The sequence below is a fragment of the Nicotiana tabacum genome, unplaced genomic scaffold, assembly GCF_000715075.1.
Source record: "Nicotiana tabacum cultivar K326 unplaced genomic scaffold, ASM71507v2 Un00001, whole genome shotgun sequence".
NCBI classification, from domain to species: domain Eukaryota; kingdom Viridiplantae; phylum Streptophyta; class Magnoliopsida; order Solanales; family Solanaceae; genus Nicotiana; species Nicotiana tabacum.
In genome coordinates, this window is record NW_027438239.1 from 1,974,235 (window position 1) to 2,118,413 (window position 144,179).

The following is a 144,179-nucleotide window of genomic DNA, read 5'->3' on the forward strand; positions in this document are numbered from 1 at the left end:
ACCCTTAAGACTCTGAGGAACATACTCCCTTAAGAACATATCCAAAAATTGAATCCAAGTGAGTGAAGATGCCTCAACGGGACTATCCAACTCATATGCCCGCCACCACTGGTAGGCTGCTTCTCTAAACTGGCATGCCATGAAAGAAACCCCACTGGAATCCACAATACCCATAGTACGAAGGATACAGTGACATTCCTCCAGAAAACCCTGAGCATCCTCTGAAGCTAAACCGCTGAAAGTGGGAGGGTGGTACTTCTTATACCTCTCGAGCCTGAGCTGCTTCCCCTCTGAAATTGTTGTCCTAATCTCAGGCCGAACTGGGACAACTGGCTGCATTGGTATAACCTCTGGGGCATGGTCAACTTGGGCCCGTGGCTCTGGAGTACGGGCGGCGGGAGTCTGTGCTCCTCCCCCAGCTTGAGATGTGGCAGTAGCAAGTAGAATTAACCCTGCCTGAGCTAGAGTGCCAAACATGCTCAAAACCTGGGCAAGTGTCTCCTGAAGTGCAAGAGTAGTAAAAGGCGTCTCAGGTGCCTGTTCTCCAACTGGAGCTACTAGTGGCTCTGATGCAGTAACTCGTGCAGGTACTCTGACTGCACCACGTTGTCATCCTCGGCCTCTTGCTCGGCCTCTGCCCCGACCCTGGCCTCTTACGGCTCCAACAGGGGCACGTCTGTCTGATCATCGGATCCAGTTGTATGTGTCCTCACCATCTGCGAGAGAATAGAAAGACAATTATTTATAACTTTGAAATCAACAAAGGCGCACGATAAGGAATTAAAGAAGTGAATATTTCCTAACAGTTCTATGGCCTCTCGAAGATAAGTACAGACGTCTCCGTATTGATCCGCAAGACTCTACTAAACCTACTTGTGACTCATAACACCTATGAACCTACTGCTCTGATACCAACTTGTCACAAAGCCAAATTCCCTCCATAGGAGGTCGTGATGGAACCTAGTCTCTAAGACTAGGTAAGCCTATCAATGCGGAATAATCATAAATATCTTAAATAAATAAACTAGAATTCAAATAATTACAACTCCCAAAACCCGGTAGAAATAAGTCACAAGCTTCTAAAAATTTATTCTCAATGTCTCTATGTATCAAGGTCTAAAGAAAAATAAGGAAGCAACATAAAAATGATAGAAGGGGACTCCGGAGTCTGCGGACGCTGGCAGATATATCTCGAGGTCTCCGTGCGCAGGTAACTCACTGATGTCTAGACTGGTAAGATGTACCTGAATCTGTACAAAAAGATGTGCAGAAGCATAGTATGAGTACACCACAGCGGTACCCAGTAAGTGCCAAGCCTAACCTCGGTAGAGTAGTGACGAGGTCAGGTCAGGCCCTACTAGAGAATAGATAATGACATTGAAAAATGTATAAACAATTTAATAAGATAAAATGTTAATGAAAATGAATCAAGTAGTATGTCACATTTAATTACACCAAATAATGGCAAATAAATACCTCGTGGAAACAAAACAAAATTTCTTTTCAACTTTAAGAAAAATCACAATAAAAATCAAAGGCAATTACGGCCATAAATCAATATCAACAAGGGCACTACCGTGGTACTGCCTCGTAGTCCCAAATCATAATTAAATTCACAATATCTCATTTCCTTATCTCACCGCGGGAGCCTTCACAATTTATTTTAAAGAAAACGTTTTTCCCAAAATAGCATCCCGCGTTTTAACCATCCTTATCACGCCGCATGACTTCTAGTAGTTCCCCCTACTAGCCACGCGTATCAAGCCACCCTTATCTCACCGCATGCGTTTCAATACCAAAACCGTATACCACCGCATGCGAATCAATATCACAATATATCACAATTTGCACCTCAAGTGCTCAAATAATTTAACGTGCCAACATAATTCAACAACAATGTTTTCCAAAATAAAGAGCTCACGGCTCATGCCAAAATAAGTTATCAATAATATTTTTCCACAAAAAAGAGATCATGGCTCCATCACAATGAGTACAAAAATCTTACACAAATATTAATGAATAAATAATCCAGTAAAATAATATTTTAAAATCTTTAATACGTTGCTTCAATACTAAATTTAAAATGTCAAATATTTCATATTAATAATATTTAAATTTAAGAAAATCAATTTCAAATAATGCACAGAATAAAATGAACCAAGTTTCAACTAAACAGGTAAAATAATTTACAGGAAAAGGTCAAGCAAATTTAAAGTATACAAATCAAATCAATGATGGAAAATATAACAAGATTTAATAAATTAATTAATATGCAACGGTGATCTTAACAATTTAAAAACATAATCCTTCACATTTAGTCCGTGTACACACTCGTCACCTCGTGTACACGACTTTCATCACATTACCATTAATACCAATCCTAGCGAAAACTTTCCCCATACAAAGTTAGACAAGTCACTTACCTCGACTTGCTCCAATTTAACCAAGTAGTACGCTTTTTCCTCGATTATCCGATTCCGGTCTACTCGTATCTAGTCATAATTAATTCGATACAGTCAACAAAAATTATAGAATTAATTTTGTAAGAAAACACTACATTTTTCAATAAAAATCCAAAATTAACTCAAAAATTGTCTTGGAATCCGGCGAAAGTTACGATATATGAACACCCATTCAACCACGAGTCTAACCATACCAAAATGACTAAATTCCAATAACAGTTCGACCATCAATTCCCCAAATATATCCAAGAGGATTTTCAAATTTTTTCCAACTTAAATCATCAATTAAATGTTAAAAACAGTGATAGATTCGGGTAATCTAACAAAGATTGAGTTAAGAACACTTACCCCAACGTTTTCTCTGAAAATCTCTCAAACATCACCTCAATCCGAGCACCAATTCATTAAAAATGGAAAATGCAGAACTTAAACATTCTGCCCAGGCTTTTACTCATCGCGATCGCGAACATCCACACGCGATCGCGAAACAAAAATTACCACTACCAAAATTAACTCTACGCGGTCGCAGAGCACAGAATTCCCAGCTCTTCGTGATCGTAGTCCTCTTCACATGTTCGCGAGTCACAAGGTCTCAAAGCTACGCGATCGCATCCCGCTTCACGCGATCGCGAAGCACAAAACTTAGCAGCTCTCAATTAACCTTACGCGATCGCAAACAATGCCACGCGATCGTGATACACAGCTTGCCAAACCTATGCGATTACAGTTAACCTCACGCGATCACGAAGAACAAAATTAACACTGCCTTAACTAAGCCTACGCGATCGCGAAGAAGGCTTAAAATACCAGAAATCAGCAGCTACCAGCAATGCCAAAATGAAGGAAAATATTCCGAATACCATCTGAAACACGCCCGAGCCCCTCGGGACCTCAACCAAATATACCAACAAGTCCTAAAATACCATACAGAATTAGTCGAGTCTTCCAATCACATCCAACAACACTAAAAATACGAATCACTCATAGATTCAAGCCTAATGATCTTTGAAACTTTCAATTTCTACAAACAACATCGGAACATATCAAATCAAGTCCGATTGACCTCAAATTTTGTACGCAAGTCATAAATGTCATAAAGGAGCTATGAAAATTTTCAGAAATGGATTTCGACCCCGATATCAAAAAGTCAACTCCCCGGTCAAACTTCCAAACTTAAATTCCTATTTTAGCCATGTCAAGCCTAATTTCACTACGGACTTCCAATTAAATTTTTGATCACGCTCCTAAGTCCAAAATCAGCATATGGAGCTGTTGGAATCATCAAAATTCTATTCCGGGGTCGTTTGCACATAATTCGACATCCAGTCACTATTTGAACTTAAACTTTTTATTTTTAATCAAAATTTCATATCTCGGGCTAGGGACCTTGGCATTTGATTCTGGGCATACGCCCAAGTTCTAAATCACGATACGAACCTACCAGAACTGTCAAAACACTGATCCGAGTGATTTTTGATAGCAGAGGCAATTTAGCAGAGGCGATTTTTGATATATTTTCAAGAAAATACATTGGGGTAAGTGATTCTAACGCGGATTTAGTTTATATACACAAATATATCATTGGTTTCACCATTTAATTAGTGTTTTGATATTGAAATTTGGGATTTTTTTTTGAAATCTCATAGAAACAAATTTTCGAGTTTTTTGTATCGATTCAGAGTCGGATTTGAGTGAAACTGGTATGGTTGGACTCATAATTGAATGAGTTATCGGATTTCGTAACTTTCACTGGATTCCGAGACGTGGGCCCCATGAAAGAATTTTAAATTAATTTTGGGATTTTATTGAAAATGTAGTATTTTCTTATAGGATTGATTCCTATAAATTTTAATGATTGTATCAAATTATTTTGGCTAGATTCGAGCTAGACAGAGTTGGATAATCGAGGAAAGGGTCTACTAGTGGATTAAATTGGAGCAAGACGAGGTAAGTCTCTTGTCTAATCTTGTGAGGGGGAAATTACCTCATATGTGATTAAATTAAATAATTGTTATTAATTGTGGGGGCTACGTACGCACGAGGTGACGAGAGTCTGTACGTAGCTACTATTAATGCTAAGGTCCGGGTAGTTTCGGACTCAAAGCATGAATTACTTGTATAAATTGTATTCTTTGTTTAATTAATATTATTTGATATATATATATATATATATATATATATATATATATATATTGTGAATTGTTAGATAAAATTATTAAAGGATGGAAATCTCTTATACTTGATTTTTCTGTTTAAATTAATTAATTGTTAAGAGAAATTGTTCTTCCTCCTGAATTTATCTTATAATAATTATACTCTCATTCCGGAGGTACATAAGAAAATGTCCTCCTTTCTTGTGGAGCGGGCCGAACGCCTCTGCAGGATAGATGCATCTATGGATCGTGTCGCACGTCCCTCGACAGTGTACATAAAACTCTAGATCGGGCCGTACGACCTCGACAGAAATCGTGCTTGATAATAATAATAATAATAATTACACGATTTTTGGACAATTGAATTGTAGCTTGTAAAGCTATTTGATAAATTGGAAATTTATTGAAATTGAATTACAACTTGTAATGCTATTTGATAAATTGAAATATTTATTGAAATTGAAGGGTTTAATTAATAGATTGGGAATTGTTGCATTTGAAGGATTTTTATTATTTCTGCTAATTGAATAAAATTATTGTTAACTCTCTGAATCATGCTGATTTGAATAATTATAATTTATTCCGTTTATTATTGTTGACCCTTAGTGAGTGTCAAATCGGCCATCTCGTCTCTACCACTTCGAGATTAAGCTTGATACTTACTGGGTACACATTGTTTACGTACTCATGCTACACTTGCTGCACTTTTTGTGCAGGTCCTGAAGCAAGTACTAGTGGGGGGCCTATCATCTTACACCCACGTTATCTAGGGGCATAGTGGTGAGCTGCCTTTCTGAGCCGTTCTGTAGCTACCAGTGTCTCTCCTTGTATTTTTTTTTCGTTCTGTCTATTTTTATTTCAGACAGTATTTCAGGTTTTGTATAATCTACTAGATGTTCATATACTTGTGACACCAGGTCTTGGCACCCTAATTGGTAGAACTAGTGTCTTATTATTTTTCTTGGATTTAAATTTTATCGATATATGTTTAATTTATTAGTTGGCTTGCCTAGCTTTAGTGTTGGGCGCCATCATTACCTATAGGTGAAATTGGGTCGTGACATATATGTTTTTTCCATTTTTTTCGGCTAGTGGGCATTTGCCATATTAATTAGTATCGTTACAGAAATAGTAGTCAGATTTACTGTTTAATTTTTCTAGTTGGTATACATAAATTATATATCGATTATGCATGATTCGACACATATTATACATGGATAATATATATAATATACTTCCGCCGGCTATTTTAGTTTAAGTGATTGTGGGTGAACGACTATTGTGATGACCCAAAATGGCATCTTTAAATTTGATAATTAATTCTGTATTCTAAAACCTCGAAAAGTACTATTTGTCACTCCTAGACTTACGTGCGAAGTCCGTAAAATTTTCCGGAAAGGTTTTATGTGAAAAATGGATTAAAATGTGAACTAGAGCCTTAAAACTCAATAGAGTTGAATTTAGTCAATATTTTGAGAAAATAGACCTGGATCAGTGTTTTGACAGTTCCAGTAGGTCCGTATCGTGACTTGAGACTTGGGCGTATGCCCGAAATTTAATTTGGAGGTCCCTAGATCAAGTTATGACCATTTAACGAAAACTAGTAATTTAAAGGCTAAAGATTTCCAAGTTTGACCACGGGGTTGACTTTTTGATATCGGAGTTGGAATCCAGTTATGAAAATTTTCATAGCTTCGTTATGTCATTTATGACTTGTGTGCAAAATTTGAGGCCAATTGGACTTGATTCGATAGGTTTCGGCATCGAATGTAGAAGTTGGAAATTTCATAAGACTAAAGTTTCAAGTGAGTTTGCACAAGACCTAATTTCAAATGAGCATAACTCTCATGATATGAAGAATTATATAGTGTAACCTATCAAAAGAAAGGTCTATGTGTTTAATTTCCAACGCTTCAAATTGTTTGTCATTTGGACATTCCTACAACAAATTATGACCAAATTACCAAAGGCTGTCAGAATACGATTCTGCGATCAATTATGCGACCACTATGTGACCATTATGCGATCGCAAAATAGTTATGCGACCGCAAACTGTTCGCAAAATGGTCCGGAACAGCCCAGCTCTGGGGACCGATTTGTGCGATCATTGTGCGACCCGCACACCAATTGTGTGGTCCATTGTGCGACTGCATAACTGAGTTCGGAGGGTTAATTTTTCTATTTTCATAACCCGACCCCATTTTGATAAATAGGCTTTGGGGTTTATTTTAGAGAAATTATCTGAGTTTTTTTAGAGAGAAGTGAGAGTGTTCTAGAGAGAGGAAGTAGATGAAGTGTTTTTTTCATCAAATTCTTGTTCAAGCCTTGAAATCCAACAAGAAATCCCTCACGTTCTTCATCAAAGAGGTAAGGTTCTAACCCCTAATCTTTAATTTCGAGTTTGGGTAATGATGGGTGATTAAGAGTATGATTCTTGGGGTAAGTGTTCCTTATCCTACATTGATTATATTTCATGATTCCATACTCATTTACATTATGAATCCATGAATTTAGGGAAGAAAAATCAGATTTTTATAAATCTTCCAAAAACAAAAATTTAAGATTTGAAGGTCCATTTGATATCGGAATTGGATAATTTTTGTATGGTTGAACTCGTAGCGGAATGAGTGTTCGGATTTAGCGAGTTTTTCTGGGTTTTGAGACGTGGGTCTCACTGTCAAATATTTAAATGAATTTTGGACTTTTATCCAGAAAATTAGTAAATTCATATGGAATTAATTCCTATGATTCGTATTGAGTATATCGAATTTTTTGTGAATAGATTTGAAGCTTTTGGAGACAAATTTAAAAGGAAAATTTGTGGTCGAGTAATTGATTGGAATTTGCAAAGTGAGGTAAGTGTCGTGGTTAACCTTGACTTGAGAGAATAAAACCCTCAAACTATTTGTTATGTGAGATGCATGTGAATGACGTATAGGCGAGGTGACGAGTGTCTATACGTCGTCAAGTTAATTGTATGCATAATTACATGAAAAATCATAAATTATTTTAAATCATGAATTAATTATTATTATAATTGTTTCTCTTCTATTCTTTGTCAAATATTAATTCTTGAATTCCTGCATTAATTGTTACATGCTATTTGAATTATGTGTCTTAATTGTTATTTGACATTTAGCATATTAAATATTAAACTGCCTATTTTCTCCCTGATTTCCATAATAATTTGCTATTTTTCATTGTTTGTTTCATGATTAAATCATAATTATTGTATGCTTGTTGTCTTATAATTTTATATCAATTGTTGCATTTATTAGGGAAATTTCTTCTATAAGAATTGGTAAATGAATATATTGGAGGAGCTGGTTGCACGCCGGAACAAAATTGATTGAAATGGATATACTGGAGGATCGGGTTACACGCCGCAACAGACTTATTAAAAGCCCATATTGGAGGATCGGGTTGTACGCCGCAACAAACTTATTAAAAGTCCATATTGGAGAATCGGGTTGCACGCCGCAACAGACTTATTAAAAGTCCATATTGAACGATCGGGTTGCACGCCATAATAGACTTATTAAAATTCTATATTGGAGGATCGGGTTACACATCGCAACAGACTTATTAAAAGTCCATATTGGAGGATCGGGTTGCATGGCGTAACAGACTTATTAAAAGTCCATATTGGAGGAATGGGTTGCAAGACTCAACAAACTTATTAAAAGTCCATATTGGAGGATCGGGTTGCACGCCTCAACAGACTTGTTAAAAAGTCGATATATATATATATATATATATATATATATATATATATATATATTATATTGGGGGATCGGGTTGTACGCCGCAACAGAATTGATTAAAATAAATATATTAGAGGAGCGGGTTGCACGCCGCAATAGAATTGAATGTGAATTTATTGAGAGAACGAGTTGCACACTGCAATGGAAATTGATGGAAATGATAATTGGTTGTGACTGCTGAGTTGGCTTCAAATTATTATAAATGAGTTACCTGATTTATTTCTATTATTTGTTGTTGTTACTAATATTGCGTACATGTTAATGTAAGTGACCCGCCTTAGCCTCGTCACTACTTCGTCGAGGTTAGGCTTAGCACTTACCAGTACATGGGGTCGGTTGTACTGATACTACACTCTGCACTTCTTGTGCGGATTTCGGAGTTGGTCCCAATGGCGTACCATAGACTTGCTCGGATTTCAGCTACTCAAAGGAGACTTGAGTTATAACTGCTCCACGTCCGCAGTTTTGAAGTCCCCATCTACTTTACTTTAGCTGTGTGTTTATTTCTAGACAACTTTATTTTATTTAGACCCTTATTTGTATTATGCTAGAAGCTCGTGCACTTGTGACACCAATTCTGGGATAGTATTTAGGCACCGTTATTTTTATGGATTATTCACTATATTTCAGACCTTACTTCCGCATTTATTTCTTTACTATTAATGAATTTAAAAAATATTAAAAAATGGATAATATTATTCTAACGTTGGCTTTCCTAGCAAGTGAAATGTTAGGCGCCATCATGGTAGGAGGGTGGGAATTTCGGGTCGTGACAACTATTTAGGTTAATTCTTGTCACTACCCAAAATCTCACCTATCGTGATGGCGGCTATATCAATACTTGGCAAGCCGACAACCTTAATAAAATACAATATCTTTTAAGTTTGAAAACATAATACTTGAATTCAGTAGAAAGTCTCACAATTACAGATACAAAAGACTCCCAAAATTCGGTGTCACTGAGTACATGAGCATCTAAATGAATACAAAGTCTGACAGATAAAAACATTGTCTGAAAATATAGAACAGTACAATAACTGAAAGGAAGAGAGACAAGGTCAATGGATGCCAAACATCTACCTTGATAGTGTCCAACTGGTAACACACTGAGGTCTAACAGTCGCCGTGTCCAGAAGCACCTGGATCTGCACACGAGGTGCAGAGTATAGTATGAGTACAACCAACTCAATAAGTAGCAAGACTAACCTTTGGGCTGAAAGTAGTGACGAGCTCAGCAGGTACATTCCAATATAGAAATAACATTACAGAAATGTAGGCATGCTTTCAAGTTTAACAGTTAAACTCCGTATTGTATATGGCCAATCCAGCCCAGGGAAGTTCTATCCCGTGTATATATACATCAACTGACTGTCAATCACTCAGTACCGTATAATGCCAATCCAGCCCTGGGGTAATTTATCCCCAAATGTAAATGATACGGACAAGATCCATGTCCAAGAAAATTCATCATAAATATAAATAAGTAAGGCAAGTCCATGCCCTGGGAAGTCTATCCCGAATATAAATCATCTACGCTCACTATGAGGAGTGCAGACTCCGGAGGGGCTCCTTCAGCCGAAGCGTGATATAAAGCCGATATGGCCTGCTACAGGCGAGCAACCCCGATCCATATAATGATAAAGCCAATAAGGCCTACTGCAGACGGGCAGTCCCGTTCCATATAATAGTAATGTATATAAAGCCAATATGGCCTACTGCAGGCGGGAAACCCCGATCCCATAAATATCCTCACAATGGATGAACATGACTGAGTATGAAATGTACATTTTTAAAAAATTAAATTCAACAGCAATACAACCCCGTGGGTCCCAAAAATATCGGCACGTAGCCTAATCATGATCTTCAATATGAGTCTCAACTCAATTTCCTAACACGTGGAGAATATTCGGATAATAACATGATTCTTTAATTTTACAACTCTACAGAATTTATTTAAGTCACAATTTCTATGGTGCACGCCCACACGCCCATCAGCTAGAATGTGCGTCACTTTCATACAATTCACATAACACGATATTAATGGATTTATACCCTCAGAACCATGTTTAGAAGTGTTACTTGATCTATGCCAAACCTACACCACAATTGAGTAACGAGGTGGTCGATGCAATAATAAAACCAACAAAGGTCGGGATCGAATCCACAGGGAGTTAGAATATGGGATTAGGTGTATATCTAACTTAATTGCAAGTTTTGTCTTTAATTGCACTTCCACAAACTTGATTGGTTTTTCTATTTCTAACTTTATTCCAAAGATTGCAATAATTGAAACTGAGAACAGTGTTGTTTTTCTAATGTTTAAAGAGACTAGGGTAGTGACTTCTACCTAGGTGGATATCTAACGGGTAGAAAAATCTAGGGCAAGCTTGATTAGTTGGTATTGTAATATAGCTATCACACCCGGGTACTCACTCTATACCTCTCGGTAGTTTGAGTGATTTTTCCTAATTTGTCTTTCTCAAGACCAAATGGGTATTCATGCTCAAGTTGGGTGTTACTATCTCTAGGTTCAACCCTTTAATTGGGGCTATCAATTTCTTGAGTTCACCCTAATTCCTTGTTAGCCTAGTTTTCCTAGACTTAGTCCCTCTTTCTCAAATAGAGAATTAGTCATAAAGGCATGAATCAATGTTTGCAACCATTAATTCTCGAGTTCTAGCAAGAACTAGGCTAAATATCACTAACCCATTCACATTCAAGCCCTAAAATCAATTACCCATTAAATAACCACACTAGGGTTGGGTCACAACCCTAGCTATGGGTTTAGCTACTCATGAAAATAACAGAAATTAAAGATGAAATATAGATAAAATCCATGATATTAATTTATGGAATGAAAATCTAATGTTAAGAAGTGAATCTAGTACAAAATATCTGAAACAGAAAAGTCAGTCGTATACAAAACATAACATAACCTAACATACCCTAAAAATGACAAAAAGTTCTATTTATACTAAGCTGAAAATATCGGACAAAAAATGCCCCTGCGGAGGTTGTGCGGCCGCGTAATTCTGAGTGCGGCCGCACTCTTGCTTTCGCGACTGCATAATTCTAATGCGGGCCGCGTTCTTCTCTTTTGGATCTGGGTTGAGCTGAACTTTCACGGATCGCGTAATTCTAAGAGCGGCCGCGTTCCAGATTATGCGGCCGCATAAAAGTGATATGGTCCGCGTTCTTGAGTTTGGCTTGAAATCAACTCTCAGATTCATCATCTTGCGGACCGCATAATATCGATCGCATCCGCACAAGGGACTTCTGCGGCCGCATAATTCTGGTGCGGTCCGCACTTCTCTCTTTTGCTCAAGTTGTCAGCTCTCTGAATCTCAGTCATCGCAGTCCGCATAATTTCAATCGCGGCCGCACAGGGACTTTCGCGGCCTCACATTTCTGGTACGGTCCGCGCTCATCACTTAGCCAAAAATCACACACTCTGGATCTCCCTCTTGCGGACCGCATAATTTTGATCGCAGCCGCGTCATAGCTTTCGCGGCCGCACAATATTTGTGTGGTCCGCGCTTCAGACCTCTTTGCCCAGCCTTGGTATTTGTTCAACTTTTGACTCCTTTGTGAGTTGATTTTCATTCCTTTGGCTCATTTTGAACAATTCCTGCAAGCAAGCATATTTCATTAGTTTCCAGGAATACCTTCAAGCAATTTTGGCCTAAAACACAAGTAAAAGAGAGCAAATAATAGGTTAAAATCCCTACTTATCAACTCCCCTAAACTTAAGCTTTTGCTTATCCTTAAGCAAATAAGGTAATTCCCACCTCCACTAGAAAAAAGGATATTTCAGCTGGCCTAAGGTGAATCAATCATGCATCAATTGGGACTAACAATTAACCTCAACACAAATGAATTATCAACAACACCATGTTTTGACCTTTTGAGTACCATAGTTCTAATATGACACTAGAGCATCAAGAGTTGACTTAATTCACCAAGGAAGCTCGCTCTATCACGTAGGTCATTGTGGAACTCAAACTTCTCCTCCTCTACTTTCCATGAGAAAATCTCACTTTAGAATGTAACACTCAAAACAAGGAGTGTGAAGAAGTGCATTCATCTCTTTCAAAAGAATGTTACAAGTCCTGCTCTAAGTACCATAAGCTTGCCCCTTATGTAAATCACCACTAATGTAAGATCACTCAACTTGAAATCATATAGGGCTTTTGCGGGAATGTAATGAAGGCTTCTGGATCAAGGTAGGACTTATCGGCATATGATGGTTTCATCTTTCCTTAAGCACTCCATTTCCTCTTTTTGGCTCATACTTTCTTGACTCTTTGAGTCATTTTCTTCTTCCTTAGGGGAACTAGAGAGACGTAATGTCACTCTTTCTTGCTCATGACAATCATTTTTCTTCTTTTCTAATCACTCCATGCTTTTCATCCTTGCTTTCTTTGGATTTTATTCCTTTTCCATGTCACTCTTTTTTTTTGTTCTTTGTACCTTTTATCACTTTCACATTCCTCCTCTCTCCCCCAAACTTATGATTTTGCCAATTGTATCAAGAATGCTATGGAAAGATCGGGTGCTAAGAGAGGGTCATTATAAAACACATAAAGGCTTGTAACATGACTATTGAATGAAAAAGGGCTTCGGCTCAAAGGGGTTGACTAGGGATATCACATTGGTAGGCTACGAAAGCTTTCAAGTTTCAAATTGGATCAAGGAAAGCCTACAATCATTTCTCAAGTCAAGCTACACTTACAGTTTCACCTAGACAAACATTCAGGGCAAGTTCTAGACTTATTGGCACGAAACTTGGATTTGCAATTCAATACCTCACCTCTCAAGTTGCTGGATTGTTAAAGAGAATAGAGTCGAGGGCCCACAACAACCCTAGCTAAGATTGAAAATCATAAATGGCTTAAAGAAATCACTCGATGATTGTTTTAGTCAACACAAGAGTCTAAAGGTCACAACTAGAGCTATTCTATGCCAATCAACTTGTTTCTAACCATAAGGTCGAAGGTAAATGTGTTAGTACCAAGTGAAGCCTGCTTGAGACACTTTTATTCATTACTACTATATATACAAAAACATAAATAAAACAGACGCATTCCCTTAAGAAGGTTGTCACGCCATCCATCGTTGGGAAGAGCCACCCGGTTCACACAACATCCACCTTTGGAAAGAACTATGGCATTAAGTAAACCAAAGGCTTATTGTTCATACAAAACGTAAAAAGAAGCTAACAACTTAAAAAGAAGCTACTAAAGTAAATAATAAGCTATGCTACTAAGGAAAAACAACGAATTTAGTTATGAAGTAAACTACGGAAAGTAGACTGAATATGTACAAAATGAAGTAAAGCGAATATATACACAATAGGAATGAATATATACGTCGAATGGTAAGAATATATACATTCCAAAAGTGAAAATAAAGATCAGTAATGATAAAAATAAAGATAAATAAAAATAGTATAATGGTTATTATATACCAAATGCCATCAAATCAAAATGGACCACCCCCCAAATGAAAAATAGCATTGTCCTTAATGCTCATAACAAATAAGAACAACAAAAAGGGGTAGAGAGTAGAGAAAACTCCCTATGTGGTCTCTGTCTGCATCGGGTCCTCAGCACCCTCTGTATCCTCTAACTGGATCTCCACATCCTCTGACTGGGCGACTACGGGGTTGCTGAGCATCTGAATATGCTCCGCAGCAGTGTGTGTAGTGGTAGCCGGCTCCTCAGACTGGCCGGCTACTACATCAGATACCTTGGGCACTGCTGCATGTGCTACTGGGACTGTCTCCTCCATGAGCAGGTCTAGTGGAATATCACCCGCAGAAGCAATCCTCTCGACCTCTTTTCTCAACTTCTTCATCGACTCCTTAGATGCCTGAGTCTTACGCATCTTCTTCACCTGCTTCCCCAAATCCTTGATAATCCTCCCATGTGTATCAAGAGTCTCCCGGATCTTCTTCTGGTCGTCCAGAATCTTCTTTGGTTGTCCAAAATCTTCTTCAAAGAGTCCTTCACTGATTGAGGTACCTGAAGCTCTGATGGGGCTGGAGACTGTGCTGCCACTGCACTGGATATGGCAGTCATCTTTATGGTAGATGTCTGTATCCAGTTGTTGAGACTGGATAGTGTTTGTGAAACCCGTAGTGTAGTTTAAGGGTAGGTAGAAGATGTGGGCACTGACAGTGGCACTGAGAGGGAAGGTCCGGAGGAAGGAGGAGGCATGGCAGTTGCTCCGGAAGAAGTACCGGTTGCTGTAGAGAGCTCGGCAACTGACCCGGTGGCTACTACCCCTGGCTCTTTAGACTGGCCAGTGGAGGTAGTGGCTTACCCTTAAATTTAGGGTTGTCGGCTCCCTGGAGGTGGTACCATGAGAAAGGCATTTTAGCCTTCACCTCCATATCAAAATGTCTCGACTCTACCCCTTGGTCATGGAAATACTCTGTGAGGAAGTTGGGGTAGGGATACGATCTTTCTTCTTTCTGGACTGCATTAGGACATCACGTTTCCTACATTAATAGGATAGCCTACCATGATGGAAGCTACCAATACTGCCCGGGGGAGTGGAAGGACATTCTCATGCTGGCACGGGTCAATATGGCTGCACACGAATGTTGCCCACCCTTTGCTTCAAAATTAAGGGTGGCTCTGACAATTTGAACTCCTGCTGTGAGCCATGCAGGTGTTATCCCCGGAATAGCAATTATCTCGGCTAGCCATGGGCGAACGGCATCATCCAAGGCTAGCTTCTCCAGGTAATGCACTGCCTCGACATCCTCAAACCCTACATATGTGTTCAGTGTGTGGCCATCAAACCTGATTTTCAAGTTCTGGATCTTCGTCACCTTTGTACCATTTTTGATGTGGGCAACATTGGCATAAAATTCCTTGACAAGGTATTTATTTGCATCATAAATCCGACAGGTGAACCATTTCCATCCCTTTCTCTCTGTAAATTGCTTTAGCACAATCAGATTGTGTTGGATTAGGTATTTGGTTATGAATTGTCGCTCAAGAGTGAGCGACCTTTGGGGACACCATTCCCAAAATTTTCCATACGCCTTCTCACTTACAAACCTATCAGCCCACACCCCCGGATTCTTTGATCTAGCCAGGCCTCCCATAATTGTGTCACCCCCTCTTCCATCATCCGGGACCTCATCATCATCATCTAAAATGATTGGGGTAGCTGTCGTGGCAGGAGTTGTAGCAGGTGGGGAAGATGGTTCAGATGCCTGACTACCTCCCTCTGAGCCATGAGAAGAAGTAGAGGAGGAGGTAGGTTCATCGAGTACACGAGGAATTGTTGTGATTGTGCCCCCGGTTGTGGTTGTACAGAATCCCCCTCAGATGTCTCCTGGCATAGGAGGTATTCACTGGTGTCTGATAATTCCGGAGGTGGTCTATTGAGAGTAGTCTTTTTGCCCAAGACATTTTGGACTGATAGTAGCATGTTAAGTTTTCCTCTACCCCGACCTCGAGAGGATTCTTCCCTCCCTTTGGAAGTATCACCTCGACCACATGAACGCACCATTGTCTGCAACAAAAAAGTAGTGAAAGTCAGTTAGAATTGGGGTTCAACATGTGTTATTCAATTATGGTTGGAAAGAAACAGGTCAGCGCAGACCGCACAAAATTGGGTGAGGCAGCGGACTGCCCATCGCGGACCGCACAAAAATGAGTGCGGTCGCGAAAATCCTAGGTTCAGACTACTGGTTCTCTAAAATTACCTCAGCGCGGACCGCATACTTTTGAGTGCGGCCGCAAAAACCTATCGCGGACTGCACAAAATTAAGTGCGGTCGCATAATCAATATGTTGGGTCTCTGAAGTTTAATTATGCGGACCACACAAAATTGAGTGCGGTCACACAAACTTAGCAATGACAAGTGCCTTCAACCTAGGGTATCGCGGACCGCACAATTTTGTATACGGCCGCATACCCTAGCGCGGACCGCACAAAAATGTGCGCGGCCGCAATATTCAAATCAGAGCGGCACTGAAGTATGATTAATACTAGGGTTTTCACTAATTAGGCATGACTTGTGGCAATTTAACAATAAAGGCTACTAATCCTAGACCCCATTATGCATTCAAACACTACCCACATGCTTCTAAATAAGAATTAAGCATCAATTTGACATTTTTGGCATGAATTTAACCCTAGATAAAAAAGAAAAAAACAACAAAGAGAAAAGAAAAGAAAAAGATGACATTAATTCATTGAAATCAACATACCAGTAATGAAATGTAGTAGGAAATCAACAACTGATGAATATGGGATGAGATTGAAAACAAGAAAGAGTGCACTGTGCTTGAGAGGTCAGAGTGTGTAAAATGTGAATAGTCTCAAAAAGTCCTATTTATACTTTGGCCCACCGACTTACCTGAGTGAGGCCGCACAATTTTGGCGCGGTCCGTACTCTTTACCTTTTCTAACTTAGCAGCTGATTCAGTGATGCGGTCTGCATAAAAATAACTGCATCCGCACAATCTGTGCGGTTCGCAAAATTTTGATCGCGGTCGCGAATCTGTAAGGGATTTTGTCAGGCCAAACTTTAGAGAGTTGGCATTTTCCATCTTTCAGCTGTGCAACCGCACATAGAATTGTGCGGCCACGAAGGGCTTGTGCGGCCGCGTAATTCTGGCATAGTTTGCACAATTTCACCACTTGGCCAATTTTTGTCTTGCCAATTTTCTGCACTGCACGCCCAATTCCTGCATACACTTCACAACCAGTTAGTCCAAAACAATGCCTAATCTAACAAAAAAATCAAAAGAAAGAAAAATACATGGGTTGCCTCTCAAGAAGCGCTTGATTTAACGTCGCGGCACGACGCATGTTACCATCATTCATTTGAAATGGATCAATGCCACAACGTGGCCATCATCGACCTTACCAAGGTAATGCTTCACCCGGTGCCCATTGACTCTAAAGATCTCACCATTCTTATTTTTCAAATCAAGAGCTCCAAAAGGAGTAACATGTACCACTTCAAAAGGACCACTCCACTTTGATTTAAGCTTTCCCGGAAACATCCGTAACCCAGAGTTGAATAAAATAACAAGGTCACCTTCTTTGAATTCTTTGTTCCGGATATACTTATCATGTAGGTACTTCATCTTGTCCTTATACAAGGACGAACTGGAGTAAGCATCGAACCAGAACTCATCAAGTTCATTCAATTACTCCACCTGAATATTGGCAGCTACATCCCACTCAAGGTTCAATTTCTTCAATGCCCACATGGCCTTATGCTCTAATTCTACCGGAAGGTGACATGCTTTCCCAAACACCAATCGATACGGAGACATACCAATTGGAGTCTTGTAAGATGTTCTAGAGGCCCAAAGAGCATCGTCAAGTTTCCTTGACCAATCGGTCCAGTTTGCATTGACAGTCTTGGATAGAATACTCTTGCTCTCCCCGTTGGAGACTTCAACCTGTCCACTTGGCTGGGGGTGATAGGGGGTTGACACCTTGTGAGTGACACCATACTTGGAGAGAAGTGTCAAAGCCTTTGTTGCAAAAATGTGAACCCCCATCACTAATGATGGCCCTTGGGGTGCCGAACTTTGTGAATATGTTTTTCTTCAAGAAAGCTAATACACTCCAAGCTTCATTGTTGGGCAAAGCCACGGCTTCAACCCATTTGGACACGTAATCCATAGCTACCAATATATAGGTGTTCCCACACGAGATCACAAATGGACCCATAAAATCAATGCCCTAAATATCAAAAATATCAATCTCCAGGATGGTGGTGAGAGGCATCTCATTTTTCTTGGAGATCCCACCGGTCCTTTGACATTCATCACAACGCTTAACGAGCTCACTAGCATCTTTGTACAAGGAAGGCTAATAGAATCCACAGCTTAGGACCTTTGTAGCAGTTCTCGCCCAACCATGGTGACCACCATAGGGCGAAGAGTGGAAAGCTTCAAGAATACCCAATTGTTCTTCTTCAGGTACACATCTAAGGATAACACCATCAGTACAAATTTTGAAGAGATATGGCTCATCCCAATAGTAGTCCAGGCAGTCCCGTTTGAGGAGAACTCATTTGGAATAATGCCACTCACAAGATAATTGGCCACATCGGCAAACCATGGCATCCCAGTCATAGAAATGGAAAGGAGTTATTCGCCAGAAAATGAATCATTGATCTCAAGGACACCATGTGGCCTCCCCTCCTCCTCCAATCGGGACAATTGGTCCGCCACTTGATTCTCACTACCCTTTCGGTCTTTAATCTCTAGATCAAATTCTTGCAATAGAAGCACCCACCGCATCAACCTTTCCTTAGAGTCTTTCTTGCTCATCAAATAACGAAGCATCGCATGGTCGGTGTGAAGAATCACCTTTGTACCCATTAGGTATGGGCGGTACTTCTCCATAGAAAAGACAATGGCTAGGAGTTCTTTCTCGGTGACCATATAGTTGACTTGGGCCTCGTTCATGGTCTTGCTAGCATTGTAGACCGGATGAAAGATCTTATTAATTCGTTGCCCCAATACCGCACCAACCGCCACATCGCTTGCATCACACATGAGCTCAAATGGTAAGCTCCAATTTGGCGCGGTGATAATAGGAGTGGTAGTCAACTTATACTTGAGTAGTTCAAATGCCTTCATACAATCTTTATTGAAAAGGAACTTGGCATCTTTCTCCAAGAGTTTGCACAAGGGGTTTACCACCTTAGAAAAGTCCTTGATGAAGCGACGGTAAAACCTCGCATGACCTAGAAAGCTTCTCACTCCCTTTACGGAAGTAGGGGAGGGAGTTTGGATATCACTTCAATTTTTGCTTTATCAACGTCAATACCATTCTTGGAAACCATGTGACTGAGGATAATTCCCTCGTTGACCATAAAGTGACACTTCTCCCAATTCAGCACCAAGTTAGTTTCTTCACAACATGCCAATACCTCATCCAAGTTATCTAAGCACTCTTCAAAAGAATCCCCCACGGTAGAGAAATCATCCATGAAAACCTCGAGAAAGTCCTCCACCCTAACTAACACATCATCAATTATCCCTAATGGCCTTTTCATTGTTCGATCCACCATTTGCAACCTCATGGATGTGGGTCTTGGTTGTCCTATCCCCAATGTTTTGAACACAAAATAGGGCATCAAGTTAATGTTTGCCCCCAAATCACATAAAGCTTTGGCAAAATCGGCACTCCCAATAGTGCACGAGATTGTGAAAGCACCGGGATCTTCCAACTTTAGAGCCATGGATTGCACCATAGCACTCACTTGATGTGTCATTTTGATCGTTTCACAGTTCATTGATCTCTTCTTTGTTACCAAATCCTTCATGAACTTGGCATATCCCGACATTTTTTCTAAGGCTTCAACCAACGGCACATTTATGGACAAACTTTTCACCATATCAATAAATTTCTTGAATTGATTCTCATTGTTTTGCTTTGCAAGTCTTTGAGGGTATGGAGGAGGAGGCCTTGGCATTGGTACCTTAGCCTTTGGCACTACCGGTTCTGGCATGTCAGTCACGTGCTCCCTAGACGGGTTCACTTCTTCTTGAGTCTCCTCCACATTTTCATCAATATCAATCCCCGATTCTTCATTAGCTTGAACATCATTGCTTGGCTCACAATCATCTTGCACCAACACATCATCATCCACATGTCTTCTTTGGTTTGAGGTATTAGCAACTCCACCTCTCCCACTTCTTGTTGTCACGGACATTGCATGCCCTGTATTCCCACCTTTTGGGTTCACCGTCATATCACTAGGTAGTGCCCCCTTTGGGCGGGTATTTAAAGCTTGAGAAATTTGGCCAAGTTGCACCTCCAAGTTGCGGATAGAAATGTTGTGGGAGGCTAATTGGGAATCGGAGTCGGCATTTTTCTCCATCATTTTCTTAAACATATTTTCAATCCGTCCAGTTTCAATATTGGAAGAACTAGGACCTTGCTATGGATATGGAGGCGGGTTGTTTGGTTGTTGATACATCGGGGGCCTCTGAAAGCCTGACCCCCGATTTCCTTGATTGTTATTGTTCCAACCCCCTTGATTATTGTTGTTCCCCCAATTGCTTTGATTGTTGCCACCCCAATTACCTTGATTATTTCCTCCCCAATTGCCTTGATTACCTTGATTACCCCAATTGCTTTGATTATTGTTGTTGCCACCACTCCAATTTCCTTGGTGGCCTTGGTTGTTCCAGTTTCCTTGGTTTCCTTTTGATCTCCATTGTTGTTGATTTGGAGCATTGCTTCTTTGACCTTGATAATTGTTGACATATTGAACCTCTTCATCTTTCTCATCATATGAATCATCTTGATTATACCCACTATTACTTTGCTCAAATTGTTCCAGATGGTTTTGTACTTGTTGACCTCGTTGCCATCTCTTGTTTACCATCATGTTCACCCCTTCCATAGCATTCACCTATTTTGACCCTTGAACCTGTTGAAGCTGAGCCTTGGCCAATTGATTCATGGTTGTTGTGAACTCCGCAATAGCTTGCCCATGATCATGTATCTCCTTGTGTAAGTGAATAACACTTGGGTTACCCCGAGGAACATTGGCTCTACTTTGCCACGCCGAAGAGGTGTCCGCCATCTCATCCAAGATTTCATAAGTTTCAGAATAAGGTGTGTTCATGAAGTTACCCCCAGTGAGTTGATTTACCACATACTGATTTGTTGTGTTGATCCCCCTGTAGAAGGTCTGTTGGATCATGGCCTCGGTCATATCATTGTTCGGGCATTCATTGACCATGGTGTGATATCTTTCCCAAATCTCGTGCAATGGCTCATTGGACTCTTGTTTGAAAGCTAAAATTTCATCCCTTAGTGTAGCCATGTGCCCCAGAGAGAAGAATTTGGCAATGAACTTCTCGGCCAACTCATCCCAAGTGTGGATGGAATGATTGGGCAGTCTCTCTATCCAGTCCAAAGCCTTTCCCCATAGAGAAAAGGGAAACAACCTTAACCATAGTGCATCCTCGGTGACATTGGTTTGCTTACTCCCCCAACAAGTATCGACGAAACCCTTGAGATGCTTGTAGGCATTTTGGTGTGGAGCTCCGGTGAAAAATCCCCGCTGCTCAAGCAGTGTAAGCATCAAGTTGGTAATTTGGAAGTTGCCCGCCCTAATTCGGGGCAGGACTATTGCACTTGCATAGCCCTCATTCGACAACACCCGGTGTGCTGCTCTTGGTGGAGGCGGTCGGCCTCGCCTATTTACTTGAGGCTTGGGATGAACCTCACCCACTTGATCATCATATACCTCTTCCCTCAATGGTAAATTTTCGAGGGGCTCATTGTTAAGTGCCATTTTGTACCTAAAATTGATTCACAAACAAAATTAGTGACTCGGAAGGAAAGAAAGACAAAACATACAAATACCTAGATATATAGCTAAATCCGTTTAACTCCCCGGCAACGGCGCCAAAAATTGATCAGTGCCAAACCTACACCACAATTGAGTGGTGAAGCGGTCGATGCAATAATAAACCCAACAGAGGCCGGGATCGAATCCACAGGGAGTTAGAATATGGGATTATGTGTATATCTAAGTTAATTGCAAGTTTTGGGTTTAATTACACTTCCACAAACTTGATTGGTTTTTCTATTTCTAACTTTATTCCAAAGATTGCAATAATTGAAAATAAGGACAATATTTTTGTTGATGTTTTTCAAATGTTTAAAGAGACTAGGGTAGTGACTTCTACCTAGGTGGATATCTAATGGGTAGCAAAATCTAGGGCAAGCTTGATTAGTTGAGATTGTAATATAGCTATCACACTCGGGTACTCACTCTATACCTCTCAGTAGTTTGAGTGATTTTTTCCAATTTGGCTTTCTCAAGACCAAATGGGTATTCATGCAAATCAAGTGATATTAGCTCAAGTTGGGTGCTACTATCTCAAGGTTCAACCTTTTAATTAGGGCTATCAATTTCTTGAGTTCATCCCAATTCCTTGTTAGCCTAGTTTTCCTAGACTTAGTCCCTCTTTCTCAAATAGTGAATAAGTCATAAAGGCATGAATCAATTTTTGCAACCATTAATTCTCGAGTTCTAGCAAGAACTAGGCTAAATATCACTAACTCATTCACATTCAAGCCGTAAAATCAATTACCCATTAAATACCCACACTAGGGTTGGGTCACAACCCTAGCTATGGGTTTAGCTACTCATGGAAATAACAGAAATTAAAGATGAAATGAAGATAAAATCCATGATATTAATTTATGAAATGAAAGTTTAATGTTAAGAAGTGAATCTAGTACAAAATATCCAAAAATAGAAAAGTCAGTTGTATACAAAACATAGCGTAACCTAACATACCCTAAAAATGACAAAAGGTTCTATTTATACTAAGCTGAAAATATCGGACAAAAAATGCCCATGCGGAGGTTGTGCGCCGCGTAATTCTTAGTGCGGCCGCACTCTTACTTTCGCGGCCGCATAATTCTGATGCAGGCCGCGTTCTTCTCTTTTGGATCTGTGTTGAGCTGAACTTTCGCGGACCGCATAATTCTAAGAGCGGTCGCGTTCCAGATTATGAGGCCGCATAAAAGTGATGCGGTCCGCGTTCTTAAGTTTGTCTTGAAAACAACTCTCTGATTCTTCATCTTGCGGTCCGCATAATTTCGATCGCGGCCGCACATTTCTGGTGCGGTCTGCACTTCTCTCTTTTGCTCAAGTTGTCAGCTCTCTAAATCTCAGTCATCACGGTCTGCGTAATTTCAATGGCAGCCGCACATTTCTGGTGCGGTCCGCGCTCATCACTTATCCCAAAATCACACTCTTTGGATCTCCCTCTTGCGGACCGCATAATTTTGATCGTGGTCGCGTCATAGCTTTCGCGGCCGCACAATATATGTGCGGTCCGCACTTCAGACCTCTTTGCCCAACCTTGGTTTTTGTTCAAGTTTTGACTCCTTTGTGAGTTGATTTTGATTCCTTTGGCTCATTTTTTAACCATTCCTGCAAGCAAGCATATTTCATTCGTTTTCAAAAATACCTTCAAGCATTTTTGGCCTAAAACACAAGTAAAAGAGAGCAAATAATAGGTTAAAATCCCTACTTATCATTACTTACCTCAAACCGTGTAATTCCTTACTCTGCTATACCTTTACCTCGCGAATTGGTCTTTGAAAGCCTCGTATCTAGTCTTAATTAATTCGATTCAGTCAATACAAATTATTGGAATTAATTCCATATGAAATACTAATTTTCCAACAAAATTCGAAATTTTACTCAAAAGTCACCTGGGCCCCACGTCTCAGAACCCGAAAAAAGTTACAAAATATGAACTTTCGTTCAACCACGAGTCTAACCATACAAATTTTACCAAATTCTGACATAAACTCGACCTCCAAATCATCAAATCTTATTTCCAAATCCCTAGGTCCAAATTCTCGATTTACACCTCTAAAACATATAATCTAGTCGGATTATTCATTGATAATTCAATATTATGGAGTAGAAATGATCACAAGTGACTTACCTCAAGTTTTTCGTGAATTCTCTCTAAAAATCGCCCCAAAAATTGTGCTTGAAGGTCCAAAAATGGCAAACCTCGGAACCCCTTCTAAATATATACTGTCCAGGGGTTCCGCACCTGCGACTCACTTAGGCGCTTCTGCAGTCCCGCAGATGCGATGTGATGACCCAAAAATATCATCTTTAATTAAAACGTTCATTTTTGTGTTTTATGAAGATGTTGGGAGCTTACCTGCTATGGGTTACGTATCACCTAAATAGTTGATGTTAATGTCGTTCCTTTTCTAGAAATATATTGCTTATGAGGCCACTGTTAGTATTGTTTTCATGTTATGTTACGTTGATTGGATTAGTATGTGTTGTTAGGATTTGTTTCTGGGATTCTCTGGCAGGTGGATAGGCCCAGTTACAAAGGAATCTCTGGAGAAATTTTTGGAAATTTAGGGAGTTTGTAAAATTCGGGAAATTGAAATGTGCGAAAGAATAGATAAGTTATGTTGTGTGTTTGGGGGTGGACTCTACTTCTCATTCGAGGACTATTAACACGATGGATACCTATTGGATATGATAATAAGTGTACGAGGCATACTATAAGTGATATGTGGTCTAAGGAAAGTCCTAAGTCTAAACCAAGTTGGAAAATTTCATAATAGACTAAAGTTCCAAATGAGTATGCACAAGACCAATTTTAAGATGAGAATATATACATATGAATATATAAGGTGTTATGTGATGAACAACCTATCAAATGAAATATCTTAGAGTCTAGTTACTAAAGCTTCAGACCGTCCGTCATTTGGACACTCCTACATGAAGTTATGACCAAATTACCAAACACTGGCAGAATTTGTACTACCGCGCCGCCCCACGCGGCACCGCGCCTATGGGAAATTTCAGAACGCTCCGAATTTTCATTTCCAAACACTTTTTGCAAAGCCTCCTCGTGCCCTGCGGCACCCCATGCGCCGCGGCTGTACAAAAACGTGTTTTTATGACCCGAACCCCATTTCATTTAACTCGATTGGGGTTCATTTTTGGGGCAATTTCTGGTGTTTTAGAGAGAAGGGAGAGCGATTCTAGAGAGAGAAAATGGGAGAACTAAATATTTCACCACTCTTCCTCGAACCAAACCTTGAAAACGTATCAAATGGTTGCTAAGGCTTCAAAGAGGTAAGAATTTCTTTCCCCAATTCTTCAATTTCAAAATCCAACTAGAAATGGGTAATTAATAAGATGATTCTTGGATGTGAGAGTATTAGTTTTACATGCTTGTACCAATAAGGTTTGTGGGAAAGATTGTTGAGTTCAAATGGGTAAAGATTGGGTTGAAAATCGTAGAAATCTTCAAAGACTTTAATTGAGGATTTGAAAGGCAATCCGATGTCGGAATTCGATAATTTTTGTATGGTTGAACTCGTATCGGAAAGGGTGTTCGGATTTCATGAGCTTTTTTGGGATTCGAGACGTGGGTCCCACTGTCAATTTTGAAAATAAATTTTGGATTGTAATCCAAAAAATTAGTAATTTCATATGGAATTAATTCCTACGATTCGTGTTGAGTATATTGAATTGTTTGTGACCAGATTTGAAGCTTTCACATACTAATTCACGAGGCAAAGGTTTATTGAAATCTTTAATTTAGTTGCAAAGTGAGGTTGGTATCGTGGTTAACCTTGACTTGAGGGAATAGAACCCTTGAATTATTTGTTACGTCAATTTCATGTGTAACGATGTATAGGCAAGGTGACAAGTGCCTATACTTTGTCAAATTAATTGTTTGCATAATTATTAAAAAATTATAAATTCTTTTAAGACACGAATTAATTGTTATAATAATTGTATCTCTTATATTCCTTGTCAAATATTAATTCTTGAATTCATGTAATAATTGTTACATGCTTATTTGATTTTAGCATTTAGCATATTAAATATGAAATTGCCTATTTTCTCCCTGATTTTCAACAATTAATTGCTATTTGTCATTACTTGTTTTCTGAATAAATTATAATCATTGTTTGTTTTGTTGCCTAATAATTTATTATTAAATGTGGTATTTATTGGAGTATTTTTATTACAATCAAGAGTTGTTAATTTTATTGTGATGACCCAAAAAGTCATCTTTAAATTTAATAATTATTTCTATGTTCTGAGACCTCAAATAGCACTATTCATTATTCCTCGACTTGCGTGCACAGTGTGTATAATTTTCCAAAAAGTTTTTATATGAAAAATAGATTAAAAATGTGAAATAGAACTTTAAAACTCAATTAAAGTTGACTTTGGTCAACATTTTTTAGCAAACGGACCCGAATCAATGTTTCGATAGTTCCGGTAGGTCCGTATCGTGTTTTGGGACTTGGGCGTATGCCTGGAATTTAATTTGGAGATCCATAGCTCAAGTTATGGCCATTTAACAGAAACTAGAAATTTAAAGGCTAAAGATTTCAAAATTTTTACCACGAAATTGACTTTTTGATATCGAGGTCGGAATCAGATTCCAAAAATTCGAATAGCTCTGTTATATCATTTATGACTTATGTGCCAAATTTGAAGTCATTCCGGATTCATTTAACATGTTTCGGCACAAGTTTTGTAAATGGAAGAGTTTGAAACTCTTAAGTCCGAATCTAGGTGTGAATTGTAATTTCGATGTTATTTGATGTTATTTGAGACCCCAAGTAAGTCCGTATTATGTTACAGGACTGGTTGGTAAAATTGAACGGGATCTCGAGTGGCTCGGAGGGGTAGAGGTCGAGCTAGAGGCCTAGGCAGAGGCAGAGATAGAGATCAGTATAGAGCTCGAGCAGCAACACCTGTTGTAGAACCTCAGATGGATCTTCAGGAGGAGGTTCCAGTTCAGACTGTACCTGTTGGACCAATTCAAGTTCCGGAAGGATTCATAGCTACTCCAGTGCTTCAGGATACTCTAATTCATTTGGTGAGTCTTATGGAGGGCGTGGATCAAAATGGTACATTTCCAGTGGCAACAGCCATCTCACAGGCTGGGGGAGGAGCACAGAATCCCACTACTCCCGCTCCGGAGCAGATGGCTCCCTAGTATCAGGCTCTAGCAGCCCCACCAGTTATTGCGGCACAGGCTAGTGATAGGCCCGCCATGTCTTCTGAGGCCTTATTGAGACTGGATAAGTTTACTAAGCTCTTTCCAGTTCACTTCAGTGGTACACCTTTTGAGGACCCACAAGATTATCTTGACCGCTGCCATGAGGTATTGCAAAACATGGGTATAGTTGAGGCCAACGGGTTCCGCTAAGAGATGGTGGAGATATTATACGTTGACCAGACCAGTTGGATCGCCTGCATTGACTTAGGAGCAGTTCTCACGACTATTTCTAGAGAAGTTCCTCCCTATCACATTGAGAGAGGATTTCCGCAGGCAATTTGAGCGTCTACAGAAGGGAAGTATGACTGTTACTCAGTACGAGACCCGTTTTGTGGATTTAGACCGTCATTCTCTCCTTTTACTTCCTACTGAGGGAGAGAGAGTGAGGAGGTTTACTGAGGGACTTACTCACTCTATCAGGCTTCAGATGGCCAAGGAGACTGGAAGTGAGATTTCCTTTACGGCGTCTGCTAAGTTTGCGAGGAGGATCGAGATGGTTCTTACACAAGAGAGAGGGCAGGGGTCTGATAAGAGGCCTCGTCAGTTCGGTGGGTTTAGTGGTGCCTCGTCTGGAGGGATGGGTAATTTTAGTAGGGTTATCCTCCCATGCCGTTTCATTCAGCACTTCAGGCATCTCACGGTGCTTCAGGGAGTCATGGTCCTATTATGCCTTACTCTGAGTAGCCAGCATTTAGTGTACATTCAGCTCCTATCAGTGCACCACCACTCTAGAGTCACTACAATGGTTATCCGACACGTTAAGGTCAACTTCAGCTTCAGCAGCCATGGCAGTAGGATGGGTGTTATGAGTAATAGATCTCGACAGGATTCTTGTGCCATCATACCGGCATCGGTTGCTTCACCGCATGCTTAGCCAGCTAGAGGTAAGGGTCAGACAGTTAGAGGTGGAGGTCAAGTCGTTAGAAGTGGAGGCCGGCAAATTAGAGGCCATCGTAGAGATGCAGTTTAGAGTGGTGGGGCCTAGCCCCGATTTTATGCTTTTCAAGCTATGCCTGTGGCCGAGTCATCTGATGCCGTGATCACAGGTATTGTTCCAGTTTGCCATAGAGATGATTCAGTTTTATTTGATCCAGGATCTACTTATTCCTATGTGTCCTCCTACTTTGCTTCATATTTGGCTGTGCCTCGTGATTCTTTGAGTGCTCATGTGTGGGTGTCCACACCGGTAGGGGATTCTATCATTGTAAATCAGGCCTATTATTCGTGTGTGGTTACTATTGGGAGTCTTGAGACTAGCATGGATCTTCTACTTCTTGACATGGTAGATTTTGATGTTATCTTGGGTATGGATTGGCTCTCACCATATCATGCAATATTGGATTGTCACGCCAAAATAGTGACCCTTGCCATGCCGGGGTTACCTCGAATAGAGTCTAAAGGGACTCTTGGCCATTCTACCCGTAGAGTTATTTCTTATATGAAGGCTCAGTGTATGGTCGAGTAGGGGTGTCTAGCCTATTTGGCTTATATTTGTGATCCCAGTGTGTATGTTCCTTCTACGGATTCAGTTCCAGTTGTTCGTGAGTTTCCAGATGTATTTCCTGCAGATTTGCTAGGGATACCACCCGACAGAGATATAGACTTCTGTATTGATTTGGTTCCGGGCACTCAGCCCATTTCTATTCCACCATACCGAATGGCCCCACCGGAATTGAAAGAATTGAAGGAGCAATTACAAGACTTACTTGATCAGGGATTCATTAGACCTAGTGTCTCGCCCTGGGGTGCACCAGTACTATTTGTAAAGAAGAAAGATGGCTCTATGCGGATGTGTATAGATTATCGGTAATTGAATAAGGACACTATCAAAAACAAATATATGTTGCCAAGAATTGATGACTTATTCGATCAGCTTCAGGGTGCCAAGGTATTTTCGTAGATAGATTTGAGGTCTGGTTACCATCAGTTGAAGATTAGGGCATCCGATGTCCCTAAGACAGCTTTTCGGACTCGGTATGGGCATTACGAATTCCTAGTGATGTTATTTCGGCTGACAAATGCCCCAGCAACATTTATGGATTTGATGAATCGGGTGTTCAAGCCCTATCTGGATTCATTTGTGGTTGTATTCATTACTGACATCTTGATTTACTCCAGCAGTCGAGGGGAGCATGAGCAACATCTTCGGATTGTGCTTCAGACTTTGAAAAATAATCAGTTATATGCCAAATTTTTAAAATGTGAATTTTGGTTAGACTCAGTTATTTTTTTTTGGGCATGTTGTATCGGCAAAAGGCATAAATGTGGAACCTAAGAAGATTGAGACAGTTCAAAATTGGCCTAGACCTACTTCAACTACAGAGATACGGAGTTTTCTGTGTTTGGCAGGTTATTATCGCCGGTTCGTGGAAGGGTGTTCATCTATAGCAAGCCTATTGACCAAACTGACCCAGAAGGGTGCCCCAATAAGATGGTCAGACGAGTATGAGTTGAGCTTCCAGAAGCTTAAGACCGCTTTGACTATGGCGCCAGTGTTGGTATTACCCATAGGTTCATGATCTTATACGGTATATTGTGATGCATCTCGCATTGGGCTTGGTGCAGTATTGATGCAAGATGGCAGGGTGATTGCATATGTGTCACGGCAGTTGAAAGTACACGAAAAGAATTATCCTGTTCATGACTAAGAATTGGCAGACGTTGTCCATGCACTGAAGATTTGGAGGCATTACCTTTATGGTGTCTCATGTGAGGTATTCACTGATCATCGTAGCCTACAGTATCTGTTCAGGCAAAAACATCTCAATTTGAGGCATAGAAGATAATTGGAGTTGTTGAAAGACTATGATATCACCATTTTGTATCACCCCGGAAAGGCCAATGTGGTGGCCGATGCTTTGAATAGAAAGGCTATGAGTATGGGCAGTCTTGCGTATATTCCGGTTGGTGAGAAACCGTTAGCTGCAGATGTTTAGACTTTGGCTAATCAGTTCATTAGGTTAAGATATTTCAGAGCCCAGTCGGGTTCTAGCTTGCACAATCGCTCGGTCTTCTTTATATGAGCGCATCAGAGAGTGGAAGTATGATGATCCTCATTTACTTGTCCTTAAGGACACGGTATGACATGGTGGTGCCAAACAGGTTGCTGTGGGGGAAAATGGATTTTTGCGGATGCAGGGTCGTATTAATGTGGATGGGCTTCGTGAACTAATTCTAGAAGGAGGCCCACAGTTCCCGGTATTCTATTCATCTAGGTGCTGCGAAAATGTATCAAGATTTGTGGCAACATTATTGGTGGAGGAGAATGAAAAAGGATATAGTTGCGTATGTAGCTCGGTGTTTAAATTGTCAGTAAGTGAAGTACGAGCATCAAAGACCTGGTGGCTTACTTCAGAAATTGGAAATTCATGAGTGGAAGTGGGAACGTATCACTATGGATTTTGTTGTTGGGCTTCCACGGACTCAGAGAAAGTTCGACGCAGTATGGGTCATTATGGACAGGTTGACCAAGTCGGCACATTTCATTCCAGTGGCAAATACCTATTCTTCAGAGTGGTTAGCTTAAATTTACATTCGTGAGATTGTCCGCCTTCACGGTGTGCCCGTGTCTATTATTTCAGATCGAGGTACGAAGTTTACCTTACACTTCTGGAGGGTTGTACAGCATGAGTTAGGCACGCGGGTTGAGTTGAGTACATTATTTCATCCACAGTCAGAACGCAGTATTCAGATATTGGAAGATATGCTTCGCGCTAGTGTTATAGACTTTGGAGGTTCTTGGGATCAGTTCTTGCCACTTGCGGAGTTTGCCAATAATAACAGTTACTAGTCGAGCATTCAGATGGCTCCATATAAAGCATTATACGGGAGGCGATGTCGCTCGCCAGTGGGCTAGTTTGAACCGGGACAGGCTCGGTTGTTGGGTACCAATTTAGTACAGGATTCCTTGGATAAGGTCAAGATTATTTAAGATCGACTTCGCACAGCTCAGTCTAGGAAAAAACATTATGCCGACCGTAAGGTTCGTGACGTTGCATTCATGGCAAGAGAAAGAGTATTGCTCCGAGTTTCACCTATGAAAGGTGTAATGAGATTCAGAAAGAAGGGTAAGTTGAGCCCTAGGTATATCAGACCCTTTGAAATTCTTTAAAGAGTGGGTGAAGTAGCCTACAGGCTTTCACTACCACCTGGTTTATCAGCAGTTCATCCGGTGTTGCATGTGTTTATGCTCCGAAAATATCATGGTGATCCTTCCCATGTATTAGATTTCAGCTTGGTCCAATTAGATAATGATTTGACTTTTGAATAGGAGCCGGTAAGAGTTATCCTTCAGTTCGGGTGTAATGGAGAGGTCAGCCGGTAGAAACATCTACCTGGGAATCCTTGTCGGACATGCGGAGTAAATATCCACACCTTTTCACCAGCTCAGGTACTTTTCTAATTCCGTTCGAGGACGAACATTTGTTTTAGAGGTGGAGAATGTGATGACCCAAAAATGTCATCTTTAATTTAAACATTCATTTCTGTGTTTTATGAAGATGTTGGGAGCTTAGCTGTTATGAGTTACGTATCACCTGAATAGTTGATGTTAATGTCATTCCTTTTCTAGAAATATATTCCTTATGAGGCTACTATTAGTATTATTTTTATGTTATGTTCCGTTGATTTGATTATGTATGTGTTTCTAGGATTGGTTTCTGGGATTCTCTAGCAGGTGGATAGGCCCAGTTATATAGGAAACTCTGGCAAAATTTTAGGAAATTTTGGGAGTTAGTAAAATTAGGGAAATTGAAATGTGCGAAAGAAGAGATAAGTTATGTTATGTGTTTGGGGGCGCACACTTATTCTCATTCGAGGACTATTAACATGATGGATACCTATTGGATATGATAATAAGTGTACGAGGCATATTAAAAGTGATATGGGGTCTAAGGAAAGTCCTACGTCAAAGCCAAGTTGGAAAATTTCATAATAGACTAAAGTTCCAAATGAGTACGCACAAGGCCAAACTTTGGATGAGAATATCTACATATATATAAGGAGTTATGTGATGGAAAACCTATCAAATCAAAGATCTTCGAGTCTAGTTTTTAAATCTTCAAACCGCCCATCGTTTGGACACTCCTACAAGACGTTATGACCACATTAACTCGATTGGGGTTCATTCCAGAACGCTCCGAAATTTCATTTTCAGACACTTTTTGCACAGCTGCCCCGTGCCCCGCGGCGCCCCATTTCATTTAACTCGATTGGGGTTCATTTTTGGGGCAATTTCTGGTGTTTTAGAGAGAAGGGAGAGCGATTCTAGAGAGAGGAAAGGGGAGAACTAAACATTTCACTACTCTTGCTTGAATCAAACCTTGTAATCGCATCAAAGGGTTTCTAAGGCTTTAAAGAGGTAAGAATTGCTTTCCCCAATTCTTCAATTTCGAAATCAAATTAGAAATGGGTAATGAGTAAGATGATTCTTGGATGTGAGAGTATTAGTTATACATGCTTGTACCAATAAGGTTTGTAGGAAGATTGTTGAGTTCAAATGGGTAAAGATTGGATTAAAAATGGTAGAAATCTTCAAACACTTTAATTGAGGATTTGAAAGGCAATCCGATGTCGGAATTCGATAATTTTTGTATGGTTGAACTCGTATCGGAACGGGTGTTCGGATTTTGTGAGTTTTTCGAGATTCGAGATCTGGGTCCCCCTGTCAATTTTTAAAATAAATTTCGGATTTTAATCCGGAAAATTAGAAATTTCATATGGAATTAATTCCTACGATTCGTGTTGAGTATATTGAATTGTTTGTGACCAGATTTGAAGCTTTCAGACACTAATTCGCGAGGCAAAGGTTTATTGGAATCTTGAATTTGGTTGCAAAGCGAGGTAAGTGTCGTGGTTAACCTTGACTTGAGGGAATAGAACCCTTGAATTATTTGTTACGTGAATTTCATATGTAACGATGTATAGGCAAGGTGACGAGTGCCTATACTTTATCAACTTAATTGTTTGCATAATTATTTAAAAAGCACAAATTTTTTAAGACATGAAATAATTGTTATAATAATTATATCTCTCATATTCCTTGTCAAATATTAATTCTTGAATTTATGCAATAATTATTACATGCTTATTTGATTGATGTGTCTTAATTGCTACTTGACATTTAGCATATTAAATATGAAATTGCCTATTTTCTCCATGATTTTCCACAATTAATTTCTACTTGTCATTACTTATTTATTGAATAAATTATAATCATTGTATACTTTGCCTAATAATTTCTTATTAAATGTGGTATTTATTGGAGTATTTTTATTACAATCAAGAGTTGCTAATTTTATATTGTTGGAGCAGGTTGCACACCGCAATGGAAATGAAAATGAATATATTGGGGGATCGGGTTGAACGCCGCAACGGATTATATTTTAAGTTTATATTATTGGAGCGGGTTGCATGCCGCAATAAAAATTTATTGAAGAATTATATTGTTGGAGCGGGTTGCACGCCACAATGGAAATTGATTGAAATAATAATTGGTTATTATTGTCGAGTTGGTTTCAATTGTTGAAATGAGTTATATGTTTTATTTCTATTATTGTTGTTATTACTATTATTGCATAAATGTTAATGTAAGTGACCTGCCTTAGCCTCGTCACTACTTCGTCTAGGTTAGGCTCGGCACTTTCAGAGTACACGGGGTCGGTTGTACTCATACTACACTCCACACTTCTTGTGTAGATTTCAGAGTTGGTCCCAGTGGCGTACTGTAGATTTGCTCAGATTTAGCTACCAGTGGAGACTTAAGGCATAGCTGCACGCCATTTGCAGCTCTGAAGTCCCCTTCTACTTTATTTTAGCTGTGTGCTTTCTTTCATACAACTTTATTTAGTTCAAACCCTTGTTTGTATTATTCTAGAAGCTCGTGCACATGTGACACCAGTTCTGGAATGGTATTCAGACATCACTAGTATTATGGAGTATTCACTTTATTTCAGACTTTATTTTCGCATTTGTCTGTTTGTTATTAATTAATGTAAAATTGTGTTAATATTGCTAATTATATTCTAACATTGGCTTTCCTAGCAAGTAAAATATTATGCGCCATCATGGTCTCGAAGGTGGGAATTTCGGGTCTTGACATGCGAGAAACCAATCGCTTCTATGACTTCCCCCGCTTCTGTGGACAAGAAGTCCGCTTCTGCGGTTTTGCCCAGTCTCCATTGCCTCCGCATCTGCGACCTTGGTGTCGCTTCTGCGGACTCTCTTCTATGAGATTCTGTCCGCTTATGCAGACTTCCCGCTTCTGCGATGCCAGGCTCACTTCTCCGTGCCAAATTCCGCAGGTGCGATTACATCACAAGGAAGAAATTTCCATATTTCTTCCAAGTCCAAAATTTAGTATGTTAACCATCCAAAACACACTCAAGGCCCTCGGGACCTTAACCAAATACACCAACAAGTCCTAAAATATCATACGAACTTAGTCGAATCCTTAAATCACATCAAACAACACTAAAACCACGAATCATACCCCAATTCAAGCTTACTGAAACTAAGAAATTCCATCTTCTACATTCGATGCCGAAACCTACCAAATCATGTCCGATTGACCTCAAATTTTGCACACAAGTCATAAATGACATAACTGACCTATTTTAATTTCTAGAATCGGATTCCGATCCCGATATCAAAAAGTCAACTCCCCAGCCAAACTTCCAAACTTAAATTTCTGTTTTAGGCATTTCAAGTCTAATTTAACTACGGACTTCCATTAAATTTTCCGGACACGTTCCTAAGTCCAAAATAACCATACAGAGCTATTGGAATCATAAAAATTCTATTCCGGGGTCGTTTACACATAAGTCGACATCCAGCCAACCTTTTCAACTTAAGTTTTAAATTTTGGAACTAAGTGTTCCCATTCATTCCAAGACCTCACCGGACCCAAATCAATTATCCCGGCAAGTCATATAACAACTGTAAAGCACAAATTGAGCAGTAAATGGGGGAACAGGGCTGCAATACTTAAAATGACCGGCCGGTTTAGAATCATACGTGGAGCCTCAAATAGGTGTGGATATTTGCTCCACATATCCCGCTCAATCTACCAGGTAGCTTCTCCGACTGGCTGGCCTCTCCAATGTACTTTCACTGAAGCTATGTTCTTTGATCTCAACTTTTGAACCTGCCGGTCTAAAATGTCCACCGGCTCCACATCATAAGTCAAATTACCATCTAATTGCACTGTGCTGAAATCCAAAACATAAGACGGATCCATGACATATTTCCAGAGCATAGATACATGAAACACTAGATGAACACTCGATAGATTAGGCGGCAATGCAAGTTCATAAGCCACCTCTCTAATCTTCTTAAGTGTTTCAAAAGGTCCAATATACCTAGGACTCAACTTGTCCTTCTTTAAAAATCTCATAACATCCTTCTTAGGCAAAACTCGGAGTAGTACCTTCTCTCCTACCATGTAAGCAACATCGCGAACCTTTCGGCCGGCATAACTCTTCTGTCTAGACTGCGCCATGCGAAGTCGTTCCTGAATCAATTTAACCTTTTCCAAAGCATCCTAAACTAAATCAGTACCCAATAGCATAGCCTCACTCGGCTTAAACCAACCCACCAGAGACTGACTTCGTCTCCCATATAAGGCCTCGTATGGAGCCATCTGAATGCTCGATTGGTAGCTGTTATTGTAAGCAAATTATGCAAGTGGCAGAAACTGATCCCAAGAACCTCCAATATCTATAACACAAGCATGTAACATATCTTCCAATATCTGGATAGTGTGCTCGGACTGTCCGTCCATCTGAGGGTGAAATTCTATACTCAGCTAAACCGGTGTACCTAATTCTCATTGTACCGCTCTCCAAAACTGTGATGTAAATAAACTGCATGCCCCGATTTGAAATGATGGACACTGGCACACCGTTTAGGCGAACAATCTCACGGATATAAATTTCAGCCAACCGCTCCGAAAAATAAGTAGTACCAACTGGAATAAAATATATAGACTTGATCAACCGATCTACAATAACCCCAACAATATCAAACTTCCTCAAAGTCCGTGGGAGTCTAAATACGAAGTCCATGGTAATACGCTCCCATTTCCATTCCGAAATTTCAAGTTTCTGAAGAAATCCGCCCGGTCTCTGATGCTCGTACTTCACCTGTTGATAGTTTAGACACCGAGCTACAAACCCAACTATATCTTTCATTTGTCTCCACCAATAGTGTTGCCTCAAGTCCTGGTACATCTTAGCGGCACCCGGATGAATGAAATATCGTGAACTGTGGGCTTCTTCAAGAATCAATTCATGCAGCCCATCTATATTAGGCATACAAATCCCACCCTGTATCCTCAATACCCCATCATCCCCAATGGTAAATCTCTTGCATCACCGTGCTGAACTGTGTCCTTAAGGACAAGCAAATGGGGATCATCATGCTGGCGTTCTCTGATGCGATCATTTAAAGAAGACCGAGAGACCATACAAGCTAGAACCCGACTAGGCTCCAAAATATCTAATCTCACAAACTGATTGGCCAGGGTCTGAATATCAACTGCAAAAGGCCTTTCACCAATAGGAATGAATGCAAGGCTACCCATACTCACCCCCTTTCTACTCAAGGCATCGGCCACCATATTGGTCTTTCCGGGATGATACTGAATAGTGATATCATAGTCCTTTAGCAGCTCCAACCAACTCCGCTGCCTCAAATTTAGATCCTTCTATTTGAATAAGTGTTGAAGACTCTGATGATCTATAAATACCTCACAAGACACACCATAGAGATAGTGCCTCTAAATCTTCAATGCATGAACAATGGCTGCCAAATCTAAATCATGGACATGGTAATTCTTTTCATGTGGCTTCAACTGGCGCGAAGCATAAGCAATCACTCTACCCTCCTGCATTAAGGCACACCCAATACCAATCCGAGAAGCATCACAATACATTGTATAAGAGCCTGAAGCTGAAGACAAAACCAACCATACGCTGAGCCTTCAAGTAAGAAATTACCCTGCTGGGAACATAATCTGGAGAACCTCTCCCCTCAACCTTCGACAATCCCGGTATCGCCATTTTTGCATGACAGTCCAGAATAGCATGACATGGAGACAACCAATCCATACCCAAGATAACATCAAAATCGACCATACTAAGCAATAAAAGATCAACTCTAGTCTTCAGTCCTCCAATAGTTACCACACACGACCGATACACACGGTCCACAATAATAGTATCGCCCACCGGCATAGATACATAAAAAGGGGAAACTAAGGACTCACACGACATATCCAGATAACGAACAAAATATGATGAAACATACGAATATGTGGAACCAGGGTCAAATAATATAGAAGCTTCCTTGTGGCACACTGAGGCAATATCTGTGATCACTGCATCTGAAGCAACGACATCTGGTATGACAGGGAAAGCATAGAATCGGGCCTGACCACCACTTGATCGGCTTCCCCCTCTTGGGCGAACCTCTAGCTGACTGAGCCCCACCCCGAGCTGGCTGGGCGGGTGGTGGAGAAACTGGTGCAGAAGTCGCAGCCTGACTCCTCTACTAAGCTGGACCTCGCGTAAGGCGGGGAAAATATTTCCTCACATGAACCAACTCTCAACGCTCATAGCAATCCCTCTCGAAAAATGGTGGCGAGTTCTGAGGCGGACCTCGAGAACCAGAAGAACCTGGTACAGATGAACCCTGAACTGATTCTGCATGAGATTAACATTGAGATGGAAGTGCACCAAGAGAAGACTGACTCTATCGAGTACTTTATGGACCATGGCTAGCTGATGCGCCACGATGAGCTGAGCGAGCCATCTGAACAGGCCTATAAGGACGACCCCTGCTGTGATAGGGATGTCCACTAGAATGAATACCGCTGGAATTACCCGGACCACGAGACCTCTTGTCCTCTCTCTCCTCACACTCTTGAGTATGGACCATCTCTAACCGACGAGCACTGTCAACCACCTCATCAAATCTAGCACCTACAACAATCCCCAGAGTCATAAGAAAACAAAACTGCTGGTCGAGGCCATTAATGAACTTCCTGATCCTCTCTCTCTCAGTCGGAACCAACCAAACTACATGATGGGCCAACTTTGAAAATCGCATCTCATACTCAGTCTCGGACATGTCCTCCTGCCATAAATACTCGAACTGCCTGCGCAGTTCCTCTCTGCGGGTCTGTGGCACAAACTTATCTAGAAATAATACAGAGAACTCATGCCATGAAAGTGGTACTGCACCAACTAGTCTGCTCCTCTCATAAGTCCCCCACCATCTGAAGGCTACCCCAGAAAACTGAAAAGTAGTGAGCGAGACCCTACTGGTCTCCAAGTTACCCGCTGTCCGAAGCATCCACTGGCACTTATCCAGAAAACCCTGAGCATCCTCAAACTTAGCACTGCTAAATAATGGAGGTCGAAGCCTCCCAAATCTCTCAAGTCTTCTATGCTCATCATAAGCCATAACAGAGACTACCGTGGCCTGAGCAGCTACAACCGGCTGGACTAGTGGTTCTCCCGGTATCTAAAGTCCCTGCACTACCTGCTCTGGAGTACGAGAAACAGGGGTTTGAGTACCTCCCCTGGCCTAAGAAGTGGCTGGTGCGGCCTGAGCCGAAACCACCTGAGCAAGGCCAGTGCAAACTGTCAATATCTGGGCCAAAGCCTCCTGAAGGCCTAGAATAACAATGGGCACAGCTGGTGCCTGAGCTTGTCCTGTCGGCTTAGCTATGTCTGGAATTTGTTCCTGAGCTGGAGCAGGTGGTGGTGCTGCTCCAACTGCTATACGAGCTACACCTCGACCTCTACCTCGGCCCCGACCTCTACTACGACCCCGGCCTCTCACGGCCCTAACTGGTGGCACTGGTTGATGACCATCCGATCCGGTAGTATGTTTCCTTGTCATCTGTGAGAGAATAGAATAACATAAATTTAGTTCACGGAATCAACAAATTCCCATGGCAGAGTACAAGAAAGTGAAATTTTCTTAAGGGTTCAGCAGCCTCAAGAAGATAAGTACAGATGTCTCCGTACCGATCACGACTAAACCTGCTCATGACACCTATGTAACCTATGTTCTGATACTAACTTCTCATAACCCAAAATCTCACCTGTCATGATGGCGCCTATCTCAATACTAGGCAAGCTAACAACCTTAATAAAACACAATATCTTTTAAGTTTGAAAACATAATACTTGAATTCAATAGAAAGCCTCACAATTACAGATACAAAATACTCCCAAAACCCGGTGTCATTGAGTACATGAGCATCTAAATGAATACAATGTCTGACAGATAAAAACATTGTCTGAAAATATAGAACAGTATAATAACTGAAAGGAAGAGAAGCAAGGTCAGTGAACGCCAAGCAACTACCTTGGTAGTCTCCAACTAGTAACATACTAAGGTCTAACAGTCGCCGTGTCTGGAAGCACCTGGATCTGCACACGAGGTGCAGAGTGTAGTATGAGTACAACCAACTCAATAAGTAACAAGACTAACCATTGGGCTGAAAGTAGTGACGAGCTGAGCAGGTACAGTCCAATATAGAAATAACAATTCAAAAATAATAGTATAGAAATGTAGGCATGCTCTCAAGTTCAACAGTTAAACTCCGTACTGTATATGTCCAATCCAGCCCATGGAAGCTCCATCCCGTATATATATACATCAACTGACAATCAGTCACTCAGTACCGTATAAGGCCAATCCAACCCTAGGGTAATTTATCCCCAAATGTAAATGATTCGGACAAGATCCATGTCCCGGGAAATTCATCACAAATATAAATAAGTAAGGCAAGTCCATGCCCTAGGAAGTCCATCCTGAATATAAATCATCTACGCTCACTGTGGGGAGTACAGACTCCAGAGGGGTTCCTTCAGCCCAAGCGTGATATAAAGCCAATTTGGCATATTGCAGGCGGGCAGCCCCGTTCCATAAAATTATAAATCCTATAGGGCCTGCTGCAGTATGGCAACCCCGTTCAATATAATAGTAATGTATATAAAGCCAATATGGCCTACTGCATGTGGGAAATCCCGATCCCATAAATATCCTCGCAATGGATGAACATGACTAAGTATGAAATGTACATTTTTAAAGAATTAAATTCAACAGCAACACGACCATGTGGGTCCCAATAATATTGGCACGTAGCCTAATCATGATCTTCAATACGAGTCTCAGCTCAATTTCCTAACACGTGGAGAATATTCGGCTAATAATATGATTCTTTAATTTTACAACTCCACATAATTTATTTAAGTCACAATTTCTATGGTGCACGCCCATACGCCTGTCACCTAGCATGTGCGTCACCTTCATCCAATTCACATAACATGAAATTCAGCGATTTATACCCTCAGAACCAAGTTTAGATGTGTTACTTACCTCAAACCGTGTGATTCCTTACTCCGCTATGCCTTTGCCTCACGAATTGGTCTTCGAAAGCCTCGTATCTAGTCATAATTAATTCGATTCAGTCAATACAAATTTTTGGAATTAATTCCACATGAAAATATTAATTTTCCAACATAATCCGAAATTTAACTCGAAAATCGCCCGTGGGGCCCATGTCTCGGAACCAGACAAAAGTTATAAAATATGAAGACCCGTTCAACCATGAGTCTAACCATATAAATTTTACCAAATTCTGACATCAACTCGACCTCCAAATCATCAAATCTTATTTCCAAATCCCTAGGTCTAAATTCCCGATTTACACCTCTAAAACACATAATCTAGTCGGACTATTCAATGATAATTCAATATTATGGAGTAGAAATAATCACAAGTAACATACCTAAATTTTTCCGTAATTCTCTCTGAAAATCGCCCCAAAAACCATGCTTGAAAGTCCAAAAATGGCAAAACTCGGAACCACTTCGAAATGTATACTGTCCAGGGGTTCCGCACCTGCGACTCACTTAGCCTCTTCAGCGGTCTCGCAGATGCGAGAAACAGACTGCTTCTGCGACTGCCCCCGCTTCTGCGGACATGAAGTCCGCTTCGGTGGACTCGCTTCTGCAGTTTTGCCCAGCCTCCCTTGCCTCCGCATCTACGACCTTGGTGTCGCTTATGTGGACTCACTTCTGCGAGATTCTATCCGCTTCTGCGATGCCAGGCTCGCTTCTGCGAGCTCGCACCTGCGAACCAAATTTCGCAGGTGTGATTGCATCAGAAGGCAAAAATTTCCAAATTTCTTCCAAGTCCAAAATCACCCCGATATCAAAAAGTCAACTCCCCGGTCAAACTTCCAAACTTAAATTTCTATTTTAGGCATTTCAAGCCTAATTTAATTACGGACTTCCATAAAATTTTCTGGACACGCTCCTAAGTCCAAAATCACCATACAGAGCTATTGGAATCATAAAAATTCTATTCCGGGGTCGTTTACACATAAGTCGACATCCATCCAACCTTTTCAACTTAAGTTTTAAACTTTGGAACTAAGTGTTCCCATTCATTCCAAGACCTCACCGGACCCAAATAAATTATCCGGGCAAGTCATATAACAACTGTAAAATATAAATTGAGCAGTAAATGGGTGAATAGGGCTGTAATACTAAAAATGACCGGCCGGGTCGTTACATTCTTTACCTAACAAAGTATTCTAGCATTAGTTAAAAATAATTTAGATCCAAGCTTATATTCTGTAAGCCCCTAGTAACCTGACTGATAACGAAGCAGTTTATAGGACTTATTATTGTGACATGAATATATCAAGAAACCACAAATAGTATAATTTCAAAGGCTTTTAAGATTTTTTGAAAGTAGTACTTGCCAATAGATAAGAAAGTTATTTTTTTGTGATGACCCGATAAGTCATCTTAGGTTTCAGAACTTAATTTTATGTTTCGAGGCACCAAATACCTCATTTTATTCTTCCTCAATTTGCGTGCACAGTTCGAGTGTTCTTCCGGAAGGCTTATATGTTAACAATTGATAATAATAAGAATTTTGCCTTAAAATATCATTTGAGTTGACCTCAGTTAACGTTTTGAGAAAATAGACCCGGATCCATATTTTGATTGTCCCAGTGGATCCGCATCGTAATTTGGGACCTGGGCGTATGCCCCGAATCAAATTCGGAGGTCCCTAGCTCGAGTTATTGATTTTTGTTAAAAACTGAATGTTTGAAAGTTTTATGATTTTTAAGAATCGACTGATGTTTGGTCTTGTTGATACCGGGTCTGTATTTTGGTTCTGGAGCCCGGTACAGGTCCACTATTATATTTATGACTTGTCTGTCAAATTTTGTGAGAAACAGAGTTGGTTTGGCGTGATTCGGACGTTCAGTTGTGAAAATAGTAGTTTTAAAGCTTTCTTGAAAATTTCATTTGATTTGGTATCCGATTCGTAGTTCTAGGTGTTATTTTAGTGTAATGTTTGCGCGAGCGAGTTTGTATGAGGTTTTTGGACTTGTGTGCATAATTAGTTTGGAGCATCGAAGGATCGGGTGAGTTTTGGATAGGCTACGGGTGTTTTGAAACTTCGAAAATCTGGTTTTTTGTGCTTCAGCTGTTATCTGGTGTCTTCTTCTCCGCGTTCGCGAAGAGTAAACTGGGGTAGGGTGATTTTCTTAATCGTGAACGCGAAGCTTTAGGACCTGGGGGAGGGGTCAGTCATTCTTCTACGTGAACGCGAGCATTGGCTCGCGAATGCGAAGGCCAGTGGGGAGCAGCCTTCGCGAACGGGAAGGAGGAATCGCGAAAGCCACTCGGGTTGCTGCTCATCGCGAATGCGGCAGGCCCTTCGCGAACACAAAGAAGGCCTGACGCCTATGACTTAAAATAGAACAGTAGCGGGATTTTCCTAAAATTTCATAACCCTTCCATTAAAACTCTGCCTAGGAGCGATTTTGAAGAGTAAACTCAACATCAATTCATAGGTTTGTACTCTTTAATTCATTTTCTTCCATTTCTAACATCACCCATTAATTCCTAGCCCTAACCTTTGTTCTTTCATGGTAGAAAACTAAGGATTTAGGAAGAATTGGCGGGGTTTTGCAAATTGGGGATTTAGACTTGAATTTGGGGTTGGATTTCGAAACTAGTTACATAATAGGGCTAAGGGGGTGAATGGGTAAATGGATTTTGGTCCGAACCTCGGGTTTTGACAAACGAGCTCGAGTGTTGACTTTTGTTGACTTTTTCAATAATGGCCTAAATTGAATTCTTTACAATCGTGGGTAATTCCTAAAGATTAATTTGAATCGGTTGGTTGGTAAATTGCTAGATTCTATTGGTTCGGAGGCTTATTTGAAAGGAAAAGCCATGATTGAGCTTTGAGTTTGGTCTTCGGAGCGAGGTAAATGTCGTGGTTAAACTTGACTTGAGGGAATAGGACTTCTTTGTCTATTTGCTACATGTTTAAATGTTGGGGAACAACGTATATGTGAGGTGACGAGTACTAATGCGTTGTAGTCGGGTTAAAGCATGCGAGTGGGGCTTGGTTTCTTGCAATTATAGCTTCCCTTGTTCATGTTATTCGTGTTTAGACTAGTATTGTTAAATTAACCATTCTTACCATGTTTACGGATCTTCTGGTGATAATTGAGTATTGATTCCGAAGTTGAGGTTGATATTGTGGAACCAAATGTTGAAGTAAGGCTTGTACTTGTTATTCTATCTCCCTGTTGTTATTTGTTCATTGCATTATGGTAAGGGAGAGTGTTAATGCACGAAGGGTGATGTCATGCCATATTGTGAGTGTTAATGCACGAATGGTGATGTCGTGCCATGTTATGGGAGTTAATGCACGAAGGGTGATGCCGTGCTGTTTCTATTGATTTTATGGTGAGGTTGAGAGTAAGAGCACGAAAGGTGATGCCGTGTACTTTTCCTTTACTGTGTTTACTTGTTATTATTGGTTCGTAGTATATTGGTTATTAAAGTTACCATTCTGCTGTAGTTCTCTATCTCGTATTCCCTTCAGCATGTTCCCCTTCGCGATATTACCTGTCAAGTTTTTCCTTGATGTTATTTTTACATATACTGTTAAATTGCATAGGTTTGTTATGTAGGTGTCTTGTCATAGCCTCGTCACTACTTTGTCGAGTTTAGGCTTGACACTTACCAGTACATGAGGTCGGTTGTACTGATACTGCACTCTGCACTTCCTGTGCAGATTTTGGTATTGGTCCTAGCTGATCGAGAGGCGTAGCAGCTCGGGTTGGTTCATCGGAGACTCAAGGTAGATCTATTGGCGTTCTCAGACCTTGAAGTCCCCGTCTATCTTTTCTGCTTTTTTTTTACTATTTATTTCATTCAAACTGTTGTATTTCTTTCAGTTAGATGTTCGTGAATTGTGACTCTAGATCCGGGTTGTAGTAATTATTGAGGTTGCTATATTATTCCGCACTCGCTTTAATTCGTTTTACCTTATTTGCTGTTATTTATTGAATTGAATAAGGATTGGTTTAATAATCCTCTAGCGTTGGCTTGCCTAGCAAGTAAATTGTTAGGCTCCATCACGGTTCTGAAAGGTGGGAAATTCCGGGTCATGACAAGTTGGTATCAGAGCACTAGGTTGCCTAGGTCTCACAATTCACGAGCAGGCTTAGTAGAGTCTGGAGGATCGGTACAGAGACGTCTGTGCTTATCTTCCAGAGGCTGTTGAGTTTAGGAACTATTTCACTTCTATTCCTCTCTGTCGTGCGATTTTATTCTATCATTGCTGATTGAGCTCTTTTATTCTTGTCCTTCCACAGATGGCGAGAACACGTGTTATGTCTTCAGTTGGACAGCAGCCAGAGCCCCCAGTGGCAGGTCCTACGAGGGGAAGAGGCCGAGGCCGAGGCCGCACCAGAGGCCGAGGCAGGGGCAGAGATCAGCCCAGAGCTCGAGAAGAAGCACCAGCAGTGGAGCCCCAGGTGGAGTTTGAGGAGAAGGTTCCAGCCCAGATTGTGCCTGCTGGAGCAGCTCAGGTTCCAGAGGGGTTGATCGCCACCCAGTGCTTCAGGATGATTTCATCCATTTGGTGGGCCTTATAGAGAGTGTGGCCCAGGTCGATACCTTTCATATGGCACCAGCCATATCTCAGGCTAGGGGAGGAGCAGAGACTATCGCTCCTCACACTATGGAGCAGATGGCTCCCCAGTATCAGACTCCAGTAGCCCCACCAGTTGGGAAAGTTCAGCCGGTTGTTGCGGCACAGGCCGGCGATGGTTCGGCTATGTCTTCTGAGGCTTTATGTAGATTGGACAGGTTTACCAAGCTTTTTCCCGTTCACTTCAGTGGTGCTTCTTTAGAGGATCCCCAGGAGTATCTTGACATATGTCATGAGGTGCTACTGAATATGGGTATAGTGGAGACCAATGGGGTCAATTTTTCTGCATTTCAAATGACTGGTTCCGCCAAGAAATGGTGGAGAGATTATTTGTTGACCAGACCAGCTGGATTGCCTTCTCTTACTTGGGACCAGTTCTCTCAACTCTTTCTAGAGAAGTTCCTCCCTATCACATTGAGAGAGGAGCATCGCCGTCAGTTCGAGCGTCTCCAGTAGGCAAGTATGACTGTTACCCAGTATGAGACCCGTTTTGTGGATTTGGCCCGTCATGCTCTTCTTCTACTTCCTACCGAGAGAGAGAGAGAGAGGGTGAGGAGGTTTATTGACGGACTTGCTCAGCCCATCAGATTGCAGATGGCTAAGGAGACTGGGAGTGAGATTTCTTTTCAGGTGGTTGCCAATGTCACCAGGCGAGTCAAGATGGTTCTTGCTCAGGGAGGTCAGGGGTCTGACAAGAGACCACGTCATTCCGGAGGGTTCAGCGGTGCCTCATCTGGAGGCAGGGGTACTTTAGGTAGAGGCCATCCTCTCAGGCTGTTTCTTTCAGCACTCTAGGTATCCCATGCTACCTTAGGTAGTCGTGGCTCTCATATGCCTTATTCCGACCAGCTAGCCTACAGTACACCACCAGGTCATATTAGTTCACCTACGCTCCAGAGTTTTTGAGCTAGTAACTCAGGTCGATAGGGTCAGTTTCAGGGTCAACAGTCATAGCAACCAAGGTCTTGTTATACTTGTGGTGATCCAAGGCGCATTGCTAGATTTTTCCCTCGTGCATCGTGTAGCTCACAACATCAGGGTTCTCGTGCCATGGTCCCGGCACTGGGTGCTTCACTGCCAGCTTAGCCAGCTAGAGGTAGGGGTCAGGCAGCTAGAGGTGGAGGTCAGTCCATTAGAGGTGGAGGCCACCAGCTAGGGCCCATCCTAGAGATGTAGTTCAGAGTGATGGGCCCCAGCCCCGATGTTATGCTTATCCAGTCAGGCCTGAGGCTGAGTCATCTGACGCTATTATCACAGGTACTATTTTAGTTTGAAGTAGAGATGCTTCAGTTCTATTTGATCCAGGTTCTACTTATTCCTACGTGTCATCTTATTTTGCTTCATATTTGTTTATTCCTCGTGATTCTTTGAGTGCTCCTGTGTATGTATCCAAACCTGTGGGAGATGCTATTGTTGTAGATCGTGTTTACTGTTCATGTGTGGTCACCATTGGGAGTCTGGAGACTATTGTAGATCTTCTACTTCTCGATATGGTGGATTTTGATGTTATCTTGGGTATGGATTGACTGTCACCTTATCACGCTATATTGGACTATCACGCTAAAACGGTGACCTTAGCCTTGTCAGGGTTGCCTCGATTAGAGTGGAGGGGGACTCCTGGCCATTCTACCAGCAGGGTTATCTCTTATATGAAGGTTTGACGTATAGTCGAGAAGGGCTGTCTAGTTTAATTGGCTTAGGTTCGCGATTATAGTGCGGAGGTCCCTTCCATGGATTCAGTACTAGTTGTTCGTGAGTTTCCAGAGGTGTTTCCTACAGACCTACCAGGGATGCCACCCGACCGGGATATTGATTTTTGTATTGATTTTGCTCCGAGCACTCAGCCCATCTCTATTTCGACGTACCGTATGGCCCCGCCAGAGTTGAAAGAATTGAAGGAACAGTTGCAAGATTTGCTTGATAAGGGCTTCATTAGACCAAGTGTCTCGCCCTGGGGTGCACCTGTGTTGTTTGTGAAGAAGAAAGATGGATCGATGAGGATGTGCATAGATTATCGGCAGTTAAACAAAGTTACCATCAAGAACAAGTAACCATTGCTGATGATTGATGACTTATTTGATCAGTTTCAGGGTGCCAAGGTGTTTTTGAAGATTGATTTAAGATTTGGCTACCATCAGTTGAGTACTAGGGCATCCGATGTCCCTAAGACAACTTTTCATACTCGGTACTGGCATTATGAGTTTCTAGTGATGTCCTTTGGGTTGACAAATTCCCCCGCAACATTCAAGGATTTGATGAAACGAGTGTTCAAGCCTTATTTGGACTCCTTTGTGATTTTGTTAATTGATGATATATTGATCTACTCTCGCAGTCGAGAGAAGCATGAGCAACATCTTAGTATTGTACTTCAGCCTCTGAGAGCCAGCCAATTATATGCTAAATTTTTAAAGTGCGAGTTTTGGCTGGATTCAGTCGCTTTCTTGGGGCACATTGTATCATCAGAGGGCATTCAGGTAGATCCTAAGAAGATTGAGGCAGTTCAGAACTAGCCTAGACCCACTTCAGCTACGGAGATCAGGAGTTTCTTGGGTTTGGCGGGCTATTACCGTCGATTTGTGGAGGGGTTTTCATCTATAGCAGCCACGTTGACCAGGTTGACCCAAGAGGATGTCCCATTCAGATGGTCAGAAGAGAGTGAGGTGAGCTTTCAGAAGCTCAAGACTGTTTTGACTACAGTGCCGATGTTGGTGTTGCCCAGAGGTTCAGGATTTTATATGGTATATTGTGATGCGTCCCATGTTGGGCTAGGTGCGGTATTGATACAAGAGGGCACGGTGATTGCATATGCGTCGCGACAGTTGAAGGTTCATGAGAAGAATTACCATGTCCATGACTTAGAGTTGGTAGCCATTGTTCATTCGCTGAAGATTCGGAGGCACTATATTTACGGTGTGTCGTGTGAGATTTTCACGAATCATCAGAGCCTTCAGTATTTGTTCAAGCAAAAGAATCTCAATTTGAGGCAGATGAGGTGGTTGGAGCTATTGAAAGACTATGATATCACTATTTTGTAATACCACAAGAAGGCCAATGTGGTGGCCGACGCCTTGAGTAGAAAGGCAGCGATTATGGGTAGCCTTGCGTTCATTCCAGTCGGTGGGAGGCCGCTTGCATCAGATGTTCAGACTTTAGCCAACCAGTTTGTGAGGTTGGACATTTCAAAGCCCAGCCGTGTTCTAGCTTGTACAGTCGCTCGGTCTTCTTTATTTGAGCGCATCAGAGATCGGCAGTATGACGACCCTCATTTGTTGGTCCTTAGGGACACAATGCGGCACTGTGGTGCGAAGCAAGTTACTATTGGAGATGACGGTGTTTTGAGGATACAGGGTCGTGTTTGTGTGCCTAATGTGGATGGACTTCGTGAGTTGATTCTTGAGGAGGCCCACAATTCTCGGTATTCTATTCATCCGGACTTGCGGCAGCATTATTGGTGGAGGAGGATGAAGAAGGATATAGTTGCTTATGTAGCTCAATGTCTAAATTGTTAGCAAGTAAAGTATGAGCATTAGAGACCTGGTGGTTTGCTTCAGAAGATAGAGATTCCTAAGTGGAAGTGGGAGCGTATCACTATGGATTTCATTGTTGGACTCCCACGGACTCAGAGGAAGTTCGATGTCGTTTGGGTCATTATGGACAGGATGACTAAGTCAGCGCATTTCATTCCTATGGTAGTTACCTATTCTTCGGAGCGGTTGGTAGAGATTTATATCTACAAGATCGTCCGTCTTCATAGTGTGCCCGTGTCTATCCTTTCTGACTGAGGTACACAGTTCACCTTGCATTTCTGGAGGGCAGTACAATGTGAGTTGGGCACGCGGGTTGAGTTGAGCACAGTGTTTCATCCTTAGACGGACGGACAATCCGAGCACACTATTCAGATATTAGAGAATATGCTCCGCACATGTGTTATAAACTTCGGAGGATTGTGGGATCAGTTCTTGCCCCTTACAGAGTTCTCCTACAACAACAGCTTCAGGTCGAGCATTTAGATGGCTCCCTATGAGGCATTATGCGGTAGGCGGTGCCAGTCGCCAGTTGGGTAGTTTGAGCCGGGGAAGGCTCGGTTGTTCGGTACAGACCTAGTACAGGATGCCTTGGATAAGGTCAAGATTATTCAGGATCGACTTCGCAGTCCAGGTAGAAGAGTTATGCCGACCACAGAGTTCGTGATGTTGCATTCATGGTCAGGGAGAAAGTGTTGCTTCAGGTATCACCCATGAAGGGTGTAATGAGGTTCAGAAAGAAGGGCAAGTTAAGCCCTAGGTATATCAGACCCTTTGAAATTCTTGAAAGGGTGGGTGAAGTAGCCTACAGGCTTGCATTACCCACCGGGGTTATTAGAAGTTCATCCGGTGTTCCACGTGTGCATGCTTCGGAAGTATCAAGACGATCCATCTCACGTATTGGTTTTCAGCTCTGTCCAGTTGGACAGGGATTTGACTTACGAGAAGGAGCTAGTGGCTATTCTAGCCCGACAGGTTCGACAGCTGAGGTCTAAGAGTTATCCTTCAGTTCGAGTGCAGTAGAGAGGTCATCCTGTCGAGGAAGCTACTTAGGAGTCCGAGTCAGACATGTGGAGTAGATATTCACACCTTTTCACCAGCCCATGTACTTTTCTATATCTGTTCGAGGACGAACTGATGTTTTAGAGATGGAGAATGTGATGAGCCGATAGGTCATCTTAGGTTTCTGAACCTAATTCTCTATTTCGAGGCCTCAAATACCTCATTTTAGCCTTCCTCAATTTGCGTGCGCAGTTCGGGTGTTCTTCAGGAAGGCTTATATGTTAAAAACTTATAAAAATAAGAATTTTGCCTTAAAAACTCATTTGAGTTGACTTCGGTCAACATTTTGAGAAAACGGACCCGGATCGGTGTTTTGACGATCATGGTGGGTCCGTATTATAATTTGGGACCTGGGCATATGCCCCGAATCGAATTCGGAGGTCCCTAGCTCGAGTTATTGATTTTTGTTAAAAATTGAATGTTTGAAAGTTTTATGAATTTTAAGAATCTACTGATATTTGGTCTTGTTGATACTGGGTCCGTATTTTAGTTTCGGAGCCCGGTACAGGTCCACTATTATATTTATGACTTGTCTATCAAATTTGGTGAGAAACGGAGTTGGTTTAACGTGATTCGGATGTTCAGTTGTTAAAATAGAAGTTTTAAAGTTTTCTTGAAAATTTTATTTCATTTGGTGTCTGATTCGTAGTTCTAGGCGTTATTTTGGTGTTTTGTTTGCACGAACGAGTTCGTATAAGGTTTTTGGACTTGTGTGCATAATTGGTTTGGAGCACCGAGGGCTCGGGTGAGTTTCAAATAGGCTAAAGGTGTTTTGAAACTTAGAAAATCTGGTTTTTTGTGCTTCAGCTGTTATCTGGTGTCTTCTTCGCGTTCGCGAAGGTACTCTCGCGAACGCGACGAGTAAACTGGGAGAGGGTGACTTTCTTAATCGCAAACGCGGTAGCTGGGTCACGAACGCAAAGCAATGGGGGCCTTACCCTTCACGAATGCGACCAGCTTCTCGCGAATGCAAAGCTTTAGGGACCTCGGGGAGGGGTCAGTCATTCTTCTATGCGAACGCGAGCATTGGCTCACAAACGCAAAGGCTAGGGTGGATCAGCCTTCGCGAATGCGAAGGAGGACTCGCGAACGCGAAAGCCACTCGGGCTGCTGCTCATCGCTAACGCGGCAGGCCTTTCGCAAACGCGAAGAAGGCCTGACGCCTGTGACTTAAAACAGAACAGTAGTGGGATTTTCCCAAATATTCATAACCCTTCCATTAGAACTCGGCCTAGGAGCGATTTTGAAGAGAAAACTCAACATAAATTCATAGGTTTGTACTCTTTAACTCATTTTCTTTCATTTCTAACACCACCCATTAATTCCTAACCCTTTTCTTTGTTCTTTCATGGTAGAAAACTAGGGATTTAGGAAGAATTGGAGGGGTTTTGCAAATTGGGGATTTAGACTTCAATTTGGGGTCAGATTCCGAAACTAGTTACATAATCGGGCTCGGGGGTGAATGGGCAAATGGATTTTGGTCCGAACCACGGGTTTTGACCAAGTGGGCCAGGGTGTTGACTTTTGTTAACTTTTTCCATAATGGCCTAAATTAAATTCTTCACAATCGTAGGTAGTTCATAAGGCTTAATTTGAATCGTTTGGTTGGTAAATTGATAGATTATATTGGTTCGGAGTCTTTTTTCAAAGGAAAAGCCGTGGTTGAGATTTGAGTTTGGTCTTCAGAGCTCGGTAAGTATCGTGGTTAACCTTGACTTGAGGGAATAGGACTTGTTTGTCTATTTTTTACATGTTTAAATGTTGGGGAACAATATATTTGTGAGGGGACGAGTACTTATGCATTGTAGTCGGGTTAAAGCATGCGGGTGTGGCTTGGTTTCTTGCAATTATAGCTTCCTTTGTTCATGTTATCTGTGTTTAGACTAGTATTGTTAAATTGATCATTCATACCATGTTTACGGATTATTTGGTGATAATTGAGTATTGATTCCGAAGTTGAGGTTGATATTATAGAATCAAATGTTGAAGTAAGGCTTGCACTTGTTATTCTATCTCCCTGTTGTTATTTATTCATTGCATTATGGTAAGGGAGAGTGTTAATGCACGAAGGGTGATGACGTGCCATATTGTGAGTGTTAATGAATGAAGGGTGATGTCGTGCCATGTTATGAGAGTTAATGCACGAAGGCTGACTCCGTGCCGTTTCTATTGATTTTATGGTGAGGTTGAGAGTAAAAGCACGAAGGATGATTCCGTGTATTTTTCCTTTACTGTGTTTACTTGTTCTTATTGGTTCATAGTATATTGCTTGCTTAAGTTACCATTCTATTGTATTTCTCTATCTTGTATTCCCCTTAGCATGTTCCCCCTCCCGATATTACCTGTCAAGTTTTTTCTTGTTGTTATTTGTACATATACTGTTAAATTGCATAAGTTTGTTATGTAGGTGTCTTGTCATAGCCTCACATTACTTCGTCGAGATTAGGCTCGACACTTACCAGTACATAGGGTCGGTTGTACCGATACTGCACTCTGCACCTCTTGTATAGATTTTGGTATTGGTCCCAGCTGATCGAGAGGCGTAGCAGCTCGGACTGGTTCATTGGAGACTCAAAGTAGATCTGTTGGCGTTCACAAACCTTGAAGTCCCCGTCTATCTTTTCTGTTTTTTTTATTGTTTCTTTCATTCAAACAGTTGTATTTCTTTCAGACTTTTACTTGTAGTAAATCCTAGAAGTTCGTGAGTTGTGACTCCAGATCCGGGTTGTAGTAAATATTGAGGCTGTTATATTATTCCGCACTCGCTTTAATTCGTTTTACCTTATTTGCTGTTATTTATTGAATTGAATAAGGATTGGCTTAATAATCCTCTAACGTTGGCTTGCCTAGCAAGTGAAATGTTAGGCGCCTTCACGGTCCCGAAAGGTAGGAAATTTCGGATCGTGACATTTTTTAATTGCAGTCACCCACAACAAACACTTGCTTTTGGTATAAACAAAACATATGAAAATATATTGGTTATTTCTATACTATCCGCGGGTTTAAACAACAAAAGTTTGAGTTCTATTTACATTTTGAATCATCTTAATTTTATTTGATAATAGTGGTATTCGAGTTGCCTTGCACGCATATGATCGACAATTCCAATTTTTGGATTGTATGAATATACCGTTTCTTTAAGGGTACATTTAGTAGAATGGGAAAAGGAAGAAAAGAAATTTACCCACCAAGATCTGAACGTCGTCATTGGTTTTATGGGGATTTCTCTATTATAAAGAAAATAAATTTATAGTACTTGCTCCCCAGAAACTATATTTCTAATTATGCTATTTGTAAGAGGAAAAAAATTGATTATATATCCATATATTGGTGCTTGTACCAAATTACATCCATTTATATGGTTAAGTAATAAATTGAGGTGGTATATATATATATATATATATATATATATATATATATATATATATATATATATATATATATATATATATATATATATATATGTAAATAATAACTGCCAATTTGATGTAAATATTGAAACTTGTCATAATCTTACGCGACAACTCGAATATTACCAAAAATAGGAAAATAACCAAAAAAAAGAGAATATAAATAAAAGCAATAGTAAACTGAACTAGGAATATTGAAACACGTCCTAATCTTCTGCGACAAATCGAATATTACCAAAAACTGAAAATAACTAAAAAGAGAATATAAATAAAAACATATCATAATTTTCAGCGACAGCTCGAAAATTACCAAAGAATTCGAAATTAAAAAGATAATATAAATAAAAATACTAAACTAGGATACATATTCATCCATTTTCAAATTAAGAGATATTATTAAGAGAGTATCAAATAGTAATAATCTTATAATAGCAAATCACCACTGGTTGAGGCATGCGCCTGGAAATTGACTTGACCATTACAATATTATAGAGGTAAATTTTGAAAATACTTTGAAAAATGGAGAGTACAGTCACCACTATGATTAATTATCTAAATTTACTTAACTCATAACATGTGAACACTACAAAAATGAACTGGATTCATATCTATGAACTACCAAAATTGAAAAACCAAAGGCTTCAATATGTTGGAAAAACTCTATAAATACTAGGCTTTTGTATTACAAAGTTCATATCACATAGTAACTCTTAGTAATTAATACTAGTTATATCATCATTATCCTTGAGAATGAGTACTAGACGGATTAAGGTTCGCAAAAGTGTTCGTCTCGCAAAGATAGAAAATCAGAATAATCGACAAGTGACTTTCTCAAAATGCCGAAATGGTGTCTTCAAGAAAGCAAACGAGCTTGTTGTTATGACTGGTGCTGAAGTTGGCATCATCGTGTGTCCACAAGGTAATTACAAGCCTAATTACATTTTTTTGGTCATCTATATATACATGATATACCATCAATAAATGTTACTTTTTAAGCATAAATGTACATGCATCATCATAACTAAACATGCAAATCCAAGATCTTGAACATGATAATTAATTTCACATAACATTAAAGCATCATATAAAGAATACTTGGTGTGGGAGGCGTTATAACAGTAGATAAACTGATTTCTCTCCTCTTGCCCTATTTTATATTACCGATTTCTCTCTTTTTGCTCTATAGGTAGCAAGCCTTACTCTTTTGGTCATCCAAATGTAAATGAAACCATCAACAAATATGTTGGCGAAGAAAGGCCTTCATCACCATCAGGCATTGATGACAAGTATGTCTAGATGTTTCGAAAAGCCAATTCTAGAGAACTTAACACACGACTCAGTTCTCTGCAAGACCAACTAGATTTTGCATTAAAATTAAAAAGCAAACTCAAGCAAATGAATAAGAATGTGGAGAGCCAACAAGAGTGGTTCAAGGGTCCTATAGAGAAGATGAACTACACTGAGGCTTCAATGTTGAAGGAGGGATTGGAAGATCTGCTCTTGAAGCTGAAGAACTACGGTACTGAGCGTGGTTATGGTTACGAAAATGGAAAGTGGAAGGCTGAATAAAAGCTACTACTAGTTGTTTTTTAATAATCGTTCGTGTTATTTATTTTTAAAGGTTAACCTTGGCACAACCATTAATATTGTCGCCGTGTGACTAGGATGTCACAGGTACAACCCATAGATAACGTTTTGCAGAAATGCAAAGTAAGGCAATCTACAATAGACCAACATGGTCATGGTTCTCTCTTTTCCGGCCGTATCCTACGCATAGCAGGAGTTTAGTGTAGGGGCTGTTCTGGTTAATCATTTTTTTTGGGTTGGGGTATTATGTGGTATTTTGGTGATATCTACTATGTATGCGTAATAAAAAACATGACTATGATCGGAATATAAGTAGAGTTATGAAAATTATATCTCAGTTTCAAATAATTCAAAAAATTAAAATTAAAATAATATAATGCTTTTGTTCAAAAACCTAAAACTACATAACAAATAACAAATACTTATTATATTACAAATAGCCAGAATATATTCTTAAAAATAATATCTAATCTAGAGAGATACTAAAAAAAATCTAAAATCAAAAAGTAACTTGAAAAGAATAAATTAAAGAATACAAAAAAAAAACTTTAAATAAATTAAGCATAAAGAAGGAAAATGCAAACGTGGAAGGAAAGTAAGAACTAGAGGCCAAACATTTTTGTACTTTGCATTTTGCAGACAAAGGTCTAAAGTGTATTTGTTTCTCAGTAAATGACAAAGAGTAAAGAATGTGAAATTAAAATAAATAATTAAAAAATGTTGACTTTTGAATTTTTTAGTTTGCGAATTTAATATGAATTATTTTTTGAATATTTAAATCTTTAGAAAAAGATTTATTAAGCAATTTTGGCTCAAATTTGAAAAATTTCTCAGAACAATGGGGCTTACTGTCATAACCTGTACTTTGGGGTTGTGGCTTCGGCCAAGAACCGGCGAGAAAAAGGCTCTTCTGATTCTTTGACGTAGACCTGTCTACTCAGGGAACTTAGGATTTTTAATTTTAAGCATATATAAAGGGGGTATAGGTATTGAAAGTTCAACCTGCCTCCCCCATACGTGTTGCCACTAAGCTGTATCTAATAAGAGACCTTGAGGGGGAACCTCAAGGGCCTGCCTGGACGACTCAAAGGAGTGTCCTATATATCCATACAAATTAGGGAACTCTATGGATGGCGCGACGCCTTTGGGCTAGCGTTGGGCACCAAACTGGCGCCGGAGGTTCAACGTGTGGGACGGTCTGTGCACGCGAGAGCGATGCTCAATCTTAGGCGAAGGACAAGACATGTCCTTAGCCAACCCCCAGGGCGCGCATGGATTATGATCCTAAGACGAGATGCACCACGATATGTCGAGGCCAAGAGCCTAGACATCTTACGGGCGACACAATTGGAGCATGCCTTCCAGGCAGGCTTCACCATAGGCACAAGATCGTGCTTGGAAAACCTGGGAAAGGATGAAGGCTGGCCTGCAGCGAGGGGAACTGCAGGCGCCACACGGGCAATTCGGTGTCGCTGGTGAGCGTAAGAAAGTGAGCCTGTGACACATGGTATCAGAGCTGATTAAGGCCATACTATGCCATGGAATAATGTCAAGGAAAAGAGTGGAAATGGCGAGTGCATTTTGGATGTCAGTGCGGAGATCATGTCAAATTAGAGATTGATGTTCATATGCCACTAGAGATCAAGAACCCGATACTGCCGGTCGAAGAAAGAAATGGGTGAGTCCACTTTCTTTCGAAAGTTTAGGTTCCTATTGAATGAGGTGATATGCCGATGAGTCGGATGGTCAAGAGAAGGCCATGTTTGCCAGGTCGAGCAACCATATTGAAAAGAGTGGGAGCCATGGACTATAAACATTGGGCATGATCATAGCGAAGATCTTCCCAAGGATGCGTACGACGCATCAGTTGAGTGTTTTCCTACGAGATAGACTTTTGGACTACCTAAGGGAATTGCTAAGGTGAGGAGACGAATTCGAGGAAATAGCGAAGCTTTAGAATTGGGCGGATTTCCAAGTTGGAAGATGTCATCATTCTGGAAAGGGGTATGTCGAATGATCGGGGACCATTGAGAGTCCAAGTGCGATTCACAACCGGACCGGGAAGCCATGCTAGTAGGACCAAGTGAGTACCTGAACATAGGGCGAGTATTGACGTACTACCGGGGGCATTGGGTACTTGCTGAGGAAGTGACAGTTAGAAAAGCAAAGAGATTTGTTCGAGAATGCGGCGATACTCTGACTTTGAGAGTGTAGTACTCACCAAGAAACATCCCAAGAGATGGCCGAATGCCAAGTGGGACGTGTGCGCTAAGCAGTATCCTCATTGAGTGTGGGAGGATCGCGCCTATGCAAGAGGCATAAGGGCGAAGTTGTGAGTTTGGAAGCAAACACATCTTCAAAGGTACTAAGGGCAAGGAAAAGCTATGGGAGGGAAAGGCTACGGGAGCTATGCTGCAGTGTGCAAAAAGGCTACGGGAACGATATAGCTACGGAAGTTGCACCAGAAAGCATGCTGATGTGTGCAAAAAGGCTACGGGAACGATATAGCTACGGAAGTTGCACCAGAAAGCATGCTGATGTGCTTACCATTGAAGGAAAAGCTTCAGACGGATATGAAGGCTATGAGGGTCATGGTGTGATTGACTAGTGTGGGTCAATCACAAAGTTAGACACCAGAGGGTGCAAGTGCGGAGGCACTTTCCAAGTGAACATCGAAAGGAGGTGAAGTGCAGAGGCACGCTTGGAAGATACTTGGGAGAAAAGTGCATGGGGCACGACTCCTTTTGAGTAGGGATTCGAGGAAGTCCAACCCACAGGACAAAGGGATCCGCGAAGTACATACCTGAGGGGGTAGACTCCGGGATGTCGTAGGCCATGATGTGTCATCGGGGATGATGACAGAATGAATGTGGGAGGATGTCACAACCCGCACTTTGGGGTTGTGGCTTTGGCCAAGAATCGGTGAGAAAAGGCTCTTCTGATTCTCTGACGTAGACCTGTCTACTCGGGGAACTTGGGCTTTTAAATTTAATGCATATATAAGGGGGGGTATAGGTGTTGAAAGCTCAACCTGCCTCCCCCAAACGTGCTGCCACCAAGCCGTATCTAATGAGCGACCTTGAGGGGGAACCTCAAGGGCCTTCCTGGATGACTCAAGGGAGTATCCTAGGTGTCCATACAGGTTAGGAAACTCTATGGACATCGCGACGCCTTCGGGCTAGTATTGGGCAGCAAACGGGCGCTGGAGGCTCAACGTGTGGGACGGTCTGCCCCGCGGGCAGCCGAAATGTTGGACAGAGACCTCCGTGCCGATTGGATACTTGATGTACCTATCTTAGGGGCATCATCTATCGACTTGTAAGCATGGCTTGAGTTCAGCGTGAACCATATGAGCAAGGGTCAGTTGGCCTAAACATGCAGTTGTGGGGCGACACTGCACTAGACGAGATGGAAGTGTATCGCGAGGGCTATGTATGGGCATGGCACGAAAGACGCACATGACAATGGCAAAGGACTAAAGGTTTCCTTACTCAGGCAAGGCACAAGCTGGGTGCGGATGCACGAGGCAAGTGTCAAGCTTGAGGATTGGGCTGTGCATGCGAGAGCGATGCTCAGTCTTAGGCGAAGGACAAGACATATCCTTAGCCAACCCCCAGGGCGCGCATGGATTATGATCCTAAGACGAGATGCACCACGAGATGTCGAGGCCAAGAGCCTAGACATCTTATAGGCAGCACAATTGGAGCATGCCTTCCAGGAAGGTTTCACCATTGGTACAGAATCGTGCTTGGAAAACCTGGGAAATGATAAAGGCTGGCCTGCAGCGAGGGAAACTGCAGGCGCTGCACGGGCAATTCGGTGCCGCTGGCGAGCGTAAGAAAGTTAGCCCGTGACATTGCACCTAGGAAAACACCCAGAAGGTTGGTGCGTATGCCCCACTAGACAGCTACAGAGCTATAATCTTGCTTAGGCAGCTACTGCTATCAATTCTAAAGTGGAACCTCAAACCTGAATTGGAACGAAGTTGTAGCTTTTCTCCCATGAAATTTCTTAAGTATACATAGTGCAAAAGTTGTTGATCTCTCATTGTTCCACACACCGTGTTTCTTTGAAATATTACATTGTAGCATCAAAATTGTTAGGTTATAGTTTTTCGTTGCTGAGAGTGTTGCCCTAAATCGCACCCGCAAGTATACGCGGTCAATCAAGTAATAAAGAGTGAGTAGAGCATCGTTCCCACGAGGACTTGTGATCAATTATCAACTAAATCAAGCAATTTCTAATTTATCGAGTCATGAACAATTTCATGGTGATTTTTGTTGATTAATTCTACTAACTAAAATTACGATTAAGAGAATAACTAAATAACTAGCACACTTAGCACGAAAGGTTTAATTAAATGAGAAATAATATTCCAGGGTTATGGTTATGTAACAATCCTGTCAAATTTTTCAATTAACTTAACTTATTAATTTATCTGGGTTATTAACCTGCAAAGACAATAATACTCGTAGCAATTCGACAACTTCTACTCGCCTATTTAATTTATTCTAAATCTTAAATTTCTATGATATTAGAGATAAAAAGAACGCATTAATAATATCTTGCACAATTGGCTAAGCATGTCAAATAGGTATATTTCAATCACGACCCGAAATTCCCACCTTCGGGACCGTGATGGTGCCTAACATTTCACTTGCTAGGAAAGCCAACATTAGAATAATATTAGCCATTTAAAATAATTTTAAATTAATTAATAACAAAGAAACTAATGCGGAAGTAAAGTTTAAAATGTAGTGATTAATCCATAAAAATAGCGATGTCTAAATACCATCCCAGAATTGGTGTCACAAGTGCACGAGCTTCTAGAATAATACAAATACAGGTCTGAATAAAATAAAGCTGTCTGAAAGCAAACACACAGCTAAAATAAGCTAGACGGGGACTTCAAAACTGCGGACGCTGTGCAGTTATACCTCATGTCTTCTCTGAATAGCTGAAATCCGAGCAAGTCTATGGTACGCCGCTGGGATCAACTCCGAAATATGCACAAAAAGTGCAGAGTGTAGTATCAGTACAACCGACCCCATGTACTGGTAAGTGCCGAGCCTAACCTCGACGAAGTTGTGACGAGGCTAAGCCAGGTCACTTACATTAACCTGTACGCAATAATAGTAATAACCACAATAATAGAAATGAATCAGGTAACTCATTTTACTAGTTGAAGCCAACTCAACAGTCATAACCAATTATTATTTCAATCAATTTCCGTTGCAGCGTGTAACCCGCTCCCACAATATATTCATATTCAATTCTGTTGTGGCGTGGAATCCGCTCCTCCAATATAATTATTTTAATCAAGTCTGTTGCGGCGTGCAACTCGATCCCCCAATATGGACTTTTAATAATTCTGTTGCGGCATGCAACCCGATCCCCCAATATGGACTTTTAATAAGTCAGTTGCGGCGTGCAACCCGATCCCCCAACATATATAGACTTTTAAATAAGTCTGTTGTGGCGTGCAACCCGATCCCCCAATATGGACTTTTAATAAGTCTGTTGCGGCGTGCAACCCGATCCTCCAATATATTCATTTTCCAATTCTTATAAAAGAAATTCCCCAATAAATGCAACAATTAATATGAAATTATAAAACAACAAGCATACAATAATTATGATTTATTTATGAAACAAACAATGACAAGTAACAATTTATTGTGGAAATCAGGGAGAAAATAGGCACTTTAATATTTAATATGCTAAGTGTCAAGAAGCAATTAATATACATAAATCAAATAAGCATGTAACAAGTATTGCAGGAATTTCAGAATTAATATTTGACAAAGAATAGGAGAGAAATATTTATTATAATAATTAATTCATGTCTTAAAATAATTTAAGATGTTTAAATAATTAAGCAACCAATCAAATTGACAAAGTATAGGCACTCGTCGCCTTCCCTATACATCGTTGCACATGAAATTCACATAGCAAATAATTCAGGGGTTCTATTCCCTCAAGTCAAGGTTAACCACGACACTTACCTCGCTTTGCAAATTTCAATCAATTACTCGACCACAATTCTTCCTTTGAATTTGTCTCCAAAAGGGTCAAATCTATACACAAACAATTCGATATATTCAATACGAATCATAGGAATTAATTCCATATGAATTTACTAATTTTCCGGATAAAAATCCGAAATTCATTTTAAAAATCGACAGTGGGACCACGTCTCAAATCTCAGAAAAAATTACAAAATCCGAACACACATTATGAGACGAGTCCAACCATACAAAAATTATCAAATTCCGATGTCAAATGGACCTTCAAATCTTAAATTTTCGTTTTTTGAAGATTTTATAAAAATCTGATTTTTCTGCCATAATTTCACGGATTCATGATATAAATGAGTATGGTATCATAAGATATAATCAATATAGGATAAGGAATACTTACCCCAATATTTTTCCGTGAAAATCGCCTTACCCGAGCTCAAAAATGGAAAATGGTTAAAAATGGGATGAAATCCCATTTACAGAACTTAAGTTCTGTTGCCCAGGTTTTAACCCTTCGCGAACACGGTCAGTGCCTCGCGTTCGCGAAGCACAAATTTGTGATGTCCAAATTTTACCTTTCGCAAACGCGAGGGCTACCTCGCGAATGCGATGCTTGCCTGGCTTGGCCTTCGCGAACGCGAGATGCCCTTTGCGAACGCGAAGGCAAATTTTCCTGACCAGCCTTTCTCTCTTCGCAAATGCGAGACGCCTCTCGCGAATGCGAAGAAGGAAACCCGAAGCAGATTTCTGTAGTTTTCCCAAAAATGATCCGTTAACCACTCGAAATCAACCCGAGCCCTCGGGGATCCAAACCAAACATGCACCCAAGTCCTAAAATATCACACGAACTTGCTCGCGCTATCAAATCGCCAAAATAACACCTAGAACTACGAATCGGACACCAAATCAAAGAAAATTTTCAAGAAAACTTTAAAACTTATTTTTTTCACTACCGGATGTCCAAATCACATCAAATCAACTCTGTTTCTCACCAAATTTGATAGACCAGTCATAAATATTATAGTGGACCTGTATCGGGCTCCGTAATAACAATACGGAACCGGTATCAACAAGACCAAACATCGGTCAATTCTTAAAATCATCATACTTTAAAAATTTTACTTTTTCATCAAAATTTCATCTCAGGTTAGGGAGCTCGGAATTCGATTCTGGGCATATGCCCAAGTCCCAAATCATGATACGGACCTAACGGAAGTGTCAAAACACTAATCCGAATCCGTTTTCTCAAAATGTTGACCAAAGTCAACTCAGTTGAGTTTTAAACCTCTATTTCACATTTTAATCCATTTTTCACATAAAAACTTTCCGAAATATTATATGGACTGCGCACACAAGTCGAGGAATGATAAAAATACTGCTTTTTGAGGTCTTGAAATACAAAGATAATTATTAAATTTAAAGATGACATTTTGGGTCATCACAATTTCTATCGGTATTTGCAAATCAATTCCTAATGACTAGGTTCAAGATCGCACTCTATTCAATCCTATTGCAATCAAGAATTAGATCTTTCAAGTTCAACTAAAGATTCATATATAGTATTTTACTGTTAGCTAGGCAGTAAAATAATTACGCTAAGGATATGAATAAACAACCCAACATGATAAATTAAATAATCAAATCCATATTCGAATATCAACATTTATGTAAAATCATAACCCTAGAATGAAAGAGTTTAGCCATGCATAGTCATGGTAGCAATCTCAATTAATTCTCAAGAATACATAAAAATCAATAATAGAAGGAAAAAAGAAGAACTCAAGATGAATTCCACGATTTCCGAACTCTATTATGGATTCTCTCTACTTCCAAGGGTGTTCTTGCCTCCCCAGGGTCTTCTCTCCCTTAAAAAAGTAGCTAACTATTATATTTATATGGTTTAGGGTTAGTTGGGCCGAAATTGGCTTTTCCTAATTCGGATTGGAAAAGCTGATATTTTTCTGCTCCGGTCCCGATCTGGCGAAGTGACCCTCGCTTCGCTGTCCGAGACTTTTCTGGTTTCTTCTGCTCTGGTCCCAGTTTGGCGAAGTGAACCTCGCTTCGTTGTCCGGGACTTTTCTGTTCAGCTTTTTTTCACCAATTTTTCTCCCATTTAATCATTTTTCGCGCAAGTTTGTTCCTACACATAAGAAACACGTAATGAGCTTATTTTCACTTCAAAAGCAGCATGAATTCCCTCAACTCACACAAGAATTAATACACAAACACACTCAAAATATGCACTTTTCACCATTTATCATAGAGTAAAGATGTTACTCTGATTTCCTGGATATCTGCTTTGTGGACATATTGATAAAGGAAAGCGAGTCTGTTTAATAATGTAGATAATTATTCGACCTTGGAATATTTGGTGAGGTTGAGTACTTATACTGCTGTCTTGCCCAAGTATCAAAGTAAAATTTGGATCTTTTTTATTTTACTTGATTATTGGCTATGCAGCTATCTGCTCTTGTCAATTCTATTTTTTTTCTTTGCTGATGAGTATGCTTTCCGCTGTCATCCGTTAATAAGGCAGTCAGTTTCAGGTGAAACATTTTACATTATTTTTGTGGAAATTTCATAGGGAACATAATCAAAATGAGGTTTTCGTTGCTGAATTAAGTCTAAAGATAAGTTTATTTACTTACAATCTGATGATTTTGCATTTGTGAAATTGTTCCACCTCGTCTAAAAGAGTTGCTCTAGAGCCTATTAATTAAGGACTGGACGCTCTAAAACCAAGATGTTTGCTCCTAAATTGTAGAGATTTTGAGTTATGTACAATCCTAGGAATTTAACCTTGGAATTTAAAAAGATGTTAAATGATCAATATAAGCTTTTATTTTAATAACACGTGCTTTGCATTTGTCAGTAACTTTTCCTAAAATGATCGGTTTGATGAGTTGGATGCTATGCTTTTTGACATAATTTGCTCCCTCATTTTAGACATGTACAATGTGTCACAACAAGTATCAAGTTGCGGCGTGAGTATTAGGCTTAGAAAATTCGTTCACTTGTCGTGAGTATTAGGCTTAGGTTTTACGAGTAAAGCCGGTAGAGTTATTGTCACGACCCCAAAATCCAACTAGTCGTGATGAAACCTAAACCAACCCGCTAGGTAAGTCAATTAACAACTAACCAATTCTAATGAAATTAATAAGGCAATTAATTAAAAGAAAATATCTGAAACTGATACATCTTCCTAAGAACTGGTGGTACGAATCATGAGCTTCTAAGATTAGAATTTACAAAGATCTCAAAACCAATCACATAACATATAATCCGGGGTTTCATACCCTCAGGACCAAATTTAGAACTGTTACTTACCTCAAACAATGTAGTTCTCTATTCTGCGATGCCTTTGCCTCGTGAATTGGCATCCAAACGCCTCGAATCTTGCAACAAATAATTTGATTCACTCAATAAAATTTATTAAAATTAATTCCATTAGAAAATACTAATTTCCCAGCAAAATCCGAAATTTAGCGCAAATATCTCGTGTGGGGTCCACGTCTCGAAACCCGACAAAAGTTTCAAAATCCAAAAGCACATTCAACCACGAGTCTAACCATACCAATCTTACTTAATTCTGACATCAACTCGACCCTCAAATCTTCAAATTAAACCAAGAGGATTTTCTAATCTTTCCAACTTAATTCACCCATTAAATATTAAAAATAATCATGGATTCGGGTAATTTGACCAATAATGAGTTAAGAGAACTTACCCCATTGTTTTCCTTGAAAATCTCCCAGACATCGCCTCTTCCTGAGCTCCAATCCGTCAAAAATGAAAAATGGGACGAAGTCCCATTTTCAGAACTTAAACTTTCTGTCCAGACCTCTCTTCTTCGCGAACGCGATAGGTCCCTCACGTTCGCGAAGCACAAAATTGTGCTGCCCAACATTTCTCCCCCATGTGTCCTATTATTCTATTGTCTATTCATATGTCTCAGAATATATTATATGTATATGGGATATGGGAAAAGGTTATGGAATTATATACGTACCACCACCTGATCAGCTAGTATACGTTGATGATTTCACCCACAATGGCTGAGATAATATGATGGGATGCCCTCAGAGGCTTGATGATGTTATGTACGCATATACCTATGCATGGTATGGAATTTATACGCACATGCTTGACATTATAAATTTTTCATGATTCACAGAGCTATTCAGAATTATAGGTTGAGTTCTTTACTCCATGTTTCTTTCATGTCCTTTATATACTACTGTCATGCCTTACATACTCGGTACTTTATTTGTACTGACGACCCTTTTGCCCAGGGACGCTGTGTTTCATGCCCGCAGGTCCCGAAAGATAGGTTGAGAGTCCTCCTAGTAGGCTATCAGCTCAGCGGAAGGTGTTGGTGCACTCCACTTGCTACGGAGTTACCTATTTGGTCAGTATGATTTGGACATGTATTAATTGGTATGGTGGGACCCCGTTCCGACCTTTATGATGTTTATGTACTCTTAGAGGCTTGTAGACAGATATCATGTATATGGGTACTTGTATTGCCTTGTAGGGCTATGTTTTGAGTATACAAATGATCATGTCGGCCTTATAGGCCCGTATGTCGCATGCATAAGCTTCTATATCATGTTGGGTCATCCCATGTCGAGTATTCTCTTATGTTTAATTCTAGTTATCTCATGATGGCCTTTCCGGTTCATTTACCCATGATAGTTTGGGTCGTGACAAAAGTGGCATCAGAGCAGTTCTATCCTAGGGAGTCTACAAGCCGTGTCTAGTAGAGTCTTGTTTATGGGTGTGTTGTGCACCACACTTATAGGTAGGAGGCTACAGGGCATTTATGACTGTTACTCTTTGTTCTTACTCTAGATCGTGTGGTGGAGCTCAGTTGTAAGATTCAAACTCCTAACTTTTATTTTATTCGTAATACAATGATATCTACATCCAGAAAGACAGTTGGTAAGTGATTGACTGCGACTGTAGAAGAGTTGATGAATAAATGTGAGGTCTTCAGCAGATCATGTGTGTACTAAGATGTGTAAGCTTCTTGATAAGGAGCCCTAAGGCAAGAATATCTATCCACCCATATGGTAAAAAGAAATAAGAGAATCAGAAGGTAGATACAAGTTTCAGCAAGTAAAAGAAGCAAGATGAAGAAGGGCACGAGGCACCTAGTTAATGAAGATTATCAGTATTTGCAATTCAGACAGAGAAATACAAGCATTATGAGTTACTTTCAACAATAATAGAGTTATATACAATTGGCCACACTCATCTTAATTATGCCCTATAGGAGCTAGCAGATATAGTTTAGGAGAATGATAGGATATCGGGATCCAGCTGGGGTTAGAGTAACCCAAAAATGATGGATGGATTGTTTTCATTAGCTAAAATTTCCGAAGATAGTGCAAATGTGGTTATATATCTCATTGTGAGACACCCAGATGATGAACTCTAGAATAGTACAGTCAGATATAAATACTAGAATGTTCAGAAATTTCAGAAGATAGGCAGTGGAATCCTAGAAGGAATAAATATTTACCTTAGTATGACTCCAGCCCCGAGTAAAAAAAAGGAGAATGTTAGGCATTCCGAAGAGCCAATGAGATGAAGTAAGGGGAGCTAAAAGTGAAAGAATGTTTTGTTGAAGTTTTCAGAATAAAGTGATAGACAAAAATATTATCCGGAGAATAAGAAGAGAGTAAATGAAGCATCATGAGTAAGATGTGATATATGGGTGATAATGGTAAATCAAAATATGACACGATGACAGAGTCTATATTCAAGTGAAGGAAAAGACAAGAGGAGACATGCCTTGAAACAATAGAAGACTATAAGCCATAAAATCATATCCTTCTTTCGAGAAATAAGTTGGTGACTCCAACGTGATTACCATAAGGAAACATTAGACCTCAGAGTAATAGAAATTAGTATGAGCTGGTGAACAAGATAAAATGAATATGAATTAGGGACCGAATGATTTGATAATAGCCGGTATCATGAGAATTTTAGAGATCACGTTCCGACGATAATAGAAAGGACAACAGAAGAATAACCTTTAAAGGTCATTCAGGAAGACTCTTTCCTAAAGTGAGCACTGTGAGCAAAGTTAAGCTTAAAGGACTAAGTGTGCCAGTTACACTAGGTGTCACCCGCGTGCGTAAGAACTTTAGTTATCCTTGGTACATAAGGGTTATCGCAAGGCGGGTAAGATGTCAGTAAAGATGTGAAAAGATGCCAAAGATGAAGAGGTAACTATGGAATAGTAAAGAGAGAATACGGTAAAAAGGTGAAAGGAATGAGATTGCATTTATTCAGATCTTACAGATATGATACGACTCCAGAATATTATGCAAGCATGACATCGGGGAGAGGCAGTAAGGGTTCCGCACCAGATGATACTGATAAATAAGTGGGAATGAACACTCGATACATAAGGAGCCAGTACGAGAGGTAAGTTAAGACAAAGGACATAACCCAAGAGGGGTTACGCAGAATTTAGATATGAGAATAGACCAACGAGTAGATAGTAGTTGATTCATGAAGAGTCTAGTTATGGCTACATAAGAAGATACACACAAATTAGCAGATTGTGTAAGATAAACATAGTGAAACCCAACATAAGAAATTCAATCTCGCAAATATGATTACATCGTCATCCTTGAGAAATATTTAGATAGGAGTTGGGGTTGTTAAAGGTACCGTATACGTGTTACAAAAATTATAGACGGTGCCAATGAGAAGACAGTCAAAAATTTCAGTTCAGAAGCAACCCTACAAGAACAAGGGCGCAGAGCTAAATAACTAAGGATAATTATAGGCGAGTAAGAAGATCAAAAATTCTTTCGGGTATACGATGTAATAAGCTCGCAGCTTTATAGTAGTCAAAGGGTCTCCCTTAAGTACTAGAAAGAAAGACTAGCTGAGGAAATAAGGAAGAAGGCTTCAACTTAAGCATAGTGACATAAAGAAGAAATGGTCTTGTAACAACAATATCACTACAACATTGTATGTACTTCATAAGAAAGTGGCACCTATCGTGGCTAATGAACGGGAAGAAAAAAAATCAAAAGGTGATATTTGAGATCATATGAGTTATAGGAAATTCTAGTATTCTTGGGCAACAAGATAAGCCAAGTATTCATGCAACAAGTGGCAGAACGACTAGGAAAAGTAATTGCTTACATTTAAAGGTAACTGAGAAGGCACGAAAGGAAATCTATGGTGCTAGCAAGTTAAGGGAATATTAGGAGTAGTATGAATAGATATGTGTAGATCGTAAGATAAAGTATCATAGAATGACAAGGGTTTAGGTAGATAGGAGTAAGGATAAGTAAAGATGAGTGAGAAGGTGACAAGAATAGGTAAGGCCTGGGATTAACCCCATCAAAATAAGAGAGTTGATGGTTTTCGTAAGTTATAGAAATCTCAGTGTAACTTGAATTGACTCGGAGGAGTCTAAGACTAGGAGCAATTACAAGAGATGAAATGCTACCATGGTAGTAGAATAAGGGTGTAACGATGATAGATAAGATGATGACGTTTAGGCTTTTGAATGAGTAATGATTTTAAGAAAAGGGATTTTATGAATTGCATGGGATTAAAATACCCATATATGATGAATCATGCCGGGATGCTATGAAATACGGTTATTGAAGTATAGTATCACCCCTAGGTGGATCAGGAAAATCACTTCAGATGTTCCCCGATGAGACGTGAGCCCTGGTGATAATGTATTACGTAAGAGGTCTCAAGTTATCAGTGGTAGATATAGATAAACATTAAGGTGAATCAACAATACATGGATAAAAATTCCAAAGTATAAGAGGAGGTTATGATGCCATTCTTTAGATGAACAGTAATGTAATGACCCGGCCAATCATTTTAAAAGTTGTAGCCCCGTTCCTCCATTTACTGCTCATTATGTACTTTATAACTGTTATGTGACTTGTCGGGGTAGTCGATTCGGGTCCGGAGAGATTTCGAAATGAATTGAGACACTTAATCTCAAGGTTGGAAGCTTAAGTTGAAAAGGTTGACCAAATGTTGACTTATGTGAAAACGACTCCGGAATAGAATTTTGATGATTCCAATAGCTCTGTAGTGGAATTAGGCTTGAAATGGCGAAAGTTGAATTTTTAAAAAGTTTGACCGGGGGGGTTGACTTTTTGATATAGGAGTCGGAATCCGATTTCGGAAATTTGAATAGGTCCGTTAAGTCATTTATGACTTGTGTGCAAAATTTGAGGTCAATCGGACGTGATTTGATAGGTTCCGGCGTTGTTTGTAGAATTTGGAAACTTCAAAGTTCATTAGGCTTGAATTGGGGTGTGATTTGTGTTTTTAGCGTAGTTGGATGTGATTTGAATGTTCGACTAAGTTCGTATGATGTTTTTGGACTCGTTGGTGTATTTAGTTTAAGTCCCGAGGGTCTCGGGTGAGTTTCAGATGGTTAACGGATCGATCCTTTAATTTTGAAGACTGCTGAGTTTTTTGCCTTCTGGTGCAATCGCACCTGCGGAACTTGGCAAGCAGGTGCAGGCACGCAGAAGCACAATGGGCATCGCAGGTGTGCAAGGTCCACAAAAGTGGACAGAAAATTCGCACAAGCGAGCTCGCAGGTGCGAGCTGGGATGCGCAGAAGGGGAGGCTGGGCTGGTGACTGTGGAGCGCAGATGCGGAAGGCATCGCGCAGGTATGGACATGCACCTGCGCTTGGGTGATCGTAGATGCGATAATGTGTGTAGATGTGGGGTAAAATCCGCAGAAGCGGTTAAAATTTCCGCAGGTGCGGAACCTCTGGACAGTGTACAAAAACAGAGGGGTCCGTGATTTTCTCATTTTTGGACATTCCAAACACGGGTTGAGGCAATGTTTGAGCGAGAAATCATGGGAAATCTTGAGGTAATTCAGTTGTGATCATTTCTACTCCATAATATTGAATTATCATCGAATAATCCGACTAGATTACATGTTTTTGAGGTGTAAATTGGGGATTTGAACTTAGGGATTTGAAAGTAAGATTTGAAGATTTGGAGGTCGAGTTGAGGTCGGATTTTGGTAAAATTAGTATGGTTAGTCTCGCGGTTGAATGGACTTTTGGATTTTGTAACTTTTATCGGGTTCCGAGACGTGGTCCGCGCGGGCGAGTTTTTGGGTTAAATTTCGATATTTTGTAGAAAATTTGTATTTTCATATGGAATTTATTACTATAATTTGTATTGATTGAATCGAATTAATTATGATTCGATTCGAGCCGATTGGAGTCAGAAAATCGAGGTAAAGGCATACTACTTGACTGATTGAGCGCAGATTGAGGTAAGTGACATGTCTATCTTTGAGTGGGGGAAATTCTCCTTAGGATTGGTATTGATATAAAAATGTTGATGTCTTGAAAGTCGTGTACACGAGGTGACGAGTGTGTACACGGGCTAAATGTGAAAGATTATGTCTTTACATTTTGTAGATCACCATTGCATATTAATTAAATTATTTTATCTCTGTTATATTTATCATCATTAATATATTTTCTTATTTAAAATTTGCCTGACCCGTTCCTGCTAAGTGTTTTATCTGTTTAGTTGAAACTCAATTTCTTTGTTCTGCGCATTAATTGAATGATGGATTTTATTAATTTAAATATTATTAAAATGAAGTATTTTACATTTAAAATTTTAATATTTAGACATGGTGTTAAATTTGTGATATATTATTTTGCTGAATATTTTGTGAGATTTTCGTACTCATTGTGATTGAACCGTCAGCTCCTTATTATGGAAAAATATTGTTGTTGATTTATTTTAGCATGAGCTGTGAGCTCTTTATTGTGGCAAATATTGTTGTTGTTGATTTATTTTGGCAAGTTAAAATATTTGGGCACTTGAGGTGCAAATTGTGATATAATGTTATATTGATACGCATGCGGTGGTATAAGGTCTGGGTGTTGAAACGCATGCGGTGAGATAATGGTGGCTTGATACGTGTGGCTATTAGGGGAACTACTAGAAGTCCTGCGGTTTTATAAGGGTGGCTAAAACGCGGGATGCTATTTCGGGAAAAATATTTTCTTTAAAATTAAATTGTGAAGGCTCCAGCGGTGATATAAGGAAATGAGATATTGTGAATTTATTTATGATTTGGGAATACGAGGCAGTATGCGGGAGTGCCTTTGTTGATATTTCTTTATGGCTGCATTTGCCTTTGATTATTGTCATGATTTTTCTTAAAGTTGTAAATTTCTGTTTTCTTTCCGCGAGGTATTATTTGCCCTTATTCTGTGTAATTTAATGGTGACATACTACTTACTTGATTCATTTCCATTGTCATTTGTTGTTATTATATTGTTAAGCATTTCACCATGTCTTTTATTATTTCCAGTAGGGACTGACCTGACCTCGTCACTACTCTACCGATGTTAGGCTTGGCACTCTCTGGGTACCGTTGTGGTGTACTCATACTACGCTTCTGCACATCTTTTGTGCAGATCCAAGTACTTCCTACCAGCCCAGATATCAGTGAGTTACCTATGTACGGAGACTTCGAGGTATATCTACCAGGGTCTGCAGACTCCGGAGTCCCCTTCTATACTTATTATGTTGCTTCTTTATTTTTTTTTAGACTCTGATATATAGAAACATTGAGGAAAAATTCTTAGAAGCTTGTGACTTATTCCTACTGGGTTTTGGGAGTTGTAATTATGTGAATTGCAGAGTTATTTTTTTCAGATTTCTATTGTTGTTCCGCATTGATAGGCTTACCTAGTCTTAGAGACTACGTGCCATCACGACATCCTACGGAGGGAATTTGGAGTCATGACAAGTTGGTATTAGAGCTCTAGGTTCATAGGTGTTATGATCACAAGTAGGTTTAGTAGAGTCTCGCGGATCGGTACGGAGACGTCTGTACTTATCTTCGGGAGGCTATGCAACTGTTAGGAAAATGTTCACTTCTTTGATTACTTATCGTGCGCATTTTTTGTCTTCGAAGTTCTTAAATATTGTCTTTCTATTCTCTCGCAGATGGTGAGGACACGCACAACTGCATCCGATGATCAAACACACATGCCCCATGTTGGAGCCACAAGAGGCTGGGGTCAGGGCAGAGGCCGTGCCAGAGGCTGAGGAAGACCACGTGGTGCAGCCTGAGCACCTGCACGAGCTGCTGCAACAGAGGCACCAGTAGCTCCAGTTGGAGAGCAGGCACCTGAGACGCCTGTTACTACCCATGCACTTCAGGAGACTGTTGCCCAGTTTTTGAGCATGTTTGGCACTCTAGCTCAGGCAGGGCTGATTCAACTTTCTCCTGCCACATCTCAGGCCGGGGGAGGAGCACAGACTCCCGCCGCCCGTACCCTAGAGCCACGGGCCCTGGTTGACTATTCCCCAAATGTTATACCAGTACAACCAATTTTTCCAGTTCGGCCCGAGGTTAGGGCAGCAGTTTCAGATGGGGGAAGCTCTGGCTCGAGAGGTACAAGAAGTACCACCCTCCCACCTTCAGCAGTTTAGTTTCAGAGGATGCTCAGGGTTTGCTTGAGGAATATCACTGTATCCTCCGTACTATGGGTATTGTAGATTCCAGTGGGGTTTCTTTCATGACATTCCAGCTTAGAGGAGCGGCCTACCAGTGGTGGCGGGCATATGAGTTGGATAGTCTAGCTGAGTTAGCTTCACTCACTTGGACTCAATTTTCAGATATGTTCTTGAGGGAATATGTTCCTTAGAGTCTTAGAGATGCATGGCACGCAGAGTTTGAATAGTTGTGCCAGGGTTCTATGACCATGTCAGAGTATGCGGTCCGATTCAGTGATTTGGCTAGGCATGCACCAGCCTTAATTGCTACTGTTTGAGAGCGGGTTCATCGATTTATTGAGAGTCTCCACCCTAATATCAGATTCAATATGTCCCAAAAGCTAGACATGAACATCACATACCAATAGGTGGTGTCAGTTGCTAGGAGATTGGAAGGTATGCGGATCCAGGAGAGGGAAGAGAGAGAAGCTATGACACCCCGAGATTCTGGCACATATAACAGTTCTCGTGCCCCAGCTATAGCCCGTCATGGTAGAGGCTATGTGATCCGTCTTATTCATTCAACACTTACAACTTCCAGTGGTATTTCGGCTACTCCCAGACCTCAGGTTTCATATTATGCACCGCTAGTGTCTACTGTACATCCTGTACGGGGTACTATCTGCGGTCAGTTTAATCGATCAGGCCCGAGCCAGTAGTAACATCCATGTCCTCCGAGGGCTTGTTTTGACTGTGGTGACACTCGTCATATCATGAGGGATTGCCCCAAACTTATGAGGGGTGCACCTCCACAGATTTCTCAGGCCCCACCTATTCAACAAGGCCCTCAGGCTTCTCAAGACATGATCACTACACCAGTTGCTACTCCACCTACACAGCAAGTTAGAGGTGGAAGTTGGACAGGTAGAGGTCACCCTAGAGGGGAGGCCAGGCCAGATATTATGCCTTTCCTACTAGGACGGAGGCAGTTGCAGCTGATTCTATAATCACAGGTATTATTCCGGTTTGTCATAGAGATGCATCGGTCTTGTTTGATCCAGGCTCCACTTATTCTTGTGTGTCATCTTATTTTGCCCCGTATTTGGGTGTATCATGTGATTCCTTGAGTTCTTCTATTTATTTATCTACACCTGTGGGTAAATCTCTTGTTGTCAACCGCGTGTATTGGTCGTGTTTGATTGTTATCAGTGGTTTTGAGACTAGAGCTGATTTATTATTGCTCAGTATGTTGGATTTTGATATTATTTTGGGCATGGACTAGTTGTCGCCCTATCACGTTATTCTTGATTGTTACGCCAAGACGGTGACGTTGGCAATGCCAGGTCTACCGCTGCTAGAGTGGAGAGGTACCTTGGATCATGTTCCTATCAGGGTTGTTTCATTTCTTAAGGCTCAATGAATAGTTGAGAAGGGGTGCAATGCATATCTGGCCTATGTGAGAGATGTTAGTGTTGATACTCCTACCGTGGAGTCAAAACCTGTAGCAAGGGATTTTCATGATGTATTTCCGACGGATCTGCCGGGTATGCCACCCGATAGGGATATTGACTTTGGCATTGATTTGTTACTGGGCACTCACCCCATTTCTATTCCACCATATCGTATGGCCCCAGTAGAATTGAAGGAATTAAAGGAACAATTATAGGAGCCACTTGATAAGGGTTTGTTCGGCCTAGTGTATTGTCTTGGGGTGCTCCTGTCTTATTTGTGAAGAAGAAGGATGGCTCTATGCGGATGCATATTGATTACCGCCATCTGAACAAGGTTACAGTGAAGAACATGTATCCATTATCACGTATTGATGACATATTTGATCAGGTTCAGGGTCCTAGATTGTTCTCTAAGATTGAATTGCGTTCACGCTATCATCAGTTGAAGATTCGGAAACCAGATATCCCGAAAACTGCTTTCAGGACTCGGTATGGTCATTACGAGTTCCTTGTGATGTCTTTTGGACTGACCAACATCCAACAACATTTATGCACTTAATGAATAGTGTATTTAAGCACTATCTTGATTCTTTCGTCATTGTGTTTATTGACGACATTATGGTGTATTCCCGGAGTCGGGAAGATCATGAGCAGCACCTGAGGACTGGGCTTCAAACTTTGAGAGAAAAGAAGTTATATGTAAAATTTTCAAAGTGTGAATTCTGGCTTGATTCAGTAGGATTTTTGGGTCATATAGTTTCGTGCGAGGGGATCAAGGTAGATCTGAAGAAGATTGAAGCAGTGCAGAGTTGGTCCAGTCTATCCTCAACTACGGAGATCCGGAGTTTCCTTGGTTTGGTAGGGTATTATCGCCGATTTGTAAAGGGTTTCTCTTCTATTGCTGCATCTATGACCAAATTGACCTAAGAAGGGTGCTCCGTTCAGGTGGATCGAGGAATGTGAGGAGAGCTTCCAAAAGCTCAAGACAGCTTTGACTACAGCCCCAGTATTGGTATTACCTACAGGTTCAGGGTCTTATACTGTGTATTGTGATGCATCGCGTATTGGTCTCAGCGTAGTGTTGATGCAAGACGGTAGGGTGATTGCCTATGAGTCTAGACAATTAAAGGTACATGAGAAGAAATATCATGTCCAAGATCTTGAGTTAGCAGCTATTGTTCATGATTTGAAGATTTGGAAGCATTATTTGTACAGTGTCCATTGTGAGGTCTACACCGATCATCGGAGTCTACAACATCAGTTTAAACAAAAGGATCTTAATTTGTGGCAGCGGAGGTGCTTGGAGTTGCTTAAGGATTATGATATCACCATTCTCTATCATCCCAGGAACACCAATGTAGTGGTTGATGCCTTGAGTCGTAAGGCGGAGAATTTGGACGGCTTAGCATATCTACCGGTAGCAGAAAGGCCTTTAGCCTTAGATGTTCAGGCCTTAGCCAACCAGTTTGTCAGATTGGATATTTCCGAGCCGAGCCGAGTTTTGGCTTGTGTGGTCTCTCAGTGTTCTCTTCATGATCGTATCAGAGGGCGTCAGTATGATGACCCCCATCTATTTGTCCTTAAGGACACAAATCAGCATGGTGATGCCAAAGAAGTCACTATTTGAGATGACGGTGTACTACGGATGCAGGACATGCTATGTGTACCCAATGTAGATGGTTTGTATGAGTTGATTCTCCAGAAGGCTCACCGTTCGCGGTACTCCATTCATCCGGGTGCTGTAAAGATGTATCAAGACTTGAGACAGCACTATTGGTGGAGGAGGATGAAGAAATACATAGTGGAATATGTAGCTCAGTGCCTAAATTGCCAGCAGGTGAAGTGTGAGCATCAGAGACCGGGTGGATTGCTTCAGAAGTTAGAGATTCCAGAGTGGAAATGGGAGCGGATCATTATGTATTTCATTGTTGGGCTTCCACAGACTCAGAGGAGGTTCGATGCAGTTTGGGTGATTGTGGATAGATTGACCAAGTCATCTCATTTCATTCCTGTGGTTACTACTTACTCTTCGGAGTAGCTGGCTCAGGTTTACATTCGCGAGATTGTTAGGCTTCATGGCATACCGGTATCTATCATCCTTGACCGGGGTACGCAGTTTACATCATGGTTCTGGAGAGTCGTACAACAGGAGTTGGGTACTCGTATGGACTTTAGTACATCATTCCACTCTCAAACGGACGAACAGTCCGAACGCACTATTCAGATAGTGGAAGACATGCGTCGTACGTGTGTGATAGATTTTGGGGGTGATTAGGAACAGTTCTTGCCACTTGCGGAATTTGCTTACAACAACAATTATCAGTCGAGCATTCAGATGGCGCCGTATGAGGCCTTATATGGTAGGCGGTGCCGGACTCCAGTTGGTTGGTTCTAGCCGGGTGAAGCTAGACTATTGGGTACGAACATGGTTCAAGATGCTTTGGAAAAGGTTAAATTAATTCAGGATCAGCTTCGTACAGCTCAATCTAGACAAAAGAGTTATGCGGATTCGAAGGTTCTTAATGTTGCATTCATGGTCGGTGAACAGGTCCTGCTCCGGGTTTCGCCTATGAAGGGTGTTATGAGGTTCGAAAAGAAGGGCAAGTTAAGCCCGAGATATAGCGGACCTTTTGAGATTCTTGAGAGAGTTGGAGAGGTGGCTTACAGACTTGCACTACCACCTAGTCTCTCTGCAGTTCATCCAGTGTTCCATGCTTCCATGCTCCGGATGTATCATGACGATCCATCTCGTGTGTTAGACTTCAGCTCAGTCCAGTTGGAAAAGGATCTATCTAATGTCGAGGAACCAGTGGCCATTATGGGCAAACAGGTTAAAAAGTTGAGATCAAAGAGCATCGCCTCAGTAAAAGTACAGTGGAGGGGCCATCCGATCGAGGATGTGACTTGGGAGACCGAGCATGATATGCGCAGATGTTATCCTCATCTTTTCAACACTCCAGGTATAATTCTAAACCCGTTCGAGGACGAACCTTTGTTTAAGAGAGGGAGGATGTAACGAACCGGCCAGTCGTTTTAAAAGTTGTAGCCCCGTGCCCCCATTTACTGCTCATTATGTACTTTATAACTGTTATGTGATTTGTCGGGGTAGTCGGTTCGGGTCCGGAGAGATTTCGGAATGAATTGAGACACTTAGTCTCAAGGTTGAAAGCTTAAGTTAAAAAGGTTGACCGGATGTTGACTTATGTGAAAACGACCCCGGAATAGAATTTTGATGATTCCATTAGCTCCGTATGGTGATTTTGGACTTAGGAGCGTGTCTGGAAAATTATTTGGAGGTCTGTATAGGAATTATGCTTGAAATGACGAAAGTTGAATTTTTGGAAAGTTTGACAGTGGGGTTGACTTTTTGATATAGGGGTCGGAATCCGATTCTGGAAATTTGAATATGTCTGTTAAGTCATTTATGAATTGTGTGCAAAATTTGAGGTCAATCGGACGTGATTTGATAGGTTCCGGCGTCATTTGTAGAATTTGGAAATTTTAAAGTTCATTAGGCTTGAATTGGGGTGTGATTTGTAATTTTAGCGTTGTTGGATGTGATTAGAAGGCTCGACTAAGTTCGTATGATGTTTTAAGACTTGTTGGTGTATTTAGTTGAAGTCCCGAGGGTCTCGGGTGAGTTTCGGATGGTTAACAGATCGATCTTTGAATTTGGAAGACTGCTGAAGTTTCTGCCTTCTGGTGCAATCGCACCTGCGGAACATGGCTCGCAGAAGCGCAATGTGCATTGCAAGTGTGCAACGTTTGAAAAAGCAGATGGAAAACTCACACAAGTGAGCTCGCAGGTGCGAACTGGGATGCACAGAAGCGGAGGCTGGGCTGGTGACTGTGGAGCGCAGATGCAGAAGGCATCTCGCCGGTACGGACACGCACCTGTATGTGGGGGATCACAGATGTGATAATATGCGCAGAAGTGGAGGAAAATCCGAAAAAGCGGTTAAAAATTCCGCATGTGCGGAACCTCTGGACAGTGTACAAAAACAGAGAGGTCCGTGATTTTCTCATTTTTGGACATTCCAAACACGGGTTTAGGCGATTTATGAGCGATACATCATGGGGAATCTTGAGGTAAGTCACTTGTGATCATTTCTACTATATAATATTGAATTATCATTGAATAATCTGACTAGATTACATGCTTTAAAGGTGTAAATCGGGGATTTAAACTTAGGGATTTGAAAATAAGATTTGAAGATTTGGAGGTCGAGTTGAGGTCGGATTTCGGTAAAATAGGTATTATTTGGACTCATGGTTGAATGGACTTTCGGATTTTATAACTTTTGTCGGGTTCTGATGCGTGGGCCCTGTGGGTGATTTTTTGGGTTAAATTTCGGATTTTTGTAGAAAATTTATATTTTCATATGGAATTTATTCCTATAATTTGTATTGATTGAATCAAATTAATTATGATTAGATTCGAGTCAATCGGAGTCGAAAAATCAAGGAAAAGGCATACTACTTGACTTATTGAGCGCGGTTTGAGGTAAGTTACTTGTCTAACTTTGAGTGGGGGAAATTTTCCTTAGGATTGGTATTGATATGAAAACGTTGATGTGTTGAAAGTCGTGTACACGAGGTGACGAATGTGTACACGGGCTAAATGTGCAAGATTATGTCTTTAAATTTTGTAGAGCACTGCTGCATTAATTAAATTATTTTATTATGTTATATTGATCATCATTAATATATTTTCGTATTTAAAATTTGCCTGACTTGTTCCTATTAAGTGTTTTACCTGTTTTCTTGAAACTCAGTTTCTTTTGTTCTGTGCATTAATTGAATGATGGATTTTCTTAATTTAAATATTATTAAAAATGAAGTATTTTACATTTAAAATTTTGATATTTAGACACGGTGTTAAATTTGTGAAATATTATTTTGCTGAATATTTTGTGAGATTTTCGTACTCTCACGACCCAATTTCCCCTCCGTATGACATTGTAACGGCACCTAGCCTCTACGATTAGGTAAGCCTAACATTTGCAGAATAATGAAATAAAAATATAAATTCAACAACTAACTGTAGCAATAACGACATAACTGGATACCATGCCACTTGGCATGTACAATAACTAACTCCTCAATATACTACACAGCATTTCCCAAAACTCGGAACATCGTGAATCACAAACTACAGAAGGAAAATCTAGTGTCTCTATACATCAGAGTCTATCAAAAGAAAATACAGAAGATAATGGACATGGGGAAGAGTAGAAGGGGACTCCGAGGTCTGCAGACGCGGCAGTGACTGACAAGGAACACCTGGATCTGCACACGAAAAGCATGTGCAGAGAGCAACATGAGTACCCCACAATCGGTACCCAGTAAGTGCCAAGCCTAACCTCGGTCGAGTAGTGACGAGGTCAGGCGAGGGCCCAACTGGTATATATATAATAATAAGGCAAGGCAGGGATGAAATATTGCAGTAAAATAAAAACTGAAATTTAACAAGAAAGAATTCATAGAAGGTAACAGCTCAGTACACAGAAATACAACAGGGGATCTCCCGAGATACCGTCTCGTAGTCCCAAACGTAAATGTGCAGGGGGATCTCCCGGATTACCATTCCGTAGTCCTAAAGTAAATATGCAAGACAGGGGGATCTCCCGGAATACCGTTCTGTAGACCCAAAATAAATATGCAGTACAGGGGGATCACCCGGAATACCGTTCCGTAGCCCCAAAGTAAATAAGCAAGACAGGGGGATCTCCCTGAATACCGTTCCATAGTCCCAAAGTAAATACGTAGCCAAACAATAGAATTCAATAGTTATGACATGAAATTCTATAGTACAACCTAAATACCAGTTAAGAAAAGATAGGTAAATTCACTAACACATGCTGCACGTAGTTCAAGTAAATAGTTAAGGCAAATAGACATGCTATTCTAGTCTAGCTGGATACCACACATGCTGATGGAACTCGAATAAGAAGGAAATAAGGTTATTAATTAGTAGAAAAATCGGGTTTTACACAATTAGCCCGTGTACGTACTCGTCACCTCACGTACACGACACTCATATATCAAAAACAGTACAAATCCTATGGGGAGTTTTCCCACACCCCCCCCCCCACAAAGTTAGGCAAGTCACTTACCTCAAACCAAGATCAATCAATCGGTATGAATGCCTTTTCCACAAATATCTGACTCTGAATGGCTCGAATCTAGCCAAATTAATTCGATATCAATTTCATAAGAAAATACTACATTTTTCAATAAAAATCAGAAATTAACTCAAACCTCGCCTGTGGGGGCCATGTCTCGGAATCCGACAAAACATACAAAATCCGACAATCCATTCAATTATGAGTCCAACCACACCAGTTTCACTCAAATCCGACTGCGAATCAACACCGAAATCTCAAAAATTCGTTTCTATGAGATTTCTAAAATTTTCCCAAATTTCCATCGCAACACACTAATTAAATGGCGAAAACAATGATATATTCGTGTATATTGTTGACCAAATCCGAGTTAGAATCACTTACCCAAATGTTTTTCCTTGAAAATCAATCAAAAATCGCCTCTCCTCAAGCTCTAATTCGTCAATAATGGCACAGGGGACGAAGTCCCCTGTTTTATAATTCTGTCTAGGCAGCCCTCGGTCCTGCCTCGATCCTGGCCCTCGATCATGGCTTCGATGCTGAGCCTCGATCATGGCCCTCGATCTTGGCCCTCGACCCTGGGCCTCGATCCTAGCCTTCGATCCTGGCCCTCGATCCTGAGCCTTCGATTATGGCCTTCGATCCTGAGCCTTCGATCATGGCTTCGATGCTGGCCTTCAATACTGGGCTTCGATCATGGCCCTCGATTCTGGCCTTCGATCATGGCCCTCGATCCTGAGCCTCGATCATGGCCTTCGACCCTGTGCTTCGATCCTGTGCTCGATTGTTCTGCATTTCTAGCAGAAGAAATTGCAGCAGCTGCTTAAGTCCATCTTTTAATCCGTTAACCATCCAAAACTCACCCTAGGCCCTTGGGACCTCAACCAAATACACCAACAAGTCCTAAAACATCACATGAACTTATTTGAAACCTCAAATCACATCAAACAACGCTAAAATCACAGTTCACACCCAATTCAAGCTTAATGAAACTTAAGAATTCCCAACTTCTACATTCGATGTTGACACCTATGAAATCAAGTCCGATTGAACTCAAAATTTTCACACAAGTCATAAATGACATTACAGAGCTATAAAAACTTTCAGAACTGGATTCCGACCCTGATATCAAAAAGTCAACTCCCCGGTCAAACTTCCTAACTTAAATTCCTATTTTAGCCATTTCAAGCCTAAATGAGCTATAGACCTCCAAAACACAATCTCGATATGCCCCTAAACCCGATATCACCTAACGGATAACGGAATTGACGGAATTCCATTCTGGAGTCGTCTTCACATAGTTCGGACTATGGTCCTAATCCTAAGGCTTAAACCTCCATTTAGGGACAAAATGTCCCAAAACACTCCAAAAAACGAAAACGAAACCTCCCGGAAAGTCACAATATCAGGAAGAGATATGGGAGAAGCCGTAAATAGGGGATCCAGGCTATTACTCTCAAAATGACCGGTCGGATCGTTACACGTACTCATTGTACTAAGTCGTGAGCTACTTATTATGGAAAAATGTTGTTGTTGATTTATTTTAGCATGAGCTGTGAGCTCTTTATTGTGGAAAATATTGTTGTTGTTGATTTATTTTGGCAAATTAAAATACTTGAGCACTTGAGGTGCAAATTGTGATATATTGTGATATTGATACACATGCGGTGGTATAAGGTCTGGGTGTTGAAATGCATGCGGTCAGATAAGGGTGGCTTGATACGCGTGGCTATTAGGGGAACTACTAGAAGTCATGCGGTATGATAAGAGTGGATAAAACGCGGGATGCTTTTTGGGAAAAATGTTTTCTTTAAAATTAAATTGTGAAGGCTCCCGCGGTGATATAAGGAAATGAGATATTGTGAATTTATTTATGATTTTGGACTACAAGGCGGTACTCGAGAGTGCCCTTGTTGATATTTCTTTATGGCTGCATTTGTCTTTGATTATTGTCGTGATTTTTCTTAAAGTTGTGAATTTCTGTTATCTTTCCACGAAGTATTATTTGCCCTTATTATGTGTAATTTAATGGTGACATACTACTTACTTGATTCATTTCCATTGTAATTTATTATTATTATATTGTTAAACATATCACCATGTCTTTTATTATTTCTAGTAGGGCCTGACCTTACCTCGTCACTGCTCTACCGAGGTTAGGCTTGGCACTTACTGGGTACCGCTGTGGTGTACTCATACTACGCTTTTGCACATCTTTTGTGCAGATCCAGGTACTTCCTACCAGCCCAGATATCAGTGAGCTACCTGTGTACGGAGACTTCGAGGTATATTTGTCAGCATTCGCAGACTCCGTAGTCCCATTCTATCCTTATTATGTTGCTTCTTTTTTGTAGACTCTGATATATAGAGACATTGAGGAAATATTCTTAGAAGCTTGTGACTTATTCCTATCGGGTTTTGGGAGTTGTAATTTTGTGAATTGCAGATTTATTTATTTCAGATTTCTGTGTTATTCCGCATTGACATGCTTACCTAGTCTTAGAGAGTAGGTGCCATCACGACATCCTACGTAGGGAATTTGGGGTCGTGACAAGTAATAAGGAAGCATTAAAGGACTTAGATTTATACATATGAGATAAGCAGTGAGAGAGTAACCTAGAGTTGGGTAGCAGACCTCGGTAATAATAAACTGAAGTAAGTACTATAGTACGGTATGACCAAACTAGATTCACTAATGCCATAAGGACAAATAACCAAGGCTAGGAAACAAAATATATAAATAGTGGTACATTCAATAAAATACCAAGCGAAGAACTTCAGTATACCTATAGATGCCCAAAGGGACAACTTGTCGTAGTCCTGTATATATTCACAAAGTGAGGTCTAGAGATTGGATAAAAGCTGGAGGAAAATAAGAGAAGAGTCGCATAGGCACACATAAAAGGACAAAATCGTACAGACTGCATGATAGAAGGTAGCAATAGTTATGAGATTGAAAGAATTCTGACCATGAGTCATGGTGTGAGAAAGAGGCCTAAATGGGGGAATTCCCTGGCCTTTGGATTTATTCATAGAATAATTGCCTAGATGGCAAAGGACAATATTAAAGTATTCATAAGAGCCATAGGTTATGAGAATGATAAGCGCATCAGTCAACATTCGAGGACGAATGTTCCAAAGAAGGGAATGATGTTACACCCCATGTTTTTGTATGTGAAAGTACATCGTGAGTCAATTGATGTAAGCTTGAAAATGAGATCCTCTTTGAAAGTATATAAAGTGATTTAATGATGTTACATCCCATTTTTGCAAGCCTTTAATAGTTATTATTTAGGCACAAAATATTTCTAAGGGGAAATGTTGTTACACCCCATACTTCAAACGTCACTGTCATTATAGGATTATCTAATGTAAGTTCAAAAAGGACGAAATCCTTCTACAAGGATAAGAAAGGTTTACTGAAGTCCTAGGTAAGTTAAGATGAATATGAGACTTATTAATCATGATTTAAATGCGTTTAAAGTCATGATATGACTATATATGATGTTTGGATATGAAATATAAAGTTTGGATAAAAACGGATTTAAGTTGCGGAAAAATCGAGCTAAGATTTGCCTTGTAATAAACCGTTTTGAGAAATTATTTCGTAAGGTTTATGATATCATTTTGGGACATTTATCATACAAAAATGAATTTATTTGAACCTAGTTTCCAACGGTCCAAACCATTTATTCATACAATATCAGAGTAGATAAATATAGATTTTTAAAGTAGGGTCACCAAGTGACGTCGCCGCACTTCGGAGAAACTGGCAGGTTTATAGGCCAGGTTTCGAGGTAGTTTTCTCCAAATATATTGAGAGTTATAGATAGATATTTATATTGAATTAAAGCCTCTTGTATCTAGTTTCTAACCCCGCAAACCGTTCATCAATACGACATCGGTGTAGAGAGATATTTGTATTTTTGCGAGACTGCGTAGGAAGCCCCTATGGGACCCACTTGGTCGGGGCCCGACCTTCACTTATTCTCATCTCATTTTTGGGATGATCTTTACTCATTTTTAGTCCTCCTTCCATCCTCACACTCTCCAAACCCTCCCAAATAGTTCCCTAAAGGCTCCAAACAAATTCCAAAGAAATACACCATAATCAAACATCAAAGTTAGCCTAAGTGAAGAAGAGAGTCTCTATAGTGTTGTGGTGTGATTGAGGGTTGTTGTGAGCTACAACAGCTGGGGATTTCATGTTGTATCTATTTCCTAAGATATGTAAATCATGTTCTTGGTTGTGCTTAAGGTTAATCATGTGTTATTTGAGTTAAAATCTTTAAGATAGTAATTGATATGGCATAAGGAATCGTTATTTCTTTTTGTGGGATGTGTTGAGGCTATATATATGGTTTGTTGTTCCTGGAAATTGTTATAAATAGTTTGATTATGTTGTGGCTGCTGTTTTTAAGCTTATCTATGTGCTAATTCAGTGGATTGAAAAAGATAACATGAAAAATAAGAGGTTGACGATAAAGGTTAAGGTGCTAGGCTTGTGGACTATTTTTGAAGATTATTCTTATGATGTTTTGGGATGAAAATGATATGGTAAGCATATCTATGATGTTATATAAGTTGTAGGCAGATTTATGGAAAAGTAATTGGATTAAATTATATTTATTTAATTGTAAATCGAGCTTGCCGCTAAAACTGGTTGTTGCAGTAATCATAGAGCTTATTGTGAATTATATTGTTGTTGTTTGGGTTGTTTGGTGACTTTAATAACTTATGGGATGTAGCAAAAACATAGGAGGTGTTGTCCTTTTCTTGTAGAATATTGGTTTTGAAATATGAGAGTTACAATGCTTATATGATGACGACGAAGTCGGTTTACTCATTGTAGAGGTAAGAAGATCATATTGAGCTTGGTTGACGATTGGAGAGAAGATTGCAAAGGTATGTTAAGGCTATCCCTTCTTTCCTTTTGGCATGATCCATATGATGCAACGAAACGAGCAAGCATGCAACTTTCACAAATGATTCTATTCTTAGAAGTACTAGGGGTGCCTATGATCTTGATTCCCCATGTGTCTTATTATTCTATCATCTGTTCATGGGTCTCAGAAAATACGTAAGTTGATAAAGTTTATTTCATGAAATTAACCGAAGGCATATTGATCTTATGACATTCTGAGATATCTTACTGACTTACTTCATTATGCATTACATTCATTTATACATGTACATTGACCCATGACCAGATGGCATTATATACGCATATATTATATGTATATTGGATACGGAAAAAGGTTATGACGTTACATACACACCACTACCTGATCAGCTGGTATACGTTGATGATTTCGCCCACAGTGGCTGAGATGATATGATGAGATTTTCTTAGAGGCTTGATGATATTATGTGCGAATATACTTATGCATGGTATGGCATTTATATGCACATGCATGACATTATACATTTTTCATGATTCACAGAGCTATTCAGAATTACAGGTTGAGTTTCTTTACTCCATGTTTCTTTTATGTACTTTATATACTACCGGCATGCCTTACATATACGGTACTTTATTATTAATTGGTATGGTGGGACCCTATCCCGACCTTTATGATGTTTATGTACTCTTAGAGGCTTGTAGATAGATTTCATGTATATGGATACTTGTATGGCCTTGTTGGCCGATGTTTTGAGTATACAAATGATCATGTCGGCCTTATAGGCCCGTATGTCACATGCATAAGCTTCTATATATTGTTGGTTCATCCCATGCCGAGTATTCTCTTATGACGGCCTTTCCGGTTCATTTACCCATGATAGTATGATAATAATGATATGTTACGTTGGTACTCGGTTGAGTTAGGCACCGAATGCCCGTCGCAGCCCTACGGTTTGGGTCGTGACACTAATCCTCTCCCTATCAGTGGGAACCAACCAAAATGCGTGACGAGCCAACTCAGAAAATCTCATCTCGTACTGCGTCACAGACATGCCATCCTGACGTAACTGCTCAAGCTATCTTCGCAGCTCCTCTCTGCGAGACTGCGGCATGAACTTCTCCAAAAAGAGAACGGAGAACTCCTGCTATGTAAGTCGTACTGCACCAATCGGCATGCGCCTCTCCTAAGCCACCCACCATCTGAAGGCAGCCCCACGAAACTGAAAAGTAGTGAATGAGATCCCACTGGTCTCTAGAATACCCGTTGTCCGAAGCATCTACTGGCACTTATCCAGAAAAGCCTTGGCATCTTCTGACTCAGCACCACTAAATGATGAAGGTCGGAGCCTCCCAAAAATCTCAAGTTTCCTCTGCTCATCATCTGCCATGACGGGGACTACTTGGGCCTGAACAGCTATAGACGGCTGTGCTGGTAGTGCCCCCGGTATCTGAAGACCCTGCACTACCTGCTCTAGAGTACGGGCAACATGGGTATGAGTACCTCCCCCAGCCTAAGAAGTTGCTGGTGCGGCCTGAGCCGAAAACACCTGAGCAAGGCCAGTGCAAACAGTCAATATCTAGGCTAAAGCCTCCTGAAGGCCTGAAATCACAATAGGCACAATTGGTGCTCGAGCTGGTTCCGCCGGCTCAACTATATCTAGAATCTGCTCCTGAGCTGGAGCAACTGGTGGTTCTACTAGGTGCTGTTCCAACTGCTGTACGAGTTACACCTTGACCTCTACCTCGGCCTCGGCCTCTACCACGGCCTCGGCCTCTGGCGTCCCTAATTGGTGGCACTGGTGGTTGACCGTTCGATCCGGTAGTATGTGTCCTCACCATCTCTGAGAGAATAGAATAACAGAAATTTAGTTACTGGAATCAACAATTCGCACGACAAAATACAAGAAAGTGAAATTTTCCTAAGGGTTCGGTAGCCTCTCGAAGATAAGTATAGACGTCTCCGTACCGATGTGCAAGACTCTACTAAACCTGCTCATGACTCGTGAGACCTATGTAACCTAGGCTCTGATACCAACTTGTCACGACCCAAAATCCTAACCTGTCGTGATGGAGCCTATCTCAATACTAGGCAAGCCGACAACACCAATAACCCATAATTTCTTTTAAATACTGAAAACATAATAATTAAGTTTAAGAGTAAATCCCACAAATTTTGGAAATAAACACACTCCCAAAACCCGATGTCACTGAGTACATGAGCATCCACACATCACTAGTCTGGAAAACACGGTCTATAATAGTCTGAGACCAAATACATTAAACAAAAGATAGGGAAGGAGAGACAAGGTCTGCGAAATACGGCAGCTACCTCTGAATCTCCATAAAATCAACTGTGCGAAAGAATCAACACCCACTGTGTCTGGGATCACCTGGATCTGCACACGAAGTGCATGGTATAGTATGAGTACAACCAACTCATTAAGTAACAATACTAAATAAAGAACTGAATATAGTGACGAGCTTCACAGCTAAGTCCAAATACAGTAATTTCCAACATAAAAAGATAGGTATGCTTTCAAGTTGAACATTTAAAACTCCACAGTAATTTCTTATCATTCGACTGAAACAGAAGATAATGTATTTTAAAATTTTCCAAAGCAGTGATATATGACCGCTGAAATGCAGCAATAATGAAATCAATGCATCCTCTCAGAGCAACAGTCACTCAGTCCTCCCATTCACTCCAACCTCACAGTCACTCTTTCCTCACAGTCACTCTTTCCTCTCAATCACTCAACACTTGGCACTCGCACTCAGTAGGTACATGCGCTCACTGGGGGTGTGTACAGACTTCGAAAGGGCATCTTCAGCCTAAGCGCTACAACAAATCAATCATGGCATAAATCAATAAAATATATTGCGACGTGAAGACCGATCCCATAAATATCCTCAAAATTAGGCCCTCGGCCTCACTCAGTCATCAAGCTCTCCAGCCTCTCAGGCTCACAGAAATCATGATAAGCAGCCCAACAACAATGATATGATGTATCAATGCTGAACAAGAGAGACTAAGATGTAATATGCAAGTAAAACTGTGACTGCGTACAAAATAGTAATTTAATAGATAATTCAACATGTACACAACCTCTGTGGGTCCCAACAGTGTCAACACATGGTTTAAACATGATTTATAGTTCAATTTCCCTAATGCGTGGAAAAATGTACGGGTAGCAACAATTTATCCAACAACACAGATCCATGGAATTGACCAAGTCACAATTCCTACGGTGCATGCCCACACGCCCGTCACCTAGCATGTGCGTCACCTCAAAACCAATCACATATCGCATAATCCGGGGTTTCATACCCTCAGGACCAAATTTAGAACTGTTACTTACCTCAAACAGTGTAATTCTTTATTCCGATATGCCTTTGCCTCGTGAATTAGCCTCCAAACGCTTCGAATCTAGCCACAAATAATTCGATTCAATCAATAAAATTTATTGGAATTAATTCCATAGGCAAAATACTAATTTTCCAGTAAAATCCAAAAATTAGCTCAAAAATTGCTCGTGGGGCCCACGTATCGGAACCCGACAAAAGATACAAAATCCGAAAGCCCATTCAACCACGAGTCTAACCATACCAATCTTACTTAATTCTGACATCAACTCGACCCTCAAATCTTCAAATTAAACCAAGAGGGTTTTCTAATCTTTCCAACTAAATTCACCCATTAAATGTTAAAAACAACCATGGATTCGGGTAATTTGACCAATAATGAGTTAAGAACACTTACCCCGTTATTTTTCTTGAAAATCTCCCAAACATCGCCTCTTCTCGAGCTCCAATCCGTCAAAAATGGAAAATGGGACGAAGTCCCATTTTCAGAACTTAAACTTTCTGTCCAGACCTCTCTTCTTCACGAACGCGACAGGTCCCTCGCGTTCGCGAAGCACAAAATTGTGCTGCCCAACATTGCTCTTCGCGAACGCGAGACACTGCTCATGAATGCTGCTTTACCGAGCTTCTCTTCGCGAACGCGAAGGCAAAAACCCACGCCAACTATTTTTCCCTTCTCGAAAGCGACACACAATCGCGAACGCGATGAACAAACTCGCCTGACCCCAGCTCCTCTTCGCAAATCTTGCCTGCCTCAAATTCCCCTTCGCGAACGCGAGGATCCCCTCGCGAACGCGAAGAAGGAAACTAGAAAAATACACCAGCAGCCTTCAACCACCAAGCCAAGTCAAAAAATGATCCGTCACCCATCTGAAACTTACCTGAGGCCCCCGGGACCTCAACCAAGCATACCATCAAGTCCCAAATTTTTATATTATACGAACTTAGTCAAACCCTCAAATCACCTCAAACTACGTTAAAACCACGAATAATACCCCAATTCAAGCCTAATGAAACTAAGAACTTTCAACTTTTACTTTCAACGCCGAAACCTAACAAATCAAGTTCGATTGACCTCAAATTTTGCACACAAGTCATATATGACATAACAGACCTATTCCAATTTCCAGAATCGGATTCCGACCCCGATATTAAAAAATCAACCCTCCCCCCGATCGAACTTCCCAAAAATTCGACTTTTGCCATTTCAAGCCTAATTCCATTACGAACCCCCAAATAATTTTTCGGACACGCTCCTAAGTCCATGATTACCATACGAAGCTATTGGAATCATGAGAATTCAAATCTGAGGTCGTTTAAATGTAAGTCAACATCCGATCAATGTTTCCAACTTAAGTTTTCAATTATGAGACTAAGTGTCTCATTTCACTCTGAAATCCTTCCAGACCCGAACTGACTAACCCGGTAAGTCATAAAATAACTGTAAATCATAACTTTAGCAGTAAATGGGAGAACGGGGTTATAATTCTCAAAATGATCGGCCGAGTCGTTACAGCGATGAAACAAAAATGGGAGCTGGGCAATTGCCCTTCGCGTTCGCGTGGAGGGCGACGCATTCACGAAGCCTTGGATTTCATTCCTACGCGTTCCCAAAGGTCCACTCGCGTTTGAGAAGGAGGACTAAGACCGGGGTGAAATTTCCCCTATGCATTCACGAAGGGCAGGCCAGTAAGCCTTCGCGTTCGCGAGACCCCAGGCGCGTTCGTGAAGGGTAATTTTAAGGCTGGGGAATTTTGCCATCGCGAATGTGAGGCACTGACCGCGTTCGCGAAGAAGGGTCTACTGTACCGGACAGAATGTGTTAAAAATGGGATTTCACCATTTTTAACCCCATTTCTTCCATTTATGAGCGATTTTGGAGCTTTTTGAGAAGGGATTTTAACTAGCAACATGAAGGTAAGTTAATTCTACACACTTTGAGTTAAATACATAGATTATGGGTAGATTATAACCTGTAAATCATGAAAATCAAGGGTTTAGATGAAAAACCTAGGTTTTGATAAAAAATGAGATTTTAACCACGAAAATGGTTATAGAATTAGATGAAAATTGTATATTTGAGTTCTTGAGATTATGGGTAATGATTTCCTCCGAACATTTCCGAAATTCGGGCACATGGGCCCGGGGTGAATTTTAGGAATTTTACCATTTTGGGTCGGGTAATTAATTTAATAGTCTAATTTCAAATTGTTGAGCATGTATTAATTATTTTGTATAATATTTGGATAGTTTCGGATTTTTCGGCGTCAAATTGAGACTTTAACGTGATATTGTGATCGGGAAGTGGACTTTGAGACAAGGTAAGTCTCTTGTCTAACCTTGTAAGAGGAAATTTACCCCATAGGTGATTTAAATTTATAATTATTACAAATTGTGGGGGGCTACATACGCACGAGTTAACGAGAGTCCATGTGTAGCTACTAATTATGCTATGTCCGAGTAGTTTAGGACTCAAATCATGAATTTCTTGTGATAATTGCATCCTTATTTAATTAAAGTACTGGAATTATATTGTAAATTGTTAGAGGAAATAGTAAAAGACAGAAATTTCACATACTTGAATTTTTGTGCAAACTATTCAACTGTTAATAAAAATTGTACATCCTTATGTGTTATTCTTATAATAACTTCTCATTCTGGAGGTTCATAAGAAAATGTCCTCCTTTCTTGTGGAGCGGGCCGAATACCTCGGCAGTATAGATGCATCTATGGATCGTGCCGCACGTCCCTCGGCAGCGTACATGACACTCTGAACCGAGCCAAAATACCCCGGTAGAAATCGTGCCTAATAATAATAATTACACAATATCTTGATATTCTACTACATCTTGTGAAGCTAATTGATAAATTGGAAATTATTGATTTTTGAAAGAATTATTTACTCCAGCTTGTTAAGAAAATTATTGTTATTCACATAAATCATGTTTATTTAAATATCTCTATTTTAATATTATTGACCCTTAGTGAGTGTCAAAGTCGACTTCTCGTCACTACGTCTTCGAGGTTAGACTTGATACTTATTGGGTACATGTTGTTTACGTACTTATGCTACACTTGCTGAACTTTTTGTGTAGAATTTGAGACAAGAGTTTCAGGTGGTCCTACAGGAGCGCATCCATGATACCCCGAGGCCTAATGGTGAGCTGCCTTTCTGGGTCGTCCTGCAGCAGCTAGTGCCTCTTCTTGAATTTATATTCTGTCTATTTTATTTCTGACATTATTTAAAAAGTTTTTGTTTAATCTACTAGGTGCTCAAATACTTGTGACACCAGGTCTTGGCATTCACACTGGTAGAATTGGGATTTGGATTATTTTTCTTGGTTTTTATTTAATCAGAACCGTTCGTATTTTTTTTCTTAAAAATATCTTGCAAGTTAGAAGAGTTTAATTACTTGGAGAATTATTTAAGGAAATAATTTATGTTTAATTCACTAGTTGGCTTGTCTAGCGGTGATGTTGCACGCCATCATGGCCTATAGGTGAAACTGGGTCATGACAACATGGTATCAGAGCACTAGGTTCACATAGGTCTCACAAGTTATGAGCATGCCTAATAGAGTCTTGCGGATCGGTGCGGAGACGTTCGTACTTATCTTCGAGAGGCTATAGGGTGTTAGAAAACTACTCTTTCTTCATCTACTATCGTGCAGTTGATGTTGTGCTAAGTATCTTTATCTTATTCTCTCGAAGATGGTGAGAACACGCGCGACAGATGTACCCGACAATGGAGCAGCTGCTCCCCCAGTTGTTAGAGGTCGAGGCAGAGGCCGAGGGAGGGCTCCAGCCCATGGTAGGGGACGAGGACATCCCAGAGTTATCCAAGTTATACCACCAGTGGATCCAGTAGAGGATCCTATTATCGAGGAGCAAGGCGAGGTGCCCGCAGCAGAGCCAGCCTCGGTGGATTTCACCACCGCACCAGGATTTTAGGAGGTCATGGGCCGTATGCTACTATTCATGGACACTATGACTCATGCCGGTTTATTTCCGGCAGACCCAGCCACATCTCAGGAGGGCGAAAGAGCACAGACCCCTACCGCACAGGCCTATGGGCAGGCAACTATTGTATATCAAACCCAGGGTGCACTACCCGTGGGTGGAGCCCAACCAGTGGTAGCAGATACACCTGAGCCCAGACCAGTTGTGGCTGCCGAGCCGCAGAAGCTATTGGACAGATGGACTAGGCTATATCCTCCCGTCTTTTGGGGAGAACGACATGAGGATCCCCAGAACTTCATTTATCGGTGCAGGGATAGACTGCACAATATGAGGATATTGGAGTCTCATGGGGTAGACTTTGCTACCTTTTAGCTGGAGGGCAGGGCCCGTAGATGTTGGAAGTCCTATCTTCTTAGTAGACTAGCAGATTCTCCTCCCATGACTTGGGACAAGTTCACCCGTATTTTCCTGGATAGGAATATTCCACCCTACCAAAGGGAAGATTTACAGTTCACTTTGAGCAGCTCCAGCAGGGTCAGATGTCAGTGATTGATTATGAAGCGAGGTTTTTTGAGTTGTCTCACCATGCACTTACGATACTCCCTACTGATGCGGAGAGAGTACGGAGGTTTGTTGCAGGTTTGCATACTGGCATTCAGGCCACTATGGCCCAAGAGGTTGATATGGGGACTTCTTATGAGTTGGTTGTAGAGATAGACCGAAGGATTGAGGGTGTGCGTCAACGTAGCCGGGAGCAGGTTATGAGATATAAGCGGTTTAGATGTTCTGGAGAGTTCAGAGGTGCCCCGTCTAGGGGTAGAGGTCAGTTCGTGAGAGGGCAGTCTAGCAGGCCCTCATATCAAGCATCACCGCCTCCTCGGGGTGTTCTAGTGTGACATTATTTCAGTGCTATGCCAGAGAGTTCTTACCGCCCACCGTCTATTCAGGGTTCTTCTAGTGGGTATTCAGGTCACCAGGGTCAAACTTCAAGTCAGCAGCCCATCCCACCGAGAGGTGGTTTCGAGTGCGGGGATTTCAGTCACGTGCGAAGATTCTTCCCCAGGCTTCGGGGTTGACCAGTGAAGCAAGGTCAGCAGCCTATGATTACCTCACCAGTTGCTCCACCAGCCGTCCAGCCGCCCAAAGGTGGAGGGCAGGTGGGTAGGGGCCGTCCTAGAGATGGAGGCCAGCCAGGTGGTGCTCCAGCTCGGTTCTATGCTTTTCTGGCCAGACCAGATGCATAGGCCTCAGATGCCGTGATCACATGTATTATTTCTATTTGCAGCAAAGAAGCCTTTGTATTATTTGATCAAGGGTCTACATATTCCTATGTGTCATCTCTATTTGCTCATTTCCTGGGTGTTTCTCGTGTGTCCTTGGGTACTCCTATTTATGTGTCCACTCCTGTGGGCGATTTGGTTGTTGTAGATCAGATCTATCGGTCCTGCATTGTTACATTCTATGGTTATGAAACTAGAGGAGATCTTCTGCTGCTGGACATGACCGACTTCGAGATCATCCTGGGTATGGACTAGTTATCTCCATGTCATGCCATCTTAGATCGCTATGCCAAGACTGTTACCTTGGCAATTATAGTGTTGCCTCGGTTGGAGCGAAAGGGTTCATCTGTCAGCGTATCTAACCAGGTTATTTCCTTTCTAAAAGCTCGACACATGGTCAAGAAGGGTTATTTCGCTTATCTAGTCTATGTTCGGGACACTAATGTAGAGACTCTGACTATTGATTCAAATCCTGTAGTCCGGAGTTCACCGATGTATTTCCTTCAGATCTTGCAAACATGCCACCCAATCGTGATATTGATTTCTGTATTGACTTGGCTCCAAATACCCACCCTATATCTATCCCACCATATCGTATGGCTCCGAAAGTATTGAAGGAATTGAAAGAACAACTTGAGGTGTTGCTAGCCAAAGGGTTTGTCAGACCTAGTGCATCGCCTTGGTGTGCACCGGTATTATTTGTGAAGAAGAAGGATGGAACGATGCGATGTGTATTGATTATAGCCAATTGAACAAAGTCACTATTAAGAACAAATACCCGTTGTCACGTATTGATGATCTATTTGACCAGTTGTAGGGTGCTAGGGTGTTCTCTAAGATCGACTTGAAGTCGGGGTACCATCAATTGAAGATTAGAGATTCGGATGTTCCGAAGACCACTTTCCGGACTAGATATGGTCATTATGCATTTCTGGTGATGTATTTCGGTTTGACTAACGCCCCGACGGCGTTTATGGATTTGATGAACATGGTATTTAGGCCATATATCGATTCATTTGTCATTGTCTTAATTGATGAAATTTTGATCTACTCGAACAATAAGGAGGAGCACGAGCAGCGTATGAGAGTGGTGCTTCATACATTGCGGGAACAAAAGCTATATGCTAAGTTCTCCAAATGTGAATTTTGGCTAGATTCTATGGCATTTTTGGGGCATATTGTATCAGGCGAGGGTATTAAAGTTGATCCCAAAAAGCTCGAGGCCGTTCAGAATTGGCATTGTCCCACTTCAGCGACTGAGATTAAGAATTTTCCTAATGTTAGCAGGCTATTATCGCCGGTTCGTGGAGGGCTTTTCATCTATTGCTCCATTCCGATGGTCCGATGATTGTGAGGTGAGCTTTCAGAAGCTCAAGACACTGAAAGCTCAAGACAGCATTGACTACAACACCAGTGTTAGTGTCGCCTTCCGGTTCGGGGATGTATATAGTGTATTGGGACGCTTCACGCGTTGGTTTGGGTTGTGTATTAATGCAGGAGGGGCGAGTTATTGCATATGCTTCACGTTAGCTGAAGCCCCACGAGAAGAATTACCTGGTACATGATTTGGAGTTAGCTGCGATTGTTCACGCTCTTAAGATTTAGAGGCATTATCTTTATGGAGTGTTTTGTGAAGTTTACACTGATCATTGTAGTTTACAGCATATGTTCAAGCAGAGGGACCTAAATTTGAGATAGCGCAGATGGTTTGAGTTGCTGAAAGATTATGATATTACTATCCTGTATCATCTGAGCAAAGCAATTGTAGTTGCAGACGCCTTGAATAGAAAGGCGGAGAGTATGGGTAGTTTGGCTTTTATTTCAGCCGAGGAGAGGCCATTAGCTTTGGATATTCAGTCCTTGGCTAACAGATTTGTGAGGTTGGATATTTCAGAGTCTAGCTGAGTTCTTGCATATGTTGTGGCCCAGTCTTCACTATTTGAGCAGATCAAGGCTCGCCAGTTTGATGATCCACAGTTATTAGTTCTTCGAGAAACGGTAGTACGGGGTGGTGCCAAGGAAGTTACCATTGGGAAGGATGGTGTTCTGCGACTCCAGGATCGTCTATGCGTTCCTAATGTGGATGGGCTAAGGGAAAAGATCCTAGAGGAGGCACATAGTTCTTGCTATTCTATTCATCCAGGTGCTACGAAGATGTATCGTGACCTGAGGCAACACTATTGGTGGCGTCGGATGAAGAAGGACATAATTGAGTATATATCTAGGTGCCTAAATTGCCAGCAACTTAAATATGAGCACCAACGGCCAGGTGGCCTACTTCAGCAGATAACTATATCGGAGTGGAAATGGAAACGCATTATTATGGACTTTGTAGTTTGATTGCCGCAGACCTTGCGGTAGTTTGATGCATTTTGGTTCATTGTCGACAGGTTGATGAAGTCGGTACATTTCTTTCCAATTGTGACTACGTATACTTCAGAGATGTTGGCCCAGATTTATATTTAGCAGATAGTTCGTTTGCACGGTGTTCTAATTTCTATCATATCAGATAGAGGCCCTCAGTTTACGTCACATTTCTGGAGAGTAGTACAGAGTGAATTAGGTACCTGTGTAGAGCTTAGCACAGCCTTTCATCCGCAAACCGATGGGCAGACGGAGCTGACAATTCAAATTTTGGAGGATATGCTTAGGGCATGTGTGATTGACTTAGGAGGTCAGTGGGATCGTTTCTTGCCTTTAGCCGAGTTTGCTTATAACATCAGTTACCAATACAACATCGAAATGGCTCAATCTGAGGATTTATATTGTCGGCGATGTCATTCGCCAATCGGATGATTTGAGCCCGGTGAGGCTAAGTTATATGGTACTGATTTGGTGAAGGATGCCTTGGAAAAGGTAAAGTTGATTCAGGAGCGACTACGTACAGCACACTCCAGACAGAAGAGTTACGCGGATCAGAAAGCACGTGATTAATCGTTTATGGTGGGTGAAAAAGTTCTTTTGAAGGTTTCGCCGATGAAGGGAATCATGAAATTTGGGAAAAAGGGCAAGTTAAGCCCAAGGTTTATACGCCCATTTGAGGTGTTGAGACAAGTTGGGGAGGTTGCTTACGACCTAGCTTTGCCTCCCAGTCTATCGGGAGTTCATCCGGTTTTCCATGTATCTATGCTCTGAAAGTATCATGCCGACCTGTCACATGTGTTAGACTTCAGTACATTACATCTAGATAAGAGCTTGGGTTATGAAGAGGAACCAGTTGCCATTGTTGATAAACAAGTTCGCCAGCTGAGGTCCAAGAAAATTTTTGCTGTAAAAGTCTAGTGGAGGGGCCAACCAGTCGAGAAAGCGACTTGGGAGGCCGAGGAAGTCATGCGGAACAAATATCCACACTTATTCAGCACTCCAAGTATAATTCTAAACTTGTTCGAGGACGAACGTTTGTTTAAGAGGTGGAGAATGTAACCACCCAACCGGTCGTTTTACCTCCTAGAACCTCGTTCCCCTAAATAAGACTCCCCGTATGTACCTTTACTGTTTTATGACTTACGGGGATGGTTAGTTTGGAATTTGTAAGTGTTCGGGTTGACATCGGAACACTTGGTTCCTTAGTTTGGCTTTAAAAGACCAAGTTTGACTTCGGTCAATATTTTTAAAAAATGACTCCGGAATTGGGATTTGACGGTTCCAATAGGTTCATATAATGATTTTGGACCTAGGTGTATGTTCGAATCGGGTTTTGGACAACTCGGGAGCATTTCGACGCTTAATAGTGAAAATCAGCTATTTATAGGTTCAAGGTTCTTTAAATTTGGTTTGGAGTATGTTTTGGAGTAATCGAGGTTCGTTTGAAATTTCGAGCATTGGAATAGTTCTGTATGGTGATTTAAGGCTTGCATGCAAAATTTGGTGTCATTCCGGGTAGTATAAGTATGATTCGGCGCGCTCGGAGGAATTTAGAAACTTGAAGTTCATATTTTGATCCAATTCGGTTTTGTGGTGCGATTCTTAGTTTCGTTGTTGATTTAAGTGTTTTGAGAGTTCGAGCAAGTCGGTGTTATGTTTACAAACTTGTTGGCATATTTGGACGGGGTCCCGGAGGGCTCGGGTGAGTTTTGAACCACCCGGAGCTAAGTTGGAAAAACCAGAAATTCCAGTTCTGGTTCCTTCTACACGAACGCAGAAAGACCCTCGCGTTTGCGATGAAGGAAAAATGGGAGCGGGGCAATCGCCCTTCGCATTCGCGTGGAGGGAGATGCCTTCGCAAAGCCTTAGACTTCAGGCCTACACGTTCAAGAAGGTCCACTCGCGTTCGCGAAGGAGGACTGGGACCGGGGTGAAATTTCTCCTACGTGTTCGCGAAGGGCAGGCCAGTAAGCCTTCGCATTCACGAGACCCCTGTCATGTTCGCGAAGGGTAATTTTAAGGCTGGGTAATTTTTCCTTCGCGGACTCGAGGCACTGACCGTGTTCGCGAAGAAGGGTCTACTGTACCAGACAAAATGTCTTAAAAATGGGATTTCACCATTTTTAACCCCATTTCTTCCATTCTTGAGCGATTTTGGAGCTTTTTGAGAGGGGATTTCAACTAGCAACTTGAAGGTAAGTCAATTCTAAACACTTTGAGTTAAATACATAGATTATGGGTAGATTATAACTTGTAAATCATGGAAATCAAGGGTTTAGATGAAAAACCTAGGTTTTGATAAAAACAAATGAGATTTTAACCACGAAAATGGTTATAGAGTTAGATGGAAATTATATATTTGAGTTCTTGAGATTATGGGTAACGATTTCCTTCGAAAACTTTCGGAATCCGGGCACGTGGGCCAAAGGTGAATTTTAGGAATTTTGCTATTTTGGGTCGTGTAATTATTTTATTAGTCTAATTTCAAATTATTGAGCATGTATTAATTATTTTGTATAACATTTGGATAGTTTCGGATTTTTTGGCATCAAATTGAGACTTTAACGCGACATTGTGATTGGGAAGTGGACTTTGAGACAAGGTAAGTCTATTGTCTAACCGTATAAGAGGGAATTTACTCCATATCTGATTTAAATTTATAATTGTTGCAAATTGTGGGGTGCAACGTACACACGAGGTGACGAGAGTCCGTGAGTAGCTACTAATTATGCTATGTCCGGGTAATTTAGGACTCAAATCATGAATTTCTTGTGATAATTGCATCCTTATTTAATTTGTGCAAACTATTTGACTATTAATAGTAATTGTACATCCTTATGTGTTTGCCTTATAATAACTTCTCATTCCGGAGGTTCATAAGAAAATGTCCTCCTTTCTTGTGAAGCGGGCCGAACGCCTCGGCAGTATAGATGCATCTATGGATCGTGCCGCACGTCCCTCGGCAGTGTACATGATATTTTGGACTGGGCCGAACGACCTCGGCAGAAATCGTACCTAATAATAATAATTACACGATACCCTGATATTCTATTACAGCTTGTGAAGCTAATTGATAAATTAGAATTTATTGAATTTTAAAAGAATTATTTGCTCCAGCTTGTTAAGAAAATTATTGTTATTCACATAAATCATGTTTATTTAAATATCTCTATTTTAATATTATGGACCGTTAGTGAGTGTCAGAGTCGACCTCTCGTCACTACTTCTTCGAGGTTAGAATTGATACTTACTAGGTACACGTTGTTTACGTACTCATGCTACACTTGCTGCACTTTTTATGCAGGATCTAAGACAGGAGTTTTAGGTGGTCCTACCGAAGCGCATCCACGATACCCCGAGGCCTAGTGGTTAGCTGCCTTTCTGGGTCGTCCTGCAACAGCTAGTGCCTCTTCTTGAATTTGTATTCTGTCTATTTTATTTCAGACAGCATTTTAAAAAAAATTAATCTACTAGATGGTCAAATACTTATGACACCAGGTCATGGCACACACACTGGTAGAATTAGGATTTGGATTATCTTTCTTGGTTTTTATTTAATCATAACCGTTCATTTTTTTTCTTAAATCTTGTAAGTAAGAAGAGTTTAATTACACGGAGAATTATTTAAGGAAATAATTTATGTTTAATTCACTAGTTGGCTTGCCTAGCAGTGATGTTGGGCGCCATCATGGCCTATAGGTGAAATTGGGTCGTGACACCAATAGCCAACAACAGTCCATAAAAATGTAAAGCAAGTAATAAAAGAAGTAACTCAGAGGTAAAATGCTCAGCTTAATCATGATTTCTGAAAATAGTTCTGCCTTTCAAGTGTATCAGTGAAAACCCAAGTCGTTTACCGAAGTTGCCAAAAATATGAGTAAGTTTGAAAACAGTAATCTTTCCCAAAACTCCTTCCAAGAATAAATAAGATGTTTCATTTTCTTTCCAGATAGCCAGTGTAAAATGCATCACTATGCCCATATGTCAATATGTGTGTGAAGTCATGAGTGACGTGATACCGTACAGCATGAGGAAAATACATCTCTATGACTGTATGTCATGTGTGCATGTCAATGCAATGTATCTCAGAGATGAACTCATGTACTCACACTCTCAGAGTACTCAATCTAATTGTCTCACACTTTCCACGCATCATGCTCAATCACTCGGTACTGTATATGGCCAATCCGGCCCAGGGAAGATCCATCCCGGAATATACACATCAACTGACCATCAGTCACTCAGTACCGAGTAGGGCCAATCCATCCCGTGTGGAAGATCCATCCCCAGGTATAAATACTTCGGACAAGATCCATGTCCAGGGAAGATCCATCTCTCAATATAAATCAACCGCACTCACTGGGGGTATGTGCAGACTCCAAAAGGGCTCCTTCAGCCCAAGTGCTATAAACCGCACGGACAACTCACGTGCTGCACGGACAACTTACGTGATATAGTATCAATATTTGGATTCGCATGGACAACTCACGTGCCTTAGTATCAATATCCTCACGATCAGGCCCTCGGCCTCACTCAGTCATCAATCTCTCTAGTCTCTCGGGCTCACAATGTCAGGAAACTAGCCCAAAAATGATGACATGATGTGTCAATATGTAGCAACAGAGACTGAGCTATGATATAAAATGAATGAACATGACTGAGTATGAAATTGTAATGTAAGCAAATAACTCAACAGCAGTAACGACATCCATGGGTCCCAACAGGATAAGCATATAGTCTACACATGGTTTCTAACATGAATCACAGCTCGATAACTCTAGTACGTAAAGATTTCATGATTACAAATAAGTTCGGATAACTACACAGTACCACAGAAATAATGAAGTAATAGTTCACATGGTGCACGCCCACACGCCGGTTACCTAGCATGTGCGTCACTTCAACACCAAACACATAACACGTATAATCAGGATTCATATCCTCAGCTCCAAGATTAGAAGAGTTACTTACCTCGAACAAGCCGAGTCCAATATCGAGCAAGATAAACAATGCTCCAAAAATTTCATTCTACGTGTATAAATATCCGAATGGCTCGAATCTAGTCACAATTAATTTGATTCAGTCAACAAAAATTATAAGAATTAATTTCATATCAAAATACTAATTTTCCCACAAATATCTGAAATTACACTCAAAAATTGCTGGTGGGGCCTACTTCTCGGAACCTGATAAGAGTTACAAAATATGAGTGCCCATCCAATTACGAGTCCAACCATACTAAATTTACGAAAATCTGACGTCAACTTGGCCTCCAAATCTCAAATCTTATTTTCAAATCCCTAGGCCCAATTTCTTGAATTATACCTCAAAGACATGTAATCTAGTCGGAATTCTCAATGGTAATTTAATAGTATTGACTAACAATGATCACAAGTGACTTACCTCAAGTTCTCCCCTCAAATCCCTCTGAAAAATCGCCCCAAACCGTGTTTGAACTGCAAAATGACAAAAATATCGGACCCTTCTGTATTTGTAGCCTGCACAGTGTTCTCGCTTCTGTGGATCATTTAACCGCATCTGCGGTCCCCATTTTGAGGAGAATCTGCCGCTTTTGCGTTTAGCCAAGGCTCTACTGCATGTCGCTTATGCGATTATGCTTCCGCTTCTGCGAGAAGCAGTTCGCTTCTGCGGTCACTAGCGCACCTGCGATTCCCCATCCGCAGCTGCTATCACGCAGGTGCAGAATTTTCCCTCGTACCTACGACCACTGCCCACTTTCCCTTTTTTGCTTCTGCGCTTCCAGGCTCGCTTCTGCGAGCTCGCACCTGCGAGCCAAGTTCCGTAGGTGTGATTGCATCAAATGGCAGAAAGCTTCCAGTTTTGTTCTAAGTCCGATATCGATCCGTTAGCCATTCAAAATTCACCCGAGCCCCCCGGGGCCTCAACCAAATATATCAACAAGTCCTAAGACGTCATAAGAACTTAGTCGAAACCTCACATCATATCAAACAACGCTTAAACCACGAATCATACCCCAATTCAAGCTTAATGAAACAAAGAATTTTCAACTTCTACATTCAATGTCGAAACCTATCAAATCAAGTCCGAATGACCTCAGATTTTGCATACAAGTCATAAACGACATAACGGACAAATTCAAATTTCCAGAATCAGATTCCGACCCCGATATCAAAAAGTCAACTCCCCAGTCAAACTTCCAAGCTTAAATATCTATTTTAGCCATTTCAAGCCTAATTTAACTATGGACTTCTAAATAATTTTCCGGACATGCTCCTAAATCCAAAATTACCATATGAAGCTATTGGAATCATCAAAACTCTATTTCGGAGTCATTTACACATAAGTCATCATCCGGTCAATCTTTTCAACTTAAGTTTTCATCTTGGAGAGTAAGTGTCTCAATTCATTTCAAAACCTCACCGGACCCGAACCAATTACTCCGGCAAGCCATACAACAACTGTAAAGCATAAATTGAGCAGTAAATAGGGGAACGAGGCTGTAATACTCAAAACGACCGGCCGGGTCGTTACAAATATATAGTATTAATTTCTCTCTAGAGTACCTAAAGCATCTCATGAGGATCTTATTTTGTAAAGCACCTCATGAGGAGTTTATTTTGTAAAAGTTCAAAATTACTCACTAATTACCTTAATATTTCAATCGAAATGCTCAAATATTTTCATACTTTAATATGAGTAAGCGAATAAATATTTTCATATATTTAAGGCTTGTGACGGAAGGTTTAGCTGAGCAAGACTACTCAAGAAAATATCCATAAAACTAGATCAAATTTAGAAATATAGTAAAGCACTGTAGGAAATATCTTTTTTACCTCATATATTACCATCATTATATATATGAAAGTGATGAAAATACATAGCACTTTTATAGTATAAGTTTTAATAAGTTCATACGTAAAATGAAGGTACAAAAATATTTCCTATGATGCTTTAATTTTCTGTACATTCGAAGTTTGGTCTAGTTCTATGGATAGTTTCTTGTTAGTCTTGCTTAGCAAATGACCTTACATCATAGGCCTTAGATTGTATGAAAGTATCTATTCTCTTACTCATATTAAAGTATGAAAATATTTGAGCATTTTGATTTAAAATCTTAAAGTAATTATTGAGTAATTTGAAAACTTTTACAAAATAAACTCCTCACGATTGATGCTTTAGATACTCCGGAAAATGTTATATATTTCTACGACTCACCTTATAAAACCTAATCCTAATACTCATGACAAGTGAAAGAATTTTGTAATTAAAAACACCTACACTTTAACTTGGAATAAATTATAACTTTTATAAACGCCCTCTTACACTTGATTTGATACATCAAATATCTCAACAATTACGTAAATAACATATTAGGAAAATAAAAGGTTATATTGATTATTTAATATTTTCTTTTCGAAACTATTTTTTAACTTGTTACTCAAATAAAATGGCGGTCAAGTGCAGTCCAATAACATAATTCTAATTAAGAAAAAATATGTATTGTCTAATTATGATCATTAAGGACTAGTGCTGTCGAGACAAAGAAACAATGAATGAAGGCCAAATGGGTTTGGTTCAAGTCCTTTTAAAAAAAAGAACATAAATTTTTACACTCCCAAGTTATTAGATTTCATTTTCCTCAAACAATAGAATAGCCTAGTTAAACAATATCTTATCAAAATAAAAGGTTATACAGATCATTTAGTATTTTCTTATTAATATTATTTTTCAAGTTGTTCTCAAATAAAATGGTGGCCAACTGCAATCCAATAACATAACTCAAACTAACAAAATATTTATTGTCTAATTATGATCATTAAAAACTGGCGCTGGCGAGACAAAGAAACAAAGAATGGAGGCAAAATGGGTTTGATTCAAATCCTTCAAAAAAAGAAAGAACATAAGTTTCTAGACTCCCAAATTATTTTAATTCATTTTCCTATCATAATATCTTATATAAAGTACTCAAAATCACTAATTTCTTTGTTTCTCAAATCTCGAGTTTTTAATTAGATATGGCAAAAAGGAGTAAGGGTCGCCAAGGTTGACATGGTGAAGATGCAAAAATGAGAGTAACTTGCAAGTGACCTTTTCGAAGCGTCGTGCTGATCTCTTCAAGAAGTCTAGTGAACTTTGTACACTATGTGGTGCTGAATCAGCTCATTGTGGCTCATCGAAATGCTAGTGTTCGTGATCTCAATATTGAGCTCACGAACATTGAGGGAATTCTTCAAATGGAAAAAAATGGCGGAGAAGCCCTACAAGCAAGGAAGAGAGATACCGGTCATTGGTGGAAAGCTCCAATTGAAGAACTTAACTTTTTTCAACTGCGACAACTGAAGGAGGCAATAGAATGCATAAAGAAGAAAGTTGAAAGAGAGGCACAAAACCAACAAATGGTGACCGGTAATACATTCCCATTTCTCACCTTTGGAAGTGCCTTGGCTCCTACTGGTGCTAGGGCAAGATCTTCATATGATTATTATGGCTCTTTTTCATTTCAAAATAGGGTTTGAGGACTCAACTTTGGTGCGCCTTTTGCTATCAGATCCAGTGGATCTACTTCTTTAGTAGTTCCCAAGTAGTTCGACTGTCATTCCGGAAAATCCTGGGACTTCAAGACCTATCATGCGTAATTGAATTATCGGAAATAACAAGCTTAAATATTAAATGCTTGATTTATAAGTGTCTAAGTTCATTTTCCATTTGAGTTATCCGATGTGCGTGTCTTTTGTGTCATCATATAATGGTCATTATTTATAGTTTGTGTTACTAGGAATTCAAAGAGTTCAAACAATAGCTATGCTAGTGTGTTGTCGTAAGAGTGGAGTTATTTGTAATATTATTAGTGTGTTTTATGTTTGTCCCGCTATTCCATCCTTTTGTGCCTTATAAGTTTTAATATTTTTGAATAGTGTTACTCATTTCTTTAACTTACAATAAAGTGGTATAGTTCCTAGTTTGAATTCCAACAAGAATCAACCATACAGAGACATGGTGGTTTTAAGTATCTATGGTTATGGTTTCGCTAAAATTAATTATTAGATCTACTATAGTATTATATTATTTATCTTCTGTGTGTAATATATGCTCTACGTTACTAAAATTACCCTCATGGGGTCTAGAAGGAGCTGGAACACCGCTGGAGGCTGGAAGAGCTGAATGAGCGGAGCGGCTCACATAACCCCTATCATGGCAAGCTGCTGGGGCACGAGCTCCCAAATAATAACCAGTCTCTCGAGACCTCTTGGCCTCCCTCTCCTCTCTATCCCGGGCAAACATGCCCTGGAACCTCCTGGCAATACCCACAATCTTCTGATAAGAAATATCCATCTCCAATTCCATGGCCATACTACTCCGGGTGCTGGGATGGAGACCCTAAATAAATCGCCGAACCCTCTCTCGAACTGTGGCAACTAAGTTCGGTGCATGTCAGGCCAAATCACTGAAGCGAACTGCATACTCTGACACAGTCATAGCACCCTGGCGCAACTGCTCAAACTCCGTGCGCCATGAGTCCCTGAGGCTCTGAGGGACATACTCTCTCAAAAATATGTCCGAGAACTGAGTCCATGTAAGTGATACTGCCTCAGCCGGACTACTCAACTCATAAGCACGCCACCACTGATAGGCTGCTCCTCTAAGCTGGAATGTGGTAAAAGCGACCCCGCTCGTCTCCGCTATGCCCATAGTACGGATAATACGATGACACTCCTCTAGAAAATCCTGAGCATCATCTGTAGCCAATCTGCTGAAAGTAGGTGGGTGATACTTCTTGTACCTCTCAAGTCTGAGCTGCTCCGCCTCAGAAGCTGCTGCCCTAACCTCGGGCTGAGCTGGAGCTATCTGCTGCATTGGTACAATCTCTGGAACCTGGTCGACCTGAACCCGCTGCTCTGGAGTACCGGTGACGGGAGTCTGTGCTCCTCCCCCAACCTGAGATGTGGCAGGAGAAAGTGGAATCAATCCAGCCTGAGCTAAGTTGTTGAACATGCTCAGAAACTGGGCTAGAGTCTCCTGGAGGGCTGGTGCAGCAACAGGTATCTCAGGTGTCTGCCCTCCAGCTTGAGCTCCTGGGGGCTCCTCTATAGCAGCTCGTGCGGGTACTCTGGCTGCACCACGTGGACGTCCTCGGTCTCTGTACCGATCCACGAGATTCTAATAAACCGGCATGTGACTCACGACACCTACGAACCTAGAGTTCTGATACCAACTTGTCACGACCCAATTTCTCCTCCGTATGACGTCGTGACGGCACCTAGTCTCTACAACTAGGTAAGCCTAACATTTTGCGGAATAATGAAATAAAAATATGAATTTAACAAATTATTCAAAAATACACAACAAATCCCAAAACCCGGAACATCGTTAATCACAAACTACAGAAGGAAAAATCTAGTGTCTCTATACCTCTGAATCTAACAAGGAAAAATACAGAAGATAATGGACATGAGAAAGTGTAGAAGGGGACTCTGAAGTCTGCGGATGCGGCAGATATACCTTGAAGTCTCCAAAGCTGTCTCGACTCACTGATAGTGCGGCTGAGAAGGTACACCTGGATCTGCACACGAAAAACATGTGCAGAGAGTAGCATGAGTACACCACAATCGGTACCCAGTAAGTGTCAAGCGTAACCTCGGTCGAGTAGTGACGAGGTCAGGGCCATACTGGTAAATATATAATAAAATAATATAGAGTGTAATACCGCAATAAATTAAAGGCTGAAATTTAACAACAATGAAATCATAGAAGGTAACAACTCAGTACACAGAAACACAACAGGGGATCTCCCGAGATACTGTCCCATAGTCCCAAACGTAAATGTGCAGGGGGATCTCCCGCAATACCGTTGTGTAGTCCCAAAATAAATGTGCAGGGGTATCTCCCGGAATACCATTCCGTAGTCCCAAAATATATGTGCAGGGGGATATCCCGGAATACCGTTCCGTAATCCCAAAGTAAATATGCAGCGCGAATGATAGAAATACAACTACATCACGAAATTCTTACAATTTAGACTAAGTACCAGTCAGGGAAGAAGCAGGAAATTCATTAAGCATGCTGCACATAATTCACATAACCAATTAAGACACGAAGACATGTTGTATTAGACTAAACATGATAGCTACACATATTGGAATAACTCAATTAAGAATGAAAATATATTAGTACTCATTAAAATAGTATAACTCAAAATAACAGGAAAACATGTTGTTGCTTAGTAAGAAAATCGGGTTTTCCACAACTAGCCCGTGTACGTACTCGTCACCTCACGTACACGGTGCTCACATAGCACGATAGTTCCAAATCTTAAGGGGATTTCCCCCACACAAAGTTAGGCAAGCCACTTACCTCGAGTCAAGCTCAATCAATCTGTAAGAATGCCCTTTCCACGAATATCCGGCTTTGAATGGCCCAAATCTAGCCAAAAGCAATTACATATCATAATTACAACAATAATAAACTCATCTAATTAACGAAATCAACATTTAACGAAAATTCCGAAATTAACACAAAATTCGCCCATGGGGCCCACATCTCGGAATCGGGTAAAACATAAAATACAAAAGCCCGTTCACTCACGGCTCTAATCATATCAAAATTACTAAAATCCGACACCAAATGGTCCTCCAATTCCACAAATCAAACTTCCAAATCCCTAGCCTCCAATTCCCAATTTCCACCTTAAATACACACTAACTAGGTGGGAAAATACTTGGGGAAGCAAGATTATTGATCAAAAATAAGCACAATGGACTTATCTCAATAAATCTCTTGAAAATGCTCTCAAAGATCGCCCTAAACCGAGTTGCAAAGTCCAAAAATTATAAAAATCGCGAAGCCCTTCGGTTTTAACCACTGCCCAGGTATTTCCGCACCTGCCCTCTCTGCCTTCGCACCTACAATGAAAGGGCCGCATCTGCGCGTGCGCGCCTGTGGAATTCCCTTCCGCTTCTGTGGACCTTGCGTACCTGCGAAGACCCCTAACGCATCTGCGGGCATCGCAGATGCAGAAATCACCTCGCACCTATGACCCCTGGCACTCCTCCATTTTTCCGCTTCTGTGCCAATTTTCTCACATCTGTGGGCTCGCACATGCGGACAGCCTTGCGCAAGTGCGATTATAGCAGAACCAGCAAAAGCACCAGATTTTTTCTAAGTCCAATTTCATTCCGTTAAGCATCCGAAATACTCCCGAGGCCCCCCGGACCTCAACCAAACCTTCCAACCAATCCTATAACACCATACGAACTTAGTCGAGCCTTCAAACCACATCAAACAACACCAAAAATCATGAATTAAGCACAAATTCAAGCCTAAGAACTTAGAATTTTTTCCAAATTCTACAAACGACGCCGAACCACGTCAAATCTAGTCCGAATTACCTCAAATTTTACACATAGGTCACAAATGACACTACGAACCTACAACCACTTTCGGAAATCCATTCCGAACTCGATATCAAAAATTTCCACTATCGGCCGAAATCGCCGAAAATCTAACTTTCGCCAATTCAAGCCTAAATCTACTACAGACCTCCAAAATATATTTCGGACGCGCTCCTAAGCTCAAAATTACTCAACAGAGCTAACAGAGTCGACGAAATTCTATTCCGGATCCGTCTTCACACAGTTCCGACTTCGGTCCAAATTTTAAGACTTAAGCTCTCATTTAGGGACTAAATGTTCCAAACACTTCGAAACTCAAAACCAATCATCCCGGTAAGTTACAATAGCACAAATAGATATGTGGAAAGCAGTTAATAGGGGTTCGGGGCTCTAACTCTCAAAACGACTGGCCGGGTCGTTACATATAGACATTATAGAGAAGAACAATTATCAGCTATAGGAGACAATGCTGCAACTATAAATTTAATTAATCCTGAATCAGTAAGACAAATGAGAAATTATAAAAGAAATTTAATGCATATGGGATCAATAGTAATAGGATTAAAAGGATTAACTAGAAAATATTTAGGAACTAAAGTATTAGTAGTAGTATATGATGATAGATGGTCAGATTTGAAAATATTTATAATAGGTTTAACCGAAGTAGACATGACAAATAATGGAGGAATATTTTATATAAGTCTAGATTATATGATAAATATAGCAGAATTTGGAAAAGACATTAAGATAGGAATACAAACTAAAGGATATGAAGAAATGAATAACGGGAATAATTTATTAATATGTGTAGGATTTATAAAAAAAATGGAAACAAATAGCAACACAAGATTTAAAATTAAGGTAGATGATGTTGTAGAAGTAATGGGAAATGAAGGAATAAGATTAATAAAACCTATAAAAATAGACCAGAAGAATATGGAGGACTAGAATGGAAATTAGAAAAATTTGTAAAGCCCGAAATACTAAAACCAGAATCCCACTTAATGTATACAAATGCTAAAGGAGAAACATCAATTAGATTTACAGACTACAATTATACTAATCAAAAAGAATTAGACGATGAAACAGAAAGTACAATAGAAAATACTGAACTTATGAATGTAGAAATAACACAAAATGATTTTGAAGTAGATTTAGCACGAGAAAAAGCAAGAGAACTCACAAAGAAACTCACCCGAAGCCATCGGGACCTCAACCAAATGGACCAACAAGTCCTAAAACATCATACGAACTTAGTCGATCCTTCAAATCACATCCAACAACATTAAAACACGAATCACACATAGATTCAAACCTAATGATCTTTAAAATTTCTAATTTCTACAAATAATTCCGGAACCTATCAAATCACGTCCGATTTACCTCGAATTTTGCGCACAAGTCATAAATGACATAACGGAGGTACTCAAATTTTCAGAATCTTAATCGGATTTTGACCCCGATATCAAAAAGTCAACCCCTCGGTCAAACTTTCCGAAAATTCAACTTTCGGCATTTCAAGCCTAATTCCACTACGAACTTCTAAATAAAATTTCGATCACGCTCCTAAGTCCAAAATCACCATACGGAGCTGTTGGAATTATCAAAATTCTATTTCGGGGTCGTTTGCACATAATTCGACATCCGGTCACTATTTGAATTTAAACTTTTAATTTTTTTGCAAAATTTTATATCTCGGGTTAGGGACCTCGGAATTTGATTCTGGGCATATGCCCAATCCCAAATCACGATACAGACCTACCAAAACTGTCAAAACACTAATCTGAGTCCGTTTGCTAAAAATATTGACCAAGGTCAATTCAGTTGAGTTTTAAAGCTCTAATTCATATTTTAATCTATTTTTTCACATAAAAACTTTTCAGATAATTTTACGGACTACGCACGCAAGTCAAGGAATGATAAATAGTGCTTTTCGAGGGCTTAGAACACAGAATTAAGTATTAAATTTAAAAATAATATTTTGGGTCATCACAAAAATGAAGTAATATTAGAAAAGAAACGAGAAAAATTTGAAACGTTTTTAGAAACATTACAGGATAGTTATGACACAGAAGAAACAGACTCATTTATAAGTCAAAATGAATTAATGGAATCAACTAGTTCCAGCCCTAGTCCTTTTCAACGAACAACTCAACAATATAACATAGACAATAGTACAGGAAATGTACCTGGAAAAAGAGTATAGAGAATAGCACAAGAAATGGAAACAGAAAATGTAAAACCAGTAGGAAAAAGAATGCCTATAGAAGAACCTATCCAATTACAAGAAGGAGGTAGTAAAGGTAAAATATTAAATATAGCAGCTCATGATCCACAAATGTGGAATTCAGTATTAAATCTTTGGAAAGGAATAGTAGTAGCAAACTATCTAAAAACATATAATGAGACAGATGCAGAAACAATGTATAAATACATGAAAACCTTTTTAGGAGAATCAACAAAAGAATTATGGGAAGCTTATAAGTCAGAATTTCAGCAAGAATTTCAAACTTTAATAGCAATGGGACCAAACCCTTATAATTTTACAAATAAAATACATAGTTTAATAACAGGAGAAGATCCAAATAGTGAATTAGTTATATTACAAGAAAATGCACTAATAAAACTAGAACAATTAAGTATAAGTAATTGGCATCATATAAAGAAATTCTTAAATGAATATTTTTATTATTGTACTATTAGTGGAAATGCGTTTCACCAAGACTTAGGTAAAAAAATATTCAATAAATTACCAGGAGTTTTGGGTAGAGAAATAGAAGATAGATAGTATAAAAGAGATTGAGTAATACAGAATCCAAATGCAAAATGGTCCATAGGACATAAAATACAACATATAATGGTAATATTACAAGAAAAATGTACGAATATACAAATACAAAAACAATTAAAACAAAATAACATGGGTTTTTGTAAAAATGTTATATATACAACTCAAAGTTCTGATAAAGACAAGTATAAAAAGAAGAAATATAGAAAATATAGGCCTCAATATAATAAGGGATATAATAGAAAGGGTTATTATCTTAGAAAATCATCAGCTAGAAAACCCTATCTAGATAAAAATAGACATGTTAGAAAATATAGAACGGAAAGAAATTATACAAATAAACTAGAATGTTTCACTTGTGGAAGTATAGATGTCACGGCCCAAAAGTAACCCTTGTCGTGATGGCGCCTATCGTGGAACTAGGCAAGCCGACTCATTTCCAAAATGAACCGATATTCTCATTTTAAAGATAATTTCAAGGTTATTTAACATAAAAACCTTCGTAAAGTAGTTCCAATCAAAATAAAAGTGCGGAAGAAAAAGTCCGACACCGGAGTGTCACTAGTCATGAGCATTTACTATAATCTGTATAACAATATCAAGGTTAACTCAATCTGGAAAATAGCTAAATACAACTAGAGGAATATAAGAGGGAGAAGAGCAAGGGCTGCGATCGCCAAACAACTACCTTGCTATCTCTAAGAAAATCTGCAACCAGAATAATTAAGGTGACCAGCTACACCTCAATCTGCACACAAGGTGTAGGGAGTAACGTGAGTATGCCAACTCGGTAAGTAACAACAAATAAAGACTGAGCATTAGTGATGAGGAATAAAGCATATAACATTCATATCGGAAATATCAGTAAAATACCACATGCTTTTAAAAATCAGGATTTGAATCAAAATATCTCGTTAACCCAGTTCCAGTAAAATCATTTAAAGATAGTTTTCAACAGTTTTCAGACAGAGTAAAAATGCAAAGTTGAGCAAAAATGATAAAATCATAAACAGCCCCTCGGGCAAAACATCACTCACAAACAGCCCCTCGGGCAAACCTCACAGTCACTCGTGCCACTCGGGCATACCTCACAATCACTCGTGCCACTCGGGCATAACTCACAATCACTCATGCCTCCCAGTTACTCAGCACTCGGCACTCGCACTCGGTAGGTAGCTGCGCTCACTGGGGGTGTGTACAGACTCCGGAGGGGCTCCTTCAGCCCAAGCACTATAATCTGCACGGACAACTCACATGCCATAATAATAAAGTATGCTGCAAGAGGGCAGCCCCGATCCACACTCATCCTCACAAATCAGGCCCTCGGCCTCACTCAGTCATAAGCCTCTCAAGCCACTCGGGCATTTCAGTAAAATAGGGCATTCGGCCCAAAATATTTATATGCATCAAAATAGAGTCATAAAACTGAGTTATGCGGTAAACAAGTATAAACATGACTGAGTATAGATTTTCAATCGAAAACAATGAGAGGATGGTAAGAAACAGCCCCTAAGGGTCCAAACAGCATTGGCGCAAGGCCCAAACATGGCATTCAACCCAATTTACAGAAATTCTTTCTAAAACATATAAGTATCATATGGTTTCAACAAAGTATGCAACTTTACAACTGCTACGAGGCGGACCAAGTCACAAATCCCCAACAGTTCACGCCCACACTCCCGTCACCTAGCATGTGCGTCACTAAGAATAGTAGAATGATACAAAATCTGGGGTTTCATACCTTCAGGACTAGATTTACAATCGTTACTTACCTCAAACCGCGAAATTTTTATTTTGCAATGTCTTTTCCTCGTGAATTGGTCTCCAAACGCCTCGAATATGGTCATAAATAATTCGTTTTAGCCAATAAAATTCATTGGAATTAATTTCACAAGATAATAATGAGTTTCCATAAAAATCCAAAAATTAGCACAAAAATCGCCCGTGGGGCCCACGTCTCGGAACTAGATAAAAGTTACAAAATCTGGAAGCCCATTCAACCACAAGTCTAACCATACAAATTTTACCAAAATCTGACCCCAACTCGACCCTCAAATCTTCAATGTAAACCAAGAGGGTTTTCAAATTTTCCCAACTCAATTCACCAATTAAATGATAAAAACAACCATGGATTCGGGTAATTTAACCAATATTGAGTTAAGACCACTTACCCCGTTGTTTCCTCTGAAAATCACCCAAAATTGCCTCAATTCCGAGCTCCAAATCGCCAAAAACTGAAATTGGGACGAAGTCCCATTTTCAGAACTTATACTCACTGCCGAGAAGTTTCTTCTTCGCGAACGCAGTCAGTGCCTCGCGTTCGCGAAGAACAAAATAACTCCCGTCCAAATTCCTCTTTCGCGAATGCGACATCACCCTCGTGTTCGCGAAGCACAAAATAACTCCCGTCCAAATTCCTCCTTCACGAACGCGACATCACCCTCGCGTTCGCGAAGCACAAAATGCCTCTGCCTCAATGCCTTCTACGCGAACGTGTTCAACCCATCGCGAATGCGATGCTTCGTTTCCCCCTTACTACGCGAACGCGACACCCCCCTACGCAAATGTGTAAACCAATTGCCTAGGGGTCTTCGGCTGCTTCCTCTCTTCTTCGGGAACGCGTAACACCTCTCGCGTTCGTGATGCATACCCAGTCCACCCTTCGCGAATGCGTGCTTCTATTCGCGAACGCGAGGCTCCACTCGTGAACGCGATGAAGGAAACCAGATGGTGCATCAGAAAAATTCCAGTAGAGTTCCAAGTCCAAAATCCAACCCGTTAACCATCCGAAACTCACCCGAGCCCCTCGGGACCTCACCCAAATATACCAACAAGTCCTAAAACATCATACGGACTTAGGTGAACCCTCAAATCAACTCAAACAACGGTAAAACCATGAATTACACCCCAATACAAGCCTAATGAACTTTGAAATTTCTAATTTCTACAAACGACTCCGTAACCTATCAAATCACGTCCGATTGACCTCAAATTTTGCACATAAGTCATAAATGACATAACAGAGGTATTCCAATTTTCAGAATTGGATTCCAACCCTGATATCAAAAAGTCAACCTCCCGGTCAAATTTCTCAAAAATTAAACTTTCGGCATTTCAAGCTTAATTCCTTACGGACCTCCAAATAATATTCCGGACACGCTCCTAAGCCCAAACTCACCATACAGAGCTATTGGAATTATCATAATTCGAATCCGAGGTCGTTTACACATAGATCCATATCCAGTCCACTTTTCTAATTTAATTTTTCAATTATGAGACTAAGTGTCTCATTTCACTCCGAGTTCCTTCCGGACACGAACCAACTAACTTGATATAACATAATATAGCTGAATAACACAAAAAGAAGTAGAAATGGGGAAAACAGGGCTATAACTCTCGAAACGACCGGCCGGGTCGTTACATCCTCCCCCTCTTAAACATCCGTTCGTCCTCGAACGGGTCTAGAAACATACCTGGAGTCTCGAATAGGCATGGATATCTGCTCAGCATCTCCCGCTTGCTCTCCCAGGTGGCCTCCTCCACAAGCTGACCTCTCTATTGAACCTTCACTGAAACTATATCCTTTAACCTCAACCTTCGAACCTGCCGATCCAAAATAGCCACCGGCTCCACATCATAAGTCATATCACCCTCCAACTAAACCGTGCTGAAATCCAAAACATGGGACGAATCTCCAAATTACTTCCGGAGCATGGAAACATGAAACATTGGATGCACACTCGACAAGCTGGGTGTCAAGGCAAGCTTATAAGCCACCTCTCTTATCCTCTGAAGCACCTAAAAAAGCCCAATGAACCAGGGGATAAACTTGCCCCTCTTCCCAAACCTCATAACACCCTTCATGGGTGATACTTTCAGCAAAACCTTCTCCCCAACCATAAAAGAAACAACACAGACCTTCCTATCCGCGTAGCTCTTCTGCCTAGATTGCGCCGTGCGAAGCCGCTCCTGAATCAATTTCACCTTATCTAATGCGTTCGGGACCAAGTCTGTACCTAAGAGACTAGCCTCACCTGGCTCAAACCATCCAACCGGAGATCTACACCTCCTCTCATATAAAGCCTCGTACGGAGCCATCTGAATACTTGACTGATAACTGTTGTTATATGCAAACTCCGCAAGTGGCAGAAACGGGTCCCATGAACCCCCAAAGTCAATGACGCAAGTACGCAACATGTCCTTCAATATCTGAATAGTGCGCTCGGACTGCCCATCCATCTGAGGGTGAAAAGTTGTGCTCAACTCAACCTGAGTACCCAACTCTCACTGCACGGCCCTCGAAAACTGCGATGTGATCTAAGTACCCCTATCTGAAATGATGGAAACTGGGACACCGTGCAGCCGAACGTCTCTTCGATGTAAATCTCAGCCAACCGCTCTGAAGACTAAGTAGTACCAGCTGGAATGAAGTGCACGGACTTGGTCAGCCGATCCACAATAACTCAAATAGCGTCAAACTTCCTCGAAGTCCGTGGGAGCCCAACTACAAAGTCCATGGTGATCCGCTCCCACTTCCACTCTGGGATCTCTAACCTCTGAAGCAAGCCACCCGGTCTCTGATGCTCATAATTAACCTGCTGACAGTTGAGACACCGAGCCACAAACCCAACTATATCCTTCTTCATCCGCCTCCACCAATAGTGCTGCCTCAAATCCTGGTACATCTTTGTGGCACCCAGATGGATGGAATACCGTGAGTTGTGGGCCTCCTCAAGAATCAACTCTTGAAGCCTATCTACATTAGGCACACATATCCGGCCCTACATTTTCAGCACGCCGTCATCACCAATAGTCACATCCCTAGCACCACCTTTCCGAACCATGTCCTGAAGAACGAGCAAGTGGGGGCTATCGTACTGACGCTCCCTGATATGGTCATAAAGAGAAGACCTGGAGACCACACAAGCTAATACCTGACTAGGTTCCAAAATATCCAACCTGACATGCTGGCCTGCTAAGGTCTGAACATCTAATGCCAAAGGTCTCTTTGCTGCTGGAAGATATGCTAAACTCCCCAAACTCTCTGCCCGGTGACTCAAAGCATCGGCCACCACATTGGCCTTCCCCGGATGGTACAAAATAGTGATATTATAGTCCTTAAGAAGCTCCAACCATCTCTGCTGACGCAAATTAAGATCTTTCTACTTTAACAAATACTGTAGACTCCGGTGATCTATATAGATCTCACAATGAACCCCATACAAATAATGACGCCAAATCTTCAAGGCGTGAACAATGGATGCTAACTCAAGATCATGGACATGATAGTTCTTCTCATGGGTCTTAAACTGGCGCGAGGCATAGGTAATCACCCTACCCTCCTTCATCAAAACACAACCAATTCCTATCCTCGAGGCATCACAATACACGGTGTAAGAACCTAAAGCTGATGGTAGAACTAACACTGGAGCTGTGGTCAAAGCAGTCTTGAGCTTCTGAAATCTCTCCTCACACTCATCCGACCACCTAAATGGAGCACCCTTTTGGGTCAATTTGGTCAAGGGCGATGCAATAGATGAAAATCCCTCCACAAAGCGATGGTAGTAACCCGCCAAACCAAGAAAGCTCCTAATCTCTGTGGCTGAGAACGGTCTAGGCCAACTCTGCACCGCCTCTATCTTCTTTGGATCCACCTGAATACCCTCGCTGGACATCACATGTCCCAAGAATGCTACTGAACTGAGCCAACACTCACACTTGGAGAACTTTGCATAAAGCTTCTCCTCCCTCAATCGCTATAATACAATCCTCAAATGCTAAGTGTGCTCCTCCTGGCTACGAGAGTACACCAGGATGTCATCAATGAATACAACGATGACTGAGTCCATAATAGGGCTGGAATACACTGTTCATCAAATGCATGAACGTTGCTGGGGCATTGGTCAGCCCAAAAGACATCACCAAGAACTCATAATGGCCATATCGGGTCCTGAAAACTGTCTTAAGAATATCTGAATCCTGAATCTTTAGCTGATGATAACCGGACCTCAAATAAATCTTAGAGAACACCCTCGCTCCCTGAAGCCGGTTGAATAAATCATCAATACGAGGCAAAGGATACTTGTTCTTGACTGTGACCTTGTTCAACTGCCTGTAATCAATACACATTCTCATGGAACCATCCTTCTTTTTCACAAATAGAACCTGTGCACCCCAAGGTGACACACTCCGCCGGTGCCATACGATACGGTGGAATAGAAATGGATTGAGTGCCCAACAGCAAATCAATACCAAAGTCAATATCCCTGTCAGGCGGCATGCCCGACAGGTCTGCAGGAAACACATTCGAAAAATCACGTACCACCGGAACAGAATCAATGACAGGAGTCTCTGCACTAACATCCCTCACAAAATCCAAATAAGATAGGCAACCCTTCTCAACCATGCGCTGAGCCTTCAAATATGAAATCACCCTACTTGGTATATAATCTACAGAGCCGCTCCACTCAACCCTCGGAATTCCCGGCATAGTCAATGTCACCGTCTTAGCATGACAATCTAGAATAGCATGACATAGAGATAACCAATCCATACCCAATATCACATCTAAGTCAACCATACTGAGAAACAATAGATCCACTCAGGTCTCCAAACCCCTAATAGTTACCACACATGACCGATATACACGGTGCACAATAATAGTTTCGCCCACAGGAGTAGATACATGTACAAATAAAACTAAGGACTCATGGGGCATATCCAGAAAATAGGTGAAATATGAGGAAACGTATGAATACGTGGAACCAGGGTCAAATAATACTAAGGCATCTCGGCGACAAACTGAGACAATACCTGTAATCACAGCATCTGAAGTAATAGCGTCTGGTCTGGAAGGGAGAGCATAGAAACAGGCCTGACCAGCCCCTGATCTGCCTCCCCCTCTAGGGCGACCCCTAGCTGACTGACCTCTACCCCGAGCTGACTGGGTAGATGGTGAGGTAACTAGTGTTGTAGTCGGAGGCTGACTCCTCTGCCTAGATAGACCTCCATGATGACGAGGACACTGCCTCCACATATGACTAAGCTCCCCACACTCAAAACAACTCCCTGGTGCTGGCGGCGGAAACTGAAGGGAACCCCTAGCACCGGGATGACTGGTAGAAGAACCTGGCATGGAAGAGCCTTGAACAGGTGGAGCATGGGACGAACTCTGAACTGGAAGGTAACTAAGTGATGAGTGGCCCTAATGAGAACTGTGAGAACCATGGCCTGATGATGCACCCCGATGAAATGGCCAAGCTGACTAAGCCTGCTTAAAATGATGACCTCTGCCGTGCTGGAACTGACCCCGAAAAGGAGCACCACTGAATCCACCCTGACCACGAGGCCTCTTGGCCTCCCTCTCAACCCTCTCCTGACCGCGAACCATTTTAATCTGCCAAGCAATGTCGAAAACCTCATCAAAGGTAGCACCCAAAACCCACTCCCTGGTCATGAGCAACTGTAGCTGATAAGTGAGGCCATCAATAAACCTCATGATCCTCTCTCTTTCCGTGGGAACCAACCAGATAGCATGATGGGCCAACTCAGAAAATCGCATCTCATACTGTGTCACAGACATATCACCCTGGCGAAACCACTCAAACTGTCTGCGCAGCTCCTCTCTGTGGGATCGAGGCACGAACTTCTCCAAAAAGACAACAGAGAACTGCTGCCAAGTAAGGGGTGCTACGCCAACAGGCCTACGCCTCTCGTAAGTCTCTCACTATCTGAGTGCAGCCCTAGAAAACTGAAAGGTAGTGAATGAGATCCCACAAGTCTCCAAAATACCAGCAGTACAGAGTATCCTCTAACACCTGTCCAAAAAGTCCTGAGCATCCTCAGGCATAGCAGGAACAACATAATCCTGAGTAACAGCAATCGGCTGGGCTGGTGGTGCCTCCGGTGTCTGAAGTCCCTAAATAACCTGCTCGGGTGTTGAGTGACGGGAGTCTGAGTGCCTCCCCTGGCCTGAGAAGTGGCTGCGGCCGTCGAAATAGAGACCGCCTGAGCAAGGCCAGTACACGCTGTCAGAATCTAAGCTAGGGCCTCCTGAAGGCCTGGAATCACAATAGGCACAGGTGGTGCCTGAGCTGGTGCATCAATAACTGGAACTTGGTCCTAATTTGGGACAACCGGTGGATCTGCAGGTGCTGCCCCAGCTACTGTACGGGATGCACCTCTACCCCACCATGGCCTCTACCGCGGCCTCGGCCTCTCACGGCCCTGGCTGGTGGTACTGGTGGTTGGCCCTCCTGATAGGTAGTACGAGTCCTCACCATCTGTGAGAGAATGAAACAACAGATGTTTAGTTACTAGAATTAACAAATTCGCACGACAAGAATTCAAAAATGTTGAGTTTCCTAAAGGTTTTGAAGCCTCCTGAAGATAAGTACAGACGTCTCTATACCGATCCGCAAGACTCTACTAAACCCGCTCATGACTCGTGAGACCTATGTAACCTAGGCTCTGATACCAATCTGTCATGAACCAAAACTAACCCTTGTCGTGATGGCGCCTATCGTGGAACTAGGCAAGCCGACTCATTTCCAAAACAAACTGATATTCTAATTTTAAAGATAATTTCAAGGTTATTTAACATAAAAACCTTCGTAAAGGAGTTCCAATCAAAATAAAAGTGCAGAAGGAAAAGCCTGACATCGGGGTGTCACTAGTCATGAGCATCTACTACAATCTGTCTAACAATGTCAAGGCTAACTCAGCCTGGAAAATAGCTAAATACAACTAGAGGAAGATAAGATGGAGAAGAGCAGGGGCTACGATCGCCAAACAGCTACCATGCTATCTCCAAGAAAATCTGCAACCAGAACACTCAATAACCGCTATCGTGACCAGCTACACCTGAAGCTGCACACAAGGTGTAGGGAGTAACGTGAGTATGCCAACTCAGTAAGTAATAACAATAAATAAAGACTAAGCAGTAGTGACGAGCAATAAAACATATAACATTCATTTCGCAAATCTCAGTAAAATACCACATGCTTTTAAACCAGGATTTGAATCAAAACATCTCATTTAACCTAGTTCCAATAAAAATCATTTAAAGATATATTTCAACAGTTTTCAGACAGAGGAAAAATGCAAAGGTGAGCAAAAATGATGAAATCATAAACAGCCCCTCGGGCAAAACATCATTCATAAATAACCCATCGAGCAAACCTCACAGTCACTCGTGCCACTCGGGCATACCTCACAATCACTCTTGCCACTCGAGCGTACCTCACAATCACTCATGCCTCCCAGTCACTCAGCACTCGGCACTCGGCACTCGCACTCAGTAGGTACCTGCGCTCACTGGGAGTGTGTACAGACTCTGGGGGGGGCTCCTTCAGCCCAAGCGCTATAATCTGCACGGACAATTCACGTGCTGCACGGATAACTCACGTGCCATAATAATAAAATATGTTACAAGCGGGCAGCCCCGATCCAAACTCATCCTCACAAATCAGACCCTCGGCCTCACTCAGTCATAAACCTCTCAAGCCACTCGGGCATTTTAGTAAAACAGGGCATTCGGCCCAAAATATTTATATGCATCAAAATAGAGTCATAAAACTGAGTTATGCGGTAAACAAATATAAACATGACTGAGTATAAATTTTCAGTCGAAAACAATGAGAGGATGGTAAGAAACAGCCCCTAAAGGTCCAAACAGCATTGGCGCAAGGCCCAAACATGGCATTCAACCCAATTTACAGAAATTCTTTCTAAAACATATAAGTATCATATGGTCTCAACAAAGTATGCAACTTTACAGTTGCTACGGGACGGACCAAGACACAAATCCCCAACAGTGCACGCCCATACGCCCTTCACCTAGCATGTGCGTCACTAAAAATAGTAGAATGATACAAAATTCGGGGTTTCATAATTTCAGGACTAGATTTACAATCGTTACTTACCTCAAACCGCAAAATTCTTATTCTGCAATGTCCTTTCCTTGTGAATTGGTCTCCAAATGCCTCGAATCTGGTCATAAATAATTTGTTTCAGTCAATAAAATTCATAAGAATTAATTCCACAAGATAATAATGATTTTCCATAAAAATCCAAAAATTAGCTCAAAAATTGCCTGTGGGGCCTACGTTTCGGAACTCGATAAAAGTTACAAAATCCAGAAGCCCATTCAACCATGAGTCTAACCATACCAATTTTACCAAAATTCGACCCCAGCTCGACCCTCAAATATTCAATTTAAACCAAGAGAGTTTTCAAATTTTCCCAACTCAATTCACCAATTAAATGATAAAAACAACCATGGATTCGTGTAATATAACCAATATTGAGTTAAGAACACTTACCCCGTTGTTTCCTCTGAAAATCACCCAAAATCGCCTCAATTCTGAGCTCCAAATCTCCAAAAACTGAAAATTGGACGAAGTCCCATTTTCAGAACTTAAACTCATTGCCCAGACTTTTCTTCTTCGCGAACGCGGTCAGTGCCTCGCGTTCGCGAAGCACAAAATAACTCCCGTCCAAATTCCTCCTTTTCGAACGCGACATCACCCTCGCGTTCGCGAAGCACAAAATAACTTCCGTCCAAATTCCTCTTTCGCGAATGCGACATCACCCTCGTGTTCGCGAAGCACAAAATGCCTCTGCCTCAATGCCTTCTACGCAAACGCGTTCAACCCATCGCGAATGCGATGCTTCGTTTCCCCCTCACTACGCGAACGCGACACCCCCTACGCGAACGTGTAGATTAATTGCCTGGGGGACTTCAGCTGCTTCCTCTCTTCTTCTCGAATGCGTAACACCTCTCGCGTTCGTGATGCACACCCAGTCTACCCTTCGCGAACGCGAAGAGAATATATTGCCAGCCTCCCAGTTCCTCTTCGCGAACGCAAGTCTCCACTCTCGAACGCGATGAAGGAAACCATATGGCTCATCAGAAAACTTCCAGCAGAGTTCCAACTCCAAAATCCAACCCGTTAACCATCCGAAACTTACCCAAGCCCCTCGGGACCTCAATCAAATATCAATCAAATATACCAAGAAGTCCTAAAATATCATACAGACTTAGTCAAACCCTCAAATCACCCCAAACAATGCTAAAACCATGAATTATACCCCAATTCAAGCCTAATGAACTTTAAAATTTCTAATTTCTACAAATGACTCCGAAAACTATCAAATCACGTCCGATTGACCTCAAATTTTGCGCACAAGTCATAAATCACATAACAGAGGTATTCTAATTTTCAGAATCAGATTCCGACCCCGATATCAAAAAGTCAACCCCCTGGTCAAACTTTTCAAAAATAAAACTTTCGGCATTTCAAACTTAATTCCTCTACGGACCTCCAAATAATATTCTGGACATGCTCCTAAGTCCAAAGTCACCATATGGAGCTATTGAAATTATCAGAATTCGAATCCGAGGTCATTTACACATAGGTCCATATCCGATCCATTTTTCTAACTTAAATTTTTAATTATGAGACTAAGTGTCTTATTTCACTCCGAGTTCCTTCCGGACCCGAACCAACTAACCCGATATAACATAATATAGCTGAATAACACAAAAAAAGTAAAAATGAAGAAAACGGGGATATAACTCTCGAAATGACCGGCCGGGTCATTACAATAGAACAGTTAGCAAATACTTGCCCAAAAAGGATTAATAGCAAGACAAGAAATTCATAATTAATAGAAGATTTTCAAGAAACATTAATACATGTAGATGAATATATATTCTATAGTAAGCATTGATATAGAAGAACAAAATAGGATAGATTCATCCGATTCAGAGGAAGAAGAATTAATAAATAAAATAGGAATAAAAAAGTTGAATTTAGAAGAAATACAAGCAAGTACATTAGTGAATATATATGAAGAATGTAATCATGAGTTTGAAGGGAATAAAGGATTAGATAGTAATTAATGTTGTATATGTAAATGGTACCCCAGTAAAAGTAAAAGGGCTAAGTGTAGACTATGTTATTTAGAAGGATGTATCATATGCATAGAAAAAGAATATAAAATAAAATTAGAAAAGAAAGATAGAGAAATAGGTAATCCTAACTTAGATTCTACATTTAATCTAAGAATAATGACATTAGAAATAAGGATAAATGAATTAGAAAAAAGAATACAAAAATTAGAAAAGGGGAAGAAAACATTAGAAGAAATTGAAGAACAGGATCAAGAACAAAATGATCAAGAACTAATGAGTGTAGAAGATCACGGTGTATTAATATGTAATGAAGATAAAAAATTAAGTACAATAAAAATACTTGCAAGAATTAAAATAGAAGACTATGAGATAGAAACAATGGCAATAGTAGATTCTGGATGTACGAGATATATAATAAATAAAAGAATAGTTCCATAAGAATTAATCAATACTTTAGACAAACCAGTCGCAGCAATGCAAATGGATGGGACACATAATATATATTGACATTATATAGATAAATCACAAATTAGTTTTGAAAATACATGTTTAGATTTCTATAAGCCTAGTTATAAGTTAGATAAAACATCGGTAAGAGACTTAAATATAAATGCAGACTTTGTATTAGGATTAAGTTTTATACTACAGAATAATGATAGTTGTATAATTAGTACAGATGGTGTAATATTCTTTACAAATATTACCCATACCCCAGTACAAACAATAAATACATGAACTAAAATAAGAACATGACTAAAAGCAGATCAGAAAAATCTACAAGAAAAACAAAAAGAATGTTGCAAAGAATGTAAAGACAAAAATACATGTTGTAAGATAGAAGAAGAATCTAAAGATCTACTATTAGAAGATAATCAAGATATATTAGAAAAAGATTATACTTTAATAGATGTTGAAGCAGATTTATTTAACTTTAGATCGGGAATAGAAAAAATAGGAATAATAAAAAATCAAAAAGATCTAGACAATATAATAAAAATATTAGACGAAATAGAAATAATATGAGAAAAACCTTTAAAACATTGGAAAAATAATAAAGTTATGTGTAGATTAGATAAAATAAACCCAAAATATATAATTAAGACAACCTCAATAGAAGCCACAAATCAAGATCTTGAAGATTTTAAAATACAAATAAAAGAGCTTATGAATCTAGGTGTAATTAGGAGATCTAAATCTAAACATAGGTCAGCTGCATTTATGGTAAGAAACCATAGTGAAATAGTAAGAGGAAAGCAAGAATGGTAATAAATTATAAAAGACTTAATGATAATACTAAAACAGACAGATATAAATTACCCGATAAAACAGAACTAATAAATAGAATACAAGGAAAAAAGATATTTAGTAAATTCGATTGTAAATCAGGATATTGGCAAGTAAAAATGCATGAAGAAAGTATAGAATGGACAACATTCACTTGCCCTGTGTCACGACCCAATTTCACCTATAGGTCATGATGGCGCCCAACACTACAGCTAGGCAAGCCAACTAATAAATTAAGCATACATTGATAAAATTTAAAACCAAAAAAATATAAACCCAAACTCTACCAATGTGTGTGCCAAGACCTGGTGTCACAAGTGAACGAGCATATAGTAGATTATACAAAACTCCAAATATTATCTGAAATGAAATAGAAAGAATGTAAATATAAGAAGAGACGCTGGTAGCTGCAGAACGGCTCAGAAAGGCAGCTCACCACTATGCCTCGGGATGACGTGGGTATGTGATGATAGGTCCTCCACTAGTACCTGTCTCAGAACCTGCACAAAAAGTGCAGCAAGTATAGTATTAGTACGTAAACAACGTGTACCCAGTAAGTATCAAGCCTAATATCGAAGTGGTAGAGACGAGATGGCCGATTTTGACACTCACTATGGGTCAATAATAATAACTGAAATAAAACTAGGATTTTTAAATCAGCATGATTTACAGAATTTACAATAATTTATTTAATCAGCAGAAATAATCAAATTCCTTCAAATGTAACAATTCTCAATATATTAATTAAATTCCTTCGATTCAAATAATTTCTAATTTATTAATTAAATCTCATTTACAGGAGTAACAATTAATTCCTTAACAAGCAAGAATAATAATTAATTAAATTTCAAGGATTTTCCAATTTATTAATTAGCTTCACAAGCTGAAATAAATTATTAAAGTATCATGTAATTATTATTATTAAGCACGATTTCTGCCGAGGACGTACGGTCCGATCTAAAGTGTCGTGTACACTACCGAGGGCGTGCGGCGCGATCCATAAATGCATCTATCCTGCCGAGGCGTTCGGCCCGCTCCACAAGAAAGGAGGACATTTTCTGATGTGTCTCCGGAAGGAGAGTGTATTTATTATAAGATGAATTTGGGAGGAGAACAATTTCTTTTAACAATTAATTGATTAAAACAGACAATCAAGCCTATGAGATTTCCATCCTTTAATATCTTTATCTAACAATTCACAATATATTCATATAGATATCAATTAATATAAATAAATCAAAGAATATAATTTACACAAGTAAGGCATGCTCCGTGTCCTAAACTACCCGGACTTTAGCATTAATAGTAGCTACGCACAGACTCTCGTCACCACGTGCGTACGTAGCCCCCCCACAATTAGTAACAATTATTTAATTTTAATCACCTATGAGGTAATTTTTCCCTCACAAGGTTAGACAAGAGACTTACCTCATCTTGCTCCAATTTAATCCACGATTTTGCCTTTTCTACGATTATCCAACTCTGTCTGGCTCTAATCTAGCAAAAATAATTCGATACAATCACTAAAAATTATAGGAAATAAATTCTATAAGAAAATACTACATTTTTAATAAAAATCCCGAAATTAATTAAAAATTCGCTCGTGGGGCCCACATCTCAGAATCCTGCAAAAGTTATGAAATCCGATAACCCATTCAATTACGAATCCAACCATACCAGTTTTACTCAAATCCGACTCCGAATCGATACCGAAATCTCAAAATTTTCTTTCTATGAGATTTCTAAAGTTTTTCAAATCTCAAAACACTAATTAAATTGTGAAAAACAATGATACACTTGTATATGTAGACCAAATCCGAGTTAGAATCACTTACCCCATTGTTTTTCCCTTGAAAAACTGTCAAAAGTCGCCTCTGCTCAAGCTCAAGTTCGCCAAAAATGGCAAATGAGACGAATGTCCTCTTTTTATAAAACTGCCTGGCAACCTTCGAAAATGGTCCTCGAACTGGGCCTCGACCGCGGCTTCGATCACAGGCTCGAGCCTGGACATCGGTCATGGCCTTGATCAGGGCATCGAACATGTGCCTTCAATCAGGGCATCGAGGTTGTGCCTTCGATCAGGGCATCGAGGTTGGGTCTTCGCTCGGGGCATCGAGCTTGGGTCTCGATCCTAGTCCTCGAGCCTTACCTTCGATCATTCCCTCGAGCCTTGCCTTCGATCATGCCCTCGATCCTTGCCTTCGATCGAGGCTTCGATACTGAGTCTCGTCCCTGGTTTCGACTCAGGGCTCGATCGTAGGCTCGATATCTGCCCAGAATGTCCAACAGAAGAGGAAAAATTGCAGCAGCTTTTTAACTCAAATTTTTGATCCGTTAACCATCTGAAACTCACCCAAGGCCCTCGGGACCTCAACCAAATACACCAACAAGTCCTAAAACATCATACGAACTTAGTCGAACCTCTAAATCACACCAAACAACGCTAAAACCATAAATCATACCCCAATTCAAGATTAATGAAACTAAAAGTTTTCAACTTCTACATTCAATGTCGGAACCTATCAAATCAACTCCGATTGACCTTAAATTTTACACACAAGTCATAAATTACATAACGGAGCTATGAAATTTTTCGGAACTGGATTCCGACTCCGGTATCAAAAAGTCAACTCATCGGTCAAACTTCCAACCTTAAATTCTTGTTTTTAGCCATTTCATGCCTAATTTAACTACGGACTTCCAAATAAAATTTCGAACACGCTCCTAAGTCCAAAATCACCATACGGAACTGTTGGAATCATCAAAATTCTATTTCGGGGTCGTTTTCACAAAATGTTGACCGAAGTCAAACTTAGCACTTTAAGGCCAATCTTAAGGAACCAAGTGTTCTAGTTTCACCCCAATCACTTCCAAATCCCAAACCAACCATACCCGCAAGTCATAAATTATTACAAGCACCTACAGGAAGTTTTATTTTAGGGAACAGGATTCTAAAAGTTAAAAAATGACCGGTTGGGTCATTACATTCTCCACCTCTTAAACAAACGTTCGTCCTCGAACGGGTTTAGAATTGTATCTGGAGTGCTGAATAAGTGTGGATATCTGCTCCGCATGTCTTCCTCAGCTTCCCAAGTCACTTCCTCGACTGGTTGTCCCCTCCACTGGACTTTTACTGCAGAAATCCTCTTGGACCTTAACTGGCGAACCTGTTTATCAACAATGGCAATTGGCTCCTCTTCATAACCCAAGCTATTATCTAGATGAACTGTGCTAAAGTCTAACACATGTGATAGGTCGGCATGATACTTCCGGAGCATAGATACGTGAAAAACCGGATGAACTCCCGATAGGCTGGGAGGCAATGCAAGCTCATAAGAAACCTCCCCAACTCGTTTCTTCCCGAATCTCATAATTCCCTTCATCGGTGAAACCTTCAAGAGAACTTTTTCACCTACCATAAATGATATATCACGCGCTTTCTGATCCGGGTAACTCTTTTGTCTGGACCGTGCTGTACGAAGTCACTCCTGAATCAACTTTGCCTTTTCCAAGGCATCCCTTACCAAATCAGTACCATATAACTTAACCTCACCTGGCTCAAACCATCCGATAGGTGAACGACATCGCCGACCAAATAAAGCCTCAAATGGAGCCATCTCGATGTTGGATTGGTAACTGTTATTATAAGCAAACTCGGCCAAAATAGGAAACGATCCCACTGACCTCCAAAGTCAATCACACATGCCCTGAGCATATCCTCCAAAATCTGAATTGTCCTCTCTGACTGTCCATCGGTCTGTGGATGAAAGGCTGTGCTGAGCTCTACACGGGTCCCCAACTCACTCTGTACTGCTCTCCAGAAATGTGAAGTAAACTGAGGGCCTCTATCTGATATGATGGAAATTGGCACACCGTGCAACCGAACTATCTCCTGAATATAAATATGGGCCAACCTCTCTGAAGTATACGTAGTCACACCAGGAATAAAATGTGCCGACTTAGTCAACCTGTCAACAATCACCCAAACTGCATCAAACTTCCTCAAGGTCCGCGGCAACCCAACTACAAAATCCATAGTAATTCGTTCCCATTTCCACTCTGGTATGGTCATCTGCTGAAGTAGGCCACTTGGCCTCTGGTGCTCATATTTAACTTGCTGGCAATTTAGACACCGAGCTACATACTCAACTATGTCCTTTTTCATTTGTCACCACCAATAATGCTGCCTCAAGTCACGATACATCTTCGTAGCACCTGGATGAATAGAATATCGAGAACTGTGTGCCTCCTCTAGGATCTTTTTCCTCAGTTCATCCACATTAGGAGCACACAGATGATCCTGGAGTCGTAGAACACCATCTACACAAATAGTGACTTCCTTGGCACCACCTCGTAGTACTATTTCATGAAGAACCACCAGGTGTGGGTCATCATACTTGCGAGCCTTGATCTGCTCAAATAGTGAAGATTGGGCCACAACACATGCAAGAACCCGGCAAGGCTCTGAAACATCCAGCCTCACAAGTCTGTTAGCCAAGGTATGAATATCTAAGGCTAATGGCGTTTCCTCTACTGAAATGAAAGCCAATCTACCCATACTCTCCGCCTTTCTGCTCAAGGCATCTACAACCATATTTGCTTTGCCCGGATGATACAGGATAGTAATATCATAATCTTTTAGTAACTCCAGCCATCTGCGCTGCCTCAAATTTAGATCCCTCCGCTTGAACAAATGCTGCAAAGTGCGATGATCAGTGTAAACTTCACAAGACACCCCATAAAGATAATGCCTCCAAATCTTAAGAGCGTGAACAATCACAGCTAACCCCAAATCATGTACCGGATAATTCTTTTCGTGGGGCTTCAGCTGACGTGAAGCATATGCAATAACTTGCCCTTCCTGCATCAATACACAACCCAAGCCAACGCGCGAAGCATCGCAATACACTGTATATATCCCCAAATCGGAAGGCAGCACTAACACTAGTGTTGTAGTCAATGATGTCTTGAGCTTCTGAAAGCACACCTCACAATCATCGGACCATCGGAATGGAGCACCCTTCTGGGTTAATTTGGTCAAAGGTGCTGCAATAGATGAAAAACCTTCCACGAACCGACGATAATAACCTGCCAAACCCAGAAAACTCCTGATCTCCGTCGCCGAAGTGGGACGATGCCAATTCTGAACTGCCTCAATCTTTTTGGGATCAACTTTAATACCTTCGCCCGATACAATATGTCCCAAAAATGCTACAGACTCAAGCCAGAACTCACATTTAGAGAACTTAGCGTATAGCTTTTGTTCCCGCAATGTCTGAAGCACTAATCTCATATGTTGCTCATGTTCCTCCTTACTGCGCGAATAGATTAATATGTCATCAATGAAGACAATGACAAACAAATCAATATATGGCATGAATACCATGTTCATCAAATCCATAAATGCTGCCGGGGCATTAGTTAAACCAAAAGACATTACCAGAAACTCATAATGACCATATCTAGTACGGAAAGCAGTCTTCGGAACACCTGAATCCCGAATCTTCAACTGATGGTACCCGACCTCAAGTCGATCATAGAGAATACCCTAGCACCCTGCAACTGGTCAAATAGATCATCAATACGGGGCAACGGGTACTTGTTCTTAATAGTGACTTTGTTCAATTGGCGATAATCAATACACATCCGCATTGTTCCATCCTTCTTTTTCACAAATAATACTGGTGCACCCTAAGGCGATACACTTGGTCTAACAAACCCTTTGGCTAGTAACTCTTCAAGCTGTTCTTTCAATTCTTTCGGAGCCATGCGATACGGTGGGATAGATATAGGCTGGGTATCTGAATCCAAGTCAATACAGAAATCAATATCAAGATCATGTGGCATGCTTGGAAGATCTGACGGAAATACATCGGGGAACTCCCGAACTGCAGGCACTGAATCAATAGCCGGAGTCTCTGCAACAGTATCCCGAACATAGGCTAGATAAGCCAAACAACCCTTCCCAATCATGTGTTGAGCCTTTATAAAAGAAATAACTCGATTCAATGAACTAACAGGTGAATCCTTCCACTCCAGCTTAGGCAATGCTGGAATGGACAAGGTAACAGTTTTGGCATGACAATCTAGAATAGCATGATATGGAGACAACCAGTCCATGCCCAGAATAATTTCAAAATCGGTCATCTCAAGCAATAGGAGATCTGCTCTAGTTTCGTAACTGCAGAATGTAATAATATAGGACCGGTAGATCCGGTTCATAACAACAGAATTGCCCACAGGATTGGACACATAAAAAGGAGTACTCAAGGACTCACGAGAAACACCCAGGAATGGAGCAAATAGAGATGACACATATGAATACGTAGATCCTGGATCAAATAATACTGAGGCATCTTTGCCACAAACAGAAATAATACTTGTAATCACGGCATCTGAGGCCTCTGCATCTGGTCTAGCCGGAAAAGCATAGAACCGAGCTGGAGCGCCGACTGTCTGGCCTCCGCCTGGCTGACCTCTACCTCTAGGACGACCCCTACCCACCTGTCCTCCACCTCTGGGTGGTCGGACTACTGGTGGAGCAACTGGTCCGGTAAGCATAGGCTGCTTACCCTACTGTACTGGTCTACCCCGAAGCCTGGGGCAAAACCTTCGCATGTGACTGGGATCACCGCACTCGTAACAACTCTTCGGTGTGATGGGTTGCGGACTAAGTGTCTGGCCCTGGGGACCTGAATACCCACTGGGAGGACCCTGAATAGCTAGTGGGCAGTAAGAACTCTCTGGGATAGCACTAAGATAAGGTCGCATTGGAGCACCTCGAGGAGGTGGTGGTGCTAGATATGGGGGCCTGCTGGACTGTCCCCTCACAAACTGACCTCTGCCCCAGGACGGAGCACCTCTGAACTCTCCAGAGTACATGAACCGTTTATCTCTCATAATCTGCTCTCGGCTCCGCCGACGTACACCCTCAATCCTCCAGGCTATCTCCACAACTCGCTCATAAGAAGTACCCATCTCAACCTCTCGAGCCATAGTGGCCTGAATACCAGTATCTAAACCGGCTATAAACCTTCGCACTCTCCCTGCCTCAGTAGGGAGTATCATTAGTGCATGGCGAGATAATTCAGAAAACCTCGCCTCATAATCAGTCACTGACATCTGACCTTGCTAGAGCTGCTCAAACTAAAACCGCAACTCTTCCTTCTGGGAGGGTGGAATATACCTATCCAAGAAGATACGGGTGAACCTGTCCCAAGTCATGGGAGGAGAATCTGCTGGTCTGCCAAGAGCATAAGACTGCCACCATCTATAGGCTCTACCCTCTAGCTGAAAAGTAGCGAAATCAACCCCATGGGATTCCAATATCCTCATGTTGTACAGTCTATCCTTGCAATGATCAATGAAATCCTGTGGATCCTCATGTCGCTCACCCCCGAAGACAAAAGGATGTAGTCTAGTCCATCTGTCCAATAGTTTCTGAGGATCGGCGGCTACAGTAGGCCTGGGCTCAGGGATCACCCTGCTCCTCAATAATGGGATTCTCTGCTGGATCCACTGGCGGCATAACCGGAATAGTCTTGGGACGTCCTCGTCCTCTCCCACGGGCTGGAGCCCTCCCTCGGCCTCTAGCAATTGGGGGAGTAGCTCTTCCCTGGTCTGGAATCTCATTAGAGCGTGTTCTCACCATCTGTGAGAGAATAAGAGAAGGATATTTAGTACTACATCAATTGCACGATGGAATATGAAGAAAGGTAGTTTCCTAACACCATATAGCCTCTCGAAGATAAGTACAGACGTCTCCGTACCGATCCGCAAGACTCTATTAGGTCTGCTCATAACTTGTGAGACCTACGTGAACCTAGTGCTCTGATACCATGTTGTCACGACCCAATTTCACCTGTAGGTCGTGATGGCGCCCAACACTACAGCTAGGCAAGCCAACTAATAAATTAAGCATACATTGATAAAATTTAAAACCAAGAAAATATAAACCCAAACTCTACCAATGTGTGTGCCAAGACCTGGTGTCACAAGTGAACGAGCATCTAGTAGATTATACAAAACTCCAAATACTGTCTGAAATGAAATATACAGAATGTAAATATAAGAAGAGACACTGGTAGCTGCAGAACGGCTCAAAAAGGCAACTCACCACTATGCCTCGGGATGACGTGGGTATGTGATGATAGGTCCTCCACTAGTACCTGTCTCAGATCCTGCACAAAAGGTGCAGCAAGTGTAGTATGAGTACGTAAACAACGTGTACACAGTAACTATCAAGCCTAATCTCGAAGTGGTAGAGACGAGATGGCCGACTTTGACACTCACTATGGGTCAATAATAATAACTGAAAAAAAACTAGAATTTTTAAATCAGCATGATTTATAGAATTTACAATAATTTATTTAATCAGCGAAAATAATCAAATTCCTTCAAATGTAACAATTCTCAATATATTAATTAAATTCCTTCGATTCAAATAATTTCCAATTTATCAATTAAATCTCATTTACAGGAGTAACAATTAATTCCTTAACAAGCAAGAATAATAATTCATTAAATTGCAAGGATTTTCCAATTTATTAATTAGCTTCACAAGCTAAAATAAATTATTAAAGTATCGTGTAATTATTATTATTAAGCACGATTTCTGCCGAGGACGTATGACCCGATCCAGAGTGTCGTGTACACTACCGAGAGACGTGCGGCGCGATCCATAGATGCATCAATCCTGCCGAGGCGTTCGGCCCGCTCCACAAGAAAGGAGGACATTTTCTGATGTGCCTACGGATGGAGAGTGTATTTATTATAAGATGAATTTGGGAGGAGAACAATTTCTTTTAACAATTAATTGATTAAAACAGACAATCAAGCCTATGAGATTTCCATCCTTTAATATCTTTATCTAACAATTCACAATATATTCATATAGATATCAATTAATATAAATAAATCAAAGAATACAATTTACACAAGTAAGGCATGCTCCGTGTCCTAAACTACCTGGACTTTAGCATTAATAGTAGCTACGCACGGACTCTCGTCACCACGTGCGTACGTAGCTCCCCCACAATTAGCAATAATTATTTAATTTTAATCACCTATGAGGTAATTTCCCCCTCACAAGGTTAGACAAGAGACTTACCTCGTCTTGCTCCAATTTAATCCACAATTTTGCCGTTTCCACGATTATCCAACTCTATCTCGCTCGAATCTAGCCAAAATAATTCGATACAATCACTAAAAATTATAGGAAATCAATTCTATAAGGAAATACTGCATTTTTAATAAAAATCCCAAAATTAATTAAAAATTCGCCCGCGGGGCCCACATATCGGAATCCGGCGAAAGTTATGAATTCCGACAACCCATTCAATTACGAATCCAACCATACCAGTTTCACTCAAATCTGACTCCGAATCGATACCGAAATCTCAAAATTTCATTTCTATGAGATTTCTAAACTTTTCCAAATCTCAAATCTCAAAACACTAATTAAATTGTGAAAAACAACGATACACTTGTATATGTAGACCAAATACGAGTTAGAATCACTTAACCCAATGTTTTTCCCTTGAAAATCTGTCAAAAGTCGCCTCTGATCAAGCTCAAGTTCGCCAAAAATGGCAAATGGGACGAATGTCCTCTTTTAATAAAACTGCCTAGCAGCCTTCAGAACTGGTCCTCGAACTGGGCCTCGACCACGGCTTCGATCACAGCCTCGAGCCTTGACCTCGGTCATGGCCTCGATCAGGGCATCGAGGTTGTGCCTTCGATCAGGGCATCGAGGTTGGGTCTTCGCTCAGGGCATCGAGCTTGGGTCTCGATCCTAGTCCTCGAGCCTTACCTTCAATCATGCCCTCGAGCCTCGCCTTCGATCATGCCCTCGAGCCTTGCCTTCGATCATGCCCTCGAGCCTTGCCTTCGATCGAGGCTTCGATACTGAGTCTCATCCCTGGCTTTGACTCAGGGCTCAATATCTGGGCTCGATACCTGGGCTCGATATCTGGGCTCGATCACAGCCTAGAATGTCCAACAGAAGAGGAAAAATTGCAGCAGCTTTTTAACTCAAATGTTTGATCCGTTAACCATCCGAAACTCACCCGAGGCCCTCGGGACCTCAACCAAATATACCAACAAGTCCTAAAACATCCTAAGAACTTAGTCAAACCTCTAAATCACATCAAACAATGCTAAAACCATGAATCATACCCCAATTCAAGCTTAATGAAACTAAGAGTTTTCAACTTCTACATTCAATGTCGGAACCTATCAAATCAACTTCGATTGACCTCAAATTTTACACACAAGTCATAAATTACATAACGGAGCTATAAAAATTTTCAGAACTGGATTCCGACTCCGGTATCAAAAAGTCAACTCATCGGTCAAACATCCAAACTTAAATTCTTGTTTTTAGCCATTTCATGCCTAATTTAACTACGGACTTCCAAATAAAATTCCGAACATGCTCCTAAGTCCAAAATCACCATACGGAACTTTTGGAATCATCAAAATTCTATTCCGAGGTCGTTTTCACAAAATGTTGACCGAAGTCAAACTTAGCACTTTAAGGCCAATCTTAAGGAACCAAGTGTTCTGGTTTCACCCCAAACACTTCCAAATCCCGGACCAATCATTCTCGCAAGTCATAAATTATTACAAGCACCTACATGAAGTTTTATTTTAGGGAACGGGGTTCTAAAAGTTAAAAAATGACCGGTTGGGTCATTACACCGTGAAGGACATTTTGAATGGCCAGTAATGCCATTTGGACTAAAGACAGATCCACCTATTTTTCAAAGAAAAATGGATAGTATATTTGGAGAATATAAAATATTTGTTTTAGTATACGTAGATGATATATTAGTATTTAGCAAAGAAATTAAAGAATATTTAGGACATTTACAAACAGTCTTTAGATTATTTGTAGATAATGGAATAATAATTAGTAAAAAGAAGATGGAATTATGTAAAAATTATATAAATTTCTTAGGAGTAGTATTAGGCGATGGAAAAATTAAATTACAACCCCACATAGCTAAAAAAGCTTTAGAAATGCTAGTTAAATTAGATAATATTAAAGAATTACAAAAAGTTTTAGGAATAGTAAATTATGCAAGAAGTTTCATAAAAGATTTAGGAAAAATAGCAGGACCTTTATATGCTAAGACAGGCTCTACAGGACAAAAATATTTTAATTAAGAAGATATAAAGTTGGTACAAAAAATTAAAGAAAAAATAAAAAATATTCCTGAACTAAACATGCCGTTAGAAACAGACTACTTAATTATAGAAATAGATGGAAGCTTTGAAGGATGGGGAGCAGTATTAAAGGCAAAAACCAAAAAATATAAAGATAAAAATGAAGAAAACATATGTGCCTATCAAAGTGGTAAATATAAAGAAAAAGGAAATATGAGTAGTATATATGCAGAAATATTAGCTGTAATCTATGGATTAAATAGTTTTAGATTATATATATTAAATAAATCAGAAGTATTAATTAGAACTGACTGCAAGGCTATAGTTAGATTTCACCAAAAAATAAATGAGAAAAATAAACTCGTTCCCTAAAATAAAACTTCTCGAACATGCTTTTATTAATTTATGACTCGCGGGGATGGTTGGTTCGGGATTTGGAAGTGTGTGGGTTGAAATCGGAACACTTGGTTCCTTAAGTTAGCTTTAAATGGACAAGTTTGACTTCGATCAACATTTTGAGAAAACAACCCCGGAATCAGGATTTGACGGTTCCAATAGGTTCGTATGATGATTTTGGACTTGGGCGTCTATCCGAATCGGGGTTTGGATAACCCGGGAGCGTTTTGACGCTTAATAGTAAAAATCAACTATTTGAAGGTTTAAAATTTTTTAAATTTGGTTTGGGGTAGATTTTTTAGTAATTGAAGTCCGTTAGGAATTTCGAGTTTGGGAATAATTCCGTATAGTGATTTAAGATTTGCACGCAAAAATTTGTGTCATTCCGAGTAGTTTAAGTATATTTCGGCGCATTAGAAGTAAATTGAAGAACTTAAAATTCTTAATTTTGAATCAATTTGGTTTGAGGTGGGATTCATAGATTTGATGTTGTTTTACATGTTTCGTGAGTTCGAGCGAGTCCGTTTTATTATTTCAAACTTGTTGGTATGTTCGGGCGGGGTCCCGGGGGCCCCGAGTGTCAACCGGACGATGCTCGGACCAAGTTGGAAGTTGGGAACCAAAACTGAAGCTCCCAGCTACTGTCAGAATCGCACCTGCGCTTAGCCAGCAGCAGGTGCGACACTCGCAGGTGTGGCAGCAGCTCGCAGGAGCGAACCTCGCAGATGCGAGTTTTTGTGCGCAGAAGCGGAAAAAGGAAGGGGGCAATCGACCGCAGATGCAGATGATTTGCGCACCTGCGAACGCGCAGGTGTGAAGCTGTGTGCGCAAATGCGAGAATTGACCAGGCAAGTGGAACTCGCACCTGCGAGGATTTTCCGTAGGTGCGGAGCCGCAGGTGCATTCCAACCTCCGTAGGTGCGAAAGACCTGATTGGCAGAAAGCTTAAAAGAACGGGAATTCACCATTTTTGCCCATTTTCTTCCATTCTTGGGCGATTTTGGAGCTTTTTTAGAGGAGATTTTTACTAACAACTTAGAGGTAAGTTAATTCTACACCCCTTGAGTTAAATATATAGATTATAAGTAGATTATAATTAGTAAATCTTAGAAATCAAAGATTTAGATGAAAAACCTAGATTTTTATAAAAGTGAGATTTTAACCACGAAAATAGTTATGGAATTGGGTAGAAATTATATATTCAAGTTCTTTAGATTATGGGTAACGTTTTCATCCGAAAATTTCCAGAATCCGAGCACGTGGACCCGACCTGAATTTTAGTAAATTTACCATTTTGGATAGAGTAATTTATTTAATAGATGAATTTCGAATTATTGAACATATATTAATTATTTTATATAACCTTTGGATAGTTTCAAATTTTTCGGCATCGAATCGAGAATTTTACGTGACGCGTTAATCGGAAAGTGGACTTTCAGACGAGGTAAGTCTCTTGTCTAATCTTGTGAGGGGGAAATTACCCCATAAGAATTAAATTGAATAATTATTGCTAATTACGGGGGCTACGTACGCACGAGGTGACGAGAGTCTATGCGTAGCTACTATTAATGCTAAATCCGGGTAGTTTAGGACTCAAAGCATGAATTACTTGTATAAATTATATTTTTTATTTAATTAATATTAATTGATATATATGAATATATTGAAAATTGTTAGATAAAGATATTAAAGGATGGAAATCTCGTATGATTGATTTTCTGTTTAAATTAATTAATTATTAAAAGAAATTGTTCTTCCTCCCGAATTTATCTTATAATAAATATACTCTCCTTCCGGAGGTGCATAAGAAAATATCCTCCTTTCTTGTGGAGCGGGCTGAATGCCTCGGCAGGATAGATGCATCTATGGATCATGCCGCACGTCCCTCGGTAGTGTACACGACACTCTGGATCGGGTCGTACATCCTCGGCAGAAATTGTGCTTAATAATAATAATTACACGATAGTTTAATAGTTTATTTCAGCTTGAGAAGCTAATTGATAAATTGGAGAATCCTTGAAATTTAATGAATTATTATTCCTGCTTGTTAAGGAATTAATTGTTATTCCTATAAATGAGATTAATTGATAAATTGGAAATTATTTGAATTGAAGGAATTTAATTAATATATTGAGAATTGTTGCATTTGAAGGAATTTGATTATTCCCGTTGGTTAAATAAATTCTGTGAATCATGCTGATTTAAATATTCTAGTTGTATTTCAATTATTATTATTGACCCATAGTGAGTGTCAAAGTCGGCCATCTCGTCTCTACCGCTTCGAGATTAGGCTTGATACTTACTGGGTACACGTTGTTTTGCGTACTCATACTACACTTGCTGCACTTTTTGTGCAGGATCTGAGGCAAGTACTAGTGGGGGACCTATCGTCTTACACCCACGTTATCCAGGGGCATAGTGGTGAGGTGCCTTTCTGAGTCGTTCTGCAGCTACTAGTGTCTTTCCTTGTATTTTTCATTCTGTCTATTTTTATTTCAGACAGTATTTGAGGTTTTATATGATCTACTAGATGCTCATACACTTGTGACACCAGGTGTTGGCACACACATTGGTAGAATTTGGTGTTTTATTTTTTTCTTGGTTTTAAATTTAGTCAATGTATGCTTAATTTATTAAGTTGGCTTGCCTAGCGATAGTGTTGGGTGCCATCACGACCTATAGGTAAAATTGGGTCGTGACACCATGGTATCAGAGCACTAGGTTCATGTAGGTCTCACAAGTTATGAGCAGGCCTAATAGAGTCTTGCGGATCGGTACGGAGACGTCTGTACTTATCTTTGAGAGGCTATAGGGTGTTAGGAAATTACCTTTCTTCATATTCCATCGTGCAATTGATGAAGTTCTAAATATCCTGCTCTTATTCTCTCTCAGATGGTGAGAACGCGCTCGAATGAGGTTCTGGGCCAGGGAAGAGCTACTCCCCCAGTTGCTAGAACCCGAGGCAGAGGCCGAGGGAGGGCTCCAGCCCATGGTAGAGGGTGAGGACGTCCCAGGACTATTCCAGTTATGCCGCCAGTGGGTCCAGCAGAGAACCCCATTGTTGAGGAACAGGATGAGGTGCCTGTGGAAGAGCCAGCTCCGGTGGATTTCACATCTGCACCAAGATTTCAGGATGTCATGGGTCGTATGCTGCAGTTCATGGACAATATGACTCAGGCCAGTTTATTTCCGGCAGACCCAGCCACATCTCAGGCGGGCGGGGGAGCACAGACCCCTACCGCGCAGGCTCATGGACACACAGTTGTTCTGTATCAGACCCAGGGTGCACTACCCGTGGGTGGAGCCCAGCCAGTGGCAGCAGCTACACCTGAGCCCAGGTCAGTTGCAGCCCCCGATCCTCAGAAACTATTGGACCGATGGACTAGACTGCATCCTCCTATCTTCGGGGGTGAGTGATATGAAGATCCACAGGACTTCATTGATCGTTGCAGGGACAGACTACACAATATGAGGATATTGGAGTCTCATGGGGTAGACTTTACTACTTTTCAGCTAGAAGGCAGAGCCCGTAGATGGTGGCAGTCTTATGTTCTTGGTAGACCAGCAGATTCTCCTCCCATGACTTGGGACAGGTTCACCCGTATCTTCCTGCACAAGTATATTCCACCCTCCCAGAGTGAAGAGTTGCGGTTTCAGTTTGAGAAGCTCCAACAGGGTCAGATGTCAGTGACCGATTATGAGGCGAGGTTATTTGAATTATCTCGCCACGCACTTATGATACTCCCTACTGAGGCGGAGAGAGTGCGGAGGATTGTAGCTGGTTTACATACTGGTATTCAAGCTACTATGGCTCGAGAGGTTGAGATGGGTACTTCTTATGATCTAGTTGTGGAGATAGCCCGGAGGATTGAGGGTGTGCGTCAGCGGAGCCGAGAGCAGATTATGAGAGATAAGCGATTCAGGTACTCTGGAGAGTTCAGAGGTGCTCCTTCTGGTGGCAGAGGTCAGTTCGTGAGGGGGCAGTCTAGCAGACCCCCATTTCCAGCCCCACCACCTCCTCGTGGTACTCCAATGCGACCTTATCTCAGTGCTATACTAGAGAGTTCTTATCGCCCACCAGCTATTCATGGTCCTCCCAGTGGGTATTCAGGTCCGCAGGGCCAGACTCTTAGTCAGCAACCCATCACACCGAAGAGTTGTTACGAGTACGGGGATCCCAATCACATGCGGAGGTTTTGCCCCAGGCTTCGGGGTAGACCAGTACAGCAGGGTTAGCAGCTTATGCTTACCGGACCAGTTGTTCCACCAGTAGTCCGACCACCAAGAGGTGGAGGATAGGTGGGTAGGGGCTGTCCTAGAGGTGTAGGTCGGCCAGGCAGAGGCCAGCCAGTTGGTGCTCCAGCTCGGTTCTATGCTTTTTCGGCTAGACTAGATGTAGAGGCCTTAGATGCTGTGATTATAGGTATTATTTCTATTTGCGGCAAGGATGCCTCAGTATTATTTGATCCAGGATCCACGTATTCATATGTGTCATCTCTATTTGTTCTATTTCTGGGTGTTTCTTGTGAGTCCTCGAGTACTCATGTTTATGTGTCCACTCCTGTGGGTGATTCTGTTATTGTGAACCGGATCTACCGGTCTTGTATTATTACATTATGTGGTTATAAAACTAGAGCAGATCTCTTATTGCTCGAGATGACCGATTTTGAAATTATTCTAGGTATGGACTGGTTATCTCCATATCATGCTATTCTAGATTGTCATGCCAAAACTGTTACCTTGGCTATTCCATCATTGCCTAGGCTGGAGTGGAAAGGTTCGTCGGTTAGTTCATTTAATCGGGTTATTTCTTTTATAAAGGCTCAAGACATGGTTGAGAAGGGTTGTTTGGCTTATCTAGCCTATGTTTGGGAAACTACTGCAGAAACTCCGGCTATTGATTCAGTGCCAGTAGTTCGGGAGTTCTCCGATGTATTTCCTTCAGATCTTCCAGGTATGCCACCTGATCGGGATATTGATTTCTGTATAGACTTGGCTCCAGATACTCAGCCTATATCTATTCCACCATATCGCATGGCTCCGAAAGAATTGAAAGAGTTAAAAGAATAGCTTGAAGAGTTACTGGCCAAAGGGTTCATCAGATCGAGTGTATCGCCTTGGGGTGCACCAGTATTATTTGTGAAGAAGAAAGATGGCACAATGCGAATGTGTATTGACTATCGCCAATTGAACAAAGTTACTATTAAGAACAAGTACCCGTTGCTGCGTATTGATGACCTATTTGACCAGTTGCAGGGTGCTAGGGTTTTCTCTAAGATTGACTTGAGGTCATGGTATCATCATTTGAAGATTCGAGATTCGGATGTACTAAAAACTGCTTTCCGTACTAGATATGGTCATTATGAGTTTCTGGTAATGTCTTTCGGTTTAACTAATGCCCCGGCAGCATTTATGGATCTGATGAACATGGTATTCAGGCCATATATTGATTTGTTTGCCATTGTCTTCATTGATGACATTTTGATCTACTCGCGTAATAAGGAGGAACATGAGCAGCATATGAGAGTAGTGCTTCAGACATTGCGGGGACAAAAGCTATATGCTAAGTTCTCTAAATGTGAGTTTTGGCTAGAGTCTGTAGCATTTTTGGGACATATTGTATCGGGCGAAGGTATTAAAGTTGATTCCAAAAAGATTGAGGCAGTTCAGAATTGGCATCGACCCACTTCGGCGACTGAGATCAGAATTGTGGAAGGTTTTTCATCTATTGCAACACCTTTGACCAAATTAACCCAGAAGGGTGTTCAGTTCCGATGGTCCGATGATTATGAGTCAAGTTTTCAGAAACTCAAGACAGTATTCGCTACAGCACTAGTATTAGTGTTACTTTTTGGTTCGGGAATGTATACAATGTATTGCGATGCTTCATGCGTTGGTTTGGGTTGTGTATTAAAGCAGGAAGGGCATGTTATTTCATATGCTTCACGTCAGTTGAAGCCCTACGAGCAGAATTATCCGGTACATGATTTGGAGTTAGCTGCGATTGTTCACGCTCTTAAGATTTGGAGGCATTATCTTTATGGGGCGTCTTGTTAAGTTTATACTGATCATCGCAGTTTGTAGCATTTGTTCAAGCAGAGGGACCTAAATTTGAGGCAGCACAGATGGCTGGAATTACTAAAAGATTATGATATTACTATCCTATGTCATCCAGGTAAAGCAAATATAGTTGCAGATGCCTTGAGTAGAAAGGCAGAGAGTATGGGTAGTTAGGCTTTCATTTCAGCAGAAGAGAGGCCATTAGCTTTAAATATCCAGTCCTTGGCCAACAGACTTGTGCGGCTAGATATTTCAGAGCCCAGCCGAGTTCTTGCATGTGTCGTAGCTTAGTCTTCACTATTTGAGCAAATCAAGGCTCGCCAGTATTATGACCCACACTTAATGGTTCTTCGAGAAACGGTACGACGAGGTGATGCCAAGGAAGTTACTATTGGTGCGGATGGTATTTTTCGACTCCAGGATCATCTATGTGTTCCTAATGTGGATAAACTGATGAAAGAGATTCTGGAGGAGGCACACAGTTTCCGGTATTTTATTCGTCTAGGTGCTACGAAGATGTATCATGACTTTAGGCAGCATTATTTGTGTCGACGATTGAAAAAGGAGATAGTTGAGTATGTAGCTAGGTGTCTAAATTTCCAGCAAGTTAAATATGAGCACTAGAGGCCAGGTGGCCTACTTTATCAGATGACCATACCAGAGTGGAAATGGGAAAGAATTACTATGGACTTTGTAGTTGGGTTGCCGCAGACCTTGAGGAAGTTTGATGCGGTTTGGGTGATTGTTGACAGGTTGACCAAGTCAGCACATTTTATTCCTGTTGTAACTACGTATACTTCAGAGAGGTTGGCCCAGATTTATATTCAGGAGATAGTTGGGTTGCACGGTGTGCCAATTTCCATCATATCAGATAGAGGCCCTCAGTTTACTTCACATTTCTGGAGAGCAGTACATAGTGAATTAGGGACCCGTGTAGAGCTCAGCACAAGCTTTCACCCGCAGACCGACGGGTAGTCAGAGCGGACAGTTCAAATTTTGTAGGATATGCTCAGGGCATGTGTGATTGACTTTGGAGGTTAGTGGGATCGTTTCCTGCCTTTGGCCGAGTTTGCTTATAATAACAGTTACCAATCCAGCATCGAGATGGCTCCATTTGAGGCTTTATATGGCCGTCGATGCCGTTCACCTATTGGATGGTTTGAGCCCGGTGAGGCTAAGTTATATGGTACTGATTTGGTAAAGGATGCCTTGGAAAAGGTAAAGTTGATTCAGGAGCGACTTCGTACAGCACAGTCCAGACAGAAGAGTTACGTGGATCAGAAATCGCGTGATTTATCATTTATGGTAGGTGAAAAACTTCTCTTGTAGGTTTCGCCGATAAAGGGAATTATGAGATTCGGGAAGAAGGGTAAGTTAAGCCCAAGGTTTATAGGCCCATTTGAGGTGTTGAGACGAATTGGGGAGGTTTCTTATGAGCTTTCATTGCCTCCCAGTCTTTCGGGAGTTCATCCAATTTTTCATGTATCTATGCTCCGGAAGTATCATGCTGACCTATCACATGTGTTGGACTTCAGCACAGTTCAGTTAGATAAGAGTTTGGGTTATGAAGAAGAGCCATTTGCCATTGTTGATTAACAAGTTCGCCAGTTGAGGTCCAAGAGGATTTCTGCAGTAAAGGTCCAGTGGAGGGGCCAACCAGTCGAGAAAGCGACTTGGGAGGCCGAGGAGGACATGCAGAGCAAATATCCACACTTATTTAGCACTCCAGGTATTATTCTAAACCCGTTCGAGGACGAACGTTTGTTTAAGAGGTGGAGAATGTAATGACCCAACCGGTAATTTAAACTTTTAGAAACCTGTTCCCTAAAATAAAACTCCCCAAACATGCTTTTATTAATTTATGACTCGCGGGGATGGTTGGTTCGGGATTTGGAAGTGTGTGGGTTGAAATCGGAATACTTGGTTCCTTAAGTTAGCTTTAAATGGACAAGATTGACTTCGGTCAACATTTTGAGAAAACAACCTCAGAATTGGGATTTGACGGTTCCAATAGGTTCGTATGATGATTTTGGACTTGGGCGTATGTCCGAATCGGGTTTTGAATAACCCAGGAGCGTTTTGACGCTTAATAGTAAACATCAACTATTTGAAGGTTTAAAATTCTTTAAATTTGGTTTGGGGTAGGTTTTTGAGTAATTGAAGTCCGTTTGGAATTCCAAGTTTGGGAATAGTTCTGTATAGTGATTTAAGACTTGCACGCAAAATTTCGTGTCATTCCGAGTAGTTTAAGTATATTTCGGCGCATTAAAAGTAAATTGAAGAACTTGAAATTCTTAAATTTGAATCAATTTGGTTTGAGGTGTGATTCATAGATTTGATGTTGTTTTACACATTTCGTGAGTTCGAGCGAGTCCGTTTTATGATTTCAAACTTGTTGGTATGTTCGGGAGGGGTCCCGAGGGCCTCGAGTGTCAACCTGACGAGGCTCAGACCAAGTTGGAAGTTGGGAACCAAAACTGAAGCTCCCAGCTACTGCCAGAATTGCACCTGCGCTTGGCCAGCCGCAGTTGCGACATTCGCAGGTGCGGCAGGAGCTCGCAGGAGCGAAACTCGCAGATGCGAGTTTTTGTGCGCAGAAGCGGAAAAGGGAGGGGGGCAATCGAC

At 40.8% G+C, this 144,179-nt stretch overlaps 1 pseudogene; it reads left to right on the forward strand.

Annotated features, from left to right (window-relative positions):
- The first annotated feature begins 53,774 nt into the window (after nt 1-53,774).
- LOC107770313 (uncharacterized) lies at nt 53,775-104,136 on the forward strand (annotated as a pseudogene).
- The last annotated feature ends 40,043 nt before the right edge of the window (nt 104,137-144,179 follow it).